Source organism: Thermobia domestica, chromosome 16 (genome assembly GCF_964235325.1).
Source record: "Thermobia domestica chromosome 16, izTheDome1.hap1.1, whole genome shotgun sequence".
Taxonomy (NCBI): Eukaryota; Metazoa; Arthropoda; class Insecta; order Zygentoma; family Lepismatidae; genus Thermobia; species Thermobia domestica.
In genome coordinates this window covers 120,406,085-120,535,512 of record NC_137469.1, presented here as the reverse complement: position 1 = coordinate 120,535,512, position 129,428 = coordinate 120,406,085, and the positions used below count along the sequence as shown (strand labels likewise).

Sequence of the window (129,428 nt, the reverse complement as noted above, 5' to 3'; positions counted from 1 at the left end):
TGTACTTAATTTGATTCAAATCTAGTTACTCACTAAGCACAGTAATATATTTTATTTAAAAAAAACTTAAACGTGTAACAGTTTCGCCAACTATCTACTTTTTAGACTTCCTAAGACTCTATGAATAAAATTTAAAAAAAAATGTCAATGATAAAAGACAGCTCTTGAGATCCCTTACATCTGATTGGCTATTCTCAACTAATCCCACCAATTACAATGCAGTTCATTCTAAACAATGCAAAAGGTAAACAAAGTCTTTAAACTACCTTCCCCTCTATTGTAAGCTACTAAAACTTAAACTAATTGCTGAATTTGCCTTCCCTCCTTGTTTTGACTTATACATAAAAGCTTGTCGTGTAGCAATCTGAAATAATTACTTATATTATAACTAGACGAACTGTTAAGTACTGCGAGAGATTTGTAATTTGTGTAATAATTTTTTCGAATACACCGTGTTTTTTAGATTTCTTTGATATTCTCAAATGGTGGACAACTTTTTTCCATGGGCGCCCGAGGGGAAGGCAGGGGTCGCCCCCCTGGCTCACAAAAATGTAATATAGCAAACCACGTATATTAAATAACAGATATACTAGACGTGATACAGCAACCATGGAGATGCCCCTCCCTAGAAAATTTTCTTCGGGCGCCCCTACCTCTTTCTGATTTCTTTCTTATGCCATAAACATATTCAATCTAAACTTATGCTCCGTATCATTTTAACATTTTTTTAAAAATTATATTAGAATCATAGACAAAGGCGGAGCTGCTCTAAATATTTAGTTAGTTTTCGCCTTGATAGAGTCAATGTATTCATAGAAATTAATTCAAAAATATAATATTAGGAAAAACGTATAAAAGATTGTTAATGTAATGAGAGCATTCTCACGTATTAAATTCAGGTAGAGCGAAATTTTTCATAGTACATTTTGTAAGGTTCTAAATCACATTAGCATAAAACAAGTTAAAGAAGAGAGAACCTTATCTAGAAATGAAATGAAATCTTTGAGTTTTACGTCCCACGTTTATGCCGGTTAGGCCAAAGGAGACGGTGATGATGAGTAATGAATAAAATGTGAAATGAAGAAAGTGCGAGGAAACGGAAGAACCCCGAGGAAACCCACGCACACGGTGTTTGTCCACTACAAAGCTCACTTGGCAAGAGAGAACCTTATCTTATTCCATTATCTTAGTATGAACGAATCGGTGACTCATAGGGCAGTTAACAGATCGAATCGGTCGCTCATAGGACAGTTAACAGTTCCTGTCGCTAATAGGACTGTCGCAAGTGAGAAGACACCGTCTAAAAGGGGGATGAAGAAATTCCCCGTGTTATTTAAATGGTCCTTTTTTTATCTATAATCTCATATTTTAGGTACTTGAAATTGGAACAAAGACTTGAAATTCCGTATGCGTGCACATTTTCGTTAGATGCGTACACATTTCGAAAACACCAAAAATAAAAATTTCCAACTGTAAAATGGTTTTATGGAGAAAGGAAAAGTCTTTCTCATGTTATTTATATGGGACATCTTGTTTAGTTACTTTCGGCAGGATTGGAATGAAGAAATTTCATGATTGTGGCCTTCCGGGACTAACCACAGGAAACTTGCAAAAAGTGAATATTTTTAGTTTTTAAGGGATCTAAAAGGGGAAATGAAGAAATTCTCATGTTTTTTAAAAGGTCGATTTCTTGGGATGCAAAACCTTATCTGTTGGACAATTGAAATAGGGAAAGAAACTTTAAATTCGATAGAATTGTGGGTTTAAGAAGTGTGAGGCCGTAGGCCGAACAAACGCGGGGGTTGAGAGCAAACCTTCAACTGACCGAATGCATGAAATTAACTCTTGATATAAAGGCTAATTATATATGAGATGCAAGGCCGTAAGCCGAACAAACACAGGCATCAGGGGGCGAAGTCCCCAAAGCAAAGGCTATTCAACTAGTATAAAGAAGGAAATATTGGAAGTTAAAAGAGAAGCTGAAGATCGAGAAACATGGAAGTTACATTTCCATGTCCAAACTTTTTTTTTTAATCATCAGCCCAAGGAGCAGGATACTTAATAATAATGATAATTATCACGTAAGATTGTATTTTGGGGGCTACGGAGCAGTGATAAAGCGCTCACTTCTGATGCAACGGTTCCTGGTTCGAATCCAGGAGATGTAAGATTGTGGCGGATAATATCGTGGCCAAGGGGTACCCACGGCGTGTCCATCGGGTCCAGACCCCCCGAAAACTTCTTAACTCAACATATACTTTGGGGGGTGCGGTGGCTCAGTGGTAGAGCGTTCACGTCTGGTGCTTGGGGTCCCTGGTTCGATCCCAGCTCGCGCCGTGTGGACTTTGTGGTGGACAAACACCGTGCTCGTGGGGTTTTTCGGGGTTCTCCCCGTTTCTTCCCACTTTTCTTCATTCCACCATTTCACTCATCTCTCATCATCACCGTCTCCTTTAGCAGACGTGGGACGTAAAACTTAAAGATTTCATTTCATTTTTTCAATATACACTTTGTACACTTTCTCAGTAGGGAAATGATTGATGTAGCATGAAAATTTGATCTTATTTTTCATCTGTACTCTTTCTCTTACGAAAACAATCTAGTTCTATAATGTTTTTCTGAAATTATAGGTGGAAGTATCTTACAATTACTTATCGTTTTTTTCAGGTGCAATATAATAAATGTCCAATACTAAAGTGGCTTACAGTATTGCACTCCTCCCCGAAGCCAGGACCACTCCCAACAAAAATTTCTGGGTCCGCGCTTGATCGTGGTCGTGGATTCTCTCAGGGATCTCAGATTTCCTTTCGTATTATAATTCCACTAGTTCTTTCATAATTATTCAAATCCATTAATTATCCGTCTCCTTTATTCTTCAAGGCATAAGCGTGAGACGTGAAGCTGAAAATACAAGACGTAGACTTACTGCATGAGGTGGGTACCACAATAAATCATTAATCATAATCGCCAGTCGAAGTTTCTACCACTCAATTATTTGAAACTTGCAATGATTGAACTAAAACTTGTGAAATGTCTATTTTGGGGGGGGGGGGAGCTGCATCTGTATCAATAATATATAGCTGATTATACTTAATACAATAAACATTCTTTTAGCAATAATATCTTAGCAACGTGGCAGCGTTACTTAAAAACCAACAACTAATAATTCGCACTGATTTTGAACTGACGTAATGTCTATTTAATATGTCTGTTTCTTTTCTTCCTTTTTTTCAGTTAGTGTAATGGTGGCTCCTGAGGAGAAATCACGTCGGTTAAGATTTAAATTGTATCGTTAGAAGCTAAGGGAAGCTTACCTACATGTACTAATTCTTCTATGCAAATTTCAGAAGCTATATGAAGTCTTCACTTCTTTGGTTCTAACAATTCATTTAATTTTCTTGTCGATGTGACTTCCAACTAATTTTGTGTTAGACAACATCATGTCCGTGTGTTTTCTCGGAGTACTCCCATTTCCTCCCACACTCTTATTCCACCAATCTTCCATCATCATACATTTGTCTTAATCATCTGTCTCTCTCAGCCTACAAGGCATAATCATGGGACGTTAAGCGTCTCTCCTGAAGAATTTTGTATCACTGTGGTAGCGACAGGGCAACAGGGCAGAGACAATGAAATCTTCGAAAGAAATTAAAAAGTAAAATTAGAAAAATCTGTTCGAACTCCTTTCGTTTATCAGACTAGAAATAAATGAATACTACGTATATTAATTACAGATTGTTTCTTTCTTTCTTTTTAATATATATACATGTATTAGTTAATGCATGGTCTACATGCATGGCAAAAATGGGAACTAAAACCTCATTAAATTCACAATCTTTTTTTTTTTTTTTTTTTTTAATTTATAGGAAAGGCTTTCAGTGTGTCGCGACGATAGCTGTATGCACTTGTCAATTTAGTAGTACGCAAAGACTTATTGACTGTTCCAACAGCTTTCTAACATAAGAGGTACTCCTGCGTTTGTTCTTATTTCACAATGATGGCGACCTTGACCCATTTAGACGATATATCGACCTGGAAGCAAGCATGCGTGAGATTCTCTAATAATTTCATGGTCACATGAGCAAAACATTCTTTTTCACGAAGAGCAATTAAGAAATTAATTGGCGCTGTTTACACGAAGTAAGATTCCTTACAATGTTTGTGTCTGATACTATTGTATTTATTAGTCATTATCTAATGATTAATAGTAATTTGTCGTATTTTTTTACTACTTATTTTCTGCATTTGTAACAATAAGTTCTTGTTAAATGCTCACTTTACTGTAAGTGTTCTAAAATTATCTACATTTTTATAGTTAAGTTTTTATTACAAAACTTCAATAACTTAGAGTGTTGTTGAGGTAAAAAAAAAAAAAAAAAGTAATTATTAATATTTTGACCCATTCTTTATATATAATTGGGTTTGAAACGTAATACACGTCTATGTGCCAGATGACATTAGAGAAATCAGAAAATTAAGTCATTTCATACACTTGTCATTGGCGATCCAGAAGTGTGGAATGGGAGGGGTGATTACTGGCTACTGCACTAAACTTTCTCCTTCCTATATCTTAAATTATATCGTGATATGTTTACGAACAACAGGGAATCGCGATGGCTCAGTGGTAGAGCGTTCACCTCTGGTGCATGGGTCCCTGGTTCGATTCCAGCTTGCGCCAAGCTAACTTCGTGGTGGACAAACACTGTGTATGTGGGTTTCCTCTGGGTTCTCCTGTTTTCTCCCATTTTCTTCATTCAATCATTTCATTCATTTCTTATCATCACCATCTCCTTTAGCCTACCCGATATAATCGTGGGACATAAACCTCAAAGATTTAATTTCGTTTCATTTACGAAGAACTTCATCAGAAGGAAACTTACCCTATCTGTATTTGTATTTTGAGTTTAGCGTCCCTTTTAACATCGAGGCTATATGAGATGTGGACCTACAGATTCATGTGGGATCCGAAACACATAAGTTCCCGCCGGAAATCGACTCCGGGTCTTCCGCGCCAAAGCAGTGTACGCTATGAATGTAGTAGAACACCATTTCTGGGTTCCTCAGAAAGAAATTGACATGTCCTATTTTAAAGTTCATATTGAAATATTTATTCAAAAAAATCACAAAACCAATTGAAACCCTTTTGAGAAAACAGTCAGCACTAATCACAGCCACACCAGAAAGCTATTCGCTCTGGAAAACGTTAGAAAAATGAATTAGTATTTTACGAGTGTTAATGAAATATTCATTCATGAAATACAAACCTTAGTGAGTGTCTTGCTGAAATAATCACGGTCATTTATTTTCATTCTCCAGGACCTACCCTTAACATTCTAGTGTAAGAAAAAAATTGAAATATAGCTTAGAAAATCTTATTTAGGGTGTTTTAATATTTGTGTGACCTCTGTACAGTATATAGAAACAGTCAGACAGACGGAATCTTGAAAATAATAATAATTAAATAAAGCATATACAGATCATGAAACTTGTAAATTCGTCAAACTCTCGAGTTTACTACTATTAATTTTTTTCACGTACGTACATAAGACTTTTCTTTGCCACTATTATCATTCAAAAGAAAGAAAAAAACGCTTTCTGGATTTTTCAACTGAAAATGGCATACTACTGTACAGGGTGGCCCAAAAGTAGGTATACTGTCCCGTATGACCGGCTCATGGTATTTTATATCATTTACTTATTGCTATCCATACAGTTAGTGACTTAGTTCCTTTATTTATTTGTTCTTAATCCCTTTTCACTCATACTTCAGGCTTGAAACAGAACTAATTGTCTTCATAAACTAAAATGTCAAACTTGATCAATGCAAGTCTGTATGCCTAGCTTTGGGCCACTCTGTATATTGCAGACTTTTATTTTTTATATTTTATTTATTTATTTATTTGAAATTAAGTATTCATTTTTGAAATATGAACAAGACCCGAACTTGCTTGAGAGAAAATCGTGTAAAAAATTTCCCCGAGAGTAAACTATCTCTTATGGAATTTTTAGACTTCCAAATTGTGCTATATGCATAAGTATTGGAAGTTTTAAGAGGACGTCCAACCGGCCGTCTGTACGTCTGGTGACAGGTATCAGAAGAAAAACGGAAAGAACTAAAAAAAAACATTAAAAAAGAAATTCGATTCAACATCCCAAGAATATGTTCCATTTCCTCTCTTAATGATCTATTGAAACCAGAAGTGGTAAGAAAAGAGCAGTGGCTTTAATGCTGCGCTGATAGAGCAAAAAAAATATCTATAATAGATAGCGAGAAGCAGTTTTCTGCAATTGGTTCACCAATCCAAGAACATATTCCGTCTCCATGGTTTTCCCTACTAAAACCGGAAGTGTGGTAGAAATACCTAAACTTCCAGTTTCAATATGGATTCCTATATAGACAAAGCGGCAAAAAAAAAAGTGAGAATCGGTTTGTTGTTGTAATCGATTCAACGTTTCAAGAATAGGTTCTATCTCCTACTTTAGCCCTTTATTCAAACCGGAAGTAGTAGAAATGTCATTTGAGTTTTAACGTTGATCGTCATAGAAAGAGAACGTTAATGCATAGCGAGAAACAGATTCCTGTAACCGATTCGCCGAACCAAGAATGAAATCTGTTTCTATCATTATCTCTCTATTAAAAACCGGAAGTTACACAAACCAACTGCAACATCCGATTTCAATATTAATTTCCATAGATTGAAAACAGTAAGAGAAAGCGAGAAATGACGATATCCAATTTGATATGAACTCAGCATATCCCAAAATAAATCTCATCTTGACCTTTATTCTTCGTTTCAAATCGGAATTGGTGGTAATCCACGATTTCCGGTTTCAACACTGATGGCAAATTTCTTTGCACCTATGTGGTCAGCATACGCATCTCTGGTGCAGGATACCTGAGTTCGATTTCTAGTGTGAGCTCATGTGGTTCGGATTCCACGTTAAGCTGTAGGTCCACGTCTCATATAGCTTCGGAGCTGAACAGGATGCTGAACTCCCAAAGTCATTAACCAACCAACACTGATCGCTATACTGAGGAAACGATAATACATAATAGGAAGCAGTGTTTAATAGGAATTCAGTGCCGTATGCAGGCTTCGTCTCCCATTTTATCTTCCTATTTTAACCGGAAACCACCAATTTCGGCTCCAATATTGGTCTTCGGAGGTCCTAAACGGTAAGAAATAGCAAGGAATGTCTTTTAATATGAATTCAGCATCCTAGCAAGAAATGTCTTTTTTGATATGGATTCAGCATCCTAGCACGAAATGTCTTTTCATATGGATTCAGCGTCCTATGAAGAAATGTCTTTTCGGATATAGATTCAACGTCCGACCAAGAAACTTTTTTTTTTCAATGTGGATTCAGCGTCCTAGCTAGAAATGTTTTTTTTTTAATATGGATTCAGCATCCGAACAAGAAATGTCTTTTTGATATGGAGTCAGCGTCCTATGAAGAAATGTCTTTTTGATATGGATTCAGCGTCCTATGAAGAAATGTCTTTTTGATATGGATTCAGCGTCCTATGAAAAAATGTCTTTTTGATATGGATTCAGCGTCCTATAAAGAAATGTCTTTTTGATATGGATTCAGCGTCCTAGCAAGACATGCCCTCTTTTATATGTACTCAGCATCCTAACAAGAAATGTATTTTCGATATGGACTCAGCGTCCTAAGTACAAATTTCATCTCGATCATAACCGCTCCGTTTAAACCAGAAGTGACAGAAGTCTACGGTTTCCACCTTTAACACTGATTGTCACAGTGATCACCACTGAACACAGGTTCATTCTCAAACTTTATTCCTCCTGTTTGCAACCGAAAATTATAGAAATCTATTACCACTTCCGGTTTCAATTTTGATATCGGAAAAAATGTAAGAGATTGCAAGAACTGTTTTTCTGGTATGGTTCAGCGTAACAGTAATAAGTTCGATGTCATTCTTATATCTTCTACTGAATCCGACAGTAGTAAAAATTTGTACAACTTGCAGTTTCAATATTGATTCCTATATAATGATAATTATAACATAATGATATGGATTCAGCATCCGAAGAAAGGGTTCTACAACAAGCTTGTCTCTGTATTGCAACCGGAAGTTATAGACATACTATTTCCGGTTTTAGTAGTGAATTTGCAAAGTTTAGAAACCTACCGAAGTTTAACAATGTAATTTGATGCTCACTAGTTTATTATTATTATTATTATTCACAGAAATTATTTATTGTACATTATAGTTATTGCTGAATATTGACAGAGCCGTAGCTAAGGGGGGGGCGAGTGGGCGATTGCCCCGGGCGCTGATAGCAAGGGGGCGCCGAACAAGCAAGAAGAAAGAAAAGGTATCGTAAAAGAGTAAACAATATCGCACCCCTTAAAAGAATTAAATCATATTGTTGCCGGTTTTGCAAAGAAATATACATTTGTTAAAAATTTTCTTGCTCGCTCCGCTCGCAACCCAAGATTTTCAATAAGAGTCACAAGTTTTTATTTATTACTTAAAAAGAGTTATTATATACGATTTGTTAATGATGATATGATATACAAGATGTCGAGTGATGATTTACAGTGTACGGAGGAGCGTTTTCAAAATCGGAACGGTCAAAGTCTGAAATAAGTGTTCAGCTTTGTAATGGTGATGAGTTTGCCTCCTAGTTAATCACGCTTTTCTACCCAATCGGATTAATTACAATGGTGAGAATGAAGGTATTAAAATACGACGGTTGGAGAGACGTGTATGCTGCTGTTTGCGCGGCTTAAAATGAATGTAAACAAGGGGTAGGTATAATAACATATTCGAAATCGTAGAGGAGTAGAAGCTAAAAAGGTCAAACCGCCCCGCTCGACCCCCCTTAGCTACGGCTCTAATATGTACCAACAAAACCAACAAACAATCACAAGTAACAGGAAGACAATGCATTGTTGCTGAACAATGAATTATTAACGTCAGAGTTCGAAGACTTTAGAAACGCTCTGTAGTACCTCTGTAGCAGTGTTGGGTAAGTTACTTGTAAAAATGTAACGCGTTACAAGTTACTTTACTTTCTCTTAAAATGTAACGCGTTAGTAACGCGTTACTTGCCCCAAAAAAGTAACTATTACTTTACTTCGAAAGTAACGCGTTACTTTTAGGTCCGAAACTTTAAATATGTGAAAAAAAATATTACTTCAATTTTCCGTACTACTATTACTACCACAATTATTATTATTATTATTATTATTATTATTATTATTATTATTATTATTATTATTATTATTATTATTATTATTATTTCTGCACTTCTGAATCGCGTTATGTAAATGCAAGGACAAATTTTTACTTGTTATATAAACATTTTCATATAATGTAACATTGATAAAATGCCATACTGCGTTACTCGCAGGGATGGGCACGAGCGAGTTCGAGCGAGTTTTCTTTGAAACTCGATTCGACGAGAAACATACATCTTTGAGCTCGACCCGAGAACTCGGCTCGAAAAATTTCCTCCAACTCGACGCGAATTAGGGACGAGTTTCGAGTCAAGTCGAGCCAAATCCGGTGTGTAGTTTCGAGTACTCTCTTCAAGTATATTACATAGACAATATAATTATTATCAATGACACTACTACTACTACTACTACTACTACTACTACTACTAATTATTATTATTATTATTATTATTATTATTATTATTATTATTATTATTATTATTATTATTATTATTATTATAACACTGTATATAAACATGAAAGATAGGCGATTTGTATTTGAATACTGAAAAACTAGTTGATTGCCAACCTCGGTAGTCGTGAAGTCTAGGAATCAAGGACATTGTTCACGAGCTTTTGAATTTAGGTTGAGTATTCGGGCTCTAGCCAAACACTGTTAAAAGTTATAGGGCACTGGCCAAATATCTTCAAAACTGCTCGGCCCGGGTTTAGAATTGTCAACGACTGGAGCAGCTCGCCTCACAGCTCATTCACTATCGACCCGAACCGAGAAGTGAGCCGAGCCAACAGCTCACCCAATCGACTCGGCTGGAGAACTCGGCTCAGTTGAGCCAAACCGAACAGATGGCTCATCCCAACCAAGCCAGCTCGAGTCGATGGTTCACCCCAAGTGAGCCGACCCGAGCCATCTTTTCAGTTGAGCCGAGCCGAGCTGAGCTTGTTATAAAAAATGTCTTGTGGTCTCGCTATCGAGACGAGACGAGATGCGAGCAGTGTCCCCTCTCGTGAACAACACTAAAAGTATTCCATATTACTGCTTAGCTTACATTTCTTATGGCTTTTACTTTCCAGTGTAATCAGGTCATTATTTCAAGACGAGTTAAAACGAACGAGCTATTTATCAAACTCGACTGGACTCGAAACTCGGCTTGAATTCGAGTCGAGATTTAGCTTGTCTCGTGCTCATCCTTACGCGTTAGAAAAAAATGGTTGCTTATTATTATTCTGCTAAACTAATTATGTAATAATAACAATGTTGTTATGTAAAATTAAAAATGCAGAATATGGAGAAACATTACACTACAACTAATAAAATGAGAACACATGAACTGGGGGTGAATCAAAACTTGCCAGTAACTCTAAAATCGATACATGCTTTTTAAAGCTAGTTTCAAACTCTATAATCAACGGGACTCTAGGATAAGCAAGCTGATCTGAAAGAACTCCAATATTGCATACCATCAGCAAACTATTTTCTAGTAATAAAGTAGGAATGCTCATCAGAACAATTTATTCATATTAACCCCTTACTGTATATCGTTAATTATGGCACCCTAGGTGTTGATATTTTCCGCCGGGGCACTTCAGACACTTTACTTCTAAATTCTGTTCACCATCTTCCTTAGCTCTTAAGAAAAAAGTACCGTACTCTTTCAAATGTTCGAACGGTAAAATATTTTTGTTCTCCATCTTTATAAAAAGAACACTAATCAAAGTAAAATAGACTACCGGTATCATTGAACTCCTAATTTACTCACTGAATGTATTGATTTGCAGCTCTCAAAATCTACGACAAAATCTTCCAGGTGCTTGCAATCAGCACACGTTATTTCCCTAAGGCAGTCCTCATCTTCCAAAAACAGCAAGTGGCACTACGAACTTATCTGTTTCTCTGTGTGTCTGTGACTGTCGGTCACTGACATACGTACTTCACGCTCGAGTGTTTAATTCTGAGAAATTCACTTACAGGAAAGAAACATTTGTTTCCGAAAAAAATATACATGTATTGTAGTTACTCATCCGAAATGTAACGCGAAAAAAGTAACGCAAACTAGGTACGTTACTTAAAAATTTGTAACGCGTTACCGTTACAGTTACTTTGAAAAAAATGTAACGCGTTACTAGGAAACGTTACTTAAAAAGTAACGCGTTACTTGCGTTACGTTACTTCCCAAGACTGCTCTGTAGTGCCCGTTTCTCGCTTGGTAACAGATAGGATTAACAAAATACATTTGTAATAAACATAATCCTCTGGTTTCTGGTGGTACACACTCGTTCACTGAACTTAACCCAACGAACTTCGTCTTTTTCAAAAACTAATCACCAGTTATTTTTTTCATTCCATATGAAATGCATCCAATTTCAAAGAATTTGTTAGGATCATTTCTGCATCAACCAGTTGTATCGTCAGGATATGTTTTCTGTACATACGTATCAGTTATGCTTTGTTTTATCTTTCATACAGACAAAACATAAACCTTCTGAATTTCCGTTATATTTCACAAAAACAACTAACTAACTCTATGGCGTATAGAAGTAATAGAACCCAGAAGTTCAATTCAACCTCTCAAATGACTTCTGTCATTACCCAACTGAATCCATTCCTATTTCTGCAAGATTGATCTTAATATTGTCCTTCCTTCTGCGTCCAAGTCTTCTTAATGGGCGTTTTCCATTGGATTTTCAGTCAAAACTTGAATGTGTTCCTACTGTCTTTCACTCTCACTAAATGACCTGCCCACCTGAGTCTCCTAGACTCAATGACTCTAAGAATGTTTGGTAAACGGTATAAACTATGCAATTCCTCGTTATGAAGTTTCTGCCATAAACGATTGCCATTCCTCTTGGATTCGAATATTTGTCTCAGGATTTTATTCTCAAATACTTTCAGTCTGCGTTCTTCCCTTAAAGTAAGCGACAGAACAACAGGCATGATTATCGTTCTATATATTTTGAGCTTCAAAATTCTCGACAGAATTCGCGGCCAAAGATTTTGAACTGAATAATAACACGAATTCCCTGCTTTCTGTCGACATTTAATTTTTTCGTAGATGTGATTTTCGTTTGTTAATATTGATTCTAGATACTTGAATGTATCTACTTTATCGAAAATATTATTTGAAACTTTGACGCTTCCATAATTTGCAGTATTACGATTCCAGTGAACTTCTATGTATTTAGTTTTTTCTGCATTTACTTCTAACTCTGCAAACATTTAATAATATCTCTGCATTTCTTTCTGTTATTCTCATATAATCTCCTATTAAATTTACATCATTAGCAAACGCCTTAACCTACCGAATACTATTCAACCCTAGGGCCTGGTTCCTATATTTGATTTTCCTTATAGTCTACTCTAGAAAAAAGGCAAATAATAAAGTCGACAACGCCTCTCCTTGTTTCAGGCCATTCTCGACGAGGAAACGCGTAGACAAGAATTTTCCTATTCGCACTTTATTTTGGGATTCGTTTAAACATATCTTAATTAATCTAATTAGCTTTTGCAGTATTCCAAATTCTGCAAGAATGTCGTATAATGTTTATCTCCTAATAGAATCGTAAGTCTTTCTAAAATCAATAAATAAGACTGCTCGACAAAATAAAACTTTTTGTAAGCTGTTTTTGATTTGACACCTGATTTTATATAATTTGAGGTTGTTAATTACGAAAATGAAATTAGTTTTCCCCCATCACGTCAGGTTTTTTCACGAATCGAAAAGCATGATTTCGTAAATTGTACTATTTATACAGCAACGCTGCTAATATAGAGTAAAATTATGACTATATATTTCTAACAAAGGAACATTATTTTGCATCAGAACTAATCTGAACATCGATATTCTAAATAATTAAGGTTACCAGTGACGTAACTAGGGGGCAAACGAGGCTTATTCCCCGGGCGTCGGATTAAGAAAGCCCAAATTGGGCAAATATTTGGGGAAATGTTTTGTTATAATTGATGTACCGGGATATTGTATTCCCATTTCTTTCTTGTGTTGTCGTCGGAAACGTTACATTTTTGTGTGTGTGTGTGTGTTTTCTTTTTCGTTTGCGCGCATCACATTCTGTTTTTCAATCACTTCTAATGCTAAATTTCTTTCGGTATTACTTCTTTTGTCGTGTTCACTTCCATCTCAATTTTAGATTTAGGCATATTTGACTATCCTCTAAATTGTATCGAAGTTTTGTCAAGTTTCCAGTGGGTGTCAGCTAACCATTTTCTTCCAAGACTAAATGTATTTAAATATTTATTTCAAATGGTCGATTTGATTTCCCGTGATGATCGGACAGACAATTACGATGTCACTTTTACATATTTACCGTCTTATTTGGAACTTGCCCCATTTCCCCCTCAAAAGTGGATTTTTAAGGACAACGGAAGATGGGCTTACATATTGTAAAATAAGATGTTTATGTTCATCTGTTCCTCTTATGATATTTGTGTCAATGAATGATAAAAACCCGACTGGATCAAATGCTAAATACCGTATATTAAAAAGACAATTTCAAGTGCTTCATCCGTTTTGCTGTGAAGACAAGACACAACCTCGATGTCATCATTCTTAAATATTGAGCAAAAATGATACCAATTGCCCATCTTCTTCACTTAGTACCGAAATTTTTAAACACGATCGGACGTGCACACTCTTTTTAAATAAGGAATTTATGTATCAAATTTCATCTCACAAACGTGAGAGATTCTATTTTTGGCATACATTTTAACCCACTCTCCTGTTAGGATACGAATTTCAATAAGAATGGTGTGACAACAATCCAGTCCGAAGAAGGTGTTAACTATGTTAATAAAATTCATTTCAAACCGTTCAGCCATTTTTCGGTATGATAAACAACGTGTTTTTCACTTATAAACTATGCAGATATAGATTAATAGTACGATTGTTACTGTTTCGTTATTTATTTATTAAAGTTATTTATTGATATAAAAATGATGTGTTATCAGTGGCGGGGTTGGATGTTAAAAGTGGGGGGCAAGACATGACCTGGATATTTGATATCAATGTTAGTTTTCCTGGTTGCTTGTAACATTTTGACGAAAGATTGTATAACTATTAGGATACTGTCTTTTTCACTTAAAATACCGTATATCTTGTTTCATATTTTATTAAGTAAATTTACAAGAACAACGCAAGTAGATACTAGCCCTTTGTACACTTAAATAACGAAGGTGTAAGAAGAGATTTGATTCCTTGCTCATGAATATCTTAAAATTCTGTCTGGATAATTGTGTGATCAGGTTAAGGGTCTATTTAATAACAAATTTGCAAACAAACAGAAAGGATAATATTAATAAAATAATCATAGTAATGAGTAATGAGGCTTGTTTTGCAAAAGTTATATTGAAACTGGAAATTAATGAACAACTTATATTTTTAATTCCACCCATGCTATTATATGTGTTATTACTCTTAAAATGAAAGTGAATACTACAAGCATATGCTACGACATTTAAAGAAATACTTTTGCAGCTTCCCGAAACATGTTCGCTGCCATTAAGTACAGTTTTCACTTTCTTGGAATATATCAAAACTCAGCAATACTTAGAGTCACTCCACGTTTCAGTTATACAAAATAATCCTAAAACCTAGAATTATGCTGAATTCACTAAATTTAATTGTATATACAAAACTGTATCTGTACACCCATAAACTCGTATATTATACTGCAAAATTAATATTCCTTACTGAGCTCCTTCGTGGCTAAGCGGTTAGTGTGCACGCGTTCGACGTGGGAGACCCGGGCTCGATTCCCAGAGGAAGCTCACGTGGTTCGGACTCCACGTTGATCACTAAGTCCACGTGTCATATAACTTCGATGCTGAAAAGGATGTTAAACTTAAAAAAAAAATCAAATCAAAATATTCATTATTATTAGAAAGAAGAAAATACATTTTAGGAACTGTCGATTTTTGTGCAATTAAAGAAAAACTTGTTAAGGACTTCTTTTCTTGCGAAATGTTATCTCAATTAGTTCCAGAGCAGCTGACTTAGATATCGAGCCCTTGCAAGAAGAAATGAAAGTATGCTCGGATTGTGGCGCTCCAATAGGTTCATTTTTGGGCCATTTTTAGTGGCAGTTGAAACGCAATTTCTGTAGCTTTCTTAATTCCACGGGAAGACAACCAATAAAAATGAAATGAAATGAAATCTTTAAGTTTTACGTCCCATGGTTATGCCGGTTAGGCTAAAGGAGATGGTGATGATGAGAGATGAGTGAAAGGGTGGAATAAGAGAAAGTGGGAGGAAACGGGAGAACCCCGAGAAAACCCATGAGCACGGTGTTTGTCCACCACAAGTTCACTTGGTGGGAGCTGGGATCGAACCCGGGACCCCGAGCACCAGAGGTGAACGCTCTACCACTGAGCCACCGCGCCCTCAAGACAACCAATAAGTACTCATGGAACGACAAATATTTTATGGCACATTTTTACTCTATGAACCAATAATACATACAAAACTTTATATTTCCAAATGAAACTATATACATTAATGGCTAATTTAAAAAAAGTGGGGGCAACTGCCTCCCTTTGCCCCCCTAATCGCCGCCCATGTGTGTTATATATAATGTTTAACAATACCTAGCATTTTCCACGTTATCAACATTGAAGTAGCGAATTCTGTGTCTAGTATTTATATTATATTCAATTTAATGTGTCACGCTAGTAGCAAATTGAGCATGAATGCGAAAACATTGTTCAGTTTCAGTTCTCAAGAGTTTCTTTCCTGTCTTTCTATTATTTTGTCAATAGCTTACAAAACACTGGCATCAGACTTTTGCATGTATATTCCTCAACATTTTTCCACATATTTTCCTCAAAGTTTAACGGGAATCGAACCCGAGACTATAAGAACCAAAAACGCACGCACTAGCCACTAGACCAGCAGAAAGCACATGAGTTCTACTAACACTATCATACAAATTTTCCGTGTGTATGACGACGTTTCGTAGTCTATAGGTCTGTTCCGGTCATATTGGGACACGAGTGTGACTGCTTCCAGATCACGAAATTCTTAACCAGTTTCATCACTGCTTCCCAATACCAGCATAATAATAGGGATTCTTCCAACCTGAACGGATAAGAACTGACTGTGGGGTCATATCCTTTTTTTATTTCTAAAAACGGAGTTCGATTCTCGGCGGGAGCTCATGCGTTTCGGATTCCACAGTCTCGCTGCTGAATGGGACGCTAAAATCATGTCAGCTACTACAACTAATAGCAGACATTCTAGAAAAACCTCTGCAGACCATTTTCTTCATAATAAACTTTCTTTTCGTACCAAACAGGACAAACATATATGTATAAAAACAAGCATTCTGTAAAACCTCCCGAAGTATTCAAAAGTGATATAGGAACTTCCACTAAAAATAGGTTCTAGCAAGCAAAGTAGGTTATTTTTGGCATTATTCAATTTGATCATTGCTACATTTGCTAATGAAATGTTGACGTTACATGTTCTTCCTGAAATATATGCAAAGAGAAACATATCTTTTCACTAAAAATCCATTGTTAGATACGTTAATTTATAGGAAAAAAATGGGAAAGCAGAAGCTGGTTGAGTGAGTTACTCCCTGGATTTATCGCTAGCTTAGTCAGTTTGTAACGACAATAATATAACCATGGGACGTCAAATTAGTGTTGCGTTCTTCAAAGTTTAAAGTTCTAAATATATTTCAGATTCTATCGAGAATCAAATTCAAAATGTATATTTAAGAAACTTGTATTTCAGCATATAACGGCAAATATTTTGCCAACTTCAAATACCCTGCATTTCATTGGAGTTTATTTTATTATAAAAACTGCTTAATTCTATTATAGAATTGTTCATATTTGTCATATTACCTTCGACATTTTCAAATGTAAATGTATTATTTTTTCATTTCTTTATATAACGAAATGTAATGATATAGTGACATTCTGAACTATGATCTTTGTTTTGTTAAGAACTAAAGATGAGTATTTTATATCTAAACGAAAAAATAATTACAGTAGAGCGTCGATTATCCGAACGTCGGTCAACCGAACGACCGCTTACCCGAACTGTGTACTCGCTCGCACCTGTTACTCTCCCACCCTACCGTCCATCATCCCCCTCACTCCCAAACCAAGTTTTCCACAGTAGTCGCCGCACTAAGCCACCGCTGGCGGAACATTGCTTCTAATGGGGCCTTCATAAGGCGCTGCTGACCGGCCAAGCCGCCAATCGCTGTGTTTCAACAATCAGCACACTTCTGTCGGTTTGGCACTGGCTGTAGAATTAGCGGCAGTATCAAAGCTGTTCACAGCAACAGCTGCGCCAGCTTAGAGTTGAGGCGTGCCGCCCCGCGCAGTTTGAAGGATTGCGCGCCCCTAAGAAGAGCTTCTCACGGTGCAAACAGTAACCTTCTGTTCTCTGTTACGACCACTTGTGTGCTGCTGCGTGAAGAAGTGAACTTGACGATACAAAATGTTTTAACGTAAACGTGTTGTCCTTTCTATGAGGGACAAGTACGAGATTATTAAAAGGTTAGAAGAAGGTGAATCTGCAACCACTATCCAATGAGTACAAGGTGGGGAAGTCGACAATTACGGATATAAAAAAACAAAAGACGAACATAGCAAATTTTATAGCTATGCTTGATTCTACTGATGGATCAACAAGCCGTAAAACTATGAAGCTCGCCACTAACACAGATCTAGATGATGCTGTTTACAAGTGGTTTACACAAAAGAGATTGCAAGGAGAACCTATCTCAGGTCCCATTCTGTGTGAGAAGGCAATGCAGTTCAACGAAAAACTTGGAGGGCCTTCGAACTTGAAAGCGAGCACGGGCTGGTTAAAACGCTTCAAGTCAAGACATGGTATTCGTGAGCTTACAATACAAGGAGAAAAACTGTCGGCTGATTCTTCAGCAGCTGATTCTTTCAAAGTCAAACTAAGGGATGTATTAAGGGAAGAAGATTATGCTCTCGAAAACGTTTACAATGCTGACGAAACTGGACTTAACTGGAAAGCTTTACCGTGAAAAACTCTTGTTTCACGTCATGAATTAGCAGCACCTGGTCCTAAAACAAGCAAGGACCGTATTACAGCTTTGGCTTGTGCTAATGCTACTGGAAGTCACCGACTGCCTATGTTCGTCATTGGTAAAAGTAAAAAACCGCGTTGTTTCAAGCACGTTAATATGTCAGCCTTGCCTGTTGTGTACACCTCACAAAAGAGCGCCTGGATGGATAGTACGATTTTTATGAAGTGGTTTCTGGACGTTTTCGTACCCTCTGTAAAAGCTCATCAGCTAAAGAATGGGGAGAGGGAGAAAACACTACTTCTCCTTGACAATGCACCAACTCATCCGTCATGTGATATTTTAAACGAAAAAGACGAGTTCATAAAGGTAATATTTCTTCCACCGAACGTAACCTCCTTATTACAGCCCATGGATCAAGGCGTTATCGAGACTTTCAAACGATATTACAGGAAAGAATTGTTGCGTAAGTTATTGTTAGAAAGAGAAGAGGATGGAGAAGAAAGTCTCTTAAGAAATCATAAGAATATTGACTTAAAAGACGCGTCCTACATGATCAGCGCAGCATGGAATATTGTAAAGGAAGAGAATTTGAAAAAAGCCTGGAATAAAATTTTGGACACAGAAGAAAATTCACAAGGTATGATTGAAAATGACGAACAGAATGATATGTCCGAAATTCTCGGTATGCTAAAAGAAATAGATTATAAGACCGCACATTTTCATAATAAATAACTAAACAATATGACACTAGCCCTAGCCCATCTCATCCAAGGAGGATTCTAATTAAATTAGGAGAAACAATCAATAAAACTATCGAAAGAACAAATATTAATACAAGCATAATAAATCGATTAAGGTATCGTTCAGATCCTATATACTGTCCACTATAATAAATTACCATTCTAGAAATATAAAGCACAAATCTTATAAATATAAATGATATTCAGTCAAATAGAAGAGTTATAATAATTTTATTTCTATTAAAAGAAATAACATCTCACTCAATAAATACACTATATCTATTGATTAAAAAATTCAAGCCTATTAGAAATAAAAAAACACTTATTCTACTTAAAAAGGCAAATCTAGTCACACAAATTGAAAAAGGTCAAACCATGGCCTAAGGGCAATAAACCTTCTTTAGTTCCACAAACTAAAATTTTATCCTAAACTACTCAAGCAACTACAATCATAGAAATCTTGGCCCTGCAAAAAAGATCAATAAATTTAAAGGCAATCAGTGTAACATCAATAATAAATATTCTCGCACACTTCCCCCTCAACAAGAATGTAAATTAGAATAAGGCATTCCGTGTTGAGTATATGAATATAAATACAATCTATAAGCAGCTCTAAAAAAAGATAGTAAAGCTAACCCTAACATACTCAATCAAGACCAGCCAACGATTCTATTTAACAGACTAATTTCTCCTAATAAATTTAATGTTGGTGGTGCGGCCATATTAGCAATTCTTAATAAAAATCATCACAGCCCTAGACTCGGCATAAAAGATAATATTCCTCGATTGATTAACAGTCTTCGACTCCCTAAACGTTCATAAGAAATATTTGCAAGACAAAATAATCCCGAAGAACATAGGCCGTGGGCAATTATTAATGTAAGAGCACCTCTAAATCCTCATAATCCCATCGTTAGTAATCCTATCAACACTAACCCTATATGAGCAACAGAAGAATAAGCAATTAAAGATTTTACATCAACTTGTCGTAAGCACACTAATCTAACCGATCAAATACCCACAACTCTAATACCAAATCAAATTAAATTTATATTTACAGCTACATTTTCTATAAAATATAGAATACGTAATAGCCCATATCCCCCTAACTTCAATAAAACCCCCGCCAAAATTATTGAACCACTTACGGGCGCCTCAACATGTGCTTTAGGTAATCAAAGGTGAACCAAAAATATAGGTATTTTAATTAAAAAAGCAACAACTAAAGCAAAATATCATATATAATACGTAATTCCTAAATATATTACACTTCTCATATTAATTATCAATAAGCTACCCCTAACATATTCTAAATAAAAAATTCCAATCAAAAGTGGTAGCGAAGCAAATAAAGTATAAAACAACAAGTATATCCCTGCCTGCACCCGTTCGGGTTGATAGCCTCAACCTAAAATTAAAAATAATGTAGGAATTAATGAGCCCTCAAAAAAAATAAATAAATAAAACATAAATAATCTAGAAGAAGAAAATCTCAAATAGAGTAACACAAGTAATAATAAAACTAAACTAATAAAACTCGTAGTATAAAATGAACTTCTTAGTACACCTTCTCTAGCCATAATTATAAGGATAACAATTCAAATACTTAATAAAATCAACGAATATCTCAGGCTGTCTCTCCACAAATAATAGCCCACCTCCCAAGGAACCAATCCTATACTATTTCTTATTATAAATAAAAAACAAACTCTAATAAGACAAAACTGAACAACTCACCATAATTTAAAATTAAAGCCCAAAGGTATTAAAAACAACATAAACATTAAATATTTTAGCATCGCAATACAACTAAAGAATTCAAGTAATCACCTCCATGAGTTCGAACAATAGACACTAAAATTGATAAACCTAAACTACCTTCGCAAACACTAAAAGTTAAAAATAATAAACAAAAATAGTTTTCAACATACAAGCTTCCCAAAGAATAAGACAAAAGTAAAAAACTTATCAACACAATAAATTCAAGTCTTAATAAAACTATCAGTAAATGCTTACGCTGAATAACAAAACAAGCTATTCCTAAAATAACTAGAAAACAAGAAAACAAAATAAATAATATTTTCATAAGCTTTTATAGTTTAACTAAAACGTTGGTCTTGTAAACCATTAATGAATAAAATTCTAAAAGCATCAAGAGAAAGTATAAACTTATCTTTAGTCCCCAAAACTAATATTTTAATAAACTATCTCTTGAAATTAAAATAACCTGAATATTACTTATAATTTTAGTAGTTTTAAGATTTATCCTAATTCAAATATCTCACCCCTTATCAATAGGGTTAATACTCATTGTCAACACTATTACCACCTGCTTAACTATTTCAACTATAAGAGAATCTCCTTGATTTTCTTATATTCTCTTCTTAGTTTTTCTAGGGGGCATATTAGTTCTATTTATTTATGTTACAAGACTAGCATCAAATGAAATATTTACTCTAACACCTAATCTTTTCCTACTAATTTTCCTAGTTCCATTGCTCCTAATTCTTATAATAATTATCGACCCCCTTCTACTGCCAAACATAATTTCATTACCAGACCCTCACCACTATACAACTAATTACCAAGAAATCCCCGGTATAAAATTTTATATAACATCAATCTTAATGAATACCATTATATTAGCAACATACCTATTTATTACATTAATTGCAGTAGTAAAGATCACTTCATTATATCAAGGCCCTCTTCGGCCTTCTAAGTCATATGTCAACACCAATTCGCTTACATCATCCTCTTTTTAAAATTGCTAATAACGCCTTAGTAGACCTCCCAGCTCCTATTAACATCTCATATTGATGAAATTTTGGCTCTCTTCTCGGTTTACGCTTGATTATTCAAATTGCTACAGGTCTATTTCTAGCAATACATTATGTATCAAGTATTGAATTAGCCTTCAACAGAGTAATTCACATCTGCCGAGATGTAAATTTTGGGTGGCTTTTACGCACTTTACATGCCAATGGAGCATCATTCTTCTTCATTTGCCTTTACTTACACGTCGGTCGAGGAATATACTACGGTTCTTATCTTTAGCTTCATACTTGAAGAGTAGGAGTTGATATTCTACTTTTAGTGATAGCAACTGCTTTTGTAGGCTACGTCCTGCCTTGAGGTCAAATATCTTTCTGAGGTGCTACAGTCATTACAAATCTATTATCAGCTATTCCCTACCTAGGAACAATATTAGTACAATGAATTTGAGGGGGCTTTGCTGTAGATAATGCCACTTTAAACCGATTCTTTGCTTTCCATTTCCTCTTACCCTTCATTGTAGCCGCCATATCAATAGTGCATCTCCTATTCCTCCACCAAACAGGATCTAACAACCCCCTCGGTCTTAACAGAAACCAAGATAAAATCCCCTTCCACCCTTATTTTTCAACTAAGGACACTATTGGATTTCTAATGATAATAACAGCCTTAATATTACTCACCCTCTGAAATCCCTATATACTAGGAGACCCTGAAAACTTCACTCCAGCCAATCCTCTAGTTACACCAGTACATATTCAACCAGAATGATACTTCTTATTTGCTTACGCTATTCTTTGTTCCATTCCTAATAAACTCGGAGGAGTTATTGCTTTAGTAATATCAATCCTCATTTTAATAATCATACCATTTTTCCATACTAGAAAAATACGAGGCCTACAATTCTACCCCATTAATCAAATTATATTCTGAATTATAGTTAGCACGGTAACCTTTTAACTTGAATTGGAGCTCGACCGGTAGAAGATTCTTATATTCTAACAGGCCAAATTCTCACAGTTATTTACTTCGCTGATTTCCTATTTGTACCTTATCTCTCCTCTTTATGAGATTTCCTACTAAATAAAACTTAGTTCTTTGGCTGAGAATAAGCATATGTTTTGAAAACATACAACAGAGCAAAGCTCTAAGAACTTATCCTCAATTTAATACACTTAAATTAAAAGAGAAATAAAAAGAAGCTTTATGCCTCCTAATAATAAAAGATAATTAAGAGATAAAGGTAAAAAACATTTTCAAGCAAGATATATTAATTTATCATACCGAAATCGGGGTAACGTTCCTCGTACTCAAATAAACCCAAAAGAAATAAACACTACCTTACAAAAAAACAAAACAGAAAAAATATCATGTCCTAGAAACAAAATACTAAATAAAGTTCTCATAAACAAAATACTAGCATACTCGGCCATAAAAATAAGAGCAAATCCTCCTGCTCTATACTCAATATTAAATCCAGAAACAAGTTCTGATTCCCCTTCCGCGAAATCAAAAGGAGTACGGTTAGCTTCAGCTAAACAAGAAGCAAATCAAACTAATGCTAGAGGAAACGTAATTCATAAAAATCATAACTCTTCCTGATAGTAACCAAAACTCAACAATCCATATCTCTCAGCTAAAAATACAAAAGATAACAAAATTAACGCCAAACTAACCTCATAAGAAATAGTTTGCGCTACTGCCCGAAGGCCTCCCAGCAAAGAGTATGAAGAGTTAGAAGATCAACCAGCAATTATTACAGTATACACACCTATACTTGTACAACATAAAAAAAAAAAAAACAAGAAACCCAAAGAAAAAGTCAGCATAAAGGAATAAGGAATAAGGAATTCTTAATCATACCAACAAAGATAAAAATAAACTAAAAACAGGAGCTAGATAGTAAGGATAATAGTTAGACATAGTAGGAAAAACTTGCTCCTTAGTAAATAACTTAATTGCATCTGCAAAAGGCTGAGGTAAACCACAAATACCTACCTTATTAGGTCCCCGACGAATTTGAATTTATCCTAAAACCTTCCGTTCTAACAAAGTCAAAAATGCAACCCCAATTAAAACACAAATAATCAAAATCAAGTAAGAGACCACACCTATAACATAATCATAATACATTATTACCTGGACTCAATTCATCCATTCTTAGATCCTAAATCTAATGCACTTATCTGCCAAAGTAATTGCCTATTATTTTTATTCTCCAACAATAAATGTTATTAGTACTTGGTCCTTTCGTACTAAAGTACTATTTCCTAAATAAAGGATAAAAACCGATCTGGCTCACGCCGATCTGAACTCAGAACATGTAAGATTTTAAAGGTCGAACAGACCTATACACTAAGCTTCTGCACCTAGACAAAACCTTAATCCAACATCGAGGTCGCAATCTCTTTTGTCGATATGAACTCTCAAAAAAAATTACGCTGTTATCCCTGAGGTAACTTAGTCTATTAATCATTAATAAAGGATCATAAAAATACTTAAAAGTAATTAAATTAAGAAGAGTTTATTTTATCTTCTCGTCGCCCCAACGCAATAATCAAATAGCAAATTTATTCATTAGCAAATACAAAAATTACTACTTAAATATAAAGATCTACAGGGTCTTATCGTCCTCCTAAATCATTTAAGCCTTTTCACTCAAAAGTAAAATTCAACGTTACGAATAAAGACAGTCTTCCACTCGTCCAACCTTTCATACAAGCCCACAATTAAAGGACTAATGATTATGCTATCTTCGCACGGTCAAAATACCGCGGCCGTTTAAACCCTCACTGGGCAGGTCAGACCTTCTATTTTAACAAAAGGACATGTTTTTGATAAACAGGCGGAGGAAACCTTTGCCGAATTCCTTTAATCATTCTCACCAATATACTAACAACACCATTATAAATTGTCTTAACTAATTTAAAACAAATAGTACAATAATAAATTAAATGTAATAAAATATGATAAATAACACAAATAAGTTATAACAAAATTACAAATGATAGCTACTTCTAAGCCCACATCTTTCAGTTAATATAAGACCACATTATAAATAAACAAAAGTAAAGAGCAAATCCCCCTTACTATTACTCACAGCAAAACTATAATGAACCAAACTCACAACAAGTCTAACCGCAACTGAATTAAATTCAATTCTTGTACAACCAGATATAATGGAAACCGAAAGGCATCTCACCACTAAAATAAAATTTATAAATAATATGCCACCTATAGTACCATAGTATTTTAGCTCTTTCCATTTCGGGAAACAATTATATAATAATATTATTTAGTGTCCCCTGATACAAAAGGTACAACATTTCATGTTTTCTTCCTTCCAAAAAAAATTCACTTATTTAAACATTCCCTTACGGTACTAATTAACTATAATATCAACAAATTAATTCTATACCCTATACAATAACATCAATTAAAGTTGATTCACTTAATCTTAATATAAAAAAAACATATGTATAAGTGTCTCCTTCAATCAAAATAATCTGAATTGCACAGAAACCTCCTCGATGTAAACGAATAGCTCTAACAAGCTCTATTTTGCTTTAATTCAATCTAGGCACACCTTCCGGTACACCCACTATGTTACGACTTATCTCACCTAAACAAATGAGAGCGACGGGCGATGGGTACATATCTTAGAGCCCTACTCATAATAGCAACATAACTAACATTACATTCAAATCCACCTTCATTTAAATAATTTCATAATAAAATCCGTATAAACGTTCCATTATAATCCATCTCCTCTTACTGATAAGCTGCACCTTGACCTGAAGTCTTCCTCAATAAAGGTAATGAAGGTCTCTAACCTCTCCTTAATACCTTCAACTACGGCGGTATACAAACTGCTAAACAACAGTAAGTAAAATATATCGTGGATTGTCGATTACGGGACAGATTCCTCTGAACAGCCTAAAATACCGTCAAATCCTTTGAGTTTCAAGAACATAACTACTATTACCCAGGTATTACATTTTACATTAAAAATAACAGGGTATCTAATCCTAGTTTAAAAAATAATTTCATAGCCTCAAATATAGAACTCATTATTTTAAATAATAATTTCACCTAAAAATAAATAAAACAAGCCCTTCAATTTAAATTTATAACTACAGTTTAACCATCACTAATTCTTCCCTTCAACCCCCTCGTCTCACCGCGGCGGCTGGCACGAATTTCGCCGGGTCTCCTTAAACCTTAACTGCTTCAAACATTAATTAATAAACAAAAACAAGTACTGCGACCAATTATACTCCATTACTCACCCTCAAGATCAATAACATTTATTTCTTACCCGGAAGGTTACATGTACAACTAGTTAAACAAGAGAAGAAAAGCCAGGATAATACTTTATTATTAATTTATAACGCTAAAATAAATAATTATTAATTATGTATTTAGTCTAATTAATAAAAATTAGTATTAAATAAACCCTATTTTCCCCCTTGTCTAGGATACAATTTTGTTTTTTCCCCCCTCAAACAAAATTGTATCCTATACAAGTATATTTATTTTCTCCTCACACATATGCTGTAAAAACTAGCATATACTGGATACGTTAAGCTTATTAATATACCTTTAGCCGGTATCTCAGGCTAATTAAGAGGATTTAATAGATTTTCAAGTTTTAATTATTATTAATATATAATCTTTCTAAATTTAATTATTATAATACAATATTGATCTATTTAAATTCTCATATACCACTATAAATAATTATTAAATAATAAGATGCCTGATTAAAGGATTATCGTGATAGGATAAATCAAGTATTTCAATATACTCTTATTACATCTAAAAGAATTAAACTTTCACCTTTGACATCAAAAATCAACGTGCACCTTACACTAAGATGTAGAAAGATAAGCTAAGATAAGCTAGTGAGCTCATACCCCGCATATGAAGATTATTCTTCTTTTTCTAATGCTCACTAATCCTAAAACTCTTTTATTCTCTACAACACTTGTGTTAGGAACCCTTATTTCCCTAACCTCCTCATCATGATTTGGTACTTGAATTGGTCTTGGAATTAACCTCCTATCATTCATCCCCCTGATTTCAAAGACCAACAATCAACGTCATACCGAATCTGCTCTAAAATACTTTTTAGTACAGGCCATTGCAAGATCCTTACTTTTAATGGCAATCATTTTACTCTACATAGGGCTGCAAACTACATACTATTTAATCACTATTTCCTTACTTTTTAAAATAGGCGCAGCTCCCCTCCACTTCTGAATGTCCGAAGTAATAGAAGCCATACTCTGAATAGACTGCATTATTTTAATAACATGACAAAAACTAGCTCCTTTTGGCCTACTTTCTTACAGCCTAAAACCTATGAATCTAATTTACCTAACCCTAACCTTGTCTCTAGTAGTAGGCTCAATCGGAGGTTTAAATCAAACATCACTACGTAAAATCATAGCATTCTCATCTATTAATCACACTGGCTGAATACTTATAGCCCTACTATTAAGTGATATAGCATGGTCCCTCTACTTTCTATTTTATGCCTTACTCTCAGCAATAGCAGTCACTCTTTTCGCAATAAACAAAATATTTCATATCAACCAAACCTTTTCTAATAATATCATTGTAACAACAAAATTAGCTATTTTTACTAGTCTTTTATCTCTAGGTGGCCTTCCACCATTCTTAGGATTTTTACCTAAATGAATCATCATTATAAAAACTGCCGAACAAATATCATTTATTATTCTCACCCTAATAGTAATAACAGCACTAATTACCCTTTTCTATTACATACGAATTGCTTACGCTGCCTTCATTATTAATCATCATAACCAAACATGAACATCTTTAATGAGAAAAAATCAAGAAACATCAATTAGATCAATATTCATTATTACTTCATTAAGAGGCATAATTATTTTGCCTCTAACTGTCAACATCCTTTAAACAAAGACTTTAAGTTTAAAAAACTAATGGCCTTCAAAGCTATAAATAAAAGGCGATCTTTTAGGTCTTAGTATATTAACTACTACTCCGGAATTGCAGTCCGATATCATAAATATTGACTATAAAACCTAATAGGAGGTTTATTAACCATAAATAGATTTACAATCTATCGCCTAATGCTTCGGCCACTCTTTTTAATTTCACTTGCAACGATGATTATTTTCTACAAACCATAAAGATATTGGTACAATATACTTGATTTTTGGGGCTTGAGCAGAGCTTTGGGGAGTCACCGACTGCCTATGTTCGTCATTGGTAAAAGTAAAAAACCGCGTTGTTTCAAGCACGTTAATATGTCAGCCTTGCCTGTTGTGTACACCTCACAAAAGAGCGCCTGGATGGATAGTACGATTTTTATGAAGTGGTTTCTGGACGTTTTCGTACCCTCTGTAAAAGCTCATCAGCTAAAGAATGGGGAGAGGGAGAAAACACTACTTCTCCTTGACAATGCACCAACTCATCCGTCATGTGATATTTTAAACGAAAAAGACGAGTTCATAAAGGTAATATTTCTTCCACCGAACGTAACCTCCTTATTACAGCCCATGGATCAAGGCGTTATCGAGACTTTCAAACGATATTACAGGAAAGAATTGTTGCGTAAGTTATTGTTAGAAAGAGAAGAGGATGGAGAAGAAAGTCTCTTAAGAAATCATAAGAATATTGACTTGAAAGACGCGTCCTACATGATCAGCGCAGCATGGAATAGTGTAAAGGAAGAGAATTTGAAAAAAGCCTGGAATAAAATTTTGGACACAGAAGAAAATTCACAAGGTATGATTGAAAATGACGAACAGAATGATATGTCCGAAATTCTCGGTATGCTAAAAGAAATAGATTGCCACGAATGTGATGAAGAAGACGTTCATGAATGGATGAATATCGATGATGCAGATCCAGGACACCAAATCATGCTGGACAGCGAGATTGTAAACGTCGTCACTGATAAAGATGACGCCGCCAGCACTCTTCAATCAGTGCTCCAGAAAGTGAAGATGAAAGTATACCAACAGCTTCTGAGGCGTTCACTTGTTTAGATACTGCCTTGCGAAGCCCAAGATGAAAGTGACCACTTTCAGATATCTGTAATGAAAAAAGTACGTGACTTAGCTGCTCGTAAGCGTGTAGGTTTGCTTAGATAGACCAAAATAAAGGTTTTTTTTAAACGTTAATTTTGTGTACTGTGTGTATTGTTCATGCAAAATGCGTATGTAATATGTACATATTTTTGTTTAATAAACTGTACCACATACTATATATTCCTTCTAAAGTTGCCTTTGTACGTTACTTTGTAATACTTAAAGAGATGCCTGTTTTTATGAATAAATTTACTGTACAGTACTTCTTTTTGGCAAATAAACATGTACAGTTCGATTATCCCAACAAACCAGTTTTCTGAACACCCATGTCCCCCAATTACTTCGGATAATCGACGCTCTACTGTAATTAAAAATTTGATTTTAAAATGATACGAAGCGTAAGTTTAGATTGAATATGTTTATGGCATAAAAAAGAAATCAGAAGGAGGTGAGCGCCCGAAAAAAATTTTCTAGGAAGGGGCATCTCTGTGATTACTGTATCACGTCTGGTATACCGGTATCTGGTATTTAATATACGTGGTTTGCTATATTACGTATACATTTTCGTGAGCTAGGGGGGGCGACCCCTGCCTTCCCATCGGGCGCCCATGAAAAAAAGGTGTTCACCATTTGAGGATATCAAAGAAATCTAAAAAACACGGTGTATTCGAAGAAATTATTACACAAGTTACAAATCTCTCGCAGGATTTAACAGTTCGTCTAGTTATAAGGGATTATTTCAGATTGCTACACGACAAGCTTTTATTTATAAGTCAAAACAAGGAAGGAAGGCAAATTAAGCAATTAGTTTACGTTTTAGTAGCTTACAATAGGAGGGAAGGTAGTTTAACGAGTTTGTTTACCTTTTAGATTGTTTAGAGTGAACAACTGCATTGTAAATGGTGGGATTGGTTGATAATAGCCGATCAGATGTAGGCAATCTCAAAAGCTGTCTTTTATCATTGACATTTTTTCCCCATTTTATTCATAGAGTCTTAGGAAGTCTACAAAGTAGATAGTTGGCGAAACTGTCACACGTTTAAGTTTTTCAAAATAAAATATATTACTGTGCTTAGTTAGTAATTAGATTTGAATCAAATTAAGTACAGAAAGCAGAGCTTTTGAAGAAAGAGGATATTACAACTGGATTTTCAATAATTACATACTAGAAATATACTTTTCATGGAAATATCCCTGTTGTCTCGTTAAGTTATTTGATATGTTTTATGTCAAATCTAACTCAAAATTAAAATAAGTTTTATTTGCAATCACAGTAGAGGAAAAATATATTTGAGTTGAGTTGAGTTGATTTTGAGTTTAACGTCCCGTTCAGCAGCGAGGCTATATGAGACGTGGACCTACTGATTAACGTGGAATCCGAACCACATGAAAAAATATATTTGACGAATAGTATCACTGGCACGTACATATTTCATACCAAGGTTGTTCGGGCGCTAATAACGCCACAGGCAAACATATTTTACGAGATAGAATCATATCATCTTCCATCATCTCAATGTAAATGAATCATTCGCTCATAGGACAGATAACAGTTCCTGCCGCTAATAGGACTGTCGCTTCTGGGACTAATTCGTCGAATAAATAGATCGTTGATTAAAGAATCCAAATCAATATAAATTATTTTTTCTATGTAATAGAAGACTGGGAGAAATAAATGTCCGGGTATCACTGGACAAATAAGCTTGCAATTCTATAAATTTGTGGTGTCCCAAAACTGAAATATACACTATCAAATATTTCTGCAATATTATATATTTACTAGTAATACCTTTATGTACTTTCGCAAAGCAAGACAGAATTCATGATGTGATATTTGATAAACACACCGTACCTTATATATTTTATAATTATCTTTAACACTTCTATGGTTGTAATTTCTTGAATAGTCCTTTGAATACAGGGACTAGAGCAGTGCTTTAAAGAGACTTGAGTCAATAGTCGGAACGCTTAAAATAATAGAATAAACCCGAACTACTGGAATAATAAGTAATGCCTACAGATTAGCCTTGGGCTCAGTGGTTGTGTTGACTTGGGATTCTGGCAGTGGCGGATCTAGCCCTGGGCCTAGGCCCAACCAGTTTTCAGGGTGACAAAAATAATTTAAGCTATTATTTATATATTTTTGAAACTTTATAGTAAACTCATGATATACTTCTTATAGTCTGGGGTCTGGCAGCCTTCCAGTTTTTACCTTCTAGATCCGCCACTGGATTCTGGGATAGATTTCAACCACCGACTATCCTGAAAGGACTTGGTTTTCCCAGTCACAACAGGTGAATACCGGAATGGTATTTTAAATATCCAGAACCTGGCCGCTATTTTGTTGAAGTCTATCGATTGTGTAACATTATAGTAAAATCTTCAAGTTACCACTTCTCTAAAAAAAAGGGTAAACCCATATGTGTCTCTGACTTTTTTTTTCTGTCTATCTTAACAAAGAGAGTAGAAGACACATCTTACATCTGTCAATTGCAACCATCACAACACGACAAGAGTCTCAAGGTTTTGTTACTTCAGTTGCACAGTAACCCTGCTCGGTTATTTTTCATCTACCGCAAAACGCCGGATAATATGAAAGGGTACACTTCTCATCCGGCAAACTGCCGGATAATGTAAAAGAAGCCTTACTCTGACTTGAGCATTCGTGCTTTTTAGTGGTTACCCAGCATAGGTTGTCTCATGGTGGAAAGACTTTACACCTTGGGTTGTCTTGTGCTTTTTTACACTATAGTTTTTATGCAGTGACGTGGCGTGACAATTTGACGATTGTTACCGGTTGCTAATACTACAAGTAACTCTTTGTTTCTCAATATCAGAAAATCTAGTACTCACTTTTTCATTTCAAACTATAGGCATTGGCAAAGTGGTCAAATTCCACTTCATTTACTCTTGACCTTTTAGAACAATGTGACTCTTCATGTTCTTTCATTTTTTTCTAAATATAATTAAAACTATCTCTCAATGATCTCAGATATTATTCAAAGTCATCTACTTTCTTTCTGCAGTAACCTACATCATGAACTTTCTTTTGTAAGATATTGAACAAGATTTCTTATCTTGATGCTATAACAGAAAATAGTTCAAGTAAAAAATTGGAGTCAAAACTTTGAAAGGTTTGATAGAATTTTGCTACACAAACTCTGGTTTGAGAATCCTATTCGTCGGTTTTATTCATCATGGATTTAGACTCCTAACAGTTCATCTTTAAAGCTATACAGCACATCATTTACTCTACTTCTATAGTTTCATACCTTGTGTTTGAGACTATTGGGATAAATTTGTTGACTACATAATCCAGAGCATTTTTTTTTTTTTTGAAGACTTCGAGGAAGAAGAAGCAAGTCCCAACACAATTTTAAAAAATAACTTATACCCTTTTCCATTAGCGTAACTTGAAGCTTCAGTGCCCCCGCAACCTTTAGTTATGCGCCCTAGTTTCTTTCTATACATTTTGCGTCCCTGGAGCTCGTGCGCCCCCTTCCGCCGCGAAGATTGCGGGGCTGCTATTTACGCCTATGCCCTTTTGTATAATCAACCGACTTTTCTAAAACTAAATGAAGTCTATGGGCATAAGCATGAAAATATAATTAACAAGAGGCTGCAGTTCCCTACCTCACCAACCATAACTGGAGTTTCATCGTATGTTTGAGCAACAAGTTTTCCGTATTGAATATTAGTTAGAGAGTCAAACTGCGGCACGATGAAGACGATTGCACAGTTCTTTTTCAACACATCAAACTGCATCAAAGTCCAAATTCAACTAGTAGGCTAGCGGCTAGAGTTGGAAATTTGTTGCATCGAAAGTTTTCTATACTAAATTAAAAACAAAATATTTTCAACTTAATTAGCATAAATCCTAAATAATAATAATTACTCGAATTGGAAGGAGCGCGGGCTTCGCTCTAATTATCATTACTATTCCCCCTTGCTCTTGAAACAGTTCCCATATAGCACAATGTGTTTCATCAATAGGCATTTCTGTATAATTAATGACTTCAGGGACTGACAATATCTTTGCTCCTTCAGGCATGAGACAATCATCTAAATTTATATACTGTTTAAACAGAAATAAAATCTTAATTAAAAAAAAATTAATGCCCATAAGCTCATATTAACATTCAATGAGAAACTTTATTTTGAATCAAAGTAAACCTATATTAAATTTTTGTTAGAATATCCTATGGAATATATTCTTCTTGTTCACTGTTGCTGTATTATTCAAATTTAAAGATAACGTATTAACATACAAAAGTCGTGTAAAAATGATAGATTAACATATAAATAATGCACTGGAACATCAGTCTCACAGTAGCACGTGTTAAATGTTATTAGTATGAAAAACCTGCTATTTATATTTGTCCGAAATTGTATGCTGTTAAGACAATGAAATAACCTTATGACTACTGAAATTACAGTCAAGTTTCTATCCTTATAATGGGGAAGCAAACGAAACAATATGGTAGAATTACCGCCCGCTCCATCCTCTACAGCGAGAGGAGAGCGAATAGACTCCTAAGCTGACGGTGAGTAGTTGATGATATTCTAGATTCTCCTTGTTTTGAAAGGGACGTTCCTATTTTTTCCTGTTCCACTCTGTCGAACGGTAACATAAGGGCTATTCCGGAAGTCCAAATATGAGCGCGCAGGATGCTTCTGGCTGGCACGCTGAAAGGTGCTTCTGGAGTGAACGAACGCTATCGGGGTTCGCGTTACCTCTGAAATCTGCGGTATCAACAACAGTATGCTCCTATTTGGTGTTGGCATGTTGCATTCGTTCACAATGTAAATGAAGCATAGGTCATCCAACCTTTTTTTTTAAAAAAAAAAGAAAGAAAAAGGAAAATGTAAACATCTTCCCATGTCGATAATGAAATTTGAAGATATATGAAAACAACGAAAAACTATTATATTTTTACCGTTACCGCCGGTAACAGCGGTAATACGCACTACACGTCCCTGTTTTTATGCCATTCATTCGGATGCCGTATTTATACGCAAATCGTAAAAGAATTGTAATTTTTCAAAAATTACTTCTGATGGCCATTGAATATCGTTTATACCAAGTGAGATATATTTATGTTGTCCAGTGCAAATTACTTAGAAGAGAATAAGAAGGAAACTAGTGGAAGAATTATAATTTTTCAACAATTATGTCGAGTGGTGTGCCAAAAGAAAGCCTACACGGAATTTTCTACAGAACTGCTCAATGGCAAACGTAAGCACAGGATATTTACAATCTCTTTCAAAGAAGATAAAGAAGACTAGCAATAGCAACGCATATGGCGTTTCTTTTGAATGGAAGGTGTGTAACAAATGTATTTAAGATCGGAAAATCATTTAAAAACTATATTGTTTTCTAGTTTTAACTTAGATGATTTATTGTTGTTTGGCAATAGAATCTTCATATATATAAGAAAATGTCGGAGGATAATTCATCCAGAAACCCTGCTTATAAACTATTTGTCAAAGATCTTCGAAGGTGTACAAAGAATTCTGCAGGGACATGGGAATTACAAATTAGTGTAAACAGTTCACACGTAAAGACAATTTCCGTCAATCTAGTATGGTTGCAAGGTGTGATAGATCATATGATAGAATCCAACATAGCAATTGTAAATGACAATACGGGAAAGGTGAAAGTGACGAATTGTTCTGCTGTTCCAGGTGACATTTCATGGCTTTCAAAAGGTGTGTACTGTGATAAATCTGTTTTATAATCCATGTAGAATATTTAGAAACGGAATGTAATTGTTGCAGCAAATGATTCCGAGCGTTGGTTAGGATTGCCAACTATGGAAAATAGAAAAACCGGCGCCCCCTCAATATTCCCTAAGATAAATGTCGAAGTATGAAGGAACTCTTTCCGCTCCCCCCCCCCTCCCATGAGAAGGAAAATACTATCGTCAACAAAACAGCATTAGCACCTGTATTCTGCATATACTTAGTACATTCACTAATAAGCTTAATAGGTACAATGTACTATAAATTAGGGATGGGCAAAATTTTCCAGATTCCGGAAATTTCACTTTCCGGAATTGGCCATCCCTACTATAAATAAGAAATTGAAATCGGCATTGATCATTTAATTGCATTTATCACCACCTCTTTAAAATTATCGAAAAAAAGAAAAAAAAATCTTTACGTAACAATTTTGAATTTGGAAAATGAAATTTATTCTTTAAACTTACACTTCAACTGCAGGAAATTGCTTTAAGAAGCCCTTTTTTACTCTCAATAAATGTGTAAAATTCCTTACAAGTGAAGTTCAAATTTTCCCTGATACAGTCCGTGTTAAAATTATGTAAACAGATGAACAAAATATATTAATCATTGATAGATAGTGAAAGGAGACAGCTTTGGATTTACAGAATGAAAGTTACTTTGGTCCATGTTCCGTTAAGGGGGTCCAAAACTACACTGGATCCCCTTAAGCTAACCCAACCTAATATAACGCTATATTATGTAATCAAACGAAAATCAATAGAAAGAAGTGGCGTAAAAGACACTGGACCCCCATAACGGAACATTGATAATTACTTTTTAAGTCTATACTTCAAACTAGATAAAAGTTTGAAAAAAACTGTCATAAATGGGCTGGTAAGAAATTTGCACCGGCTTAAATCAAAATAACAGTAATATTTCCGGCCAGGCCGGTGAAAAACCGGCCAGTTGGCAACCCTAGCGTTGATGCACCGGATGCTGCGTTTCGATACAGGTAAAAATTTATTTACCGGCTAAAAATAACATCACAAAATTAAGTCATAAATTCTTGTGTGTCCAGTTCTTATTCCAAACACCACCAGAAGAAGAAGAAACCCAATGATTTTCTACCTTTAATTAGATTACCGTTTTCATATTTTACTCACTAAAAAAAATACGGAATAATAAAAGATTATGGTCGCCAAAGCTAAACTGCCGCAGATGGCGGCCCCGGATATAATCCTACATAAATTTGTTTTCAACGTTGTATTACAACTTACTTGTTTTACTTTCATATATCTTACCTACAATTACCCCTGTTTCATTTCTGTCCACTATTAATCACAAATATTTCTTATTTTCATGCTTCTTTTACTTTCCTAAATCCTTATACATCAGTATAGTATTACGGCGCTAAATTAATACCATGGAACTGTTAAGTGTTGCAAATACTACAACTATTACTGTTACACTACTACTTAATGACTAAAATAATGCGTCCGATTAAATATCATGTCTTCCCAAAGTGTGTGGTTAAATTTACATTCAAGTTGCACCACACGAGCGTCACGTAGTGTTACGTGTTAGTCTACTTTGCGCAACAACTTTATTGATAAAAGAAAAAAAGTTATTTACTTACGTTACGAAGCAGCGAAGGGGGTTAGAAGCCCCGGAGGGCTCGTTTTGTTCCACCTTGACCCCCATAATAATACAGCAGTATGCGTATCTTAATTTAGTTAATAACATAGTGGGTTTGAAACACTGTCAGATTATGCTCTACTGCCACCTCAACTCGTACCGCAACAGTCCCCGAACACACAAAATTAACTTACGTTATCTCCGTTCTTAATAATCCTATCCTTAATAATATAATGACCCTCATAAAGCTTGTTACTCTAATTATCACATTTAGTCTGATTCAGTTCATTTCTCCGTAAATTTTGTATTTCGGGGCCGCCATCTACGGCAGTTAGCCCGGTCACCAAACTTCTGAAAATTTATGCATAAAATTGTATACTTATCAAAGGTCTTTGATACAAGTTTGCAGGCGAAATACCTGTAGTGAAAGTAAGGTGCAGATTTATTGTACGGATCCATACTTAAATTCATTGCATATAAAGGGTGGACCAAAATTAGGTATACAGTCCCGTACTGATTGGCTTATGACATTTTATATCATTTACTTATTATTATCCATACAGGTATTGACTTTATTTCTTCATTATTTGTTCTTAATTTCTTTTCACTTATACCTGAAGCTTAGAACAGACCGAAGAAAATAAATTCATTATCTTAATAAATTAAGATGTCATACTTGATCGATGCTTTTCTGTATACCTACTTTTGAACCACCCAGTATGCTTCTCTTTCAATAAATGGACTCTCTGTATCTTTATATATATATATATATATATATATATATATATATATATATATATATATAAAGTTGTATTCTTCTGTGCAGATGGACGTTAGGAGAGCCTTAGTTTATTCACATTGTATAAAAACTATTGTACAGTACATAAGAACAATTGTACAAAAGACACTAACGAAGGTGTACTAGTTTGCCACTAACCACAAATGCTATCTAACCGAGTTCGATCAGAAATGCAGCTCGGGGGCCCACGCGAAGATGCGTCCATAGGGAGCAGGCGCTGTGAGCGAAGGTGCATATATGCACGAAAGAGGATAGCGCAAAACACTACATACGGCATAAGTGAATACTGAATACTTATTTAACATGTTGGACTGTATTTATACGCAGGGTGGATTTATTTAAATCACTTGATTTTTTAAATAAAAGTCATTGATTTAAATCAAATCCCGAAATAAATTAATATAAAGTGAAAATAAGTAAAATCCCGTTTCTGTTCTGTTGTTTCCATTATGGAAGATAATAATCATTCATAATACAATGAGACTCAAATGTGTGTACAGCACAGTACGGTGTGAAAACGAGTGCCATGCAAATGATGATTAGAGAAAATCCCGTTTTGAAGGATAACGGGGGAATCCTGACTTCTTCTCTTCGTAACATAGAGTTTGTAAATCGTTAACTATTCCAACGGGGAAATGATCATCGACATGTGAGCCGAAAATTCTTTTGTGTGCGCATCTGTTTGTTCACAGATAATAGGAGCGTATTTAGAGACAGATCCGATACTCTCTCCGAAACTTAAAATTTGTTTTAGCTTTTATAACCTTATGTGAAATTTATGTATTTTATATGTATTTCGTACCGCAAGCTAGTTTCGAATTTTTAAAAGACATGCCCCTGCCAAATATCAGTAACTTCTGTTTAAAAAAACAAAGTGTCAAGTTGATAAACGTTGCTGTACTTTTTCCTTAATGCTTATGAAACAATGTTTGGGATTGAAATAGGTTAACGATTGGGGATTAATTCAAAATTAATTTAACCCCAATACTTTCACTTAAATGACAATTAACATTTCATACTAATTCTCAATGTTTTTTCTTCAGTTCGCGAATTGTATTATACTAGAAGAAAGATTAGATTTAAATCAAAAAAGTCGATTAAATAAAAAGAGCCAACAAAAATCATTTTTTCCTCCCTGTTTATACGTTATTAAGAACGTTATAGGTACTATCCCGATATGTTTAAGTTGCTTGCACATTTGTTTTCCAACATTACATAACTCATTACTTACGTAAATTTCATAAATATATAGATTCTCGGACACTTCTACGATTGTGTATCGTGAATTAGCAGACTGAGTTCAGACACTTCACTTTGTTTACTGTGATTAATGATTTCCTTGTGGGTAGACTTTCATTAATATACAGTAGTTCCTTGTTGGAACAAAAGATCCAGTATATTGCAGGCAAAATTTTCTTGTAGGCCTTATATCTGGAGAACTACATATAGTGTAGCCAAACCCAAACTGTGACTTAACTCAGTATGATGTACTTATCCCGTACAAAAAAAAAAAAAAAAAAAAAAAAAAAGGGCCCGTTAAAAAATTTTGTGGCCCTGATCCAAAAATTACAGTACGTTTGTTTTATCTTGGCACGCTTCTCGCCTAAAGGATGGATTTGTCTGCAACGCGTTCTTGCCACGCCACAGGTAAATTGCGAGTTACAATACGCTAGGAAACACAGCAAAACGCCACCACTCACAAGTCACTGTGACATACTTATTCGCCTGTGGTAACTAAGCACTTCAAGCCAAATAGCAATAACCTCATTTGATGGGCTGGCTAACAACTAACGTCACCTCCACGACAAAGCCAATAAGATTGGCTATTGGATTAAAACGTTCACGTGGGTGCTAGCAGAAAGTATTTTAAAAGCCAATCAAGTGCACTGGCGGGGAGCGTGCCAAGATAAAACAAACGTATTCTAATTCTAGGCCAAGATCGCAATAAGTGCGCTGATTAAGGAAACTGTATACCCAAGGTTGGAAATTTTGTAGGTAAGATGTAATTGCTCACGAGAAGGAAGAATATGTACGAAATGAATCTTTCACGGAAGTAAAGCTATAGTAAACTTTAGAAAAGACTGTAGATAGGATCACGCGAAACATAAGTATGGAATATGGATAGATACCGTTATCTGTTAAGTTGCTATCGGACTGACTCCGTTAATAAAGTCTGTCGATGTTATAGTTCTAGCTATCTATTGCGAAAAAAGCGCTTATATGCATGAGATATGATAGGACGATAGTTAACCACCGTTATCTGTTAATATGTGAACGGATTGACTCCTGTAATCAACTCGGCAGAAATATTAAGTCTAGCTATCTATTGCAACAATTCTTTATGGCCTGTAGAACCCGGAGGTTCAATGCCGCGTTCACAAAAGTTCTCTATTGACTTCTATCCTCTGCCAACTGGACCCAGTTTCTACTTCGTATTTCTATTTCTGCGAGATCCATCTTAATATAGTCCTATCTGCGCTTAGGTTTTCCTAATGGTCGTTTTCCGATTGGACTTCCAGTCAAAACTTTGAAAGCATTTCTACTTTCTTCCATTCTGGCTACATGACCTGCCTACCTGGGCCTCCTACATTTGATGACCGTTACAATGTTTGGTAAACGGTGTAAATTATGAAGTTTCCCGTTCCTCTTGGGTCCGAATATTCATCTTAGGATCTTGTTCTCATCTACTTTTAGTCTACATTCTTCCCTAAGAGTAAGCGACCATGTTTCGCAACAATACAGAACAATAGGCATGATTATCGTTTTTTATATTTTAAGCTTCAAATTTCTCGACAGAATTCGCGATGACAAAAGATTTTGAACTGAATAATAACACGAATTCCTTGCTTTTAGACGACATTTAATTTCGTCCTGAATATGGTTTTTGTCTTAATATTGCTCCTAGATAATTGAAAGTATCCACTTTATCAAAATAATTATTTGATATTTTAATGAATCCATAATTTGCAGTATTACGATCCCGACAAACTTCCGTGTATTTAGTTTTCTCTGCATTTACTTCAAAACCAATGTCCCTGCAAGCTTTTACTAAGACCTCTGCATTTCTATTATTCTCCTATCATCTCCTATTAAATTTATATCATAAGCAAACGCATAACTTGGTGAATACCATTCAGCTCTAGGCATTGGTCTCTGTCTTTTATTTTCCTTGTAGTATACTCCAGGACAGAGTTGAATAATAATGGCGATAGCTTATCACCTTGTTTCAGACCACTTTCGACAGCTCGTGGCCAGGAATTTTGCTACCCGGACTTCAATGTGGGATTCATTTAAACATTCCTTAGTTAATTTAACTACCTTTTTCGGTATTCTAAATTTCGTAAGAATGTTGCACAATGATTCCGTAAACCTTTCTAAAAATCAGTAAATAATTGATGAACTTTTGAGTATTTGTCGAATGGTAAATGTGTGGTCGATAGTTGATCGATTACACGTAAATCCGTACTGATAATCTCCAATAATTTCATCTGCGTATGAGGTCAATCTTGCTAAAAGAATGTTTGAGGGAGTTTTATAAGATATTAACAGAAGAGAAATGCTTCGGTAATTCCAGACTGTGCGGGAGAAACAGTATACGTCAAAAGAAAAAAAAAAAAGTTTTCAGGAGGCGATTTATTTTACCAAGCATAATTGTGAATCATTTATACTAACAGTACCAAGACGCGATTATTCAACTCACATTTAGAATTGACTTATACCAAGCTAACCGGAGGTGGAGCATGACACATACCGGTAGATCTCCAATTTTTGACTTATCTCATTTTGGCCAATTTCTGACTTATATTGTTTCTCCCGCGCAGTCTAGAGTTGTTACAATCAATTTTGTCACCTTTCTTGTGAATTGAAACAATGATGATTCTTTCGACTCTTGTAGCAATTCCTCCTTGTTCCAGATAAGGAGAATGAGTTTGTGTAGCTTGTTCCACAATTTTGTCTACATCCGGAGATTTGCGTTTCTTTAATATCTTTGTAGCGATTTCTACTTCTGTTTGGTTAGGCTCTGGAATATATGGTTCTGCTGTTTGCATTTCCCTTTCTCCGCGAACATTAGTTTTTGGCTGCGTGTTAAACAAATCGTCAAAGAAATCTTTCCATCCATTTAAGATGCTATTTGTATCAGTGAGAACTATTCCGTCGACTTTCTTAAATATATAAGCGCGAAGTTAATAACCTTTCCTAAATTCTTTGATGCTTTTTATGATACATGTTGTGAATGTTTTTGTTTTTACCATTATCTTCAAGTTCCTTAATTTTATCTTTCAAAAAATCACGTTTGTTTGTTCTAAAAGTTTTGGAAGTTTCCCCGCCTGATGTCTACGAAATTTTGCGTAGTTATTTTGTTCGGATTTTGTAGGCAACGCAGTTTGCATGTTTTCTCTTCTCTGTTAGTTTAGTGTATTCCTGGTGAAACCGTTGTTTGTTCCAACGTATTTCAGCGTGTCCCAGTTTTTCTTCTGCTGAAATTTTAATGCTAACGTATTTTTGAATTCAACCCAGGTATCAGGGTTGGAAAAAACCATGGTTTTTATTAAAAAAACCAAAAAAACCGGTTTTTTTGGTTTAAACCAGGTTTTTATGGTTTAAATGATTTGCTCTATATATTCATATCATATATGGACAGAAATAAGTTTGTTTCGCCTTGATGTTATTATGCAACAACCGGGTTATGCTGGAAGGAGTCACATAAGCTTAAAGCGGAATAAAAACCGCTTCTCGAGTTACATCCGAGAGAAATTGTCCTCCATTTGAACTCGGAACCAGGACTAATTGGCCACAAATGCGATACGTCTGTCGACTCACTCACGAAGGAATCCTAATAAAAAAAAAAAAAAAAAAAAAAAAAATACGTTGTACTGATCTTTACATGCTTCTTAATATAACTGTGTCAAGAGTCATTTCAGAAGGACAAAAAGATAAACAGTTGCACAAGTGAAACCATTACACAAAATTACATATGAACAATTTCAAAGTACGACGGAGTATAGAAGAACTAATTTAGTTCAAGTTAGTTAACAACGACTTTTATTGGTTCAAATTAAAGAAATACACCGACTTAATCTGCATATCACTAAGAAAAGTGAATAAAGATACGAATTATTTGAGTCCACTTTGGCTCAGACTCATTTATACATAAATAGATACCAAAGATACTTATTTCACTAAATGCCTCTCGTGGGGTCTGTATGAACCCCCCCCCCCACACACACACACACAAAAAGTACGGCATTTTCGATGTATTTTATCAATAGTAAACATTGAAACGAAACAATATTTAGAATTTTTGTTCGATTGCAATTACATAACAATAATAACAACTACAAAAAAATCACAAAATAAACATTTATAAACTTGTAAGAAAAAAAAATAGCTTCTTTTGTAGTATGATCTTTTTGAGTAATGAACGGAGAATTTAGGTCTGAATATAATACGAATAATATACGGGAGTGAAACGTGATAACCCAAAAATGTGTGTTCATCAAGATTTTACAAACACACTTCTACGAACATTTTTTTTGTATTTTGGTTTAAACCAGTTAAAAAAAAAAAAAAACTGGTTTAAACCACCTTGGTTTAAACCAGCCAACCCTGCCAAGTATCCTCAACACTAGTGCACTCCGAACGTTTTAAACCCAAGAATATTCGAAACTTTAATCTGGTATTCCTTTCTCACTTGGGTCCCTCTAATTTCTTTAAATTAAATCTCTCTCCGTTTTTCAGATGATGAATATTTCCTTTATTCAACGATAATCTCTCTTTTATTATCGCTGCTACTAGGTAGTAATCAGTGTCACAGTTAGCTCCTCTAAACGGCAGAACATCAGTTATGCTAGACTGTCTTCTTCCATCTTCTAAAACAATCAATTTGATTACGTGTTTTTTCCGTCTTATGAGCTCCAAGTACATTTATGAACGTCGCGATGAAGAATTCAAAAAATTGCTTACACGTATGAAATATGAACTATAGATATCTACCGTTATTCGTTAATACGTTATCGGATTGACTCTTTAAGGAGGTGGCCTCAATTGAAGTAGTTGCGCTAGCTATCTATTGCAAAAGAACAATCACTTACATGTATGGGTTATATACTACATATAGCGGCTGTTAAAATCGCTGTTAACCGTTAAATTACCGGATTAACTCCTTTAACGAACCTGACCGAGGTAATTCGTCTATATATTACAAAGAACAAAAAAGAATTACATCCGTTGAAGAGTTATCGTGCGGAGTAACGGACGGACGTACTAACAAAACAGTCTTATAAATCTCATTGTGTGATCCTATTAATATTAGGAACACACTTTGAGCCTAGCATATTCAATGAACTACGAGCGTGTGTTATCAGTGTTACAAACTGAAAAGCTTGGTAGTTGGCTAAAAGCGATAGCAGTTGGAATTAGCATCTGCACTTGGCTTTGGAAATTCTACCATTCGTGCTATTTGGCTGTCTTTGCTTGGTTATGTTTCTATACTACTCTACAGTAAATAAATTTCCTTGTGCAACCATGCTCTCTAAAAATAGTATTTGTTGATAAACTGAGTTAATTAAGTATTAGAAATCTTAGGTATGGAAAATGAAGCTACATTACAGAAAATATTCTTGATCTTGTTCCAGAATATTCGGGTATTGCTTCCGAAAACAATCATCCAGGTGGCGAAATGTTATATTTTACCCCAAAGATCTCTCCGGACAATCAGGTTATTTTAATTATGTTCATGCGTATTTTGTTGTAACCTTTAGTTATGTGTTCTCATATTCAGATTTCTTTAAATTAGGCATTTTCTTTAAATTTAGTGTTGTTTATGCAATGCATTAGGTGAGTGTTTCCGAACCTAGTGCAACATATGTTTACTGACTTGTAATGATACAGGACATTTAACCATTTATACAATAATATGCCACTTTTAGTTAGTCCTTTCATCTAAATTAGATTTTTTCATGTACCACGATATTAAAAAATGAATTGCCAACTACCAAATTTTACTTCAAATCTGGAATGATCGGTATATTCTCATCGATTTTCGTATCGTTAAAAACGTAGCATAGAGTTTTCAATTTTATCTTAAGTATCATGCTACATGTGATTTTCCGTAACACTGTGTAGCATGTATCTAGGTTATTCCCTGTTAACAAGATAAGTTACGAAACTCTCCAACGTAGTCTCTTAGAACATACTAAACGATGCTAAACTGGTCTATTATCACGTTATCTAAACGACGAAAATAAATGAAATTAAATTAACCCATAAGTACTCGCGCCCATTTTGTGACACTAGTACTCGCGCGGGAGTGCAGTAAACCCCCAAATTGATATTTCTTTTATTATAGTAAAGCTATATTTTTTTTAATAATTAAGACAATGTAGCGTAACTCTAGACATGTTTTAATTGCTGCAATCAGATTTTGTGGGGTTACATGCACAGGACCGACACGGCGTAGGATCGACACGGCATAGGATCGACACGGCGTAGGATCGACACGGCATAGGATCGACACGGCGTAGGATCGACACGGCGTAGGATCGACACGGCACAGAACCGAAACGGCACAGGATCGACACGGCATAGGATCGACAGCAGAGCTTTCATACGATCGAAATAATAAAAAATACATTATTTTATAATTACGCAATATTAAGTAACAATTATTTTCTCAAGGATATATAGGAGAGAACCGTCATACGATCGAAACGGCATAGGAACGAAACGGCGTAGGATCGACACGGCATAGGACCGAAACGGCACAGGGCCGACACGGCATAGGACCGAAACGGCACAGGATCGACACGGCACAGGACCGAAACGGCATAGGATCGACACGGCACAGGATCGACATTCTGTAGGGTGGTCAACACTTTCTGAAAATATCAATATCGCATATCCCTCACCTTGAATTTGTGGATATAAAAAATTGTAAGGATAAATAATTTTAAATGGTCTATTTTTAAAAAAATTATATATATATATATATATATATATATATATATATATATATATATATATATATATATATATATATATATATATATATATGTATATATATATATTGTATAAAAATATTGTGCGTAATATATCCATGCCGTAATAAATACACCTTTAATTTTGTGATATTAAAAAAAAATACGCTAAATAACTCCAATAGTTGATTCGAGGTTTTCAATACCGAATAAATAATATTATTTGTCTGATATTTTTATAATGCTGTAATTTTTTATGTATACTAAGTTGAAGTATGTACATGTAACTGCAATTTTAAAAGTGTAGGCTTAGAATTTGCGTTTGGATTTTTTTTTTAAGCGAAGCAATGCACCTATGTTAAGTTGCCTCCTTTCAAATTTCGAATTGAAATCGGAAGCCAATCGTTTGTTTTTCGTTTGTTATTGACTTTTTTGAATAAAAATAGTAAAAATCGTATCTTTCTTAAAACATAAAGAGATGTTTACAAAATAAAGTTGGTATATGGCCAAATTTACCCATTGTTCCTCCACTTAAAATTTTGATTGAAAATCAAAATCAATTGTTTGATATGCGTATGCTACTAATTATTTTGAAAAAGAATAGTCTGTTTCGAAAAACATAAAGAGTCTTTTCAAGAGAAATGGGTGATGGAATTTCATATTGGCTCCACTTTAAAGTCTCGAATCAAAACCGAAGCCAAGCGTTTCTTATTGGTTGTTTTTAAGAGCAAATCGCTTGTTTCGAAAAAATAGAGAAAGAGATTTACAAAATAAATTTAGAATGTGATCAAATTCAATCTGATTCCTTTACTTACAAATTTCGATTCAAGACCAAAATCAATCGTTTGATATGGATTTGTTGTTGCTTGTTTGGAAGAAAAGTAATTTGATTCGAAAAACATAAGAATATAATTAAGAAATAATGTTGATGAAGGTGATTTGTTTCGGGGCGGTTTGCTTATTTTGAAGAAAAAATCACTTGTTTCAAAACAACCAGTAAAATATATCTATTTCCAGGATACATTTGGTGGTCAACTTCATACTGTTTTTTCTGCTTTTAAATATCGATTCAATACTCAAGCTAATAACATGTTTTCCTTTCTTATTGATTGGTTTGAAGAGGAAATAGTTTGTTTTGAAAATTATTAAGAGTCATTTACAAAATAAGGTTGGGTGGGCCAACTTTTTGGTGGTATTTCAAATTTCGATTTAAAATCAAACTTAATCATTTATTTTTCGTTCGTTATTGATTGTTTTGAAGAAAAACTAAGAACCATTAAAGAAATTTTTATAGTAAAGGTGGTCACCTTCACAGGGTTCCTGCACTTCAAATTTCGTTCAAAGCATAAAACGGTTAAAATAATAAGAGAAACACAATCAGTACTCTACGCAAATGTTTAGGGGGTTCAGGGGCTTTAGGAACACAAGTTTATATAATATCAAGTGTTTATATATATATAAACGTGCTAATATGATAAACGTGCTTAATTATGCATAATACCTTGCTCAAGGGGGGTTTCAAAGTCCCTTTACTTCAGTACGCCACTAAATATCAATTATAAGTCATTCGTTATCCAAATTGTACTTCTTGTACTGATTCAATCCTTAATTTTAAAGTTCAAAATTATATGAGCACTTATTATGCTATTGGAAAAGAGCACATATTTTATGACAGTGCAAGGTAGTTTCTTGTTTTAACAATTGAAAGAAAGGAAAACACCAATAAAAGTAATAATAATACCTGACACGAATTCCGATAGTAAATCATATTTTATTATCTTATTTGAAACTTTGAGAAAATTGAAGCTCTACACCGAATACAAATTGGATAATAAGCAATGCTTTATAATTGCTTGATAAATTTCAAATTGAGAACAAAGAGAGTGATACTGTTTAAAAGAAAGATTGGATAAAAACAAGAATTTTAGGAATGATCTAAAAAATGGATCAAAGTATTATAATCTTGGCTAATATTAATTTTTGGATCAGTTACCATAAAATATTCGAACGGTCTCTAAATCGAGTTTTCTCCAGATATGTAGTTCTCCAGGTATAAGGAGTACAAGAAAAATTTCGATTAATTAAATATTTTGGATTTTTTTTATAACGGGCCACAAAATTTTTGGACGGTCCCTAAATCGACTTTTCATATTTTTTACGCAATAAGCATATCACACTGAGTTAAGTGATATCTTGGGTTGGGTTACACTATATGTAGTTCTCCATATATAAGACATACAATAAAATTATTGATTGAATGAAATATATTGGACTTTTTGGATCAGGGGCTACAAACGTTTGGACGGTCCCTAAATCAAGGTTTCGTATTACTTTCGGAATAAGCACATCATGCTGAGTTAAGTGATAGTTTTGGTTTGGCTGCACTATATGTAGTTCTTCAGATATAAGACGTACAAGATTTTTTTTTTATTGAATGAAATATATTAGATTTTTTGGATCAAAGGCAACAGAATTTTTGAATGGCCCCTAAATCGAGCTTTCGTTTTATTCAGGCACTAAGCACATCATACTGAGTTCAGTCATAGTTTAGGTTTGGGTACACTATATGTTGTTCTCCAGATATAAAGCCTACAAGAAATTTATTGTCTGAAATATATTGGATCTTTTGATCCAATAATAGTCCTTCATCCTCCATTTATACATAAAGCAAGTAACAGTATAACGTGTACATTACGTGATACACTTTGTATTTTATGGTGTGATGTTTAATAATAAATTATTAACAGAATACCCGTTCTTCGCACGGGGAGAATAGTTTCATTTTGAGCATAAAGGGCAATGGAATCTGAGTATGGATTTAAACTGCATCGGGAGTGTTACTGTTCGTCTGAGTGACTCCAAATACTATTTCATCGACACTAATATCGGTATTATTTTTTATCATTATATATATAGTAACTTCATTAATGTAATGAACGTCTGGAGGTGATTCCTGGACTCGGAAGAAGAATTTAAATGAAACGAAGTCTTTAGCTTATCATAATTATAACTTCTATGCCAATGGTAACGGATGATCAATCAACGGCTTCCTGTTCAACTTAAGAGTGTGTAAAAATGAGAAAAAAATAACTTTGATCCAGAGTAGGTTTATAACGACTGTGCATAAGACAGTCAGGGGCAAAAGATCATGTACGATGAATTAGAGTATAAGGGATTCTTCACATAACAACAGTGATTCCCACAAATTATGTGAATATAATTTGAGCCAAAGTAAGCTAGATTAAAAGATTTCCTCCCCGTAATGCGTAAATTCGTGGAAGATAATAACTACGAGTACAGAAGGAATGAAACTCGACGATACTCAAGGTTTTGCGCGTGTTGCACAAGGAAAGAAAGAAATACAATTTCAAATTATCGATTTATTCTGTTTCGGAGAAGGTAGGATAACTGAAATACTCAGAGGTACCTTGTACAGTATTTGTGCAATGCAGTATGTGTACACGAGACAGCTATGAAGAATAACAGTTCACAGTCTGATATTGTCGACCGTTGACCGCATTGCAAAGATGACATCGGCGAAGCAAATTTTTCCGCGTGTGATCAAGCACATCTGAAATTTCGTAGATGATTGCCGCAGCTATATTACATCGAGCTACAAGTTCTTCGACTGTCGTGGCCGGAGTTTCATACGTATCCCCGAAATAAAAAATCAAGCAGCGTGAGGTAGAATGAACGAGGTTGTCATAACACAGGTTTTTCTCTCCCAATCTGGGAATGTTTCATTTAGGTAAGTCTGCATATTCCTGTCAAAATGTGCAGGTGTACTATCATACTGAAATCACATCTGCTGTCTTATGTTCAAGGGCACATGTTCTATCAATTTTGGGAGAAAATTACGTAAAAATAAAAGATACGTACTCCCACACAGGCAGACCGATAATAAATAAGATCCTACCACAAAATTATCCACCACACCACACCAAATTTCTGCTGCTGATCGTTTACTAGAGTTGCATGTGGGTTTTTACGCCATACACATGATAGTTTCAAGACGGTTTTGATCATTCGACGTACGCTGTCTTCAAGTTCAGCTGTCCATATGGGGCTATTTCCTCCGATTTCACGTACGAGAAACCGAAGGGACCCCTCTCTCGAAGTCGAATATGGAGGCGTGGAAAAATACAAGGAAAGTTACTCTCTTTTGAGGGCGACGGTCACGATATAAACGCCTCACTTCTGGGCTATTGCCCTTTGCTACTCCATAAATGAGTTGCATATCTGCCAGCTCGTGGACAGGGTAATCTTCCATCGCGCAGGCGTGTACAGGTTAACACAATCAATTTTACTTAAACACCAACGTCTACACTTTTACACGACCTTAAATACCTGGACACAACCCTCTACCGTTGAACACAACATTTCCCATCCTGTTATACAGCAATTACACGTGTAACAGTAGAGCATCTGACTATGTATATCACTCACAAGTTGCGTAGATGCTTATTACAACTCAGCCATGCTAACTGAAGCCATTCCACAATAAAACTTCAAGACAGCCTTCTGTAAGCCACTCGCAATTGGCACACAAGGGACGATAGTTCCGTAGGTATTCCTTCGTGTAGGTATTCCATACAGCTCTAAGGTATGTACATTAGAATGTCGAAAAAAGACTATCCTTTCTTTAAAATGTATTTTCAACGAGCTTCCTTTGAGAAAATTTCTCCGGCAATGATAAAATCAAAATGTAAGTGGTCTACACTAGGATAGTATTTTGGTATATTCACAATAGCAATGAAGTTTTTCATAGCTCAGGGAAAAGTTGAGGTTTGCCAACTCGAAGGAAGGGGAAAACGCCATCAAAAGTATTCCTGGGAGAAGATTTATCTAACGGATAAATCAAGTATACTATTCCAGCGCACTTCTTGATTTAGTTATGCAACGTGTACAACATCCCTTGTTTCTCCACTTTTGTTGCTTCTGTGCACAGAAGTACCATATTCCACGGAATTACATATTACGAGGAAGAAACCGTTTAATGCAGCTTACTTTTGCCCCATATCTATTCACACAATATTTGGAATCCCTGGGTCATGTGGAGAATTCCTTGTACACTCGTTCATCACATATGATCTTTGCATTTTTCGATGTTATATTTATTTACATGCCGCCTGACTGTCCTATGCACAGTCGTTTTAAACCTAATCTGGATCAAAGTTATTTTTCCTTTTTCACACACTCTTGGACAGGAAGCCGTTCATTTATCATCCGTTACCATTAGCCTAGAAGATATAAGTGTGATACGTTAAAGACTTCGTTCCATTTAAAATCTTCTTCCGAGACGTCATTATGTACTGAGACAAAATAGATGAATCACACATGTGTATCTCTCTTTCTTTCGAATTCTGAGTGTTCTTCTAACTTGAACGATGCACTATTATTTTTTAATGTTAAACTTGTACTTGATTGATCATTTCTTCATTCAACGTTTGATAAAATACTCAAAGGAATACTCCAGTTTCTTTGGAAGTCATCCTTGCATCGTCACTGTACACTAATCGACTCTACGACTAAAAACAATGGACATTCTTTTGCCCGACTTCAATCCGACGTTTTGTTCATGAGTTATGGCGGTTTATACATTTTTCCGACAAATTTTCGGGTGTTACACCCAGGTTGTTGTATAGTTTTTGTTTTATTTCGGTGTCAGGAATCACCTAACGACGTTTGTTATATTAATTAAGTTACACCCTATATATATACGGGCGCCATTTTATGTATTAAAAAAACGAAATTTGTTTAGTAACGTAAATAGCTAAACTATGAAAACGTATTTACTAGAGAAACACTTTTTAGTTCTTGCAATAATTTTCTCTCAAACAAACTGAAGGTAAATATATACCAATAAATCAATACAGCTATATTTTAGAAAATGAAATGAAATCTTTGAGTTTTACGTCCCACGGTTATGCCGGTTAGGCTGAAGGAGACGGTGATTATGAGAAATGAATGAAATGGTGGAATGAAGAAAGTGGGAGGAAACGGGAGAACCCCGAGAATATCCACGCACACGGCGTTTATCGACCACAAAGTTCACTTGGCGGGAGCAGGGCTTGAACCCGAGACCCCATGCACCAGGGGTGAACGCTCTACCACTGACCCACCGCGGCTCCAGCTATATTTTAGAAATACAATAGGCACTGATTTTTCGAAGACTGCTCTAATACATAGGAACAATCAAATTTGTAAATAGAGAGTTTTCTTTTTAAATAAAACAAACTGAATTGCTTAAACTGCGCTATATCGATTGGTTTCAGCATCTGATTTTTTAAAAATAAATAATTAGCAGCACGAAAAATTCCTATATTATCTTCGAAAATAGACCTACATGTTAATTGCTTTACTGGCTTTATACATTTTTTTTTTTTTGAAAAAGTGATTGTAGGGGAAGATGGGGCTAGTTGCAACAATTTTCAGGTCTGTTTTTTTACTCGAAAATTATTATAGATATAAAAACTATATTGAGTGTACTAAAAGGTACATGCCTTAACTACATACCAAAAAAAGAGAAGTGCAAAACATCGAACGGCAGTTTTGATAGCATCCACTTTTTGAACTAAGTCCGACTGTTGACACTTGCCCCACCCATGGGGTAAATTGCAACATCATCTGGGGTAAGTTGCAACAATCGGACTTGATTCAGAAATTTAATGCTATCAAATCTACAGCTTAAACATCGCTTCACTCATTTTCACTGTGGCAGTCAATGTCTATAATCTATACAGATGTAGTACGGATTTCTCTCGGAACACGACCAATGAGACCACTTCTCACAACATAAACACTGTACCCAGTCTTCTTCTGTATCCTGTTCTTCGTACGGTTCTTCAGAAACCAAACAGACGACTTGAGAATAAATTCTTCTCAGCTGATGATTTTACGTTTTCGGTTGCTTTTAGATGCTTCTTTTTCATTTCGAAAGTACTTTTTTCTAGAGTGTCTGTGAGAATAGCACATCTCTTCCTTTTCCGAGCTGTCAGTTTTCTAGTTCCAGATTTTGGATAGAACCATACATGTTCAGGAGATCATCTGAAGGATTCTACACTATCTTCTTAGATGCATTTGCAGGTGATCCATGAAGCTCACTTTGACCTGCAGTCTGAAGTTCTAACTGAGAAGATGAAAGGAAACAACTACTAGTAGGCACTGCAAGCAATAAGCCATCACTGTTGTCCTATAATAATAATAATAATAATAATAATAATAATAATAATAATAATAATAATAATAATAATAATAATGGAATAATAATAATACTCTTAGTTTTATTACCAACAACAATTGTTCATATAACAATGCTTAACCGCAAAAATTTCTATTTCAATGGCATGCGGCATGTTGCAACAGATGTTGCAAGTTACCCCATCGAAATATTTATATATAAAAGCTTTCCTCCCCACTAAATAGCAGGTAACATGGGAACAGAAATATAATGTCATTGTTCTTCAACTGTTATACTATTTGGGTACTACATCTTACTTATTGTTATTACATATATGTAAGGAGTAGTTAGTGCTCTCAAATGGGTCAGGTCGGGTCGGGTCAACTCGCGTCGGGTTGTCGTGTCGGGTCAGTCGGGTCAGCTCAAGTCGGGTTGTCGTGTCGGGTCAGTTCGGGTCGGGTTGTCGGATCGGGGTCAATCGGGTCAGCTCGGGTCGGGTCAATCGTGTCAGCTCGGGTCGGGTTGTCGGGTCAGGCCAATCGGGTCGGGTCAATAGGGTCAGCTCGGGTCGGGTTGTCGGGTCGGGTTATTCGGGTCGAGTTGTAGAGTCGGGTCAATCGGGTCGGGTTGTCGGGTCAGGTCAATCGGATCGGATCACTGGTCGGGTCACTCGGGTCGGGTCGGTCTTGAACCCGACCCGACCCGTTGAGAGCACTAGGTATAGTAAAGAAAGAAATGATACCAGGTTATGCGTACGCTGATGATGTAAATTTAATAGGGGATGATGGGAGAACAATAGAAAGAAATGCAAAGGTCTTATTAAACGCTTGCAGGACAAGGGTTTAGAAGTAAATGCAGAGAAAACTAAATACGTGGAAGTGGGTTGGGAACGTAATACGGCCAATTATGAATGCGTTAAAATATCAAATAATACTTCTGATAAAGTGGATACTTTCAAATATCTAGGATAACGAAAATCATTTTCACGAAGAAATTAAATGTCAACTAAAACAGGGAATTAGTGTTATTATTCAGTTCAAAATCTCTTGTCGTCTCGAATTCAGTCGAGGAGTTTGAGGCTTAAAATATATAAAACAGTAATCATACATGTTGTTCTGTATGGTTTCGAAACATGGTCGCTTACTCTGAGGGAAGAACATAGACTGAAAGTATTTGAGAACAAGATGCTCAGACGAATATTCGGACCCAAGAGGAATGGCGGAAACTTCATAACGAGGAACTACATAAATTATACGGCTTACCAAACATTGTTAGGATCATTAACTCTAGGAGGCTTAGGTGGGCAGGACATATAGCCAGGCAGGGGTGAATTCAGGGGGTGGCCCGGGGGAATCTCCCCCCGAAGAAAATTCATTCCCCCCCGGAGAAATTAAAAAAAATTCAGTCACAAAATGTAGAAATTTGCTTTTCTTTTCGTGCACGTGCAGACAAAATCCGATCTCTCAATATACATATAAATGACGCAGACCCATTCTATATAAGTATTAAGCATATAACATGTAAGATAGAATACCAAATAGCAGCGGCGGCTGGTACTAATGTTGCATGGTTGTGCAACCGGACATTTTTTTAATACTTAAAATATTTTTAAATATTAAAGTAGTGTATCAGTGAAAAATAAACCTTTGATCTTGAGCGCAAAACAGTATTGATGCATTTCTGAAAAAAGTCAATTAAAAAACGGAAAGAAAGAGATGATTTACATTTCCAGTGGCAGCCAACGTTGTCACTGGAAGCAGTAACATTGAGCATATGGCAGCGAGCTCCTATTTCTTAACATGGAGAAGTGGATTTATTCTTGCATCGCTCCTATCTTCCCGTATTGCTCTCTTGCGACTGCATTTTCTCCCGCAACTGGTCAGCTTCTGTAATAGTTACGAATTCCTCCGCTTAGCAGCGCTTGACTCAATTGATAGGGTGAGAGAGATACAGACGCTTGGAAGAAAGAAGTTATTCACAAAACAAACTCGCAAAGTCTGGTGGTAGCAGGGACGTATCCAGGCTGAAAGTTTGGGGTGGCGGTTGTTCGAAGTCAATAAATTTTATTTAACATTTATAATACAAAGGTGAAAATTCTTGGGATAAGTTTTATTTTTAAAAAAATCCTATTCTGGGGGGGTCGATCGAGTCTCGAAGAAGAAAATGTCTTACTACTGGTCTAATTCCTAGCTCTGTGTCTTTCGTGCACATGATTCCGTGTTCGAATTCCGGCGGAGAGCATAAATTAATATCAAATCATTCACTTCCAATATTCATCTGTCTTCTTTAGCCTAATTTGCTGGAATGTTAAACTTTTTTTTTTTTATTTTCGAAGGAAAGCATCTTAGATTTCATGCTTCTTTACAGACAAAAATACGTAGTTTCTGAAAAATGGACTTTTGGTACCGTATATTTATACAAAGAAATGCTAACAAAATGCATATTGTCGGAGGAGAGAGGTGTTTCTGGACTCTAAAGAAAATAAAGCGGAAAATATTTGTAGTAGCGATGCTTTCTATTCAGAAAAACTTGGCGAGTAGCATTTCAGATTTCAAAGTAATATAAAAATTTGAAGCCCAAAAGATCGAAGAAAGACCTTCCATTCTAAAATAATGCATAGTTTATATAATTAAATAATTTTGTTTAACTTCGTGCGTGCAATTTTCTTGCTTCTTTTCTTCTTTTCGGATTAACGCCATCATTCATGGCTTACAGCACATACTATATCAGGGTTTGAAAAAACCCGGGTATTTTTGAAAAACCCCAACCCACCTGGGCCCATATGGGTTTTTTCGGGTTTAATTGGGTTTTTTCGGGTTTAATTGGGTTTTTTCGAAATATTTCAATGTCTTTGGGGTAAAAGTGTTAAAATTTTATTTGTATTTCAAGAATGTAATTATCGCAACTTGCAACAATATTCTGTTCACTACTGTTTTGAAAAACTGGACGCCATTTTGAAATTTTACATTGAATCGCCGAGAAAATCTACACGGCAAATTTAGAACGTCTTGCTTCTATACTCAAAATTTAAACTTAAAAGTCCGAAAATTGCATCCTGTAGCGTAGATACCCTCTAGCCGAAAAATGGCCGCCATTTTGAAATTTTACGTTGGATGGCCGCCAAAATATATATACAGCTAATTTAGAGTGTCTCGTGCTTCTACTCTGAAAATTTATATTCAAAAGACCCAAAATTGCGCCTTGTAGTGTGGATACCCGCTATTTTGAAAACAAAATTGTCGACATTTTTTAAATTTTACATTGGTATACCGCCAAAATCTATAGAGGAAATTTAATGTGTCTCGTGCTTGTACCCTGAAAATTTAAGACCGAAAGTTGTACCCTGTAATGTGTGTGGGGTACAGGCAGACAAACGAACAAGTGTAGATCAAGTCATCCCAGGAGCCTTATTAACGTTCGCCAAATATGAATATCAAATATATTAAAACAAAGATATCATTCATGGCAAATATTTTACGGCGTAAAATAAATGGTTTTGTTTTTGAAGTTCACTTTCGATACTTTGCGCGTTCAATTACGGGAATTTCCCTAGTACTAGCAAGACGGTTCTTTCCTGAAAATAAATTTAAAACAATTAACACAGAGATAATTCACATTTTATAAAGTAAGTGTTTCAAACTGCCTTAAATGAAATTAAATATCTTCCAGCTTAAAATAAATAGTTTTATTGTTGAAGTATTCAGTTCCGATGCTTTGTGCATTCAGTTGCGGGAATTTCCCGAGCACTTCTTTCACGACGTGTTTTCCCCGAAAATGTAGCTTTCTTTACTGTACATCGACACTTCCACTAGTTCGGAAGTTTGAATTCAGCACTTGAAATAGTAGGGCTACATTGTCTTCGGAACTCCGAGCATTAAGCTTCATAAATCTAACAAGAATTTTTTTACGCTATTGCTGGTGTTGATTCTACAGAATGCTTATTTGAAGAGTAGCAAGTAATGACGGAACTACACTACTGTTGCTGGAAAACAAAATTTTACGTACGAATACTTGTGTTACCATCAAATGTATGAAATAATACAAATGTATTTGCATATTTACTGCTGGTACAGGCACCTTTGGCCTTAAACTTGTCAAATGTATGGGGGATAACATCCCCCGGCGTCGCCGAGTTGGCGAGCACACTATTCACGGAAAGTATTTTCTAAAATATAAAATTGCATATTTTACTTCAAGTAGGCTACAAACACAATCCATACATTAATTTGTTCTGTAATTATCTCAAGCTAAAGTAAGATTTTTTTATCCGTTCAATGCATTCAGAACTTTATATAGGTATAACGTTGAATGTTTTTGTATACTTTAACATGAAAGCATCTAATTCGCCTAGTGATGAGCGCAAAAGTCTTGGTCTTGCAGTTTTTGCAAGAGTCTTGCATGCAAGACCAAGACCAAGACCAGGAATCCCGATGCAAGACCAAGATCATACCTGCAAGACTAAGACTCTTACGCAAGAGTCTTGCACAAGTACTGATACTACTTACTTTTTAGATAGATGTAAAATGGAAGGTAAAAAATCATTCCTTGAATTTTTTGGCTTCAGTAAAAATTTTGCTAGAGTGAATGTGTTCCCACTAGCAATGCTATCTATGTGAGTAGAGCTGCCCCTGTAGTATATAGGTCCGGTATGTTTTTTTCTGAATTGGTTGTTCCCGTTTTCTGTAGTTATTACTCGTTATCAAACTACACAGGTGTCATTCTAATCAAAGCTTGTTGCACACAAAGAAATATATCATTGGTGCTCAATTACGATGCATTCCTGCGTTTAGAAGATGACCGGGAGCATAATATGAATTGTTACAACGTATAAGAACTTCAGTGTCTGATTTACTTTGGTCATCATTTGATTCATTTACGGCAGCCCATGATTGGATTTTGGGAAATCATACGAAGAATAGTTGTGTCCATAAGAAGCGGATAAGCAAAAAGTAAACTAAAACATTTTATGGCCGCAGCGGGTCAGTGGTAGAGCGTTTGCCTCTTGTGTACGGGGTACCTTGTTCGATCCTATATTGCGCCATGTCAGCTTTTTGGTGGACAAACACCGTGCACGTGGGTTTTCTCGAGTTCCCCCGCTTCATCCTACTTTCTTCATTCCACCATTTTATTCATTTCTCATAATCACCGTCTCCCTTGGCCTCGGTGCAAAATCGTGGGACTTTAAACTAAACGGCGTGACAAACATCTTGGCATTTGAAGGCGGCACTCCAAGTTCCCTTTAAATGCTGCTAACAAATGAGAAGCCAGCGGTATTGCCACGTTTATTTCGTACAGATCCACGTCTATCCTCTGCCACCTGATCGCGCTGTAGTTCGTCTCCTTAGCCATAGCTACACCCCTTAGCAATAGGCAACGTCGAGTCAAAGCTTGCGTTTCATTCGTTTAGCTGAAATGCCAAGATGTTTGTCACAGGCTTTAGATATATTGTTTCATTTCAAAACACGTTCGTGGTGTTCCTCTTCCAAAACTATAGAGAAATGTAGTATTGAACATCAGTAACTCCGTACAACACAGGTGCCGACTACATGAGTATGGCCTTGGCTCCGAGGCTTAAGCATACGTAGGAAAATTTTAATGTGTGCTCATATCGAATTGTGCTTAATATCGAAATAACATTTTCATGACATTGACAAAAACTTAGCGCATGTGACCACAAGTTTGATTTCATGGTCGGATTGCTTATACGTTGAATAATGGTTTATCAGTATAACGTTTAGTCTCCTTAGGTATACTGCACATCGAGGATTGAGCGATATAACATTATACAACAATAAATAACCCATATTCACAAGTGAGAGTGATTTTGTACAACTACTTCAAATAACTTGGAGTTTGATGCCGTTATTTTGTATTTCTAATATAGGTCAAAAGTATTGATATAAATTGAGTTTACACAAAAGACAAGATAGTTGGGTCGTTTTCAGGTCTCACTCAAATTATTCTAAAATATTAAGACGTTTGATTAATAATCATTATTATTTTAATTTTCTCTCTCTCTCTTTTTTTTGGCCAATATTTCTAAAAAATATCATCATCAGGGCCCGGATTTTGTTGACATGTCAACTTTTTTCTGTTACGCATAGGACAAGCCAAGTTCAAATAAAAACGTTATCCATCAACTTTAAGTTCTAAAATTATATTTTTTTAGGGTCAACTTTTGGTCACTTTTTGCCGTTTTGAAGTTTCAGGTCTTTTTTCACTATTTTAAGGTCACTTTTAGGTCACTTATGGCCTTTTTATTCTTTTTCTTCTACATAAGTAAATCTTAAACTGAACACTATTTACAGATGTGAAAAAGATGAAGTTAAATCATTTCTTTTTATGCTTCCTGATTATTGGGGTGGAAAAACTGCATTCTTAACAAGCTAATGAAAACAAAGCTGTAGGGGGATGACGAAAGGTGGGGGTTGGTAGGTGGCCAAACAGATAATTTTGGGTTGTTGACCACAAAGGATGTGATCACGTGAATAACTAAAAATGGATTAGAAGGAGTACAATGATTTTGAACAGAGTTTTTATCTATTATTCTCAAATAGTCTACACTTGCAAGCTTTTATTGTTTAAGAGTGCTTCCTAGTTTCAACTCGGGAGTGAATTGACGCATTCAGAATGTACAATGCCGTACAATGGACTGAACAGTGGACATAAATGATCAATGGACTGCAACTAACTGAAACAAAACTTTGTGAATATGAGTGAGAAACGTTAATTAAAATATAATAGATATTTTTAAAATAGTCAATGTTTAACGAAATAAACGTTTTAAAAAAACGCAAATTTTAAGGTCAATTTTTGTGAATTTTAGGGTCATTTTACAGGAATTTTAGTGTCTTTTTATAGGTCACTTTTTAGAAAATTATAGGTCAACAAGATCCGGGCCCTGATCATCATCATAGCTATTCTGCCATTATTGGCAGGTTACTTGCTGGAACTGAAAAGCTGCGATGTATGGTGGCATTAACTAGTCTCTTCGTCTTGACGGTAGCAATTTTCTGTTTTACTATCTTCCTCCAAATAAGTCTCCTTCACCTCTTCCTCTCTTTCCTTCCACCATACATTCTAGCACGTCTCCCATAATACAGTTCCTCCTCAGCAAAGTCCCAACCAGTTCCTTTTCCACCTCTTAATTACAACTAAAATCCTTCTTTTCTCTCCTACTTTTACTATTTCTAATACCTTCTCATTCGTTTTCCCTTCAACCCAGTTAATTCTCTCCTTTTTTCTTCATGTACATGTTTCAAAAGCCTCCATTTTTCTCACTTTTGCGTAATGTCCATATGTCTGCCTCATAGGGTACATGTTAGAATCAATAAAACAATTAGAAATTTGTTCAATACAAAGATTAGCTAATCGTGGTTGAAAAGAAAATATCTGACTCTTTAGAGTGTAAAAATAATTTTGCAATTCATGGTATTTCACTAATCTGTTCCGTCTTGATTCTCTTTTATGCGTCTCAGGGGTAGCCTCCCCAGTTTGGGAACCAGTGGAGTGTTTCATCTGTTAAAAAATATAAAAAGATTCGAAACATTGTGATTTGTCTTATAAGTAATGAAGCGTGGGCATCCATTGAAAAAAAGTAAAGGTCGTCGCCTATGTTGTACACTGTTATCATACTTACTAGAAGGTAAACTATATTATATTTAGAAACAAACGTTGTATTTCCGTTACTGTTGGCACATTATAGAATTTATTACCTCTTATATCCAGAGTATAATTTGCCTTTGAGAAGCATAAGATTTGTTAAAAGCAAGACTTGCAAGACTCTTGCAAGCAAGACCAAGACCAAGACTGGGTGTTCAAGACTAAGACCAAGACCACCCCGGTCTTGGTCTTGCATTTGCTCATCACTAAATTCACCCAAGGAAAGTCCAAGATCTGATAAAAATCAATTTCAATGTGATCCCCTTAGTTATACCCATAATATACTAGCAAAAAGGTCAAAAACCCAGATGGGTTTTAAAGTGGGTTTTTTCAGGTGGGTCCAACCCGAAAAAACCCGCCGGGTTTTTTCGGGCTGGGCCCACTTGGGCAAACCCTGTACTATATATTCGATTTATCTCGTGTTCAATAACATGAGTGTAGAGGTTTTGTATATAAATAGTGTATAAACGTACATTGATAGTGCTTGTTTGAAAAAAAGGAAATAGCTTTTTTTTAAATTCAATATTAGAGAAATAATTTAATCAGTAATATATAAATAGAGCTTAAAAGACTTTCCTCTTCATATTTCCTGAATATTTTTTGGATAAGACTCAAGAATGCTGGGGGAGGGGAACACTTGCGCGTACCTACATACCTTTGATATTGCAACATTGCAACCGGTACTTGTACAGACTACGCGTCGCTACTGCCAAATAGTCGATAAAACTTGTATTTCTTAACGCTATAACCGAGTTTGGCAGATCATGAAATTGTTAACTGTTGAAGAAAGGTTTGTATTTTAGTAGGTACTATACTCTCGCCCTATATTGTATATTAGTAGGTAGCACTAGCACAGATTGAGATAGGAAAGGAAAGATAGGGAAGATCTTTCGATCATTCCATATGATCTCTGATGTCAGCAGACCAGTTCTTGAAAATGTACAGTTCTTGCATTATTTGAAATAGAGCGCCTAAATTCCATTTCTCGCATCTGAAGTAACAGACGTAAATGTGTTTTACGATTGTTAAAGTAAACACACCTTTCTTTAATTAAAAATAAGTTAGTTAAAGGGTGAGATTAAGAGGGATCAGGGAGGAACAGTTACCCCTCTTGGGTTAGATATTTATATAGAATTTATCAATATAATAGTAATATATGTCAATATAATAGCAATATAATAGTAGAAGTGAAAGATTGCGGCATTTGTTTTTTACATAACACGCAACTGATTTTTATTTGCCTGATGCAATTGTTTAGATTATCCACAGACCGTTTTTCAAATTATTCTGTATGAGTAATCATTAGATTGAATTAACAAATTACTTTTATACATATTTCCAACGTGTGAAATGATATAGTGGATTATGCAGAATCTAGGAAGCTCAATCCTCGTGGCTGGCAATCGTAAGAATTTTTTATTCACACAATCCTTTTATCTCATCTAGGTAATAATAAATTATATCGAATAATAAAGCTATTATTGGCTCCTTATCTATGGTAATTTTAAAAACAGTTAATGAGGGATAATAATTAATCAAAAGTTATTACTTATAGGTATTTAGAACTCTTGTGGATTTTTTTTACGCGTAACAGTAATTGGAGTATTTTGTTACATAATCAGCCTAATCCACCTTGAAAATTGGCAACACTGTACAAATTTTAAAAATAGTTAATGAGGGATAGTAATTAATCAAAAGTTATTACTTATAGGTATTTAGAACTCTTGTGGATTTTTTTATGCGTAACAGTAAGTGGAGTATTTTGTTACATAATCAGCCTATTCCACCATGAAAATTGGCAACACTGTACAAATCAAGCTACCAAAAAGTTTATACTTTGCCAGGTAAAACTTCTTTCTGACAAGGGAGGGTCACGAAGTGACTCAGCTGAGATCCGAACGAGACTATTGTGTTTGCAATTGATATGTTATAACTAGAAGAATCCCAAAGTTATACGTGCCACCGGGCGGAATATCGTGAGTTACAACATATTTTGTAATGTAAAAGCTGCAAAAAATTACCTGGCAGAATAGTTTGAACCGAGTCATTTCTTCGAAACGGTTGGGTCAATGCAAAACTCGGCGAACACGTATCTCATCATTTTCAAGGGCACAGTTTTTGGGGATAAAGTTTGCCCCAGGGTCCCAGATGGGATCCAACTCAAAAGTTTCAAATGACACGAGGAGGGGGGTTAAGTACACATTTTTTGAAAGTTGTGAAGTGGAAGAAAGTGGAGCAAGTCTCGACTCTACGAAAAACCTGTGCAAAATGGCGGCGAGGCAAAATGTAAACAAAAACTTAATTGAAAAGTTCATGGTTACCCTATAAATCGGAAACGGTGAGACAAATGTGAAAACAGGAAAGGACGTGTAGCATTATTTTCAAAGTACAACGATTTAAGTTGAAACGTCTTGCCCCAAGACCCCCACAAGGTCTCAGGTAAGGTCCAACTGAAAAGTTTCAAATGGCACGGAGAGTTAATTAGCACATCGTGTGAAAGGTGTTGTTAAATGAAAGAAGTTGGAGCAAGTCTTGACTTTCTACGACAACCCTGTGCAAGTTGGCGGCGGGTCAAAATGAAAAGAAAAGCTTAATTGAAAAATCTATGGCCACCTTAAATCCAAGATGGCCGCTTAAAACCTATGCCGAGAGGATAGGCATACCAGACTGTTAAACGTAGGAAAACCAAATTTGGCATGAACGTTGATCATTAGGTGACGAAAAGATACGAAATGTTCAAAAACGCGACATCTTGAGTTCAAAATGCCGCACTATGTATCGGATGCATGTCAACTTTAAACAGTGATGTTGGAAAAGCGAAATGTGATATTTACGTTTATGGTCAATAGTAGATATCCACAAAATATAAAGAGTAACACCTGCAATCCAATATGGGTGACAGCGTGAAAAATGAGTTTGTATATAAATATGCTATTTTTTGGAATATTGTGACCAAACAAACAAAGTTTGGCGCAGCTCGATGTACTGAAATGATTTACACGTTGGTTTGGTACTGCTCGCCAATCTTGCAAGTGAACGTTTATTGTATATATATATATATATATATATATATATATATATATATATATATATATATATATATATTTGTTATTGCTTGAAATATTGCGATCAAACCAACGAATGGCATACAAATGTAACCATCACGAATACGTTACAATATCGTAAAACTCATCTAATTTGTAATTTATAGAAAGAAAGCAAAAATAAATAAGACCGAGTAAAAGGAAATAATCGGAGAAAAACTCAACTATTCCAAATTAATTTTCATTGCATAGAAACGATTACTTTTCTTACTTCATTAAATCGGCTTTCAACATTAGCCGGGAAACAGACATGCAGACAGAGCAGAAGATTGAAAAAAATCAACGAAACTGCAAACCTAAGATAGGAATGCATTGAAGAGACCGTTCTCATCGCCAGGAAATCAATTTGCTGAGATATGGACGCTTCATCGCTATCCGTATGATAAAATATTGGACTTTTGTTTAGCAGTATGAATAGGGAATCAGAGTTGTGTGTTCATCACATATTCATTATATCATAGGCGCCGACTTTAGGGGGGCAGGACACTTTTGGCACCCCCAATATTTAAAGGTGGGGTCCTCGCCCCTCCAATATAATCCAGTCGAGGAAGGAGAGGATGAAGCGGAATATCGGACCGAGAACTTGGAGGGGGGAAGAAGAAGGGCTTCATCAAACAGTTGATAGAAAACGGCTGAATATGATTATGTTCATTGTTTGCCCCCCCCCCCCCAATATTTTCTTCAAGTCGGCGCCTATGCATTATCTTAACACAAATGATATCGAGAGAACCGTGACGAACGTACATTAGGAACAAAACATATATGTGTTGTTACGGAATGAAATAATAGTTGAAGTGAATCGAAATTCAGTTGTTATTTAGTATTCCTATTGTTTCTAAATACATAATTTTAAAAAGAAAGAGATTTAGATTTGTACTGTTATGAATGGCATAGGTTTTAAGCGGCCATCTTGGATTCAAAGTAGCCATAGACCTTTCAGTTTGGTTTGTGTTTATACTTTAACCCGCCGCCATGTTCCACAAGATTATCGTAGAGAATCGAGACTTGCTCCATCTTCTTTCATTTAACAACAGCTTTAAAACGATGTGCTACTTAACCTCCCTTGCCATTTGAAACTTTTGAATTGGACCTCACCTGGGATCCTGTGGGGGTCCTGGGACAAGACGTTTCAACTTAAATCGTTTGAACATAATGCCACACTTTACAAATAATGCCACACGTCCTTTCATGTTTTCACATTTGCCTCACCGTTTCCGATTTATAGGAGTAACCATTGACTTTTCAATTAATTTTTTGTTTATACTTTAACCCGGCGCCATGTTCCACAAGATTATCGTAGAGAATCGAGACTTGCTCATCTTCTTTCATATAACAACAGCTTTCAAATGATATGCTACTTAACCCCCCTTGTTATTTGAAACTTTTGAGTTGAACCCCGTGGGGGACCCTGGGACATACTATTTTACCTCAAACTGTGTGCCCTTGAAAATGGTGGGATTCGTGTTCGCCGAGTGTTCCACTTATCCAACCGTTTCCGAACAAATTACTCGGTTCCAACTATTCTGGTAGTTTTGTAGCTTTTACACTAAAAAATATATTGTAACTCACGATATCCCGCCCGGTGGCACGTCTAGTTATCATAACATATCAAATGCAAACACAATTGTCTCCTTCGAATCTCAGCGGAGCCACTTCATGACCCTCCGTTGTGGTATACATTCCCTTTAACTAGTTTTTGGGATAACAGGAAGTGCTGATGCGTCGAACATAGCCACCTGCACAGGTGTGCGATAATTAAGTAGGCAAAGACATTCGGCGAAACTGAAATAGGCGAAACAGGAAAATACAACATGTTGCAAGAAATGTAATTTCCAATTATTTGTCACAAATTCTATAGTATCTGGCTGTGGAACACAAAACCACTTTACACAAAATAAACCTAAAGTAGCGAACACAATAGTCCAAAAGTTTGATAAATAATTTGTTAATCGTGTGTTCAAGACACGGAGAAAGTCATATTTGATTTTTTAATTTTCTTTCTAACTTACCCGGAGACTGAGAACATTTTTTAAAAGTAATTCTTTATTCAAGTGTTTTCGTTTCAAATTTGATTAGAAAACCATATTATAAGAACTGTAAATGTAAAATGCCATAGCTGAAAACAGGATGGTAAATATCTGCACTGTTTCAACGGTATTACTGTAATTTCTTACGCGAAGCACCAGATTTCGATTATATGTAGAAGCACATGTGGTGCGGGTCCCACGTTGAGTTGTGTTTCTATATCTCTAATTGAGTTGATTTTAACACCCCTTTCAGCAGCAAGGCTATATGAGACATGGACCTGCTGATTAGCGTGGAGTCCTAACCAAGGCTAAACTCTAATTAATCAACTATTACTTTTTGATTTGTAACATAAAATCATTCCTAAATGCTTTCTTGACAAATAGAATAATTCACTGGTTTCTTGCTATACATCACGAAATGGCAGAATTATAACTTTTGTAGATAGAACAAAGAAATATTTAGATTACTCTATTACGCCATGTATAATATCGATTTCAGCGGAAGGAAGGTGCTTAATTCGCTCATGTAAAAATAGTATTGAAAACGAACGTGAAATCTCAATTAATTTATTAATCAATCAATCGAACACAGTATGAAACATGTCGCAGTGGGGTGGGGTGGAATCCACTTCATCGTTCTTGATTGATTTTAAATCTAACAAAGGACATCACTCAATTGTCCGGCTCTGTTTTCAATGATTTTTTTTTCTGTTAAAGGACATGTATGCACTATTTGTGATGATAGAAATATTTGCCGTGGTGCATGTTTCTATTTTTTATAATTTTTAAGAGTTGTGATGTGGTTATTAGAGATTACTGCAGAAGTTCCTTACTACCCTTTATAAACGGAGCGTTAATGAAAAAAACAACAATGTATATATAAAGCTTAGGGGAAGTCGTATGGTAGGTATGACCTTGACGGCATCCATCTTGAAATCCGCCATTTTGAATTAAGGCCAAGTTTTTAAAATAGGAATAGGTAATACGATACATAATTTCGGGCTATAATTTAATTAGGAAGACAATGGTGAAGTTAGTTTTAAGATATGCCAATTTCGCTAAAAGTTACAGGCATATTAATTGTTTACTAGCTGAACCTGCGCTCTCTACACAGCGCATCATTAGCATATGAGCATAAATCTCCTTCTCATTCCTTACAACATCTGTACTACCATGAGCAAAATAAATGACGCGTCTCTTTATTTTGAAGTTTTTTGAAAATATCTCCGTTTTCTTTATATGTTCGAAATTTCGGAAGGTTTCCCCAGCAGGAAACGTTAATAACAAGCCCGTTTTAAATATTTGTGTTAGATATTAGCTTAAAATAAATAAATTAGAAGCAAAAAACATTAAATCGACCGAAATTACGAGAATTACCAACTCTGCTAAAGTGGGAAATTTTCAAGAACTCGAGGGAATTCTACAGTTTAACACGAAGCAACGACATCTATGTCATTGAGAGAAATGCGGATTAAATCTACAAACGAAACTTTCAACGAAACATTTCTAATATGTCTTATTACATGCATTATCTGCAAACTTCAAATATATGAATCTATGCCAAGTATTAGCGTTTAGATAGAGCAAATAGTTGAAATTACCTATGGAAAAGGACGAATTGGTAGCACGATCGTAATGAAAAATCATCTTTACCGTATAACATGTTCAGTTTCCGTAAGAAAACAAATAGCTCAGTTAGTTAAAGCAACGAGTCTGTATGCCGAAGGTAGCTGGTTCGAACCCCCACAGAGGTGCAACTGTCATTTTTATCACTGTGGTTATTTTATTTATTTTTTATGTGGGAAAGAATCAAATTGTAACATATGTGTAAAACTCATGACAATACCAAAAAAGAAAAAATGTTGTCGCACTTGCATTAGTGTCTCTAATTTTTGTTTGCAAACAGTTTCGTAATTATTTTCCCTGTGCTCACTGCTCACAATATGCTCGCTGGTGTATAACGAATGCTTTCCAGTAAACGTTAATTCTAATTTGGAGATTTTTATAAAGTTTCACAATGTTTATCATTAAATAATCTTCTATCTACTTGTTTGGACATTTTGATAACAGATTTCCCTATTAAATGTTTAATTTTCCCTAGATGTTTCATTACGGAAAAGTTTTACAATGTATTTGTTTTAAATTGAAATTGTTTTGAATTTACCCCATGAGATAAGTAGCCCGAAGGAGGAGAACTGAAGTAGTTGATATTCTGCGTAAAAGCAACCTATTATAGAATGATGACGCTTCTTAACTTCAGCACATAATCTTTACATTAGAGAGTCAGAGAGAAAAATCCTGTTTTTTCCTCTCCTATGACCACCCATCTTAAACCACCTCTACATACCATGGTTCGTCTTACACAATTTCGGTGCTCCAAAGACATTCATATAATAATAATAATAATAATAATAATAATAATAATAATAATAATAATAATAATAATCCTGAATATGCCATACAGTGGCGGCGATTGGACGTTAAAAGTGGGGGGGCAAGACATGATCTGAATATTTGTATATCACTGTTAGTTTCCCTGGTTGTTTCCAACACTTTGTTTGACGAAAGGTTGTATAACTAATAGGATACTATCTTTTTCAGTTAAAATACCGTATATCGTATTTTTATATTTTATTAAATAAATTGACAAGAGCAACAGAAGTAGGCACTAGCCCTTTGTATTCTTAAACAACAAAGGTGTAAGAAGAGATTTGATTACTTGCTCATGAACATCTTAAAATTCTGGGGGTCGCGGTGGCTCAGTGGTAGATCGTTCACCTCTGGTGCATGGGGTTCCTGGTCCAAACCCTGCTCCCGCCAAGTGGATCTTGTGGCGAACAAACACCTTGTGCGTAGGTTTTCTCGGGTTCTCCCGTTTCCTCCCACTTTCTTCATTCCACCATTTCATTTACAGTATTTATCATCTTCACCGTCTCCTTTAGCCTAGCCGGCATAAGCGTGGGACATAAAACTCAAAACTTTCATTTCATTTCTTTCTCTTAACATTCTGTCTAGAAAATTGTGTAATCAGATTATTTAATAACAAATTTACAAAACAAATGAATAGAAAGGATAATATTAATCATAGTAATGAATAATGAGGTATGCTATGTAGAAGTAATATTGAAACTGGGGATTAATGAACAACTTAATTTTTAATTCCACATATGCTTTTAAATGAATGTTATTACTCTTGGAAAATGAAAGCCAGTAAATACAACAAACATTTGCTACGACATTTAAAGCAATACGTGTATTTGCTTGTGCAGCTTCTCGAAACATGTTCGTTGCCATTAGGTGCAGTTTTAACTCACTTGGAATACATCAAAACACAACCACACTTAGAATCATTTCACACTCCAGTTATACAAAATAATTCTAAAACCTAGAATTATGTTGAATTTACTAAATCTAATTGTGTATAAACTCGTACACCCCTAAACACACCACTTCACTCGTATTTGGTCTAGGAATTAATTCGTGCGGTTTTTAATAAAAATTGAAGCTTTATTTCAAAAACAAAGTAAATGAATACGTTAACAAAAATATTGTCCATCGCTAGCCACTACTTTCTCCCATCTTTCACGCAATTTACGGATTCCGTGTCGAAAGAATTCCTCATCTTTTGACGCAATCTAATCAAAGATCCATTTTTCGATATTTTCTGAAGAAGTGAACCGCTGTCCAATCAAATCGTTATTCATGCAATCGATCAAGTAGTAGTCAGACGGAGCAGTGTCTGGTGAATATCGCGGGTGGAGTAACACTTTCCATCCGACATTTTCCAAATAGGTTTTGACCGGTTTTGCGACATGTGGTCGAGCGTTATCATCTTGATAAATAAGTTTATTATGCCTGTTATTCCATTTTGGTCGTTTTCAGGCCAGAGCTTGCTTCAAACGCATTAATTGTTGTCGATAGCGGTGTCCATTAATAGTTTCACCAAGTTTCAGAAGTTCATAGTACACCACACGTTTCAAATCCCACCATATATACAGCATAACCTTTGCACAATGAATATCTCGTTTCGGTTGTGAAGGACCTGGTTCACCTTGCTTCACCCAGGCCTTTTTTCGTTTAGGATTCTCGTAATGAATCCACTTCTCATCACCAGTTACAATTCGATGCAAAAATCCCTTCCTTTTCTGTCTTTGAAGCAGCAATTCGCAAACGGTTTTTCTTCTTTCAACGTCTTTCTTTTCAATTCATGTGAAACCCAATAAGACATCTTTTGAATCATTCCTATGGCTTTGAGACGTTTGGAAACTGTTGTTTGCTCAACTCCAAATGCTTCTGCAAGTTCGTCCTGCGTTTGACACGAATCCTGATCAAGCAATGCTCTCAATTCTTCATCTTCAAATTCTTTTGGCTGTCCAAATTGCTTTTGGTCTTCCAAGCTGAAATCACCACCTTTAAACCGTGCAAACCACTTCTGACACGTTCGCTCAGCTAGAGCATGGTCACCAAACACTTCCACTAAAATATGATGACTTGCGGTAGCACTTTTCTTCATGTTAAAGCAATGAAGAATAACTCCCCGCAAAAACACTTTATCAGGCACAAAATGCGCCATTTTCAGTTGAAGAAAAAATGTTGTTGTTTCCGCTTCAAGCAACTGACATATACTAAACAAGATGCTCAATGACAGTAGTTTTCAACGCATGTTTGGATCAACGAAACTATGGGACAATAAGCTAGTTACGCCATCTTTTGTAAAACCGCACGAATTAATTCCTAGACCAAATATATTACACTACAAAACAATGGAAAAGGTAGAAGTTGTTTCTTATTACGCTCTTTTTAATCAATATTCCTTACTTTAGAAAGAAGAAAAGACATTTTAGGAACTGTCAATTTTTGTGCAATTAAAGAATTCCTTGTGAAATACTTTTTTTTTTTTTTTTTTTTTTTTGCAAATGTTCTCTCAATTAGATTCAAAGCGGCTGACTAACATATCGAGCCATTGTAAGAAGGTTGTATAGAAGCAAAACCTTCTAAATTCGTTTTTGAATTTTGGCTGGGAACGAAGAAAAAGTTACGCCCTCATGTTTTCAGAATTTCTTAACAACTTTTTTGTTTAGTTGTTGATTTCACTCATTTGTATTATTGATCACTAAACAAAAAAATGTTCAACAATTCTGAAGCATAAGGGCGTCACTTCTTCGTTTCCTGACAAAATTGAATAATGGATTTATCAGGTTTTGCTTCTATACCACTGAATTGAAAGTATGCTGGAATTATTGTGCTTCAATAGGTTAATTTTGGGGATGTTTTCCGTGGCAATTAAAACGCAATTCCTGTTGCTTTCTTAACTTCACGGGAAAACAACCAATATATACTCACGCAATGACAAATATTATATGGCACCATTTTTTCTATGAGACCGTAATACATACAAAAACATTACATTTCCAAATGAAACTATATACATTAATGGGTTACTTCAAAAAAGTGGGGGGACAAATGCCCCCTTTGCCCCCCCCTAATGCCGCCCATGATACCATACTTACCTAATGTAGTAACCTTAGACATCTTAGTTTAAAATGCTTTCTTTTGTAATAATTTGAGCAACCATGTGGGAGGCGGCACGACGGTTTTTTGCCCCTCTCATTTCCTCCCAACAGACAAGGACAACGTTACTGACAAACAGGGACAACGTTACGTAATTTCTGATAAGCAGGGCAGACAAAATGAATAAGAAAATATATTTATATCACCCTCTCCCCGTTCATGATTGGAATACCACGTAGCATTTTTAATTCTACTGAAGATAACCCTGTGCGGTTAGGGGTAAGTAACTAAAGAGATACCTAATACATAGCTCCCCTTGATTGTAATATTACCGCTTCTTTATTTGTTCGAGGGAGCTCCTACACAACCAAGGGTGACAAAAAGAATAGTAAAAGTGTCTATTGATTCTAGTGGCTGATCCAGCACGGATTCCTGAGTGGGGGGGAAGCGGTGAAGTGAAGGATTCTTTTGTTGATATGAAGCTGTCACAAATTACCACTTAACTAAACTAAACATAATGGTGTGGTTAACCGGAATCCAGTCAGTTCAAATTGATGTAAAAGTTTAATTTTTTACTTCATATTAAAGTTTTGGTTTCAAATGAGAATTTCAGTCCGAGTGGTCAATGATCAAATCTTGGGGGGTTTTTCGGTGTAGAGGCTATGACCCCCTTATGGGAAAAGGCAAAAATATTAAAATTCTTAAAACTTTCGAAGTTTTCGTCTATTTTAAAGGAACTTTTGGCTTCATATTCAAGTGTTTGTTCCAAATGACAATTCCAGTCCGAGTAGACAATGATCAATTCTCGGGGGACTCTGCAATGTAGGAAAAATAATGACGTTTATATCGTGATTCTGTTGGTGACATCACGAGTCATGACGTTAATATAGCACAAAATAAACGATAAACGCTGTCGGCTCTCGTAGCTGAGTGAGCTAGCGCAGCATGCTAGTAAGGAAGATTGGTTTTGGCGTGGGTTCAAATCCTGACTAGGGACGATTATTTTTATTATTTTTAAAAAAAGTTTATAACACTTCTTTCGTTTAAAAAAAAGATTTAAAATAATATTCAAAAAGTGATTTAACAATTATTTTTTTTTTATTTTCGTTAAAATAAGTTGTACTATACAGTTCCACAGATCCATAGCGAAGTTAGTAATAAAAATAGTAGTAGTAGAAACGGGTTACAATGCAATTCAGCATTCATTTGTTTCCGTGCGATGTTGCCAAACGTAACTCGCTTACAATGCTTTCTGGCTAGGCCTTAGTGTGTTTCGAAAATATGCTTGTGTTCGGGATGAAGTTCCAAGGTTAAGCATTGACTATAAGTTTTTGCTATTAATATACCTTCTAACAATATTGGCAGTGGACAAAAGTTGGACCGTGTTGAAGCTTTTTGCTCCTAATTTAGTTATTTTATTTTATTATTTAACGAATATATTGAAAATATCTTTGTCAGCAAGCACGTATGCAGGAATTTATTTCGGGAGGGGTCCAAAGTTATCTGGGGGTCCGACTTCAATATTAGGATAAATTATAATATTTTTTTAAAAAAATAACCCCCAAAATTAGGTTAAATTTACAGAAAAGTTGGGATTTCAGAGGGGGTCTGGACCCCCTGAACCCACCCCTAAATGCGTCCTTGTTTTTCAGTAATGTTTCCTCATTTTGAAACCCTCAGAAACTTCGAATATATAAAGGAAAACGAGTTATTTTCGATAAAGTATCACTTCAAGGAGACGCGATATTTTTTATTGCACATGGTGGTACCCCAACTTAACAAGGGCAAGAATTCCTTTACTTTGGTTCTCTGCAATTGCGCTGTATCGAAAGGTTAGGTTTGTAATATATACTCCTAAGAACAAACGTGTTTGCCAGAGAACCGTGATACTGAACAGAGCTCCACAGAAATGCATGCTGAACTTTCGTTATAGCTACCCTTTGGTGTTTTTTGCCCTCAAGGTCAATCGAGTGATGATTCAGTTCAGTCCCTGTTCTTAAGCTGTGTTGGTATTACTTCGAATAGTTTTGACGTGTGTTTTCCAACCACCATATCAACAGACAATCAGGGTAAATCATAGCATACAATACATTTAAGCAAGTATATATGTCGCGAAATTATTTCACACATTATCCAAAGACACTTAATATATGAATCCATACATTTATTTATATAGGTAAAGCAAAGAGTGGAAATTACCTATCGAAAGAATAAATTAACAGCACGATCATAATGAAAAGCATGCCTCGTAATATAACAGACTTCTTTCGCGTAAGAAATCGAAACTCAGTTGGTCAGAGCAACTAGTCTGTACGAATTAGGTTGTTAGTTGGAGCCTAATACGAGTAAGAGTTTTTTTTTTACTATTGTTTTTCTCTTTTTTTATGTGAGGAAAAATCAAATTGTAACATCGCGATATCAAATGTATTTGGTTAGGTAACTTTGTCTTAGCTAAACTTTAACTGTCGAAATTATTTTACTAACCCATCAGTTACTGAACATTTCAAACACCAGTCGCATAACATGAAGGTTAACCTCACGTCCGCAGCCCTTAGTTATGCGTCCATACTTTCATGGCCGGACCTTGGGCGGGGCAAGAGTCAGAGGGACGCCAAAACGAGCCTCAAAAAGTAAATTTTATAATGTGTTTCCTACTGACTTTTTTGGTTTATATTCTTGTAAAGTAGCGGCAATTACATAATCTTTTTCCATTTCACCATGGAAGAAGAGTTTCATAGCACTAAGGGGACTGTATCGACAAATTGAGAGATGGCATGTAGAATAAAGAGTGGAGGGGGAGTAAGTATTGTTTGTTTCTTTGCTTGAGTTTAGCGTTCCACAGTTATGCCTTAATGGCAAAAGGAGATGTGGATACTGATTATAGTGAAATCCGAACCACGTTTATCGTTCAACAGTAACCCACCGGGAATTGGACCCGGGACCACAGAAGGCAGGCATGCTAGCCACTAGACCAAGCTGGAGGGGGGGGGGGCGTTGTTCGTATTGTTTATAGCAGGCCATATTTTTTGTGAAGTTTTCCTAGGTAATGAATGTCTTTCTGAAAAAAATGGGTTTAAACTATTAAAAACGCTAGGATAAATGTAAAATATAGGCTAATACTAGGGGGGAGGGCGCCATAAAGTCACTTTGCCCAGGTGAAAATTTGGCCTGGTCCGTCTCTGCGTACTTTCTATATATTTTTTGACTTTGCAGCTTGTGCGGTCCCCACGCCACAGGGTTGTGGGGGCGCCATTTACGCCAATAATAATAATAATAATAATAATAATTATTATTATTATTATTATATGAATATCTTTGGAGAGACGAAATTATGTGACACGAATCATTACATGTAGAGCTTTAAGATGAGTGGTCAAAGGGGAGGGAAAAAAAAGGATTTTTCTCTCTGACTCTCTAACGTAAACATTATGTGCTGAAGGTAAGAAGCGTCATCAATCTAAAATTGGTTGCTTTTACGTAGAATATCAGCTACTTCAGTTCTCCTCCTCCGGGCTACTTACCTCGTGGGGTAAATTCAAAACAATTTCAATTCAAGACAAATACACTGTAAAACTTTTCCGTAATGAAACATCTACTGAAAATTAAACATTTAATAGGGAAATCTGGTATCAAAGTGTCCAAACAAGTAGATAGAAGACTATTTAATGATAAACATTGTGAAACTTTATAAAAATCTCCAAATTAGAATTAGCTTTTACTGGGAAATATTCATTATGCACCAGCGAGCATATTGTGAGCAGTGAGCACAGGGAAAATAATTACGTAACTGTTTACAAACAAAACTTAGGGACACTAATGCAAGTGCGACAACATTTTTTTCTTTTTCTTTTTTTTTTTTTTTTGGTATCGTCATGAGTTTTACACATATGTTACAATTTGATTCTTTCCCACATAAAAAATAAATAAAATAACCACAGTAATAAAAATGACAGTTGCACCTCTGTGGGGATTCGAACCAGCTACCTTCGGCATACAGACTCGTTGCTTTAACTAACTGAGCTATTTGTTTTCTTACGGAAATTGAACATGTTATACGGTAAAGATGATTTTTCATTACGATCGTGCTACCAATTCGTCCTTTTCCATAGGCAATTTCCACTATATGCTCTATCTATACGTTAATACTTAGTATAGATTCATATATTTGGAGTTTGCAGATAATGCACGTAATAAGACATATTAGAAATGTTTCGTTAAAAGTTTCGTTTCTAGAATTAATTCACATTTCTCTCAATGACATAGATGTCGCTGCTTCGTGTTGAACTGTAGAATTCCCTCGCGTTCTTGAAAATTTCCCACTTTAGCAGAGTTGGTAATTCCCGTAATTTCAGTCGATTTAATGTTTTTCGCTTCTAATTTATTTATTTTAAACTAATATCTAACACAAATATTTAAAACGGGCTTGTTATTAACGTTTCCTGCTGGGGAAACTTTCCGAAATTTCGAACATATAAAGAAAACGGAGATATTTTCAAAAAACTTCAAAATAAAGAGACGCGTCATTTATTTTGCTCATGGTAGTACATGTCCTTTTACAGACACAAGTGAAAGGCGTATTGAGTAAAAAAATCCAAGAGGTATCATAAATGGGAATTTTTTTTTGATTATTTTTTCTCAATATCTCGCACTGTTTGCAAGATTTGAGCCTACTTTCGGTTGGAGTTTCTAATTCATGTATGACCAGTGTTTTCTTTCTTCTTGCATGCAGTATGTAATAAGACAATACATTACATACACAATTAATTATAATGTCAGTTATATATGGTGTTCATTGGACAAAACACTCAAAATAAATAAATAAATAAATAAATAAATAAATAAAGGTTCATCTTAAACTGGAGAAATGGTTATCCTTGCCTTTCCATTATTATTTGGTCATGAAACAAACGCCTGAGACATATACAACCTCTATATACAACTATGTAGTGTTGGAATGTATAATGCGTAGGATGTGATGCTTTAGTTTGTTTTTTTTTAATTTCAATCCTTCCAATGTACCCGTAAAAATGTAATAAAGAAATAGTATCCATGTTTTTTACATATTCAATTAGAACTGGACAATCTACATGAAATTCGCTATCGATCAGTGAAAACGTCATCTTTCTAGAGCCTGCAGTTTCCGAGATCTCATTTTCGAAAGAATTGACCACAAACAGATAACCGTCCACAATATCTATCTATTAAAATGCTACAATAGCAATTAAAAGCGTTTTTTTTTAGTGCTCGCCATAGGCTAGCTCCCTTTTTGAGGGCTACACTCTCTCTTAGGTGGGAGAAGTGAAGGTACTATGGTAAAGAAGTAAGGAATGGGTGGGCTAAGAGTTATTTATTTATTTATTACTAAAACTAGGACATTATGATCTTTTCGATCATAATCATACTTGAACGGTTGGTGTAGTTTTAATAACATAAGAGCAGTAACATAATAGCGAGTATAATTGAATACAACATAAATAATAAATATGGTAATTATATAGTGGTTTTCAAAGCTAAACCAAGTTTTCTTATCAGCAGTAAAACTGTCATATGGTTGTTAGCAGCCACGTGCGGTTTGTCAACCAGTTGGATGTTGCCGGTATTACAAAAGCTTAGCCGCTCTTCCTCTCGCCAGGGTAAACAATGAAGTCTCGAACTATTCTTTCTGAGTGTTGCAAACCAATAATCAGATACATAAAACCAGAATAACAATTTAAAACAGGGATAAAATACGTACAAGTCATTCAACAAGTAATTTTCTCTCCTATTAATAGAATAATAATAATAATAATAATAATAATAATAATAATAATAATAATAATAATAATAATATGGTAGTTTTTACGTCCGAGCCATTTCGGGTACTGTGCATTTGCGGTAATGCTCGGAAAATAGAATAGAAACTGGACCGCACGTTGGACCGATATTATATTTTTACCCGTATGAATCGGGTTTGCCCGATTGAACCGTATGAATAGGGATGACCTGATAATCCCGTTTTTATGAAAACAAGCTTAGTCTGTCATTATGGTAAATGATGTGTTGTTTCACTTTATTATCATAACACAAATTGTTCTAATTATCATGTACGAACTCATAACGAGTCTATCAGTACAAACGGTCCAAACAGGACAAACACGGGTCAAACGGGTTTATCAGGTCTAAGGATCGAGTATACCAAACGCAATGGGTATCTCGCGGATACAGTTTACCCGAAAAGTTCAAGCACTAATTATAGGTTAAAGTCAATACTTAAGAGCTCTAATTGTTTGCATTCACTTTTTTCTTTCTTTTTTTAGGTAGCCGACCAACGAACTTGAGGATACATAAATATAAATGCTCAAATCTAAATTATTGTATTATATTATTGCAATGAGCATCAACGTGATTTACTATTAAGAGTTAGCGTGATGCACTAATATTAGTCTTATAAATGTTGTTGTTGTTGTTGTTATTATTATTATTATTATTATTATTATTATTATTATTATTATTATTATTATTATTTGTTTATGCCCTTCATGCAACTTAGAATCAATCTCACATAAAGTACTATATCAGACCTGATTGAACATTATTTTGAAAATTCTCATATAAATAGATAAAATTAACAATTGGAACTTAACACTTCAAGAGTTCAAAACATGTCCTCGTTTTCGTTTTCCTCAGTTTCTGAGGACGATTGAACTATCTCGATGACAACATGATCTTTGTCTCCAACAAAAATATTTTGCAAGACACGGTAACTTTGTTCAATGTCCTGGGAAAACATTATTATTATTATTATTATTATTATTATTATTATTATTAATATTATTATTATTAATATTATTATTATTATTCGACAGGCCATCTGTCTATAATGACAATTTAAAACTTTATTTTTAAAGAAAGAAATGATTAAAAAGCATTCTATTAAGTATCTAAATCTCATATGTATTAATGTATGCAGGTTAATATCTGAGTAATAAATTAATAATCATTATTAATTTCCTGTGTATAGTATCCTAATTTGTAGTTTGTCCAGTTTTTATATACGTGACGAATCACATTAGAAAGAAACTGATCAATTATATAATGACCTCTATAACTATATCTTAAAGTTAGAAATAATATACTTACAAGCAGAGCACATAAACAGGCAGAATCTTTATTAAGCCTATTACTAATATTACATATTAATATTAGCAATAATAATAATGATAACTAAATTCATGGCGCAACAGCCTTTAGAAGGCATGGACTTATGGCACTCATTTCTGTGGGGTAATGTGTTTATAGGTCTGCACGGGCTCGGGCTACTATGATAACCGTAATGGGGTTAGCTATACTGAGAGCTTTATACAGTTCTACCTAAGTTAGAGCGGCAACGCCGGAATCTGGTTACAATGAAGGATTTATGGTAGGGACAAGTAAACCCTTAGATCTTTACTTACTATATATATATATATATATATATATATATATATATATATATAGATAGATAGATAGATAGATAGATAGATAGATAGATAGATATCGAGTGTTGCAAAATAAGTGTGTTACAACTCTTGAGAGGTGACTCCTGCCACTGAGACAAGAAAAAAAGTTCTCTTGAACTTTCGGCTATCGGACATAGTTTCGGATCTACAAAGCGTGGAAAAATGAGTTTCGGACGCCAATAGTTCGGAAACTAACCAACATAAAGAGGGCGGGTAAAAAATTCACTGAAGAAGTCATACCTGCTCCATTGAATTTTGCATGTTTCACAATCCTACCATGCACGCGCAAGGGTTCCCCAAAGGAACGTAGGGAGTCCCGGATAATCTTCCAAGTGAAACTTGGTCTAAATGGATATGAATTGATAGGCTTGTACCAGGTAACAATAATTCGTTTGTATTAAGTCGATATCTGGAACAAATATAAAATGGCGGACACCATGCCTGTTGTGTGTGGTTGCATAATCGCCAGGTATGGATGCCGGACAACAGTGATGTTCTGAGTATTAAGTATAGCGAATTTGTACTCAAATGCTCTAGAAAGACATCTGCAGTGTCGGTAGAGCATAACAGTGAAGCAGGGTGATTCAAATGTGTGGAAACACTTTACGAAAAATCCCCAGAATGCACTCATACTCAGTAAACGTGAGTTCAAATCGTCGGAAATGTAAGGATTAGCGTCAAGAACATGAAAGCCATTGCCAATTCATCAATTATATTCCCTCAAACTGATGCAATGTGATGTGCACGGTTGCATACCAATAAGGATGCGATAACTGAAGCCAAGTTACTTTACATATATATGATTGTTATTAGTAAGAAGATAAATAAGAAAATAATCAGGCAGTATATTATAAGGAAAGAACATTAATGATCATAACGAAGGATTAGGTATAGAATGCACGATACGTATGATATAGTAATGGGCGTGAATGATGTGGCGAGATGCATACACAGGACAACACGTGGGTGATATTAGTTAGACAAATGAGCTTATCTTTAGCCTAGAGGCTGCTCTATTCAATGATGAAAATGAATGAGTCCCATGTTAGTAAATAATGGTAATCACTGTGCTGGAAATGATGGGTGAATGAGAGGAAGATGTTCATGAATGACGTAATCGGCGATGATAAGTAAAGAGGGATCTGACGGTGGTAGATTATAGGAGCGAAAGTGGAGAATGATAGTAACGGTGAGGTGTTGGGTGAAGTGCTAAATAACGCATTGTATCCTGAAGTAAAGGATGTCGGTTTTCGAAACGTCTGGTGATATATGTTAGCCGAAGTTTTCCAAGAAAGTATTGTAAGGTCGGAAAGGTAATTTGGCGGAGTGTGCAATTAAAACAGTTATCGTGGAATATGAAAAGAACACGAGAAGCTGACTTCCAATACGAGGCCGAAACGTGTAAGTAGCCAGTAATGAAATTTAATGCATAAATGATATATTTACTCTTAAAACAATTCTAAGCGATATAGCCCAAGGCTTATCCTATGTCTGGCGTGTTATTTCAAATCATTTTGCTAATATGATAATCTTTGTAAGTCAAACAAAATATCTATTATTATTTTAAACTCTGTTAAACTAACCTTTGTGACACACAGAGTTTGACCCTGGTTTAGCAGATACACAGTAGTGACCAACAGATTCCCTTTTGTTGTATGTATACCTTATGTAAATAAACTATCATCATCATTATATATTTTCTCTCTTATTCCATTTTGCAATTGTTAAATAAGATTAACAAAAGGTTGTAAGAACTAATAGTGTTATATTAACAAAGGTTCACCAAGTAGTTTATAAAATAATATCGTCCTTATTTGTAATGGAATTGCAGGGGCTTATCGCCCAGCCTTGTTAGGAAGAAGAAGCATATACAGTTTATTGCATTGCAGATAGCATACCCTACAGGGAAATAAAATCATAGGTCACACTCTATCACTGTACTACCAAACCAAACTAGTAATATTCCAAGACAAGAACCATTGTCTTGTTCTAAAAATAACACTAGACTAGTAAGTGATAACACAATACGTGTACAGAAACCAATACATAGTCATTCAGGGTATAGCCAGCAAGTTTTTCTAGAGGGCCTTCATTTTTACAAACTAAAAACAAATCAAAAGTTTCTTTCAAGATTATGAAAGAATTAATAACACATAGATACATATGTATTTCAGAAGTACATATTATTATTATTATTATTATTATTATTATTATTATTATTATTATTATTATTATTATTGTTATTAATATTTAGTAGTAGTAGTAGTAGTAGTAGTAGTAGTAGTATAGTAGTAGTAGTAGAAGTAGTATATTTCATATATGCTACATTTCTGAGACTTGAGTCTTGATAGTACGTGAAGTTTAAATCAAAGGTTATGTTACGGACGGCAAATGATGGCTTAACACCAAAAACATATTCTGGCCGGGACCGGAGGTTAGTCTGTTTTATGTTTATTAAACGTGTTTAATAATTACAGCAAATGAAATATGTTTATAATAGAATGTGAAAGAATACAGTTTTAAAAGAATTAAACTACGTCAACATGTTAAAATAATTAAAAGAACCTAATTAATCAGCCACTTTGTACTCTCGTTTGCTTAACTGGATGAACCGAGGCCTAAAGGAAAAAGAGTTTTCTGCCCAAATCTCATAAGCAGTGGGATATTTTAATATTATAGAAACTGACCCTCCTTTCGCTTAGAAGTGTAATTTTCAAGACGCTGAAACATATAGTATTTTATTACTTTTAGTTAAAAGTTCAAATGCCGAGTTTCACGCATCTAGCTTAAACAAATCCTTCCTTAATTTATTTACATATTTTCTGAGTAAGTAATGGGGAAATCGAACATAAAAAAATGTGCTCCCTTTGCTCTTTCCCTTTTATGTGTTCAATTTTCAATTTTCAGTTTTTTTTTTTTTTTAATAGGAAAGCTTATATGCCAAGTTTTATTTTACTAGCTTTAGAAACTTGCGAGATACACTACCCTTTAAAAAAATCTTACCCCACCCTTTTTACGATACTTATTTCCAAAAATTCTTTCTTATGTACTGCTTTCATAAGAAAATTATATTTTATAACTAAAATTTATCGACTCTACTTGTAGTAGTATGCCCAAAAATCACTCATCTTTACTCTTTTATATAAGAGTACAGAAGATAAATACAGTCAAACAAATGGACTTCCATGTACAGTTTCCGATTTCTTATAACTAACTTATTCGTACATTTCCCACAAGCTGTGGTTTTAAATTTACGCTCTGTCAAGGTCCAGGTTTCAAAAAGGAAGTAACTGGAAATACAATAATATTATGTATTTATGTACATGTGTAATATGTATAAATTTATTGTCTTATTGAAGCTTTCGTAATCTGAAAATAAACTTTTGATTTGCTTTTAATATATAAAAATCAAGCTCCCCTAGAAAAAATTGCAGGCTACACCCCTAAATGACTATGTAGTAATTTCTGCAAAAATGGCACAGGACCTAAAATTTAGGTCTAGTGCCTATATTTTTAGGACTTGTGCCGTTTAGAACTTATGAATGTCACCCAATGTATTGCATAGTAAATGTTCTTTGTTCAATTTTAAATCTACTGCGTTCTTTATGTATACCGTTGGTATTTAATGTTCACTCGTGAAATGTCTAGTGAGCTTTTGTCTTAATTAAGTAAACTTTGGTGGATTTTTGTCTTACTCTTAATAAAATTCGCTCCACACAGTATATATTGAAATTCTGAATGTTTTCTTGCTTTCAGAACTCTGGTAAAATATGCTTTTTAAACATTTTTTCAATTTTTTATTTATTTATTTTTGTTTTAGGAATTTGTCTTGGGATTCTCGTATCTCCATTCGAAAGAAACGAATTTCTTAACTAATTATGTAATTAATTCTTAGAATGAAATAAGTTGTATTATGTAATTCACGTATAAGTGCAGAACAGATAGTGATAATAATAATCTTAGTAGTACAAATATAGCTGTTATTGTTGGAATTAGCTACGTTCGTGACATTATTGCCAACTAGTTGCTGCATCGTCGCAATTTCGTGGGGTGGTGGCGAATTTCAGAACTAAAGCAAGTGAATGAAAAAGGCACAAGACCTAAAAGGCAGAAGTCCTAAACGCCAGAAGTCCTAAAAATTATATCGCGGCACAAGTCCTAAACGGCAGAAATCCTAAAAATCATACCGTGCCACAAGTCCTAAACTGCAGAAGTACTAAAATTCAGGTCTAGTGCCTATATTTTTAGGAGTTCTGCCGTTTAGGACTTCTGGATGACACCCGACACATCATGCTGCCTCAGTGATGGTTTGGTGGGGAGTGAGCTACTCAAGCACAACCCAGCTGTATTTTTGCGAACAAGGTGTTAAAACATCTGCCAAGGTATACCAGAACACAGTGCTAACACCTATAGTGTAACCACTATCTGCTACCATGTTCCCTGGAGAAAGGTGGACCTTCCAACAGGATTCCGCTCCAGGCCACATAGCGAAACCAACTTAGGACTGGCTGGCGCGGAACGTCCCTCACTTCATTTCTACCACTGATTGGCCTTCTAGCAGCCCAGATCTTAACCCGTTGGACTACAAACTTTGGGCAGTACTTCAGGCAAAGGTCTGCCATAAACGGCATCCATCTGTCGACAGTCAGAAACAATCTTGGCCCGAGCAGTGAACAATTTTCCCATGGACAGTTTTGGGTAAGTCACATGTCAAAATGTAACGCGTTACAAGTTACTTTACTTTTTCCTAAAATGTAACGCGTTACTTGCCCCCAAAAAATAACTGTTACTTTACTTCGAAAGTAACGCGTTACTTTTAGGTCTGAAACTTAGAATATATGAACAAATGTTATCACTTCAATTTTCCGTAGTACTATTACTATCGCTTTTATTATTATTATTATTATTATTATTATTATTATTATTATTATTATTATTATTATTATTGCCCTTTCTGAATTGCTTTATGTAAATGCAAGGACACATTTTTACTTGACAGCTATAAGTTATGAATATTTTCATATAAGGTAACATTGGCTAAAATGCCATACTGCGTTACTCGTAGGGATGGGCTAGGGTAACCAGACGTACTGATTTTCGCAGTACAGTACTGTTTTTCAAAGAGCTGTCCTGCGTGTTGCGAAGATGTCTAGGAAATCGAGAAATATCCTTCTTCTTTAAAATGTCCTGCGAAATGTCCAGAGTTAATTTATTTGCAATATCTTAATGTTTCATTCTTTATTCACAATATTTTGAATCAAACACACTCTTTTCCTGAATGATGAACCGCTGTGTTTTTTAACACTCCTCAGAAGACTAGGGATGGAGAACAATCAACAAACCATTTTTTACAATACATCGCTTTTATTGAGAAGGCCTTGTTGAGATATCGGTAAAGTAGGAAAGGTTTCTTATTGAACTTATGACAGTGATGCTAACCAAGTTAAATAGAAGTTCCTTTGTGCCGGTCTAAATTTTCTTTCATTTCTTAAAATAATACCACGCTTCGAAATTTATTATTATTATTATTATTATTATTATTATTATTTAGCCCAACACGAACTTTGACTGTACGTTCATAAAATAAACCAATTTGTTATTCATCAAAGCATTTGGAGTTGTGTTTAACTCCTTTAATAATTTTGTTCAGTGCTTCTTCTTAACAAAAATGTTCATTAACTTAAGGTTAACATTAATTGAAATAATGATATGCGTATTGCCGACGCAGTAAGATATCATATACAGTACTATTATACTTGTGTCCTACTTTTCGATTGTTAGAATGTGGTCATCCTACGATGGGCACGAGTGAGTACAAGCGAGTATTCTTTGAAACTCGATTCGACTAAAAACAGACATCTTTGAACGCGATTCGAAAAATTTCCTCCAACTCGACTCGAATTCGGGTCGAGTCGAACCAAATCTGGTTTATAGTTTCGAGTATTCTCTTCAAGTATCTTGCATAGACAATATAGGTTATCAATGATACTAGTACTACTACTAGTACAACTTTTATTATTATTATTAATAATAATAAATAATAATTATAATTATAACAACACTGTGTTTAAACATGAAAGAAACGCGGTCTGTGTTTGAATACTAAAAAACTAGTTGATTGCTAACCTCGGTAGTCGTGAATTCTAGGAGTCAAGGATATTGTTCACGAGCTTGTGAATTTGGGTTGAGGGTTTAGGTTGAGTATTCGGGCTCGAGCCAAACATTGTTAAAAGTTATAGGGCACTGGCCAAATATCTTCAAAACTGTTCGGCCCGGGTTTACAATTGTAAACAACTTGAGCAGCTGGGCTCACAGCTCACTCACTATGGACCCGAACCGAGAAGTGAGCCGAGCCAACAGCTCACCGAACCGTGTCAGCAAGAGCCTTCGGCCCAGATGAGCCGAACCGAGCAGATGGTTCATCCAACCAAGCCAGCTCGAGCCGATGGTTCACCCCAAGCGAGCCGGCTCGAGCCATCGGCTCAGTTATTACTTCCCAACTGAGCTTATTAAAAAAGTCTCTTGTGGTCTCGATATCGAGACGAGAAGACATGCGAGCATGTTTCCTCTAGTGAGCAACATTAAAAGTATTCCATATTACTACTTAGCTTACATTTCTCATGGCTTTCGCTTTCTAGTGGAATCAGGCCATGATTTCAAAACGAGTTAAAACGTAATAATAATAATAATAATAATAATAATAATAATAATAATAATAATAATAATAATAATAATAATAAATATAAGTATTCCATACATATAGAAATGCTTTTGACCAAGCACACAAGAAATTATATTTTGTCCATTTAGCACTATCATTCTTTTGTCACTCACAATTATTAATATTCATATAGTAAATATCTTATAATTCTTATATTTTAAAATCAATTGACAGGTCTCTGATTGCTTTTATGAGAAATAAATATTTGGTTTTATAGATACTACGCAGTGGGGATGATCGTGCGTCGTTTCGGTCCTATGCCGTGTCGATCCTGTGCCGTTTCGTTCCTACGCCGTGTCGACCCTGTGCCGTTTCGGTCCTATGCCGTGTCGATCCTGTGCCGTTTCGGTCCTATGCCGTGTCGGCTCTATGCCGTTTCGATCGTACGTATTCTATGCATATAACTTGCACAGGCATAGAATCGACAGGAGTTTATAATTTGTAAGAGCAAAGATTAAACAGATAATAAAAATATTTTTTTAGGCACATGATTAAAAGTTAAATTATTTCAGAGCAGCGGCGTGAGAGCAAAACGGCACAGGATCGACACGGCATAGGACCGAAACGGCACAGGATCGACACGGCACAGGACCGAAACAGGTTTCTGAGCTGAATTGTCGGTCGTATGCCGTGTCGATCCTGTGCCGCATCCCCGATTTTGTGAACTCGTTTTGAGACATTTTTTAATATTTTTTCATCAGGACTCCTGGCTAGCAACACAAAAGTTGCCTGGTTGGGGGTCTGTGAACACCCCTTGCGAGTAGGTACTTACAGGTTAAATAAAAGATTGACCAACACTTACTTATTATCTGTGCCTTGGAAGATCTAATCGGATTACGATATACCTACAATGATTTCAGCAGGGTTCTGGTTTAAACCAAAAAACGAAAATGTTCGTAAAATCTTGATGAGCACACATTTGTGGGTTATCGCGTGTCACCCGCGCATATTATTCGTATTATACTTAGACCTAAATTCCCCATTCATTACTCAAATAGATTATTATTACAAAAGCCACCTTTTTTTTTTTTTTTTTTATAAGTTTATGAATGTTTCTTCTGTGATTTTTTAAATAGTTTTTTATTATTATGCAATTGCAATCAAGGAAAAGTTCTAAATATTCTTTCGTTTTAATAATGTTTACTATTGATAAAATACATCGAAATACGGGTTTTTTTTTGGGGGGGGGGGCGGATTATACAAATCCCACGAGAGGCATTTACTGAAATCAGAAGTATCTTTGGTATCTATTTATGTATAAATGGGTCAGAGCGAAAGTGGACTCAAATAATTCTTATCTTTATTCACTTTTCTTACCGATATGCAAATTAAGTCGTTGTATTTCTTTAACTTGGACTAATAAAAGTCATAGTGAACTAACTTGGATTTAATTAGTTCTTCTGTACTCTGCAGTATTTTGAAATTGTCCATATGTAAATCTGTATAATGGTTTCACTTTTGCTACTGTTTATCTTTTTGTCCTTCTCAAATGACTCTTGACAATTTGGCAATTATATTAAAAGTATGTGAAGATCAGTACAGCGTATCAGGAGTCCTTCTTGAGTGATTCGGCAGACGTATCACATTTGTGGCCAATTAGTCCCGGTTTCGAGTTCAAATGGAGGACAATTTGTTTCGGATGTAAGTCGAGAAACGGCTTGGACTCCGCTTTAAGCTTATGTGACACCTTCCAGCATAACCCGGTTGTTGCATAATAACACCAAGGTGAAACAATTTTTTTTTAAAATAAGTTTAAACCAAAAAAAAAAAAAAGAAAAAGAAAAGAAAAGAAAACAGGTTTAAATAAAAGAAACGAGTTTTTTGTTTTTTTCTATAAAAACCATGGTTTTTGCCAACCCTGGATTTCACTAATCTGATTTGTTGCTTTCTTCATCCAGGCACTAATGAAAAGGTTCGACTTCACAAATATTTTTTTACATTTTATTTAATTTAGTCGTTTCTTCACAGAGAGCACTGGAATTAACAGTAAGGTTTTGAAATGTCGGTGATCGCTACTTATAGTAATTATAACGTAGCGGTTCCAATATATATATATATATATATATATATATATATATAAAACAATAAATGTTACTATTTACACATGTTTCATACAATTTTAAATGTTTCCCTTCACTTCAGTTACTTTCTCGGTTATTAAGCGTATGGAACGCAACATAATAATAATTAAACGGTTACAGTCCTATTATGTTGGAAACATTACACAGAAAATCAAGACATGAAAACTGAGTATGAACAAATTTTTACCTAAAGACCCCTTCCTGTGGGTTTCATTTCCTTTGTGTTCAGGGATAGTGTATACAGATTAAAGAAAATTGCTAAAAGACACAACCTTATGGTTAGTCCTTGTAAAAATTATTTCGTGGATAAAAACAACTGATTTTTTTTTTTTTTTTTTGTTTTGTTTTGTTTCGTAAGCTTCCAATATTGGAATGACCAAAAGAAATATTGACACTGTATTAAGGAAACACATTAGAAAATCTCGCGAGAATAAAGAAACTGTCTCAGAATTGTCAAAACATTTCCAAACTACTGTACAAACATGCAGTTTGAAAGGTAGAAGATTTACATCGGGACACTACTAATATTGAAAGCAATGTATTTGAAACTTCTTATGTAAGGAAAATAAACCCGCTATTGAACATTGTAAAAGAAATCCTTGAGAAGGACTGGGATAGAATTATGACCCCCTACATTAATAAAAACAAAATTTAAGACTGTAAATACTTTATTATACATTGTTTAGTTTATACAAAAATAAATAAATAATAATAAAAAAGTGGCATCAGTGTTTTGACAATATTTTACACACAGGACTTTAAACTTACATCCTGTTGGAAGATAATTGTATGCTACGCATAACATTATAGGGTCTAAAAAATATTGACACAGGTTTGATTTAGGTGTTATTGTACTCACCAAGTTATTCCACATTGGGAAAAATGTGTGTATATATACACACTCACCACTCTTGATACAAAAACTAAGTGCAGACGTACACTCATGTCCAAAATTATTGTCGCATGTCTATAAATATGTTGTTGTAGAAATATAATTTGATAACGAATTCGCCCGGTATTTTTTATAATGTTGGTATGTGTATAATCGGAAAAGACATGTATGTGGCAAATTTCATGTCAAAAGACCAATAAATAAGAAAAATAAAACTTTCTTGTCCATTTAGCAACGTTTTGTTTTACTCATTGTGATTTTCGTATTTATAATTATTTTCCTATAAAATTTACAACAAAAAATATATATTTCCCGATTATACACATAGTATCAGTATTAAAAGTACCCTGCAAAATCCTTATCAAATTATATTCTTACAAGAAGACAGTTATAGATATGCGACAAACATTTTGGACATGATTGTACATAGAAGAAATTGTTAAGCCTAAGCCCTGACGAAAAGTGCCCAGGTGTAGCACTAGAAATATAGGCTAAAAACACACAAAAGGAACATTACACAGTTTAGTTTTAGTTATTGTTTTCGTCAATTTAGATATTTTTGAATTGTATGAATCGTGTCTAAATACAGTGCTAACACTTTAAATTGTATTCACTTGAATTAATCTGGGTAAATACTGTTATTTAGTAATTGCCGACATTTTCAGTGGGAGCTCTCATCATCTTCAGTGGCGTTTTTCGTAAAGCATCTATAGTAAAGTCATCACATCATAGGACATCCTTCGTTGGGTATAGAAGTGTCGAAATAAATAAATAAAAAATATCCTTCTGACAATAAAAGCATAGGTATATAAGTACTTCTAGTTTGTCATTAACAAAAATTACACTCTTAAAAACTTCTAAAATTTCACATAACAACTCTGAAACTTTTCATAAACTGTTACTCAAAACTTCCCTGAATGGTGCGGATGTTACTGTACGGTTTTCACATTGAGACTATAAACAGTGCTAATCTACTTGTACTGTTTATTGGCACTCTTCCGATGTTTATTATATAGAAAGAACTAATTAGAATTTCTATAAATTTCTCAGTACTACCTGTGATTCTATAAAATAAAGAGAATTTAAACAAGTTGACTGTCTATTCCTCTTTAATTTGTAGGCTACATTTTGAGTAAGTTGTTACATTCAAAAAAGTTTTTAGTTATGCCAAAAAAAGATTCAAGATGGTTATGTAAACGTTCGAAATTTTCTAAGAGTTTAATTTTTGTGACTCATAATATCGAGGTGTTTGTGTGTATATATAGGACGACCTGGGGTAATTACGGGAATAACTCATAATTTCTATGCATTTCAGCGTTATAGCTTAATTCAACATGATATGTGTTATTTAGCATACCATCTACACAAGACAAATATGATTGTTTAAAACAACTGTTATAAGCAATAAAAAAATGCTTCCATCCGCCACACGGAGATTTCATAACACTTTGCCTGACGTTAATTTTTAAGCTAGCCATTTTAGTTTTTTAAAGGAATGTAGTGGTTTTACCAAGTTTCAATGCACTATAAAACAATTATCACGGTTATTACAATAAATACTATATTTACCAGGGATGCTCTATATATGTATTTTTTTCCCGCTATGGGGAATATATACTAATCCGAGGCTTCTGTGAGTATTCCTGAACAAGTGCTTTTTTAATAGGATGAAGGGGTTAGCCTCAAGCCAAAACCTCAAGCTGGAGGACCACTCCTTGTCGTCTGTTCGCGACTGCTTATTCAGTATATTCGGAGCTAACCTCTATATCTAGAGGCCTTCTCGATCCGCAACCTGAGGACGCGCCATGCTGTGGTGACAGGAACTCACATTACACGGTGATATTATTGTTTAAAGTGTACATACCCCAACAGAAGATAAGGATGACGGTATAAAAGACAGTTTTTACGAAGAAGTGGAACGGATATTTGACCAACTCCCGCTATACCATATAAAAATTCTATTAGGAGATTTCAGTGCGAAGGTAGGACGTGAGGATATTTTGAAACCGATTATAGGGAACGAAAGTCTGCATAAGGAAAGCAATGACAACGGTGTGGAACTCGTGAACTTTGCTACATCCAAAAACCTTACCATGAAGAGTACAAAATTCCCACATCGCGAGGTTTATAAATAGATACTTGGATTGAAAACAGAGGTGGCATTAAAATTTTGAGCAAGGTTCGACCAGGAATGCATGAAACTAGCAGAGAAGAGAAAACGCAAAATTACGGTGGCAACAAAATCCGGATAAAATAACTACATAAGATTTCGTAGACATCAGGTGGGAAATTTTCCAAAATTTTAGAGCAAAGAAACGCGATTTTTTGAAAGCTGAAATTAAGGAACTGAAGGAATTTACTATCGAAAAGATGCACTTACCGTCTCCCATAGGTACTGGCTCCTAGAATAGTCCCTAAGAAACAATTGATAACAACTTGGTTCAGAGTTCACGTCTTGTTCAAGCACAAATTCAGAAAAGTAGAAAATAAGTGATACTGCATGGGTAGCCTCAGTGGTTCGGAAATCAAGGTTTGGCTGTATTTTACTTTTGCACACATATATGCATATATGCGACTGGCAAGCTGATGATTCCATATTCGCACACACATAAATAAAAAGGAAAAAATTACCTTAAAAGAATTCCTATTTATTGAATGTATGCGTATATATATGTGTAGTGAAAGAAAGGATACTGATAACAAACAAATTCCCACTTAATAAAGCACGAATTCTTGAACGAACAACACTACACACACACTTCAGAAATATGAAACACTTAGCACGACAAAAAGAAAGAAAAAAAAACACAAGGTATATGTATGGCAAATGAAAGAACTTAAAAATATAGCCCTTATGGTTATTCTTTTTATCACACGCATTAAAACTCTGTTCACTTCGAGATTCGGCTTTCGCTGTAGAACAGGGGCAGTAAGTATGCGGGATTGGGTAAAGCACCAATTTCCAGTGAGGTCTTGTTTCTTCAAGAACGACGCACTTTATAAAAATTAAAAAGAATACTTTTTGTTCACTTCCTCTGTTGTATGCCGTGGTTCTAGTCGTACAAATTTATTTAATACTTAATTTTTGCCAACGTCTGGGAAGATCCCGACACAATGCCTTTGATTGGCAGTCTTTGAGGATTTGCTATGGAAAATTCACAAGTTTTATATCCATAATCAATGCAAATATTGTTATGATATATTGCATAGTCCTGGCAATACGTCTTTTAGTTTCGTAGGAAAAATTAATTCGTGGTCAAGGCAGAGCAAGTGTTGCAGATCAGCTTTAAGAATTCAGTTTATAAGCAATGGATCTCCCACATGTTAGTCCAATATAAAACAATTTAATAAAAATAATACAGATTGGCAATTGCGGAGATCGGCAATTCCGTCTGCAATTCCCACGGATTGTAAGCACAGTTCCCATAGTAGTTGAAATAATAAAGCATCAGTGTGTCGACCGTCGTACCTGGTCTGCAATGTAACAATTTCGTATTTAAAAGTTCCCAAGCGTTGATAATCATTTATATAAAAAGTATACACAAAATAGTCTTAGTAGCCAAAATCATAATTTGGTAACTTCACTCAACAAAAAAGAGAGAGAGAAAAAAAGGTTTGCTGTTTCGAAGCACTCTGGTAATGAGATAAACATTTAATTCAATAAAGAGTGGTTTCTTTGTATTATTGACGGCGCTAGTCTGTCTGATAGACACCTGTGTGCGAAGAAAAAAGTTTCTCACCTGCTATAATGCGTTCAGAGCAAAACAAGATAATGATTTTTTTTTCTCTTCATTTGAATAAAATATTAATTTTGCATGATGAAGTTGGCGAAAATACACAGCTTGGCCAATAAATAAGTTATAAAGATAATAGTAAAAACAAAAACACTCGGAACATGTATAAGGGTATCAACGAATTTAAGAAAGGCTATCAACCGCGTGCTTATATATTAGAAAGCCGACGGAACAGTTCTCACTGGTACACATAGCATCTTAAATAGATGGAAAGATTTTTTTGACGATCTGCTTAACACGCAGCCAAAAACTAATGTTCGTGGAGAAGGGGAAATGCACACAGCAAAACCGTATATTCCAGAGCCCGACCGAATAGAAGTAGAAATCGCTATAAAGAAATTAAAGAAACACAAATCTCCGGATGTAGACTAAATTTTAGATACACAAACTTCTCTTATCTGGAACAAGGAGGAATTGCCACAAGAGTGGAAAGAATCAGTCATTGTTCCAATTCATAAGAAAGGCGACAAAACTGATTGTAATAATTATCGAGGCATTCATCTTCTGTCAACATCCTGTAAAATCCTCTCAAACATTCTATTACAGGCTGTCTATCAGTGACAAAAGTCATGAAATCAGAAAACTGTAATGAAAGCCAAGAAATTTAGCTTTTGGGTCACGATTTTTTTATCTGTACAAATATAAATATCGACTAGAAAATTTTGTTATATTAAACGTCATAATTCACCACCAAAAATGTCTATGGTCGGCTTTAGACGCTACCAAATCGCAAACAAAGCACACTTCTATCGCATACCTGAAAATTCGGCCCAATTCGCACGCAAACTCGCTCTTGAGAATTTTACTAAATTTTATGGTTTGGGAAAGGAAAGGTCACGAAATTTCATTTTGGAATTTTAATAGACACCCTGAATATTAACTCCATACGCAGGTGAAATTGTTGGAGAATATCAGTGCAGATTTAGACGAAATTGATCAAATATTTACCATTCAACAAATACTCGAAAAGAAGTGGGAATACAATACCCTGGTACATCAATTATTTATTGATTTTAGAAATTCTTACGACTCGGTTAGGGGAGAAACACTGTGCAACATTCTTACAGAACTTGAAATACCGAAAAAGGTAATTAGATTAATTAAGATAAGTTTAAATGAATCCCAAAGTAAAGCCCGGGTAGCAGAATTTTAGTCAACGAGCTTTCACGTCGAGAATGGCCTGAAACAAGGAGATGAGTTGTCGCCATTATTATTCAACTTTGTCCTGAAGTGTGCTATAAGGAAAATCAAAGATATGGCGTATACTGATGATGTAAATTTAATAGAGGATGATAGGAGAACAATAAAAAGAAATGCACAGGTCTTATTAAACGCTTACAGGGACATGGGTTTAGAAGTAAATGCAGAGAAAATTAAATACTTGAAAGTTCTCGGGATCGGAATACGGCAAATTATGGATACGTTAAAATATCAAATAATATCTTCGATAAAGTGGATACTTTCAAATATCTAGGATCAATATTAACAGACGAAAACCATATTCAGGAAGAAATTAAATGTCGACTAAAAGCAGGGAATTCGTGTTATTATTCAGTTCAAAATCTCTTGTCGTCGTGAATTCTGTCGAAGAATTTGAAGCTTAAAATATATCATGCCTGTTCTATATGGTTGCGAAACATGGTCGCTTACTCTGACGGAAGAACGTAGACTGGAAGTATTTGAGAACAAGATCCTGAGACGAATATTCGGACCCAAGAAGAACGGGAATGGTGAATAGCGGAAAGTTCATAACGAGGAACTACATAATTTATACGGTTCACCAATCATTGTTAGGATCATCAAATTTAAGAGGCTCAGATGGGCAGTCATGTAGCCAGAATGGAAGAAAGTAGGAAAGCTTTCAAAGTCTTAACAGGAAGACCAATCGGAAAACGCCCATTAGGTAGACTTGGGCTCAGATGGGAGGACAATATTAAGACGGATCTCGCAGAACTAGTGTCATATAATACTCGGCACCTGGAAATGCATAAGGTTTTTTTTTTTAAAATTGGAATTATATTTTAGTGTACAATTTCGTACGCAGTAATTAGAAAGTGACAACATGGTCAAGGTTGTGTGAATAGGGAAACAAACTTTCTCATCGAAGACAACAACAGCCAGGTGACCTTTACATAAGCTTCTCGGTCCGTTGCTTTTTCCAAAACAAACACCTCGTGACGTGATGGACTTTCCTAGAGTAAAATAAGAACAAAAATACTTACTGAAAACAATTTTTGGATTTTTCACCATCATACGTCACGAGATTCAATAATATAAAAAGCACGGACAAGAGGCAGAAGAGGAGGAAAATTGATCCATCCTTCGTTCCATACAGTTTGGGTCAGAACTTCAAGAAGCAGCCATGGAGTTTGGGATTTGTGCCTTGTAAGTATCCTTTCTTTACTACAATATTCCTTTCCACTTTGGAGAGGAGATTCAGCAAAAACTCTGCCATCTGGCATGTAACGAGTCATTTGTCATTGTGGGTGTAAGTCTCCTGAGTGGCACGCAACCCACTGATTTTGTTTTCTTCTATACATGCAATTCAAAGATTTTATTCTGTACAAATCAGTAATAATAAATTGTATTTTAAATGGGGCCACTCAATTTTATTTTAAAGCCCTGATATGGCTTGCTTTAGCATTTTTTTTAAATATATTTTATGGCTCTCCCGGCGAATATGCAAATGATGAATGACAAATTTTATTCAGACATGTTTTGATGGCAATGAGTTTTCTTTTGCTCTAGATTGGCTATATCTGATGCTGTTTTATTTTTTTTACCTTTTCTGCAGTTTTTTTTGACTCTCAAAACCATTTTTTCTTTCTTTTGTGAGCATTTATTTGATTCATGATGGCTAGGGCCCCTCTCTCCCTTACTAGTATTCCTGACATTTTTTCCGCGGCTCCCGGGGAAGACGCAGAATTATTTCTTTCAAAATTTGACAGACTCGCAGCCATTAATGGGTGGAATGAAGCAAAGAAAAAATCAATTTTTGAACATTGCTTAGCGGGCCCTCCTTCTCATTGGTTTCAAACTCATAGCACAGCTCTCGCGACGCTCACTTGGGATAACCTCAAAGATCAGTTTCTGAAGCAGTTTGGGCCACAATTAGCTAGACTCTCTGCCATAGAAATTTATCGAAATAGGTTGCAGCACCCGGACGAACCCATTACCCACTATTTATATGAAAAACGCACCTTGCATACAAAAACTGGCGCTGAATTCGTTTTTAAGGATTTTTTGGCTGATGCAATTGCAGGACTTTTGCCCTCTTTTATAGTTGATTTTTCCCATAAAACTTTTGATAATTTTGATGACCTCATATCATTTGCAGCTCTTCGTGAAAAAGCTGATTTTTTAGTATCACGACGCAATCAGGGACTCAATCCAACTCCTGCTGTAGCTCCTTCATCCAATACTGACGATCTTGCAAGTATTATTAACAAATTAGAGAACCTCCAAATTCAACTCAATACACTTTCTAATGCTCAAACACTGCCACCCCAAGTTTCGTTCGCCACATATGACCGACCCAGGTCGTATCAGCCTTCCTTTAGTGAACGCTCCGAACGTCACAGTGGTCAGCGAGACCACTCATACGATAGGTCATACCGCGATCACTCTAAAGATAGGTACACCCCTAGCAAAAAATGTGACCCCTCTCGCGAGCGTTACCCAACACCTGATCGGAGACATTCTCGAAGTATTTCCCCCCGGGACCGATCCCGTGACGACGAGCACTATCAGCATCGTTCCTCAGCGCGGGGCCGCTCTGCTGATCGTCACCATCACAGTTTCAATAGGGACAGGTCCCATTCGAGACCTCCCAATGGGAACCATTCTCCCGTTCACGCCTCTCCGGTTCGCAACCTTCCATCATCTTGCAGCCAGCACAACTGTTGCACATCTCATGGATGCACTCCGGTGATTTATAACTGTGACCATCACTGCGCCCATCATACTTCTCCATGTGATACTACAGCCAAATCCCACCGCCGTGATTCCCGAGGCTCCACTCCTAAAAACAAATCCTATCCCACCCACCACCCAGTTCTGGCAAATCATGTGCAAATACCGCCTTTTCCTTTTCCATACCCATGGTCCTATCCCCAGGTGCTCCCTCCCACAACCCACAACCGCCGTCAAAAGAAATCTCGTTCAAAAAACGTTGCAAGCAAGCGGGCCACGCAGTGATGGCTCCGCAGGCTCCTACACCAGTCCACATACCCATATGGTACAAAAGGCAACTGGCCTTTATTCATGGCGATATAGATGGTTTTAAACATCAATTTTGTCTGGACAGCGGGGCAGAATCATCTCTGATTCCCCTTTCACGTCTTCCTCCATCTGCAAAACCATTTGCGTTACGGACCATCGTTCATGGCCTCAGTAACACACCTCTTACACTTACGCAGGCTGTGTCACTTACTGTCAACTTACAAGGCATGAAATTCAAGATTCTCTTTCGGGTAATCCCCTTGCAAAATTTTCCAACCCTGATCGGTAGTGAATTTCTCAGAGCACATTTTTGTCAAATTGATTATTTTCATAACGTTTTGACCTTGCATCATTTTGACGAGAACCAAACCACACCAGGGCGTCCAGGGCCGACACAAGTTTCTCTCACTAACCTGATCCTTACGAGCAGCATCGCGAGCGATAAGTACACTTTTGTCACTAAGTCTAGGGTGGCGCTGCCTCCCAAGCAAATAACATTGGTGAGTCTTACTCTACCATTGGACTCCCCACACCCAGAATACATATTAGACATACCATTGCTACCTCGCCTTAGGGGATGTATCCCTCTAGATGTACTTACTAACAGCTCCAATCCTGCCGTCCTCTTGGTCAACCCGACCAACCGATGGCAAACATTACGTAAAAACACACCAGTTGTTTTAGGGACACCCTATCGCCACGATGATAAGACACTTCGAATTAACACAGTCCGAAAGCTATATGAACCATCCATTAAGGATGCTCAACAGTTTGTTAGTGAGAGGTTAACTCAAATCAAACATTTAATTGATCCTCAAAAATTTAACATTAACAGCCAGCTTCCAATTGCTCAACAGGACCGTCTTCGAGACATCCTAACCAAAAACGCCGTTTCTTTTAATTGGAGTCCTACAGATTTTTCGAAAATCCGTACGTTTGAAGCTTCTCTTAATCTCCGAGATAGGCGCCCGTTTGTTTCACCCCAGTTTTCAATTCCGTACCGTCTACGCCCACAAGTGAAGCGAGAACTCTTGAAACTCATACAGCAAAAAGTTATCGAGCCGTCCGAATCAAGTTATAGGAACAATATTTTAGCGGTTCCCAAACCGCATTCCGAGGTCCCGAGATTGGTATATGACCTGCGTCAGCTCAATCAACACTGTGATGCTATTTCAGAACCAATTCAGCCATTAACGGACGTTTTGGAAGCCTTAGCAGATTCCAAGTACTACATATCCATGGACCTCCTCTCGAGCTTCCACCAGCTCCCTTTGGTTAAGGAGGATAGAGAAGCAACGGCATTTTCCGTTAGGGATTTAGATTTACCAGCCACACAGTTTCAGCTGACATCTCTCCCCATGGGGTTCATTAATAGTTCAATTTCCTTGCAGAGGGTGCTCAGAGAAATTTTTAAAGCTATACCACCATCACGTTTCATAACATACATCGACGATTGCTATATCCACGCCCCAACTTTCGATGAACTGCTTGCTACGCTCCAGCATGTGCTTCACACGGCACAGAAACATGGCCTTTTATTTAATCTTAAGAAATCTCATTTTGGCTTAACTGCAGTTAAATGTCTCGGTTTTATTATTTCTGATGGTACAGTCACGCCAGACCCCGAAAAAACTGACGCCATAACTAAATTACCGCGGCCGACTACTTTGCGTGAACTAAAATCATGGCTGGCCAGTGTTAATTTTTACCGCAACTTTTTCCCTAACATTTCTCTCCGCTTAGCACCTTTGTATCAAGCTCTGGCTGGCAAACCCAAGAAATTAGTCTGGACATCTGAAATGGAGAACGCCTTCGATGAGATGAAGCGCCTGCTCACTACTCCTCCGGTCTTAACCCTTTTCTCCACCACTAACACTGAGCATGTCTTGATGATTGATGGGTCCAATCAAGGCGTGGGAGCATGTCTCTTGCAGCGTAAACGTGGCTCTGACACTCTCCATCCTGTAATTTACTTATCCAGTAGGCTTCCGAAACGCATTACACCCATGCCCGTGTACGAGATAGAATTATTTAGTCTTTATTTTTCTCTAAAAAAATTGTCAAAGTACTTAATTGGCTCCCATTTTACAGTTCTAACCGATTCTAAAGCGTTAGTTTCCATCTCTAGTACCGCTAAGTTTACAGCAAAACTCGCGCGATGGGTTTCATATATCAATTCTTTTACATTTACCATTAAACACATACGGGGCGTCAATAACTGTATAGCTGACTTATTGTCACGCTACCCCCAGCCTGTTACCCAGGAGACCCTAGACATGTTAGAGGAGGATGATCATCAATTTCAGCTCTTAACTTTGGATGCTACCATCGACATTTTACGGTTGCAACGAGAGGACCCGTTTTTTGGAGAAATTATCCGTACACTCCAAGCACCAAACCTCAACCACCCTAGATATCACCAGTGGGAAAAGTATTATATGTTTATTAATGGAGTCTTGTATCGGAAAGTACCTCCCCGTTCAGCACCGCGCCAATTGTTGTGTATTCCCATCTCACTACGGGATTCAATTTTTCACGAGCTGCACACACAATGCTTGACACACCCAGGCTATACAAAATTATTTTATCTCATCCGGCAGCGTTATTACATTCCAGGGCTGTCCAAGTGGTTATACAATCGTATACAGTCATGTGTTGAGTGCGCCATGTTCAAACGCGCATACTCTCCTAATAATGACCCAGTACAGCGCCATCCTCCGGCCACGCTCTTTTCCCATATTTCTATTGACTTATGTGGAAAATTGATGCCATCAGAAGGCGATGGATTTTGTTGGTTTTATGTTGCAACAGACCACCTGAGCAGTTACGTCATAGCCCACCCCATTAAATCTCCCACTTCCGAAGAATTTATATCCTTCTTTATGGATCAAATTGTTCTTCGCCTTGGCACTCCTACTAAGGTATTTTTAGACGCCCAAAGCTCTCACACATCACAAAAAAGTAAAGCTTTTTTACAGAGTCTGGGAATTCAAGTATCTTACGCTTTGCCACAAAATCACAAAACTTTAGGCCATGTTGAATCAAGGATTGGGAATTTACAGGTCGCGCTTAAGTTTTTATCACGCGATAATCATAGTCACTGGCCACGTTTTTTGCAAGAAGCTGTCGCTTCTCTAAATTTCACTCCTCTCTTTCATGGCTTTTCACCGCACCAAATTTTATACGGCGAGTCACCACGGTTACCTCTTGATCAGATATTTCGTACCCCGAGGGATCACTCTGACCTACATACACGGCTCGCCGCTGCAATAGAAATGCGTCAGCTTGTAGAACTTAAACGACAGGAAGTATTTTCCAATCTCAAACGGAAACAAGAGTCCAAACACCCTCCCACCTTTTTTCCCCCAGGCGCTGACGTCATGGTCTCCAACTTATAAGCTAAGCCTGGTCAGTGCCGTCCGTTAATGCCAGCATATAATGGGCCATTTAAGATCATTCGTCGCCTTGATGACAACACGTACATTGTAGACATCCAAAACAAACCTACGCCCATAGCACAATCGCGTCTCAAGTTATACATACCTGACACTCACACTGACGTCATGTTTCGTACCAAATACAAACGCTACATACAGAATCACAAATCATGATGTACCCTACTCGAAGGAGCAAGCTGGTTCCCCTTCCCCTCCTATCTCTTTGATCCCGCCCATAATTTTTTCCTTCAATTTTCCCTTTTCCCCTTGTGCCTTACAAAAAAAAAAAAAAAAAAAAACGGGTCTAGCTTCCATCCCATTTACATATCCTTTTTCCCATGTTTTTTCGACGTTGTCTTTCGAACATGCTTGTACATTTCATTACATATTTTTAGCAATAATAATAATAATAATAATAATGATAATAATAATAATAATAATAATAATAATAATAATAATAATAATAATAATAATAGGCAATTAGTTTCTTTTCTGGGCAACTTTCGTGTTCCAATAATACGTTCTGGTGTTCTTTGTGATTTTTTAGGTCATTTCGAACAACGACCACACGATTCGTTGACTCGAATCGATCATTTTGTGTTGTCGATTGTCTGCTTATGAGTCAATACTTTCACTTTCACAATATATGCGTAACATGGATTTTTTTTTCTCTTTCGGTAACACTTTCTTCATTTACCTTTATTTTATTTATTTATTTATTTTTTTGACAGGTACGCCCTTTCTCTCCTTTTTACAAATATTCCGCATGCCTATCCTCATGAACCAATGGCCTCCGAGATAACTGTGGGAATCGAATTCCAAGAACTGGACAATGCAATTCCATACACGGAGATTGCTTTTCTCTCTTACTTCCATGAACTTCCCATGGTTGACTCAACCAACATTGCTTTCGAATGTGACGAGGCTAATAATACTATTTTGTGTTCACAATTTAAAACCTTAATGCACACTCTTAATAACTTAACATCTGACATTTTTTCTGCATCCGTTGTCGCCAAATTAGGTAAACAAAATTCTCCCCCTTCTATCGCTCGTACTACTAGAGCGCTGTTTGCACCTTTAGGTAATCTTCTTCGCTACATTTCAGGTGTAGCTACAGAGGATCAAATTAAACATTTAACACTCAACTCTGCCCAGTTAAAGGAACATTTGCAGTCCCTTGAAAAAGATCAGGTTTCAGTCCACACTGCCCTTTCTAACATTTCTCGTTCCGTTAATAGATTGGCTTCTGAATCTCGTAGCGTCTTTCAAGACATCCAAACCGCCATGACTTCCATTCTCTCCGAAGAAACCTATCTACGAAACTCTCTGTTATCGGAATCGAAATCCCTCATCCGGTTCATTAACCTGTTATTGCATTTGGACAATGTTATAGTTAACGCACAACATCAGACCCTTCATTCTTATCTCTTCTCTGACATTTACGATAAATGTCAACTAAATTTATTACCATCGGCTTTAGTTCCATTCGATATGTTAGCTGAAGATCTTTCCAACTTGCGCATGCGTCTTGCACGCAAAAATCTCATTATTTCTCCGCAGATAACTTTGCCTTTGTTGTATTCTCTTCCCCTCACATCATGCCATTTCTCTGGCACTCACGCCATTCTCCACACCCAAATACCAGTAATCCCTTCAGGCAATAGTTTTTCCTTGCACCGCGTGATCCCCTTTCCCGTTGCCTTCCCTACTGAAACTTGTATCATGTCGCTACCTACCACCCTTGTTTTATTCAACCATTCCACTGCCATTCCACTTGTAGATCATCACCTTTCAAATTGTGTTGTCCATCGAAAACCCTTTTTGTGCAAGGTTCCGTTTTTTCTACCCAATAATGTTTCCTCCTGCCTTCAGAAGGCGCGTTTTGCTTCGGTCAGCGGGATTTTGCAGAACGCTTGTAATTACACCTGTTCCAGTACGAGCAACTTGGCCATTACGCAGCTATCCTCTACCGACTTTGTTCTCACAAATTATCCCCGACCTTTGTACCTGACCAGTAACGACCGGCGTTCAGTGATACAAACAGACAACGTTCTTACCGTTCGCCTGACTGTTCCGTGTGATTTTTCCGTCACTTCAGACACGGGTGTTTTAATTCCCCAGCCCAGCATCTGCATATCAAACCAGACTATATTTCGTCACACATTGTTACATCATGCTGCCCTTCTTACCCACACCCTACTTGAACTTCCTCACGACCGGCGGTTTTCATATCAGCGCAATTTTTCTAACATACCGCTTAATTTTAGCGCACGTATCTCTGACACCCCTGTTCTCGCTACTAATTATACCGCGCTTACCTGGTCTGATTTCATTCCTGATGATTATGTGCTCCCAGTGCAGGGCACGTTTTTCAGTGTTCAATTTTTGCTATCCATTGCCAATTCCGTCTGCATTTACTATCTCTACCGGAAGCTAAACACTTCGCCATTATCCCACATTTCACCTGAATCTATCCCATTAACTAATCTTCGATCTTAATTTCTCTTTACAGCCCTTGGTGCTTTATTACCTTTCTTCCGTTTCTCCCACCAGTTTCAGCCTTAAATCTAACCAACATATTCACTATTGCTTTGATACCCTTGACAGCACTCATTCTCATAATTACATTCATTTTACTTTGTAGACTGTATATTTTACGAAAAACCATTTCTCGCCGGACACACACGACATATGGTTCCCCGCAGCTTCTTGCTCCTGCTCCTTCCATTACTCATACAGAGTCTTTAACTTCTCCGATCTTACTTCCGCCACTTCCTCTTCAGGCCCAGTATGCAAACTTTTAGATCCACCTATTTTTGGTTACAATTTTATGTATATTTTGTATATATTTTATTTATATATATATATATATATATATATATATATCGGTGTCGGTTGTATTCTTTTTTTTTCTCATTTAAAAACACAACCATGTTTTTTTTTAATCTACCATTTATGTTATTTCCTTTTTTTTTGCTTACACCTGTGGCGCATTTATATATATACATAAGTATCTCCCTTTTGAGAGTCACATAAAATTGCTGAACGAATTTTTTTATCACTAAAGCATTGGAGTTGCCTAATCGGAGCAAGGCTGAACATCCTCTTGTTAATCCCAGCCCCTCCTACACCTTGTATTAACCTTCCTTCCTGGCAACCTGGCACCTCGACGACATCTGCAGCACCGTTCCTGACGTCCTGATGCTCATCATCGCAGTTTCTCGACTCTAGAGAGGATGGTTTCAGAAGCAGGTTCCTGCACTCCCGAACTCAGTTATTCGGGTATGGACAGCAGATGCCCAGCGCTGTTTGTTTTTTTCGCCGACTTCAAACTATTCAGCTTCCAGTGTTTCAACGCCATAATTGACAATGTGTCTGGCAGTGTAGCATGTGAACTCTCTCCTAGGCGGCTTCTCAGTTATTGATCCCACGGTTCGTCATGGCGATCACACATGCTAAGTTTTATGGACCAGCCGCAGTGTAGGATAACCAATAGTGCATTATGTTCCACTATAGTGAGGTTATCTTCTATGTTAAGTGCAACGGCTCATTTTCCTCGTCTCTTTGGATATTAGAGACCGAAAGAAACAAGCTTTGGAGATACATGTCGTAGCTTTTTTTGAAGAGACATGCCATATTTTAAAAAAAAACATACAGGTGGCAAAACTATTTTGACGAGACATGCCATATTCTTTTTTTTTAATTTTTAAACATACAGGTGGCAAAACCATTTTGAAGAGACATGCCATATTCTTTTTTTTTTAATTTTTAAACATACAGGTGGCAAAACCATTTTGAAGAGACATGCCATATTCTTTTTTTTTTTTAATTTTTAAACATACAGGTGGCAAAACCATTTTGAAGAGACATGCCATATTTTTTAAAAAAAACATACAGGTGGCAAAACCATTTTGAAGAGACATGCCATATTCTTTTTTTTTTAATTTAATTTTTTAAACATACAGGTGGCAAAACCATTTTGAAGAAACATGCCATATTCTTTTTTTTTAATTTTTTAAAACATACAGGTGGCAAGACCATTAATCTCTTTGGAGGATATGCTATATATCTATATATATATATATATTTGACATGTAGGTGAAGGAGAACAAAAACTTTTTAAAAATTAGTAGGATGCACGTATATGTCCCGCAAGTAATGTAGACATCAATGGGTAAAAGACTTGCACTCTTCCGAGTACTACAGTTTTTTTTTCTTTTGACAATATTTTTTTCTTGTTTTGTAAGTCACAGGATACTTATACCCACAATGGCTGTTAAACTTGCGTTCCACACTCCATGCATAAGGTTTTTTATTATTATTATTATTATTTTTTTTTAATTGATGCGGACATTTTCAGTAGCCGCTCAATAAACCCCAGAGGGGGATTGTCATATAATACTCGGCACCTGGAAATGCATAAGGTTTTTTTTTTTTAAATTGGAATTATATTTTAGTGTACAATTTCGTACGCAGTAATTAGAAAGTGACAACATGGTCAAGGTTGTGTGAATAGGGAAACAAACTTTCTCATCGAAGACAACAACAGCCAGGTGACCTTTACATAAGCTTCTCGGCCCGTTGCTTTTTCCAAAACAAACACCTCGTGACGTGATGGACTTTCCTAGAGTAAAATAAGAACAAAAATACTTACTGAAAACAATTTTTGGATTTTTCACCATCATACGTCACGAGATTCAATAATATAAAAAGCACGGACAAGAGGCAGAAGAGGAGGAAAATTGATCCATCCTTCGTTCCATACAGTTTGGGTCAGAACTTCAAGAAGCAGCCATGGAGTTTGGGATTTGTGCCTTGTAAGTATCCTTTCTTTACTACAATATTCCTTTCCACTTTGGAGAGGAGATTCAGCAAAAACTCTGCCATCTGGCATGTAACGAGTCATTTGTCATTGTGGGTGTAAGTCTCCTGAGTGGCACGCAACCCACTGATTTTGTTTTCTTCTATACATGCAATTCAAAGATTTTATTCTGTACAAATCAGTAATAATAAATTGTATTTTAAATGGGGCCACTCAATTTTATTTTAAAGCCCTGATATGGCTTGCTTTAGCATTTTTTTTAAATATATTTTACTAGGAACACAAAGTAGAAACTGGATCCAGTTGACTAAGGATAGAAGTCAGTTAAGAGCTTTTGTGAACATGGCATTGAACCTTCGGGTTGCATAGGCCATAGAGTTAGTTAGTTATGGGACATTTATAGCAAAACGACTGGGTTCAATTAGGGCAGCGTTTTTTTTTTTTTTTTTTTTTTTTTTGAATAGAATATAAAATTTGAAAAAGAAAATGTATCAAAACGATAGTTATCGGTACTCTGTTTAAGGTCAACTGAATATGGATGACTTTGTAAACAACTGTGAAGTAGATACGTACAGTCCGCAGCAAAAAATCTGCAACATGAGCATGTAAGTTTATTGTGAAACAACGAAGTTTTTTGCTCCAAAATAAGTGTGCGGGGGAGGACGCCGAGGTTTCTTCTGGCGTGATTCGTGTCACTTAGACGTTATGTTGATTCCCTGGGCTGGTAGGCGTAGTTTCACAGTAAACTTACATGCTCATGTTGCAGGTTTTTTGCTGCGGACTGTACATTACAACTGAGAAACTTCTTTTTCGATGTTGAGGTAGCGAAGTGGATTTTTCTCTCTCTTACTCTAAATGGACGTGAGCCATTGTAATAAAAGTCAGCACAATGACAGAGAATATTTAGGAATAAGTTTCTAGGTATCCAATAGATCCGGATTCAGATTTTGACTGAGAAATCGCAAATTACGTTGTGCCTTTAGCAAGTCGTATTGTAACTGACAATATAGGATGAAGGGACGTAAATATTTTACAAAGAGTTTAAAAGCCTGTTTGTGAATTTCCATACTTAAATTAGTATTCTTTCTCTAGAATTTTATATATATATATATATATATATATATATATATATATATATATATATATATATATATATATATATATAACAGTCTCTTGTACTATTTGGCGTTTTTATTATTCATAACTTCCTTGTAGAGAGAGAAAATATATTGAAAACAATTTTAAGTAGCCAAAACAGGCCTATGATATGATGTCGAAAAGTCAGTGCATTATGAATACAATGGGAGCCAAAAGACTTTGCCGTAATTCCTTTAGGGTTGAAGCAATTCTGACAGTTGGGAGTTTTGAAAGCAAATCTGAGATTTCTCATACAAAGGTTTGAGATTTTTTCTTCTTAATTCATGCAAATAATATAGAAATAACATAAATTTATTATGGTATTTGTCAAAATATATAATTTTGGATATAAGTAGTTAAATTTGTGTTTTGCACTTATCTGCCATAATCGCCCCATGTTACCCTATATTTTACAAGAAGAAACTTTTTTGTATTGATACTTCTATAACACAACGATGCATGCCCTGTGATGTGATAAGTTTTATATAGATGCTTTAAGAAAAAAAGTTTCGATTCAATAGCAAATTTCGGCAATTATTAAAATGACAAACATATACCAAGATTAGTGAAGTGAATATTTATAATAATGCGTTACTGTAGTTATTCAAGTTGTTCTCTTGTAAGTTGTGTTTATATGAGTACGGCTAAGTTGTGAATTCTTGTGGGCACTAATCACCAACTTTTTAATAATTTATTTGCTAATTTTAGTGTTTTTTGAATTTAAAAAAAATTAATTAAATGTAAAAACATCTGTAAAGCTGTGACTCTTCTGTTATCAAAGGCAACAGGTTAAAGTCATTTTACGATTATAATAATTTGATTAGAATTTTCACGGCATGTGATATAGATGAGTGTTAATTAAAGTAAACAAAATGTAACTTGTGCTCAGTGGATGCTGTGAGGTGAATGTTAACAAAACGAACCAGATTGAATTTGTGTTAAAAAGCAAACGAAAGATTATCATCCAAATGTGATTCGTAAAACATATAATGTGATAAAGACTATTATTTTATCCAATCAAATAAAACATGATTTTCAATAGAGTGAATAAATTTATTTACGTACCTTGCGTATAGTTTTTTACTTCATTGTGTGTGTTTGTAAGAAGTTTTTGTAAATCCTTTGACGTTATCCGAAAGTAGAATTCAATCAAACAAATAGAAATCTTATTTAGACTTCTTGCTTGAAGTTGTATCTGAATAACAACTGCCACTTTTATTATTTTTATTCGATACACTAATACTATTATCATTATCCGCCGAAACTTTAAGGCGCAGTATGTCGTATGTATACGATATCTGATGCAATTCGAAAATCGAGCTCCTTCGTGGCTAAGTGGATAGCGTACGCGCCTTTGGCGTGGGAGACCCGGGTTCTATTCCCGGCGGGAGCTCATGTGGTTCGGATTCCACGTTAATCAGTAGGTCCACTTCTCATATAGCCTCGCTGCTGAAAGGGACGCTAAAACTAAAATCAACTCAACTCAATTCGAAAATCGTATTGAGACACACGACTTTAGGAAATTGTACACTGAATGATTGGAAGAATTTGACAGCTGTTGAATGCTTTTTCAAAACGTTCCACATACTCGTAGATAACAGGAAGTTTGGTATATGAAAGTTTCAATTACGGTATGTAAACAATACTAAAATCTCATCCTTTTGCACGAATGTTGTAAATTTCACCCACAAGGGGTGAAGTACGAATTCAATATCGTTAATATAAAGGAATCTTTTTCTGAAACATTACCCGTAAGAACACTAAATTTGGCGTCCCAAAAAGGAGTAGGATGGAGGGGTAGTACCGGAAGGGGGAGAAGCGAGCGGGGCGACGGCTCCGGACACCGAAGTAAGGGGGCACAATATTCGGGAGAGAAAAAAGGAAAAAGATAGGAAAAATTACTTGGAATATATGTATGGGGGCGCCGTCGTATAATCTCGCCCCGGGTGCTGATTTTCCACGGCACGACACTGTGGAGGGGGGAGAGACTACCTGTTTTGCCTGGACTGTTACACATAAAAACTGGAAATCATGGCGTATATGGGTTTTTTGATGTACAGAGTACAAATACTTAATTTATTTGCACAAATCTTTCTTGTTTCAAGATAAATGGTCTACCTGTTATAAAATTCTGTTTCTATATATAGAACCTCAATGAACGGTTTAATGTTTCCCTCTCTTTGTAGGTGTTTATTGTAGCGTCATAGGGTACTTAGTAAACGCCAAAGGAGTTCCGGAGGTTTATGCTGTAAAGCTGACCGATCTTAGCAAAAATCCAGTTGTTGCTCAAATGTGGCCTTTGGAGGTTGAAGAACTGAAAATGTTGTTATCGGAACAAATAGTTCCGGACATGACTCCAACAGAATTATTGTGATATTAAATGTTGTTCCTAGTCGTCCTCATGTTGTTCCCTAGCAAGATAATGAACTTTTTTATTATTATTTTTTTAATGTGTAAAACTGTATACCCAGCTCAGTAATAAACTAGTTTTATACTTAATTTGTTTCTGACTAATTCATTCCGATGCATTCTACATCCATGTTGTAAGTATATTCATATTCAACAATAATGCAGTAGCATTGTAATGTGAGTTAACCCGCTATAACAATACAACATAAATATTGTTGAGATAGTTTCCAGCGAGATTAACCCTAAAAGGAATTTTGATTCCAATTGGTATCATAGTGAATCAATAACAATAATAATGATATTCTTAAAATGTGTACATTAGCGAATAGCGCACACCGATGGCATGTGGCACCAATAGAGTTAAGCTTTCTACCACACAGCTTTCATCTTAGTGGCATAGGTCGGACAGAGAGTGTCAGAGAGCGTCAAAAAGCATATAGAAAGCACAAAACGTGCACATTTGTTACTTGTAAATTTCTTCACAAAACCTTTTTTTGTTCTCTCAACATTAAAAAAAATATATATCTGTTTCATAATCTTCCGTATCACATGGTTTCTGCTGATATTGACACAAAACTGTTTTCACTAGTGTAATACAACCATGACATCTATCCTGTAACTTGATACCCCAGAAGTAAAAACATAAAAAAATCATATTATTGGATATTATATACATTTATCTACGTAATTCATAAAGAAAGAAAGAAGAAAAATATTTTCGACGCGATCAAAATTAATTCGGGCAATAAAGGGTTAATTATCTAACATGTTCTAATCTAATTTATTAACCTTTTACATGTTCCTATGATGTCTAGGACTTCTGAAATGGTCTAAATATTTCGTACAAAATATTCGATTGTCCTTTGTTAATGGTGATACAGAGGCTTATATCATCCTATGTAGAAAGTCGGTCATATGCTAAGATGCCGTAACGAAAGGTGAAAACCAATTATCCGCTTTCAACAGGAAGAACTCCATTTATACTAGTAAGGTGCACTTTACCTAATTCGTTAATTTACTACTTTTAATGTCCTTTTCGTACAGTTATTCCGAAATATGAAATTTTTCCATATTTTTGTTCTTGAAGTCTTTCTCCAATCCACACTTGGAAATCAAATAGGCGACATTTTAAAACAAATTTTGAAGTTCAAAGTTGCCATATTCGTTTTTGAATTTTTCAAGTTGACAAATTGAAGGGACTTTTGGATAACCGAAATTTTTTTGTAAAATGAAAGAAAATAAAGCTTTTATGTTAGTTAATGGTTATTTAATTTTTGCAGATAAAATTTGTAATAATATCCCAATCTTTATCCAAATTACCTTTTTCATTTGTTGATCTTTTTGTCTGATTGTTTTTGTTTTTCTTTTCCTAATGAAAAATACCTCAAATACCTTTCTTTTTATTAACGATGAAGAATGGTACAAGATTGTGATGTCCAGAACTGTATGTTCAGATTTTTGTAAACGCTTAGATAATCCGGAGGTGGCTTCCGTATCTTCTGTAGATTCCTTTAGGTATTCCTTCAATCTAGAATGTTTATTTCTTTTGATCATACCTATGTACAAGTCTGTACAAGAGCACCATATTTCGTAAACGTCACTTTATAAAGAGATTTTTCAGGACAATTAAGTATTTTCTCTGTAATATTTAGACCATTTGAGTATATTTGATGGTCATACAAACATATCAGAAGTTAGTAAATTAGATTATACTGTTAAAATATGTTCCTTACTCTCTATGAGCAATTATCGGACATGCTTGTTTGTGCAGACATATTCTGTTGTTGAGTTTGTAGTTGATATACATGTTAAAAGTTATGAGTTGGTTAAAGGCTTCAAGATGGCGTGGAGGATTGTGTGTACTGCGATTTTCAGCAATTTTACACGGTTATTTCATTATTTATTTATTTAATTTTGCTATAATTCATCGTATCACAAATAATCTGTAATATAATGAAAAATGTCATATAAAATAAAGACTCAAACCAAGGAAAATGTTCCAAAAAATAGTATACGTGTTTTTAAACAAAACTAGGGATAATAAAGACCTTACTACGTCTTCTTATATATGTAACTAAAAAGCATATAAACAACTTTGCGAAGTATGTATATAATTTAATTGTAATTAACACAGGGGCGTGAAAAAAACGTTATTTACAAATGGCGTGTAGAATATATACCCTTATATAATTTAAACATTGCACAAATTATAATTGAACAATGAACAATTAAAGCGATTATATAATCGAACTAAATTTATATCCGCGACTTTAAAATAACACCTTGTAAGTTTCAAATGAAATGAAAAGAAGATATGAGTTTTATTTGTTTGTAATTTCCTAAAAGGATTAAGAGTAAAGATACTTTTATTATACAAGAGTGATACTAATGGTTTGATTGGTTGTTCTAGAATCTATGGAATTAAAAGAATAACTAATCCCTAAGAGTTGTACTTCCTTAATGGATATTTAGTATCATTAGTTTATACCTGGTCTCGTGTTCAGCTCTGATTACAGAAAGTTGCTGAGTAAGGATATGAAGAGTGGACTGGAGAATGACTAAGTTTTGACATTCTGGCTTTTTTGTTCTTTTGGAGCTGTCAAGCAGCGCTCTGTGGAGAAAGGCAGAAACTCGAGGTATATGGGAAATCATATGACTGCCTCTTCCCGCCCAAGCTGCTGTCAGTCTGGAGCGCAGCAGGGGTGCCCTTGACTGACATGATGCGAAATAATAATAATAATAATAATAATAAAAACTAACTTGAGCTCGCTTTGGAAAGACGGCATGTATTTTTTTTTCTGTCTTCGATTTGAACAGAGAGGAAAATACATACTTGTTTCGTTTTGCCAATTTCATGTTAGAAAACAATAATAATTTTGAAATCCAATATCTCGATTGTGGAATGGATTTCGCAATCAATTTATTTCATCTCCAGGCATGTAAAAACAGATTACATTTGGAATAAAATGTCGCGTGCCAATTATATGCCTCACTGACCCTCAAGCTCCGAAAGCCTGAAGCGATGCAGCTGACCAAAATTTCAATGCTAACAAAGATACAAAAGACTTAGAGTTGAGATGGGATATCTGTTGTGATATTCTTTCAAATACAAACAGGAAATTCCAACTTGATGAGGAAAAACATACATACGACTTTAGAAGACACACATTTTCCTCTACTTTTTTATTATGTATTTATTTATTTACTGTAGTAATCATGAATGGTTTACCTGCCATGTCAGGTTAAAATTCTGCTCTAGTTGCATTGCACAGATTTCGAGAAAACATATTTTAAATCTCAAAAATTATATATATATATATATATATATATATATATATATATATATATATATATATATATATATATGTATATGTATATGTATATATATATATAAAGTTAAACTGAAATTTGACTAGTGAAAGAAGAACTGAAAAGTACGAAATAAGATCAGAAAGTATTCAAGTTTTGCCGTCTACTTACATTTATAATTGATATGTATAAGGCAAAGCGACATGGGACAATGGCAAAGCTGTGAACATTTTCTGGTAGTGTTTCATGCCTTTCAGTTTTCTTTCAGTAGTCTGATTTTAGTTCGTTGTACTTTCTTCATTGACTGGTCAGTACGAAATAGGGTCAACCCATCTGAAGTGGTCCAAAAATGGTGAAAGTGGTTGCTCGACCATCTCCTAAACATGTAAAAATTTCAATGTGCTGAACCTTGTGTATGACAAAGTCAATAACACTATTCATGTTGGTGTATGTATAAGTGTTCCTGAATGGCGGCCATCTTTGGTACCGGTGGAATGCAAATTTTTGCATTAGTAAGCGTGTATGAAAACTATAGTGGCTCAGGACGTGCGAATCAGACGAACACCAACAAAAACGAATGTTTAGAGGAGAGACTCAGGTACATGGAGAATATATACTCTTGCTTCTAAATAAATATGCAGGGATGCAAACCAATACATGAAGTCACCAGAAAAAAGTATAGAAAATCATACTTTTAAAGGGGCTGTATGTTGGAATGGCATAAAGAGGGGACTTTATAAGTTTTGTGCTAAATACTATTGCATGTAAAAAGTAACGCAACCTTGTGAACCATGTCCTCACTTTTTTCTACATGTAATATCAGGAGAAAAAAGTAAGGACATGGTTATAAAAAAAAGTAGTTCTCCATGTTATATAGGATAGATAGATATAAAGCAACCTTGTGAACACATTAACTTCCGTAACTGGGATTGGATTTCAATGACACTTGGCTGATACATTGAGTGCCTTAATACTGCAGTCCAGTTAGGCGAAAGGTGTCGTGGGTGCAAGGGGGAGCTAACCCCCTCTTCCATATAGACGTGGCAATGATCATGGAGCTAGAAACATGGAATCAACGCCACTCGCAAGGTTTTGCACAACTGAACGTAAACGAAAGCAGGTCTAATTGCTGAACCATGCGTAGTTTTTGAAATCTAGCATGAAAAATATCCGAATATTAAATTTTTCCGGACTACGACTATCGTCACGCAGGTGGTTTCTTCGCGTTTTTACCATGTCCTCACTTTTTTCTCTGTGTATTATTATTATTATTATTTTACAATAGTTTATTCACATACAGAATTACTTTGTGGCCTAAGCAGCAACTTTTAGCACTTTGCCCTCCTGAGATATTGCGCCCCAAAAATGACAAACTTCAACTTTCGGACCCTTCTAAATCTACGGTACCAGTAGTATCATAGCTGTGGATATTTCTGGAGACTCTTTACATGCAACAGTATTCAACACAAAACTTATGAACCCCCCACTTTATGCCATTCCAACATATACAATTTACATATGTAATTTTCTGTACTTTTTCTGGTGACTTCATGTATTGATTTCCAACCCTGCATATTTATTTAGAAGCAAGATTATATGTTCTCCATGTATCTCAGTCTCTCCTCTAAACATTCGTTTGTTTGATGTTCATCTGATTCGTACCTACTGAGCAACTGTAGTTTTCACACACGCTTGCAAATGCAAAAATTGGCACTCCACCGACAACAAAGATGGCCGCCATTCAGGAACACTTGTACATACGACAATGTGCATAGTGTTATTGACCTTCTCAAACACAAGGTTCATCACACGGATTTATTTATATATATATATATATATATATATATATATATATATATATATATATATATATATATATATAATTTTCGGAGATGGTCAAGCAACCTGCTGTAGACCACTTCGTATGGATTGACCCAATAAATATGTGATTTATGAACCAAAGTAAGTGTAACTGTCTTTCTCATATATATATATATATATATATATATATATATATATATATATATATATATATATATATATATATATATATATATATATATATATATATATTATTATTATTATTATTATTATTATTATTATTATTATTATTATTATTATTTGGTTATTGTGTCAAAGTCCGATCCGCAATCTAGATTTTTGAAGAATGTTTTGGGAAGGGTATTTAAGACTTCCTTAAGATAATTTCAAATGCTATACTAGGAGTAGGAGTGAGAAGTACACGTTATTATTATTGATAGCATTTTGTCATTAGTATGAATTAAGGCATCTATTAAGTTCAGATGTTTTTTAAACTGCCACGACTTGGATTCTTAGCGACGAACAGCTTCAGCTTAGATTATTACATGCGAACTTATATGACTGTTACGTTCAAACTATATATTTCTTTATTTCTGTCTATCAATTTATCAATTTCAATGAAGTCAAAATTTTTATTTACTTCCTTTTTGGTCCGAGAATTAGCGGGTCAAATTACTGGTGTTACCAAAATTGCGACTCCACGGACCAAATCACCCCGGTGAGAAAACAGAGCGGAAAGTCGAAATATATTATAATTTTTTAATGTCTTAATTTCTGAACTAACAAATAGACCTATCTCAATCAGAAATGAATTATTTTAAAAAAAATATATATTTCTGATCATCGAATTTATAATCAGGGTACTGATTTTGATGACCTAAAATTATCAAAAATGACCTATAAATCATAATAACACATTAGTAAACCTTTAGAAATGTATTACAGAAAAATATGCTTGCTGTGGATGTCTTTCTGAACATGATGAAATAAGTTTTAATACTAGCGTTAATTGTTCCAATATAAAGAAGTAAGCCTTGTTGGAAAGCATTTTGCATCTATTATTATATGTAATAAATGTAGTGTGTCTGATTTTTTTTTTTTTTTTAAATAAGCAAAAACTCAGTGTGTTAGGGGGATTAAGTCCTAGAATAATTTTCTTTAGGGAGGATTGTTTCCTATGCAAATTTTCTTTTGTGGGATTTTGTCCTACCTGAACGAAAAACCTTAGGGGGAATTATGCCCAGGAGGATTATGTCCGTAACCCTTGTGGAATATTTACTTCAGATCAATGTTGTGTGTACTTTCTCCAAAAGGATAATAATAATAAATAGTCTTTTCGTTCCTAATATTTTTTCAATCCAGTCGGTAGTCTTCTTTTCTTCGGTTTTGTTGACAATCTCAAATTATTCGACAATTTGTCTTTCCTATGTCTGGGCTGTCTGTCTTTTCGACGGCATTCTATCTCTAAACAAAACAAAATCAGGTCTCTTCACTAAGCTCTCCAACCACAACCTTTATACCGAACAAAATCGGAAACAGACTGAACGATATGAATGACAAAACTTGTTTCTTTGCTGATAGCGGGGGCGGGGCTGAAAAACCAAAGGGTAGATGAAGCCCTGAGGTTACCTGGTCACGGAAGACGAACGCAAGCCTGCTTTCTCCGGCTGCATTTCTTGAACAGAGTCATCTAACGAGAAAATGCTGAAGTTTTTAAACATTAATTACTACGAGAATGTGCTACTATAATTTAATTAGCATTTTCTTTGTAGATAGTAATTAATAAGAAATAAGGGGCCTTATGCAGAGTCGTTTTGACGTACGATTAGCGTCATACTAAAGGCCTGACTACTGCAGGAAACATGTTAGTCGAACTCTTTAGTATGGCACTAATAAGGCATCAAAACGACTCTGCATAAAGCCCAAGAAAATTATAGGTTGATTAAAAACGAATCAAAGATTATGAAGATATACATCTCAATTGCTAATTCTCATTACTTTCTCTGAAAAGCGGAATGGAGTTTAGTGGTACATCTTGATTTCTTTATGGGAAATTAAAAAATATTACTAATTTTGTGTAAATTACACACACACACTTTATGAATACTTCATGAATTTGAATAATATGGTTAAATGTATAAAGCTACTTTACGATTTTCACCAAGTGAGCAGTGCCGGGGTGTCATTTCAGACTTCGCTTGGGGGGGGGGGGGCAAGAGCACCACCGACATAAGACTTTCACGTTTTGTACTAGTATATTGGTAGGCAATCTATTAAAGTATATGTATTCCTCAAAGTCTTGGGGGGGGCAATTGCCCCCTCCTGCCCCCCCTAAATAACGCCTCTGGAGCAGTGTAGGACGTGATATCGTGCAAAATTGAAAAAAATTCTGTTAAATTTATCCCACTTTTTACGGCATCCTCTCAAAGCTCCAGTCCACTCTTAAGCAGAAGAATTGTTTGGATATGATTGCTTAAGCTTAATTTAATTTCAATTTTCAATACTGATAGAAAGATTAAGGTTCTAAATAACACCGAAGTCCTGTATATAATTGAGGGTGATACTTTCGAACATGACTGTACAAAATAGTGTTGGGAAGAGCAAACAGGAGGAATAGATAACAAAGAAAAGAAAACAGCTGATAAGGAAGAGAAGAAAGTATATTTACCTAGAAGAAATGAGAAAACAAAGGACGGAAAAGGTAAGCAAGAGAAGGGAACAGGAGATCTGAGTATAACACAACTAGAAGAATATATTTTAGATTTATTGAAAAGAGAAATGAGTATTCAGTTCTTGTTTCCATATTATCTGAAACAATCACGTAACAGTTTCAACATAATACATTTTTATCACATAGTCTTGCTCAGTGTGTTGTTTAGTGAAATACGAGGGTCACTACGAAAGTTTTGAGATGTGAAATAACTTACATACTTAAAATCAATTTAACACTTACATTTTCTCAAAGTATTCACCATTACACTGTACACACTTTTGCATTCTCGAAAACCACTTTTGGAAGCATTGTTACCAGTCTTTTTCTTCAAGTGTTGAAAATTCATTCTCGTAAGTCACTACAGCTTCTTCAGGGCTGCAAAATCTCTTCCCACGCATGCGATCTTTGATTCTGGGAACAGAAAAAATCACGGGGCCAGGTCAGGGCTATACGGTGGATGAGTCATAAGTTTGACCTTCGTAGATTCTAAAAAAACTGAATTGTGATGTTGGCCGTGTGTGTGGACGCGTTGTCATGATGAAGCAGGATCCCACGTAATCCAGTTCTTGGACACCGTTCCCGAAGCTTCTGGAGCACTTTTGTTAGGCAAACAATAGTGTACCACTGAGCAGTAACAGTCCTTTGTTCTTCAAGTGGAACAGTTGCAACATGGCCAGATTTGGAGAAGAAAGTTGCGACCATCTTCCCCACACTTCGCGGTCGCTTCACTTTCGTGGGTGGATTTTCGTCTGGAAAGATTCAAACTGTAGACTGGCGTTTATTTTCAGGGTCAAATTGATAGATCCAAGTCTCATCACCAGTAACAATGTCAGAGTCGCGTCGAGAATTGCCTCCATCAAATCTTGCAAGCATTTCTTCACACCATTCCACACGCATGCGCTTCTGCTGTTCAGTCAAAGTGTGAGGCACCCAACGAGATGAAATCTTCCTGAGCCGAAGATAATCATGAAATTTTTTTTTTACTGCTGGCGATCCAATGTTCACTGTAGATTCAATGTCCTTGAAAGTTGTTCGAGGATTTTCTCGAATCATTTGATCCACAGCGGCAATGTTTTATCTGACACAGCTGTTGCCGGACGCCCAGCTCTCTCCATCTTTAAGCGATGTCCGGATACCAATACCGAACGCAATTGTTGGAATTCAAATACTGTGCCACAACAATGTGCCTCACAACTTTCGTAGTGCCCTCGTAAAAAAAGACAAAGAAGATTATTCGCAATCTAGAAGATGTAAGAAAGGTTAAAAAGCAGCTGAAAAAGCAGGAAAAGGAAAAAGTAAGGATACAGATAATGACTTGTCACATGTAACCAAGGAAGAGGTTAGTTCGGTAAAAAGTCGTTCAGAGTTAGGCGCAAGCTGTTTTAGTTTTTTTTTCTTATTTTAAGTTGTAGATAGTTGAAAAAAATACTTAAGATGTATTAAGTTAAATGGAAGAGTATAATTTTAAAAGTCTGCAGTTGTGTAGAAAGCAATCAAGAAATAAATAAATAAAAGAATAATACAACAAAAGAAAATACAGAACTAAGTTACAATAAAAACAGAGTAAATAGTCCCGGTCAAATAACTCCCTTTTTAAACAACTATTTTGCTGTAGTCATTAAATGTTGCTATGATAAAGCTACCATACACACAAAAACGTTAAGTATGAAATAATGATGTTTCTGAAATCTCATATCAGTTATTGACGTACAAAAAGGTATTAAAATAAGTAGTTTTCAGGTCTAGATGAGGTTTATCCAGGTATTGTGTAAACAAATTCTAAATTTATTGTAGAACCATGATACTTTCTGATACAAGGGGTATCAAAAGTTCGTGCAATCCACTTTGGAGAATTCTGACTCCACTTTGAAATCCATGCTGGTATTAGTTGTTCTGCACGTAATCACCGTGCCTAGCGACACAGTTCTTCACTTTCCATAAGCCCATTTTGTAAAAGTCTGCAGTTTGGCTTTGAAACCAAATTTCAACCTCAGAAATGACGTCATCCCTACTGTGAAAATGGTGTCCTCTGAGTGAACGCTTCATTTTTGGGAAGAGAAAGAAACCACTGGGTACCAACAGCACCACCCCTTTTGTGGTCAATTCATGACATTTCTTCTTCAGTTCTTGAAACTTAGTCAGGAGATGTGAATAATAGATACTAGTAACAGTTTGCCCCTGTGGTAGGTAATCTGTCATGATGACCCCCTATAGTCCCAGAGAACGGAAAGTATCACCCAGGCCCGGACTGGTTCAGGTAGTTAGGCGGCAATCGCGCCCAAACAGGGCCCAAAACAAAAGGGGGCCAAATGGAAATTTTAATAAAGAGAGGTCAGGTGGAAGAGAAAATCTGGAAAACGTGTGCGACCACCAATATTCTTGTAAAAATCTCGGCGGCAAATCTCGGTGTAATCCTTTGAAGTGGAATAAAGGAAAAAGAAGAAAACTTTCCCGCCAATAATGAATGCACAAGAACTTCACACTATATTGTTATGTGTACCTCTTGAACTCGAGCACTTTCTGTATTTTTATGGTGACATCTTTTACTTTTCCTTTCTGTATATATGCACCTCTAAGGCGCACACAAGTGATAAAAAAAAATCTGACTCGAGTAAAGCTTATCTTCTTACAGTGCATTAAGTAGAAAGTTCATTAAATATGAAATAAACTGGTTGCATAAAATATTAATAAATAGATCAAGATATTTAGAATATTTAATATATAGTAAATATTATACATTATACACGATGAATGTAAAACAATGGTTGAAATTAACAATAAAGAATAATTTGGAAATAAAAATAAAGCATAATTAAACAAAAAATAAAGCATAATATGGGTTGCTCTACTGATACTCATATTAATAGCATACGCACTGGATGACACATGCTATCCTGAACATTAAAAAACCGCCAAGAAAGTCATTTGATATTATTCGTTATCGCAACTTTAATATAATTAATCACGACGCATTTCTACAAAATGCTGAAGCCTTGAACTGGTAACAAATTGAATCTCAGGATCTATAAATGCTAAACTTAGTTTTCTTCAGACTTCTTTAAAACATCTGTTTGATCAGCACGCGCCAATAAAAACAGCTAAGTTTTCGAATAAAAAATTGCCTTATGTGTCTAGTAATATGCGATCGTGCGCTCCGCAGGTTCAAACGCACTAAGTTGCAGCAACACTGGGATGAGTACAGAGAGCTTCGTAATTTTACTACGACAGTTATTCGACAAGAAAAGATTGCGAATTTCTCCTTTCGTATAAATAACGCTAAAAACAAGAAAGACACTTGGCGGACGTTACATAATTTGGGAATAGGTGGAAAAAGTTCATCGTTGAACCTCCCTGAAGAACTAAATTGCCCTGATGTCATAAATCGTCATTTTGCTAAGGTTTCCGACATCTCAGTAACAAGTGACGATACATTTGATAAACAAATAAATCGGTACAGTTCACTGAAACACACTGCTTGTGGAACTCCATGAACATGAAGTTAGAAGAGCAATTGTTAACATTAAATCCAATGCAGCGGGCTTTGATGAAATAACCCCACATATGCTTAAAATAGCTTTACCTGTTATCACATCTCCGTTAACTATTATTGTGAACTACTCTTTATCGAATGGTAAATTTCCTGATCCATGGAAACTAGCTAAAATTCTGCCATTACCAAAGAAGCCTTGTATTAAATCAACTAGTGACCTTCGGCCAATAAGTATCTTGCCAGTTCTTTCAAAGGTAATTGAAAAGTTAGTGCTTCAGCAAATGATTTCATATATTGATAGCTCTGGCATACTTCCATGCGAACAACCTGGGTTTCGTAAATTTCACAGCACTTCTACTGCTTTGTTAGGTATTAAAGACAATGTGCTTCATGCACTAAATGACAAATATGTGGTCATACTAGTCTTATTAGACCTCTCAAAGGCATTTGATGTTGTACAGCATGGTGTTCTCTTAGCAAAAATGAAATACAGTGAAACCTCCCGTAACGGACACCTCTATAATACGGACATTTTTTTTTGGCCCGGCAAAAATATATGTTTCCTTATGGAACAAAACCCTCCCTTTTACGGACACACTCAGATACGGACGCGGACAGTCGGTTTTTTCCCCAGACGTTTCAATAACCTCTTCATAACGGACAGGAATTATTCTCAATTCTGCGATATATTATTCCTCAGAAGCGTATCTATCATGAGTCTAGACCTGGTGAACCATCTAACAGAACAGCTTCAAGCTGAACTTGAAATTCTTTTCTTTCTGCCTGCAATAAACTGCTTTCTGGTGGAAATCCTAGAAAACCTTCAATACGCGATGACACTCATGTAGGGTCAGTCGTATGACAAAGAATTCTATGCGAACTATTTTCCCTTCCTAACAAATTTAGTACTTTTGCCTCTGGGACTTACATCTTTCCCGACAATTTCATAGATAACAAAACAAACATTGTTTACAATAACATTTTCAACGAGTAATGTTTCCTCTCTTACTATTTTTGGAAAATCAACATTTTTCTGTTACTTATGATACCAGAACAAGTCTGGGTTGGAGTTTTCCCGGCTTCCTGTTTCACTTTATCTAAGAGGATATTCTTTGTGATTCGGACTGGGTCAATAAACATATGCACTCCCAATAACTTGCCTTTTCATCCATTCCGCCAACGAAGATACGCCGACAGCACACAAACACACACGCACACGCACAAATGTTTCTTCCGCAACCCTGACTACTAGTTTAATATTACAGAGAATGCGAGCGATATTGCATGATATTCCCTCCTGAATGGATCTATACTCAACTACTACCGTCCGTCAGATGTTCTATTCTTCACCACGCCTTTTCTTCTTCTCATTGGTCATAGAGAGCAACAGGCAAGAGAAAAAAATCTGCAATTTTAGTTTTAGTTCTATTTTCTGCAGTGTTATTATTATTTTAGTATTATGAGGATGAAATAGCACTTTACAGAAATATAGAAATATATAGAATTTCTCCTTTATTATTAACAATGTTAGCCTGGCTTACTAAATTTAATCTGTATACGGGGATTGTAGCTATTGAGTAATAACCAGACTAAACAAGAGAAATATCTTAGATTTCTCTCTGAAATACGCTCCTAAAATTTGAGCTCAATTGTATAACATGTAAGCTGAATTCAATTAGAGTAACGATTATTGAAGTTGACATGGGAGATAGTAAAGTCTTTGTGTTCATGTTAATTTAATCTTATTAGGAACAGGTTTTCGTACACAAGTAATGTTTCAAGATTTGCTGTCAAGAAGATCCAAATCCACACCTGTCTTTGGTCAATATAAAAATGTCTTCCAGAAATTACAATGACTAATACATATAATGATAAAAGTCATTCTTCAATCCTTTAAACACTGTTCGTGTTCGACGAATATCGTAATGTTAATTGCAAGTCGTGAATTGCGATTACGTAAAACTTCTTGGTTATGACTGGTTCGACGGTCTATCTATACCCTGAAGTTACTCCGAGGTTTTTACTCCAACGACTCAGTTAACGTCTCATTCCTTGTCTCTCTTTCAACTTCTTCTTCTAGATTTTGAAGGAATCATTTTATATGACTGAAAAACGTGAGATTGCAGATTTCAAAGAAGTTTCCGGACAACAATGGTGTCAGTAGGCACGTGCGACCTCAGTTGAGGAAAACATTCTGCTGACCAAAACCCTTAAATTCCAGGACACAAGATTCCAGATATTTTAAATTCTGCCAATCTAAGAAATTACTGGAAAGAATGAGTACAATGATTTTACAATATTTGAAACATTTGCTGCGATACACTTTTGAAATTAAAATGCTGATTAAGTGACAGGTATTTAACAGTCTTATTATGTAAGTTCTTTTGATGTAATGTATTAGCTTGCAATAGCTTGTTTCATAACAGTAAACAGGCATCATAATTAATGTGAATAAACTTTATGACACAATTTCTTTTTAAACTTTTTGCAAGATAATAAAATTTAACAAACACAAAAGATGATGTAAATAAAATTAAATTGAATTACAGGGTGTCCGAGAAGTCCTTCCCTGATTACAGAAATTGATAACTCAGGCTAGAAATAAGATAGAAATATGAAACTGGTGTTGAATTGTTTACAAACTATAAAAGTTTTTGTCTGTGTTAGGTTTGTTCTGTTTTACCAAGTCTCTCTCTCTTTTTTTTTTTTTTTTTTTTTTTAGGTTTGTAGTACGTAAGTAAGATGGGCGATGGATTGGTCGTGATGGACCAACAGCTTGGCCTCCACGCTCTCCTGACATAACCCCATTAGACTTCTTTTTATGGGGTTATGTCAAGGATGAGGTCTACCGAACACGTGTACCAGATCTTGAAACCCTGCAGCAACGAATAACCACAGTCGTTGCACCGATCCCTCCAGTGATGTTGGCTAATGTGTGGATGGAAATTGAATATCGCCTAGATGTGCTACGTGCTACCAAGGGTGCTCATGTGGAAGTGTACTGATGTGACCAAAACTTTTATAGTTTGTAAACAATTCAACACCAGTTTCATATTTCTATCTTATTTCTAGCCTGAGTTATCAATTTCTGTAATCAGGGAAGGACTTCTCGGACACCCTGTACTTTTATAATATAATATATCGTAGCATTTCTTCGTTCCGAACCCAAGTACCTTAACAATAAACTGTAGGAGTAGGTTTACAGCTGGAAACTAAATCGCATTCTTCCATTAGAGTCCGTAAAACAAATATGTTCGACCACGAACAGCATACAGTGATTCTGTACCTCTTTGACATCGCGAAGTCCCTCGACTTAAATTATACTAAAAAGCTCGCAACAGAGAGATTAACGGGAAATATTTGTTTAAATGGGCACTATATGCACGAAAAAAAAAAAAAAAAAGTCGATTTAAATTCGAATTCCTTCGAATTCTGCACTACCCGTTTTGCGAAATAATCTTTGAATTATTTCCGAAAGTTGTGAGAGACTCGACATAATTCAAAAACTTCCTCACGTCTCTTCTATCCCTTTGAAAGCGGTGGATTTAATTTACTTTGTGATATCCTTATATTTGCGCTAAATAATTTTTACCCCCACAGTCAGCTCCTTAACGATTTTACCGAACTTGATTCCTTTCTCACATCCGGGAACTGTAACCACAATACTATTTCATCGAAATCGTTAGGGATTCAACAGAAAATGTTGAATTTCTACCATATTTTGTGTTCTATTCACCAGCTGTATTCAGTCTTTAAGTATAATGATATACAGTATATCAGTTTCGTTGAAATCGATTCAGTCTTTATGAATTAAATCAGTGTTTCTCGAAGTTTTTTCAAGTGGGGACTACTTTGATTACAGAACACTCGAGTATTACCACCTTCGGAAGGATATTTATCATTTCTTTTATAAGCATACATCACAGTATTTATATTTTAAAAATACTTATTAAAATTTCCTTAATTTTATATTGGTATTAAGTTTTTTTTTTTTTTTTTTTTTTTTAATAATTAAGGCTGTCAAGATTCTTTTCATAATTCATATATATATATAAGCTATTAGAATTACTTTAGATTCCTATCACTTGAATTTTATTTAATTTCTTTTATCATTTTGAAACTCCGGACCACTTTGAGAAACGACGCTGATCTAATGTGTGTATATACATCTACCTTTTAAGAGTTTGATGTATCAATATAATTTTAGCTCATTTTTTAAACCCTGCCAGAAGCATTCATTCTGACGTAACCATCCCATAAGCAATTTGTCGCCTAATACATCAGACTGACGTCTGCTTACTATCAGGCCGACGGCAGCATGCTCATGGGTCAGGAAACTAACTGTGCTGTATCAGAGGCTCAAAGAGCGACATATATGTATATCCACACACAGTCCATTATATTCCCTACTTGACTAGATTCATCCACCATCAGGCTCGTTTTATATATATATATATATATATATATATATATATATATATATATATATATATATATATATATATATATATATATATATATATATATATATATTTTCTTTTGGTAATTACTGTTAGTGTATATTGATACACTACAAGGTGTGATTAAAACAATACGGTGAATGATTCTTTTTTTCTTAAAGCAGCTACAACCATTTGATGTAATCTATCCGATAGCCTGATGCATTGAGCCAAGCAGCGTCAAGTTGGAACATGTTCTGACTTGTCAGTCGGTATCCAGAGCTGCTAGAGTGAGGTTGTGTTTACCGTATTTGTCGCGCATCATGGATTTCGAACAACGCGTGAACATTAATTTGTATTTCAATTTGAAGAAAGAAAAAAAAAATGTTGAAATTGGTGTATGGCGATAATGCTGTAACTCTGAAGACTGTTTACAAGTGATATGAGTGATTTAAAAGCGGAAATGAGTCGGTAGAAGACAAGCAACGTTCGGGACGTCCATTAACTTCAAAAACAGAAGAAAACGTACAAAAAGTGGCAAAAAATTGTTCGTTACAAACAGGCGAATAACTTTCGAGAGCTTTCCAACGAACTAAACATCCCGTACGGGTCCATTTTAACAGCAGAATGACAAATGAGAAGAGTGAGTGTGAAATTCGTTCCTCACATCTTGTTTTTAATAGCGCGAGTTCCCCCCCCCCCCTCTAATCAAAACTATACTAAAACAAAGTAGCTTTAACACCATTCCTCACATTGATAGGACCGCGACAGAGGAGCTGAACGCCCTTCCAGAAATGCTTCAGGTCATGGTTTCAATGTTGGAATAAGTGCATTGGTAGCCAAGGACAGTACTTTGAAGGAGATTAAATCAAATTCCATGTAAGCTTATTACTTTGTTTTTAATAAAATTATTCACCGTATTTTTTGATCACACCTCGTATACATCTCGAGTGTCTGGGACATAGGACTTGGTTTCGGGAAGAATACAGAAGATCATAGAAAACTGAAAGTGTAACTATGTATATGAAAAAATACTTCTTTATTTCTACATAAAAATATAGTTTCGTAACATGATTATTTTGGCCTACACTTACAAACATTTTGAAACTGAGCATTACTGGGGAAAAATCCTATTCCATTTTGATCATAGGAATTTCTTTTAAAACAACCATTGTCAAGTTTAGTATTAGTTATATTATGTAAATCCATTAATAAACAGTAAATTACCTTTAGTATCTACAACGGCTACTTTATTATTATTATATATATATGTATTATTATTACCTTTAAAAATGATCTTACAATCAATCAATCAAATGTCAAAAATAAAAGGCACGCAACGTGCCTTTTTCTTTCCATAACACTACGAGACAATCAGGAAAGTAGTCTTTTGTCATTGCAGTTTTTATTGTTATTACTATAATATCAATCGTAGTCAATCATCCTTACAACCGTACCCTGTACTTTTGCATTGTATATATATATATATACATAATTATGTACCTTTCTCTTCTGTTGGATCAGTGATATGCAATCGTAATATATTAAAATGTGATTACACTAGGGAAAAAAAAATCAGATTACTTGACTACAAATGAAAAAAAAATATATAGAACTAAAAGTACTGCTCATAAACTTGAAAACGATGATGATTACGGTTCTACAAAGAAATTGATTCTGAAACTTTTTCTAGATTTTATATCTAAAACGGCAAAGGCTGTTAATGTGCTAACTACAAACTGACTGACGATTACTCTTGTTTATCCCTTCAGTACTAGTTAAAATTTTGCTTCGAATGTAGAACAATGTACTATAAAGTTTTTTATGCATCTCGAAATAAGATTATTTTATGTAAAAGTAGGTGCAATTACAGAAGTTTCTTGCGGTTATACCGTGCTTTTGTTTTCACTCATGGTGAAGAGCAGGAAGTTGGCCAAGGAAGCAATCTAGTTCGAACCGATAATGGATAACACTAAAACTGGAATACATAAAAAAAAAGTTTTTTTTCAACTAAAATTAGATCTAATGAAGTAATAAACATTTGCTTTTTTAAATTTTCCCTTTCTCTTGGCAGTTAATCCGTACATTGTAAAATGCTTGCATTGAAATTAATACGCACATCTCAAATCCATTCGAAATTACAGCAACGACATTAAGTCATTAACAAAGTATCTCACACCGCGTACTTCGATCAGGGTCTGGGAATGTAACATTCGTCACATTCCCACACGTTACGTGTAGTAGGTACCGATAACAACCGAGCAGCTCCCTCGATCAACAGCGAGAAGTAAATAAAGAGTGTTGGTTTTAATTCAATTTTAATTACAAATACATTATTATTAAAAGTATTTGTGTATTCCAGTACCAAGAAGAGATGTCATTTGGTTTAGGAAAATATGATTACTGAATGCTATTTACATTCAGGTGTACTATTTAAAGACACAAACTAACCAATTACCATGTTTATGCGCTATACTCTTAGCTCCGAGCGGAAAATAACTAACGTTATACGAAGGTATAACGCGCACTTTTTTCCCCCTCTTTCTTTCAAAGTAAGCGTGACTGTCTTAAGATTTACGATACAAAATGGCTGAATACCTTCTGAACTTCGCAAATCACGTTCGAAACTAGCTCACGCTTAAAGATTTTCTTCCACAAAATCATTTGAATTAATTCCCGCATTGTTATGTAAGTTTAAGAGGCTGAGACTTAATCACAAAACTTACAGTATTGCAAATTCATTCTAAAATTCGTGATTGGTTGGAAGAAATTTACACGCATTTTTGTACTTGGCTCATCCTAATTTCGATGGAGTCTTATCATTAAGCTGATTACAAATGTCTGGGACCCCATTTAAGATAAGATTCAAACCCAGCAACTTACGAACTTAAATCCGAAATTTTAGCACATCAAAGATTTTGGTTACTGCCATACATGTATTATTTGCAACTGCATGACATCATTTTACATTGTATTGAATCGATGTAATTACGTCAAATACCTCTACATCCTGACTTTTTACACTTACAGCTTACTTTTCTCGAGTTTTCGTTAAAATTTCTTTCAGTATTAATAACACATTATGATTACCTACATTTTCAAGCTAGTTTGTAACCTCGTGCATTTCAAAGAGGTCGATAAAATTAAATGCACATCTCTTCTACCTCGCACTTTCACATCTAACAATTTAAATTTTGGCAAAAAATTAATTACATTAAAGTTTTACAGTAGTTTTGCCTAATTTAGCTGATACAATTTCCTTGTAGAACTAGATAATAATTTCTATTCCTTTTCTCTGTACTATCTAAGAATATTTATTCGAGTATATTTATATTCAAATTACCATTGCATTCTAACGATAGTTCTTTTACAAGTGAACTGTCTATAAAATAAATAACCTCATACAATAATACTATAAATGAAACATAATCATGCATAAATTGCACAGTAATAACTACTGACAAAGTATAATTTATTATATATAAATAAATACATCGTTATAATCACATAAATTACATGCATACCTACACATGATCAAAATTTTGCATTATAATAGTTTAAATATCTCTCTTATAAACACGTTGCATCAACGTAACAAAATTTAATATATTTACAAAATAATTTTCGTTTAATATCCACAAACAAATTTAAGGTTGTTTCTTTTTCATGTTTGTTTGTTTGTAATATTCAGGAATGATTTTTTATTAACAAATTAACATGAAACTTCGTATATCGGGGAAGGCATCGTACATGTTTTTGACTTACGCGTATCGTAAACTAGTGGCTAACTGGATTATACCCAAAAGAAAACAAGTGTATGGTACAGGAAAAAATAACACTACTTGTAACACTCAAGGACGTTACGTAAATTTTCTCAGTTCTAGTTGAAACACTTCTCAATCCAATAGGAAATAACTTAATTCAGGCTGTAGATGCATCAAATAGCTATTGGTGAAATTATTATAATGAGTTACAAAAAGTAATATCTGCGTTAGTGCTTAAAAAATACTTTTTAAACTCTAATGAGTCGTGATCTTTCATTTGAATATAGCAGGCCTAACTAACTAAGTTGATGTAACTGTGCACTTCATACCAATATTTTTGTTTAATTTTCATGATTATTTTGCCATCATCACCAATTCTAACAAAAAGTTTCAGAACATATTGCACCCCATTCAGTATTTAGAACTGAAAATAGAAGAATATACAGGTATTTGCAGGCACACAAGCAATAAGGTTTACTTCCTTATTTGTCTTCTAGTTTCGAAGGAAATGCTGTACTAAATCTAAAGAAGGAGCACAAGTGATTAGTCAGGGAGGACAGGAATAATGAAAGGAACATTTAAGAAAGAAAAAAACTGTATATTAAGCAATTTTATTAACCCTCGCGCGGGGTGTACACATCCCAAACAGGTAAATTTTGTGTTGCTAGCCAGAAGCCCTGATGAAAAAATATAACAAAATATATCAAAACGAGTACAAAAAATTAATTGCACCAAATACTTTTAAAAACGTGTCTAGAGTTATGCTACACTGTCTTAATTATTAAAAAAAATAATTTTTATTGTAAAAAATATCAATTTGGAGATCTATTGGATCCCCGCGCGAGTACTGCTGTCACAAAAAAAGGGCGCGAGTACTTACGGATTAAGCCATATATAAAGAACAGAATAGATTTATCGAAGCTGTTGCACAATAATAGCAGAAACATGAAAATGGCTACAAATCTTACAAGTGCAAAAGAGAAAATATTTAGATGAATCGAAAACATATTGCCGAAACAATGGAGAAATTGTTGAAGAAACGAACTGTGAAAACTACAGATTTTTTTTTTAAATTAACCCCATGTCACAACTTTTTTTGGAAATTAAATTGCGTTCAGGTAGGGTCTTTTTCCTAGTGACTTTTTAGAAAACACACTGCATATTACATTTTATAATCATTTATTGGCAATATTAAGACTATACCTGTAATGTTTGAATGAACATAAATGACAAATGCTACTACGAAACACGCTCCTGTATATGACTATTTACTATGCAACACACACATTTACATTTAAGTTAGTAGGGGAAAAACCGGACGGAGAGGGGTAAAACAGTTTTCGCAAGTCTGCCTTTTACCCATTTACAAAGATACGGAACTTTTCCGTAAGTCTGCGCCAATGGGTTAATTGATAACGGTTTCAATAGAGACATCTTCGGCAAAGCTGTTTGTTCCTGTCACGAGAAGGCTAATGACAGATACATGCCTCATGAAAGGATCAACGACATAAAAACAACGATCACAAATCTGACTGAATAGGAGAAACTAATCACGGGCGAATGATAGAACGGGGAAAATGGACGGTACTGTAAACATTAATTTTTATATGAATGCCACAAAGTTAGCAGGGAAATCAACACAACAGAACTTCTCATTAATGCTACGCCAATGTACATGAGAAGTTAGCATTCTTACTTCAAAATTTGGAAGTTCAGGTTTCAAGTATCGCGGCTGACCGTTCAGAATGAGATTTATCCAGTTCCTCTGTTCTATCAGGCAAATTCTGGGATGTTAGATCTTAACAGAAGGCCTGACTAATTTCCCTTCTAATTTTTCCATTGATAATGAGTCTACAATAACATATTCTTTGCTATATCCGAAATTTTCTTAAAATATAATATCTTTAGGGAACGAAGTCCTACATTTCAATATTACAAAGCTTGTGTCTTTAGCACGTGCTAAAGATTCTAATATGAACAGAATTTACTCTAATTTCATTGTGAATATTAAACTTTCTTAGCATCGGGCGGCAGCGAACATCATACATATTACATATACGGAGGAAAAAATGTACTTATTCTTTGTGTTCTACGGGCAAAATTTAAAATATTTACGATGATAATATTTAACGTTGAACTCAAACTATCTTCGAATAATTTAATCTTTAGTCATTTTCAGAGAATGAAAGTACGAAACACATTGGAAAACCAATAATATTAGAAAGACGGGAGTCCAATTTTTTACCTTTGAAGAAGACATGAGGAGGGGAAGCTTCACTGTTAAACTTAAAAGCTGCAACTCCAAATCTGAAATGCCATTTTTTAAATCTGTTCAGGAAGATACTGCGTATTAATAATAAATATGTTACTGCATTCTCGAAGAGTACCGATGTATACATCATTATACAAATTACAGTTGAAAAGGCCTCTCCCCTGGCCTGAACT

The 129,428-nt window shown here is 35.3% G+C and overlaps 2 protein-coding genes and 1 pseudogene across 4 annotated transcripts in view; 1 reads left to right on the top strand and 2 right to left on the bottom strand.

The window, feature by feature from the left end:
- Window positions 1-12,323: 12,323 nt before the first annotated feature.
- On the bottom strand, window positions 12,324-20,773 carry LOC145672598 (NADH-ubiquinone oxidoreductase chain 4 pseudogene; annotated as a pseudogene).
- A 13,329-nt stretch (window positions 20,774-34,102) lies between these two features.
- Window positions 34,103-107,537, top strand: LOC145673380 (recQ-mediated genome instability protein 2-like). 3 transcript variants are annotated; one of them, XM_081743027.1, is made up of 3 exons: window positions 34,103-34,543; window positions 43,628-43,710; window positions 107,225-107,537. In XM_081743027.1, the coding sequence occupies exons 1-3, from the start codon at window positions 34,273-34,275 to the stop codon at window positions 107,243-107,245; spliced, it is 375 nt and encodes a 124-aa protein (XP_081599153.1). In that variant the 5' UTR covers window positions 34,103-34,272; the 3' UTR covers window positions 107,246-107,537. The 3 variants fall into 3 exon arrangements, 2 of the variants coding, with proteins under 2 accessions (XP_081599153.1, XP_081599152.1); XM_081743026.1 differs by lacking the exon at window positions 43,628-43,710 and having other exon boundaries at window positions 34,109-34,543; XR_014128746.1 differs by lacking the exons at window positions 34,103-34,543; window positions 43,628-43,710 and adding an exon at window positions 99,385-103,896.
- A 16,702-nt stretch (window positions 107,538-124,239) lies between these two features.
- LOC145673379 (guanine nucleotide exchange factor subunit RIC1-like) overlaps window positions 124,240-129,428 on the bottom strand; it is a 27,521-nt gene continuing 22,332 nt past the window's right edge. Inside the window, exon 5 of the mRNA XM_081743025.1 lies at window positions 124,240-129,428. This exon is cut by the window's right edge and continues 9,911 nt beyond it. The gene's annotated coding sequence lies outside the window, so the exon portion shown is untranslated.

Bases quoted from the DNA above. Each gene is read 5' to 3' on its own strand.
- LOC145673380 (XM_081743026.1), top strand. From the start codon at position 34,273: ATGTCGGAGGATAATTCATCCAGAAACCCTGCTTATAAACTATTTGTC. The intron at 34,544-107,224 runs GTGTGTACTGTG...CTCTCTTTGTAG, and splicing joins CATTTCATGGCTTTCAAAAG to GTGTTTATTGTAGCGTCATA.